Consider the following 122,133-nt stretch of genomic DNA (forward strand, 5'->3'; position numbering starts at 1 on the left):
TGGTAACTACGAACTCGCTCACAAATTGTTGAAATGAGGAAGTTTACCTTTTTTTATGAAAGTTCACATCAGAATGATTTGTGGACACCAATTTATATGACACGTTATACACATAACACATTATAGAGACGATGTTTTTTTCTTTTGTTTTATGTCGTATTAAATGCACTAATTTGTTAATGAAAGTGAAAATTCATAACATTAGATTAATTTACAGCCCTGTCAAATGTTTTTGACATTTGATAGTCCTACCCATTTTATGTATTCACATAAACACTTTATTTAAAAGATTATCTGTTCTATTTCAACAAAGTTGTTGTTAAACAGACTTTTTTATATTGAATACTTGCTAAATAAACCTGTTATTAATAATAAAAAGGTCCTTACCTGAGGAACATGCACCGACTTTCTGTTATCCATGCTTTTTCATTGGACTTGAAGCATGTGAGATCACCCATCAAGTGTTGTCAAATAGTAAACTTACTGAGGACTGCATGCATCTGAAACGGGATGCATGTTTATGTGAGAGAGAACTAGGTATGCTTGTATGGCATGCAGATTTATTACTAGGCAACTTCCTTAAATGCATCTTACCTGAAGAAGAAAAAAAAAGAGAAAAAGATGAAGTCATACACCTCCACCCTTTATCTGACTTCTCATCTTTCTGTGGGACACGCAATGTCCCTCCCTCAGTTGGAGAATCAGAGTGATTCTCTGCTGCTGTCTCAATATATAGTTGGTTGTACTCTCACATTTGAAATAAAACATGTATTTCCGAATAAGTTTAAGCAAGCATTTCAGCTTAAATATACAGTAGGCTGTAATGTTTTACAGGTTAAAGCCCTAATCTGTAAAGACAAAATTGAATTAAATATGTAAATAGTTTTTAAAAATCAAGTTGAAGTCAAGTATTGTCTCATAGAACCTAAATCCTTATATTTTTCTCTCTGTGTCTCACTCTGAATTTTTTTTCCTCACAAAAAAAACAAAACAAAAATTCAATAAAAATTATAAAACCAGCGATTAAACATTATATATATACGTGTGTGTGTCTGTGTGTGTGTGTGTGTGTGTGTGTGTGTGTGTGTGTAATAGCCTAACGCATATAAAACTGTAAACAGACACAATGCTTGTCATTCTTCAATGATTGTATCATAGTGCTGAAGATCTGCGGCGCCTCCTAGTGTTTAGACAGAGAAGTGACTCGGAACTAAATTTATTTGGATGAATGAATTTCACTTTCATTTCTGTAAAAAGATCCGCTTTGTGACTAGGGCTGTTCGATTGGGAATTGATTCCAAGAATCGATTCATCACTGTTGCTTTCGATTCTTTTCCAATTCTTTTTTTTTTTTTTTTTTTTTTTTTTTTTTAGATTAAAGGAACCTAATCTCACCATGATGACTGCAGGATAGGTCGTATAATGTATCCTTCCTATAATATGAAGCTGAAAAAAAAAATTACGATACGAAAATTTTAGTTTCTTTCAGCTTTGCCCATGAAATTAATCATAGCCCAGATCAGCAGGGGCATGCTTTTATCGCATGAATTAAATAAGACAAGAAGTGTCTAAAATAAATGTGCACAGTTCAGCTTAATGAAGTTTACTTTGTATACTTTGCATATTAACAAACTGTACACTGAAACAAAATAACCAGAACATTATGACTGATAGAGCTCATGGTTTATCCGTCAATCAGATGCGCTCTCGGCCATATATATATATATATATATATATATATATATATATATATATATATATATATATATATATATATATATATATATATACATATATATATAATTGAAAATTATCTTTTATCTCACAATTTTTGTAATTATGGATTTGGTGAATTGTGCTTCAAAAACGGAAGGCTACACCCTAAAATTCAAATGATCAGTACCGACTCGTTTTCTTTGTTTATTTTCGTGAATTTAAATGTGTGCAGCCTTTGTCGGATGTAGCCTTCCGTTTGAGAGACTCCCATAGATAAGCTTTCTTGAACTGAAAAAGACTCCCCTTGATGGAATCGATTCCCAACGCCTCGGAATCGACGAATCAAAAATAATCGATTCCCAGCCCTATTTGTGACTTATGTTTGTGACATGCAAAGGGTTGTCCTCATGTCCTGGCCTGGGTCACACCGTCCGGAGTGAAGAACACTAACTCTTAGTTATCTGTGAGTATTTTCTCTTTATTTGTGATATAGCCTACCGACAGCTTCCTATTCGATCATACATTTTACCTGCTTATAAACGCTTAAAGTTTTTATTATTATTGAACTTTTATATCATGTAAATTAAACAAAATTGGTAGTCATATATTGCCTCGACAAACCAACAGATACTCATCGGGCAGACAGTAAGAAAATAACCGTTGAAATTTTAAAATCTGAGATTCCCGCTTCAGGATCGTGACGGCTGTCAAGGCAATTTGTAGTTGTGGCATCGATAGATATAGTTTAACTCGATATGTGCCACCGTAATAAAAAGGAACAAAATAAAACGACATAAATTCCAGAAGTTTATTTCATTATAATTGTACATGCATGCTATGTTGTAGTGAATATTCATGAACTTAACCGAAGAACCAACGCAGCTCATTCAAACACTCTGAAACTAGTGATCGCCAATTCAAACTCTGAAATATCAGAATAATTAAAATATGTAATTTAATTGGCTGTGAAGTAAATTTTAAGATGTGTTGTCGAATAAATGAGTGAACGAAAACAGTCCAATACAAACGTGTAAAATTACAGTAAATTATAAGTGGCGTTTATTTTGTGACTAGAAATGTATTGTGGGCTAACTGCTTTATGAATAACGTTAACTATTTTACCGTTTTGCTGTCTAAGGTTACTCTTTCATTATGAAAACTGTCGCAAAGACCAATACAGTTTCTGAATTAAAGTTTTCTTGTACAGGACAGATAACAATCAAGTACTTTAACATAAATAGCTGTTTCTAGACACTATAGCATTTCATTTTCGAAGATAAAATTGTTTTTTATTACCTTATCTATGACATGAATTTAAACACATCCCAGATATGACTGTGGTTCGACTTTTGTTTTTAGGAAAAGGAAATGTACAAGTTAACACACCAGTTAGACCAGTTTATTGTAATGAATGAAAAGTGTTGTTAGCAACTTTTGAACTATCGCCATACCTACTGTGAAGTATTTTCTTATGGGATGAACAAAATACCTGTATACTTTGTGGTAAACAAAAACTCATGTAAAATTTAAAAAAAAAATACATCAAATCACAATTATAACCAGTAGACAGCAGAAGCGGAGCACCTACTGTCTCATTAGTCATTCATTTATACTTTTTCTCTATATTTGGAATTTATAAAATCACTATTATAAAATATCAAATCATCAAGAAATCAGATTTTGTCAGAATGTTACACTTTTTTGTGTATGAAGTAAAAAAAAGTATCATACTTTATTTCAATTTGCTACTAAATCACACATAATCACTGAAGTTGGTCAGTTCCATATGCTAGAAATATAATGGTACATTTAATAAGAATGGAATATATACACTGTCTGTATATAAAAATTAGATTTTGCACCTGTTACTGTTTTTTTTATACATCTTAACTAAAGCTTAGTGCTTAAACAAGAATGAACAAGAATGAACATGAAATATTATTAGTAACTGCACTTATTAATGCAAAATAGTAATTTTTTTATTAAATTATCTTTATTTTGAATACCCCCACAGCTACCAATTCTGCTCCTGGTGCCACCATCTGCAGAACTTTGTGGTACTGGTATAACTGCTCTCAAATGTAAGTCTGGAGCCCTGCAATTTTTGGTAGTTTTAACACTGTTTGTTGTTTTCTTGTGGCATCGCATAGAGTGTTTGGACATGGAAGCGGCGATGCATGACGTCAGACTTAACAATCAGATATCCACCCAAAGCTCTGGCCATATTAGTAAACACTATTAGCATTATCTACGTACATTGTTCAATTCAGCAATGTAGAGGGTATATTGTTATTGTTTGCCTTTTCAGCCATGGCATCCTCCGGTGATCCACTAAATGAGGAGCTCCAGTGCTCCATCTGTCTGGATGTGTTCAATGATCCGGTCACCACTCCATGTGGACACAACTTCTGCAGAACCTGCTTGAACAAATGCTGGAAAACCAATCCACGCTGTTTCTGCCCAATCTGTAATGCAATATTCAACAAAAGACCTAATCTCAAGATTAATACAACACTCAGAGAGGTTGTACAACACTTTAAGGAGAAGCTTAAACTAGAAACACCTGAGGTGTTCTGTGACATCTGCGATGAAAGAAAGCAGAAAGCCCTTAAGACCTGCTTGGTGTGTCAAAGCTCTTACTGTGAAGCTCACCTGAAACCTCATCACAGAGTCCCACGTCTAAAGAAACACGCACTGATCGATGCTGTGGAGAATCTGGAGCATTATATATGCCAGAAACACGAGAGACCATTGGAGTTGTTCTGCAGAGATGACCAGACGTGTGTGTGTCTGTCCTGCACTGAAGGTGACCACAGAAATCACAGCACTGTTCCTATAAATGAGGAGAGTCAAGAGAAGAAGGCAAGAAATACAAACACTATAAAAGAGCCCGTGAAATGCAATGCATGTTGACAGGTTGAAGATCTCACCCGTCTTTCATTCCATCTCCTAGAAGTTGATTTTGTCAGGTTTTTTCAAATCTAAATTACCCTTTAAACTGTTAGACATGGAATAAAATATACAAAAACACAATTTTGAATTGATTTTGAACTTTAAATGATTAAAAAAATTCATTTAAGGCTTTATTTAATTTGAGAGATAAATGCTTCTATGGTTTTCTCTGTTTGTAGAATCAGATCGTTAAGACACAGACAAATTTGCAGCAGATGATCGAGGACAGAATGAAGAAGACTCAAGAGATCATGCTCTCAGTAGAGATGAGAAAGGTGAATAGAAGAACAAATAATGTATAATTATTAGTGTTCTAACATTTCTATCTTCTTTATAATGGTTTTTGAATGAACCCATATCTAAATACTTAAAAGATTAATTTTATAATTGATCTCACAGAAAGAGAAATCGACCAGTGATGAGCTCTTCACTTATCTAAGCCGCTCCTTTGAGAGATTTAAGTCTGAGCTGTCGGACAAAATGGAGAAGCAGCAGAAATCAACAGAGAAACAGGCCAAAGATCTTATTAGAGAGCTGCAGCAGGAAATCTCTGAGCTAAAGAGGAGAAACACTGAGCTGGAACAGCTCTCACAGACTGAGGATGATCTCCACCTCCTACAGGCCTGTGAACATCTCTTATTAATGATAAAGCATATGCGTTATAAAACGCTTTTCATGCTGATACATTTTTTTCTATCTCCTCTTGCAGATGTACTCATCCATTTGCACTCCTATAGGAACTAAAAACTGGACAGAGATCAGTACTGACTTTAATACGAATGTGTGCACTCTCAATAAAGCTCTAATTCAGCTGAAGGAATTTGAAATTGTACATAAAAGTCTTGGCCAAACTGGTAAGTCAATATGAAACCCTGTGTATAAACTACATTTGTTCATGGGTTAAATGCAGCTGCAGCTCTATTGATGGCATGTGACATTCTTTTCAGAGGAAATAAATGTGGACACATCGATTAGTTTGTAAAATTAAAGTTTAGAGTACAATTTAAAGTAAATACACTTATACATTAAGGTCACTGAATGAACATAAAAAAATAATAATTTCAATTTCAAATGAGAGTATAAGTATTTGAATATAACTATAGCACCTTTCATCGTAAAATTATGTTTTAGCATAAAACTGGTGATACAATTGTCCATTTATATTGTAACATTAAATAAACAATAATGATTTTCCACCAACAGTGACATAAATAGACCAAGTGCAACTTTTTTTTTCTTCATTTTTACAAACTGAGGGACGAGTTAGCATCACTGTCTGAGGTCAACAGATTCAGCAATATGTAACAGTTGTTTCTCAAAGTCTCATTGACATTTGTGTCCACAGTGTTGAAAATGATGCAGCAGTATGCAGGTACAGTCTTTGAGCTGCATTTCTCATATACAGCACACTTACTTTGCATTTATAAACTAATTTGCTGAATGCTTTTTCATATTCCCTGATCTCTCTCTTAGTGGACGTGACTCTAGATCCCGATACAGCTTATCCTGAACTCATCTTGTCTAAGGATGGAAAACAGGTCCTTCATGGAAACATTAAACAGAACCTTCCTAACTATCCAAAGAGATTTGATTCATGTTTAGATATTCTGGGAAAAGAGGCTTTCTCTTCAGGGAAATTTTATTTTGAGGTGCAGGTGAAGGGCAAGACTGAGTGGGATTTAGGAGTGGCCAGAGAATCCATCAATAGGAAGGGGAAGGTCAGACTGAGTCCTGAGGATGGATGCTGGACTTTGGTTCTGAGGAATGAGAATCAATATAAAGCTTGTGAAAATCCCTGTGTCTCTTTGTCTCAGAGAGAGACGCTTGAGAAGGTTGGTGTGTTTGTGGATTATGAAGAGGGTCTGGTCTCTTTTTATGACGTGGAGTCCAGCTCTCATATCTACTCTTTCACTGGTCAGTCTTTCACTGACAAACTCTATCCATTCCTCAGCCCATGTTATAACGATGAAGGTAAAAACTCAAGCCCACTGATCATTTCACCTGTCCTTTCAAATAAATGAATAAACATACCAAACATGAAGCACTTGATCTGAAAGATTAAATATGCACATGTTGTAAAAGGACAAGAAAAATAAAAAAATAAATCTGCATGCCAAGTCAAAAAGATGTGCTTGCTAAATTCAAAGTAGCAAGGCTTTGAATCTAAGATCCATGATCAAGATTACGAACCATTTCTAGCCAGTCACATCAGATTTAAAACCTATGTGACTAATCTGGAGTCAGGTGAAGATGACATAATGTCAATGTCAAGAAATGTAAAAATTTGTGCTCCTTGTTAACATGTCCCAAATAAAGACTAGTAGATCATTGACGTACAGTGATAATGTGGTCTGGTGTATGCAGTCTGAAGTTGAACTCTGTGGCCAAAATCTGTTTGGTCTGATTGGGAGCGCCCTGATCCACCGGATAGTTCATGTACTTCTTATACTGCAGAGTCCAACGAAGAGACTGAAGGGAGACAAGTGTAAATGCCATTAATGACAATGAAAAAAAAAAAAAAAAAAAAAAAGACCAATTGTTGATAATTTTGCATAGCAGTGCCTGTTCTGATTAAAGCAACAGCTTTGTTGGGAAGAAATGAAAACTAAACTAACTTTTCTCTACATAACATTTTTCTCTACTGGTTTTCCATTCTCATAAGACATATAGTAACCATCACTTTTTCCTCATATGTCCAAAAAACTTTTTAATTCTCTTTATAAATTCTGTACTATGAATATTTGTTCACCCCCACACTTGCTTTCAGTCATCCATCATTGCCATAATTTTCACTGCACCTTTATATTCATAATGCAAACAACTACATTTTGGGTGATTGAATTTTTGCAATTTCACAAATTAATGAAAATTCAACCAATTCCTCAAACATTATGTGCAATAGCTTGATTGTTTTGTGCTTTTTCCCCCTAAAAAAAAAAAATAAAAAATAAAATAAATTTATGGAAAACAGATGCAACATAAGCTAATGAAGATCCATGAACCTCAGGCCTCATAACCAAATGATTTTTGACAAATGCAGCAACCAATTCAAAGATTTTGGGACATAATAACCAGAAACAAAGTCTTTGTGGGACTGTTTGATAGTGAAACTCCACTCACTCTTTTGCGGGTTGAAGTTGAGAAGAATCCGGTTCTTTTTCAAGGTGACTTTTAGCACTCCAGTGTAGTGCATGACCATCGCTTCATACAACAGACTAGCCGTGCGCTGCTTCGATCTTTTGTTCTTCAAGAAGACGGTGGAGAGTTACAAGGTCCATGACAATCCCAGATTTCTTTAATTTTGTTATTTTATATTGATAAACATTAAATAAGCATCAAATTAAATACACAAATTACATACAATTAAATAGTCTACAGTCCACGGCCCTGCAGAACTGATATGATTAAACATAAAAAATTTATTATAGCTGCAATTTCAAATAAAAACTGATTATTTAATTAGACAACAATGGAATTCATTAATTAATAGTTGTGTCTGTGTGCTGTGCACAAAGAGTTTTTGTTGAGCTCACTTTACAGAGAGAAAAACATTGTTTTTTAGTATAATCCATAGCATATATATAGAGAGAGCAAGTGACTTTAAAAGCAACTCTGAACCAGTCTTTCTTGTATCAGATACTGACAAGTTCTAAACCCCAAAATCATGTTTTACTAATCACAGTTTGACTTTTCTCCAGAGTGAATTCGTAGATGATGTTCTTTGACACTCTCTGCCCGTGTGAAACTCTTTCCACACTCGTGGCAGGTATAAGGTTTCTCTCCGGTGTGAACTCTCATGTGCACATTAAGGATGCCTTTATGTGCAAAACTCTTCCCACACTGAGTGCATGTGTACGGTTTCTCTCCAGTATGAACTTTCAGGTGATCCTTAAGGTAATGTTTACCAATGAAACTCTTCTCACACTGAGGGCACGTGAACGGCTTCTCTCCAGTGTGAGTTCTCATGTGAATATTAAGTCTTCCTTGGCGTGTGAAACTCTTTCCACACTCATGGCACGAATAAGGTTTCTCTCCGGTGTGAGATCTCATGTGCGTGTCAAGGTGTCCTCTTTGTGAGAAAATCCTCCCACACTCAGTGCATGTGTACGGCTTCTCTCCAGTATGAATTTTCAGGTGATTCTTAAGATATAGTTTAATACTGAAACTCTTTCCACATTGAGGGCACAGGAAAGGTTTCTCTCCCGTATGGACTCTCATGTGCACATTAAGGCTTCCTTGACGTGTGAAACTCTTTCCACATTCATGGCAGGCAAAAGGTTTCTCTCCAGTGTGAACGTTCATATGCATTTCAAGCTGTTCTCTTTGTGAAAAACTCCTTCCACACCGAGGGCATTTGTATGGTTTTTGACCTTCCTGAACTAAACTCGTTCCACATTCATGGCCTGTGGAAGACGTTTCTTCACTTAAAACCTCATGAGGTTTCTGATGCTGATGCATCTCCTCCACTTCACTCAGCACTTCACTTTCCTCTTTTAAGTCTAAAAATAAACACAGTACATAGTCAAAAATCAATCATATGGTGACAAATGTAAAGCAAAAAGAAATGGAGGGGAACTACTTATGTTTCTTTTTGCAGAAAACAAGACCTTAAGCATGTCCTTTACATGCTTTAGAGTAAATTCTGTTGTGTTTATACAATTCGTTAATTAGTCTCCTCCGCCTCACCCTATAGCTAAATTTTGAAGAGTATTATTCTATGTCATCAACACCATACGAAGATATGCTGTTTACACTTTGATTACAATGTAAACTACGTATCTGCATACATACGTTGCATAAGGTGTTTACATATGTGACACTCTCCAAAATGGAGCTTTATGTTGAATTAAGTCACTATTTTTATTTTCTTTGCGCACAAAAAGTATTCTCGTAGCTTCGTAAAATTGCGGTTGAGCCACTGAAGTCACATGGATTATTTTAACAATACATTGCTACGTTTCTCTGAGCCTTGATCGTGTCAGGATCCTTGCTGTCTATGAGAGGGACAGAGAGCTCTCAAAATGCATCAAAAATATCTTAATTTGTGTTCCGAAGATAAAAGTCTTCCAGGTTTGGAATGATATGAGGGTGAGCAATTAATGTAAATTTTCATTTTGGGGTGAACTATCCCTTTAAGTAGCAGATTTTGAAGCTGTAAGTAAATTAACCCTCAAATTACACCTTCTCTTGGATTTAACTGTAGCGTAAGATACAGTAATACATTTATATTTTTATTTATAGCCTTCAGCTTTAAGGGACAACATGGATAAGAAATAAAGTTTTCCCCTAAAATATAAGCAAGATATAAATTGCATATAATAAAACTAGCACTAATTACAGCCCTTAATGAATACATAATGGTTAAAAGCCAGACTTTTGTACATAGGTAACAAATAACATTAAAAACAATGACTTTAAAACCATCTTCCTTGTAACCGGTATTGACAAGGCAGATAAATAGAATAAAAATATACAAAGGAAATTACCTGATGGAATAAAAACATCATCATCATCATCGCTCTGTTCTTCATCAGCTGCGGTTTCTCTTTTCATCTTCGCTAGGTTCCTGCAGTCCTCCAGATTCACTGTGCACGTCTTAAGTGCTGTCTGCTCTTCTTCAGTGTTACCGTCTGAACTTAAAGACTCTGTGGAGATCTGATCAGTGGATTCATGACTCTCTTGAGTGTCAGTGTAACAAAGTAAACTGAGGCTGATCCCGGAGTCCTGTGTGTTTCTGGATCTCTGATCTCTGATGCTCCAGACTGACTCAGTCACACCCACTGAAACCTTTTCCATCGCCTAAGAAACAAAGAACCACAGTGGCAATACATGTATATAATGACATGCTCGGTCATTATGTCTGACAGAAATGCTTGAAGCTTCCACTAACCCTTACAATATCTCCTTAGAGAATACTGATACATTTAAGCAGTGCGGTCTCTTCATCTGCAAAGAAACTCATCTGTGCATAAGCCAATGTTTAATTTTAATGACATTTATATTCATTTATTGAACGAATTTGTTACTGGTTTACACTGGCTATAAACAGATCATGAAGCATAATCAGTTGGAAACGATTTGAAACGTGAGAATAGAATCAGAAAAATCAATTTAAGAAGTTCAGTTCAGAAAGGAAAAACTGGAAAGAGGAGCGCGCACAATCATTTCAATTATATTCAGGATTACGTGAATCTTGTTCATGTACAAACCTCTCTGCTCAGTTTTTTGTCTCTCTCCATCAGCTTTACTTCCAGTGACGCCTCCCTTTTTTCTTCAGCTGACAGATTTACGTTATGAAACCATCAATATGCAGCATGGACAGATATATTATCCTTCATTTACTATTGTTACATTTTAAACATGCTATTCGCAAAATTCTGCTGGTTTCTTCGGAAACTGAGCACTGTCTGAACTGTAAAAAAAAAATGTCAGCAGCTGCAGCTGCTTCGTTTCGTTTAGAGGGGAGCTTAAACTACAAAATCGGATATTACTGCCATCTATTGGGAGTATGGTACACAATCACAACACCCTTCATCTCTGGAATAACTTTCCAAACACTCTGCTTTGGAAAACCTTCGTGCATCTTTTGTTTTTCGAGCGCGTTTCAAATCGCCAAAGTCACGTGATTTCATTCACAGAGGTGTGTCTTTTACCTGATCTCGGTTTTATATATTTGTGTACATTTTTAATGAAACATAAAAGAAAGAGTATTCTGTGATTGGTCCGTTTACACAAACTCTAAAAGCCCAGTAAAGTACCCCTGCAGTTCTCGGGCAAGATGGTGGATTCGGCGTTATGATTGGTCAGATCGCCTGTCAATCAAGCTCTGAGAACAGTCAGCTGGTTCAATTGATTCAAAGCTTCAAAAAGGTTTGTTCCTCTTATCAGTACTCTAGAAGTATCTGGGTCAGGCTTCGTGTTCAGCTTTTTCAATGTCCACACTAAGCTCCACAGCGTCCAGATTTAAGAAAGAGTCAGAGCTTATTGTTATTTCGTTCATATATCTGTACACTGTGAAATTTAACAGCATTCTTAGTGTCAAAGTGCTACACAAGACAGCAAATGACAAAAACAACAAAAACAAACTGTACATGTGTAACGAGTTAGAAGTACAATTCAAGTTTAATGTATTGTTGTTGTCTTTTCCACTAAAATCCTTATTTTATTACTGATTTATTTCTGTTTTTCTTTGAGCAATATATGTTGTTTTTGCTATTCACATTAGAGACTTTTATTTTGACATGTTTTTCTGTTGCTGCATTGGTGCCATTTTGAGTGTGCGCGCGCCTCTCTCTTTAGTTCGCATTGCACATGCTGGGGAGAGGTAAGCGTTTTGCAGAGCTCTTCGATTTGTGAGCAAATTAAGTTTGTAAAGTGTGTAAATCGATTTGTTAATCCTTTGTAAACAGTACGGAGACTGTCTAGTATGTTCTGTTGTATGTTATATGTGTGTGTGGATCAATAATTTGGAGATATATCGTGTGAGTTTTGTGATCTGTATTAGCTAGGTTTTGAGTCATTAATCAGCTAAACTAGTGTTGTATCATTCAGGTGATGCAATAGTGAGATGCTCACACGACGTTTTATCAACTTTATTGCTGTAATCCACAGGTATTTCACTTTTACTGTGTTTTATTTTCTATATTGTGTTAATGTTATGTGTAGTTAGCATAATTGTTGCATTTAGTTCGCATTGCACATGCTGGGGAGAGGTGATGCAATAGTGAGATGCTCACACGACGTTTTATCAACTTTATTGCTGTAATCCACAGATCCACAGTTGGTGAAAGCCCATGTTGGGTGTGACTGTGAATAAACATCGTCATTGTGGTGAACCGCAGTAACAGTGTCCTGGTCCTTACTAAACACAACGCAGAGAAAAAGAGTATCGTGACAGCGGTCAGCAGCAGACCGGTTACACATGGTATGAATTATATTAAATAGGTTTTACGTTCATCTGCTTCTCTGCTCTTTTTACATAGACCATCACACTATATAGACTATCATACAACTTAAATATAAACTTAACTAGACCTACTACTTAAAATACACTATCATTTATTACAAATATTACAAAATCATGCATTTTTCACTTATTTCATGAAATTAGTGAGCTAAGCCAGTAGTAGTAGTACTGACAGTGGAATAAACATGGCTGAACGCACAAAAAAATGGAGGAAGAGAAAATCCCATTCAGTTAAGTGAGTCATTTATGATGGAACTGATCCGATTGATTCAAACTCAAACTCACTAGCAAAAAACAGGTCAAAAGAGCCATTCATTTTCGCTTGAAATTATTTTTAAAAGCACGTATGGGTAAAATTGAGCTTTTAGAATCTGTCAAATTGAAAGATTCGTGAAACAAACTTCCGAAGTTCTGATCTTGTAAAATTATGGTCTGCAAATCATTATCGGGACTTTCAGAATGGGTTTGCTAATTAATTGATTTAGATCTGAAATTCGGAGCACATACCACAGATAATTTAATTTGCAGCAGAGCGTCTGAAGTTCTTGAATCTTTATTTATATCAACGGTGTGTTCCAAATGGGATATATTGCATTCCCGAAGGGCACTTAGAATAAAAACAATCATGGCCGCCATACTGAAGGGTTGTTCCTAACCGAAGTGCTCAAAAACAGTTCAGAGGGTTCTTCCGAATGAATTATTTTGAAGGGTACAACTGATGGACACTTCAGGCCTCCATGATCCACAGGGAAGTTGTTTGGAGTAACAGAAAAATGTGCAATGAAGGCACCTCCTTGATCATCTTGTTAAGATGACGCATAAGTACGTCCCCAAAAAAACGCACCTTTTTTGACCCCGGCACCCTTCATCCCTTCAAAGCTATAACTCCAGAGGAACGCAGTGCAGGGCTTCGGAGTGCGTATCTTGAATCATTTGATTAAATCAGAATTTTGGAGCAGGTTTGTGTGTGAATCGTTTGATTCAGAATGGAACTTCAGCACATGTATCACAAATCGTGATTCAGATCAGAATTCCGAACACAGACCGCAAATCATTTGAATAGACTGAAACGTTTGAGTAAGTTCCTGAATCAGTTAATTTAGATCGGGACTCTGGAGCATGTATCGTTTTCTTTTTTCTTTCTTTCTTTATTAAACAGTACAAAACATCAAACCAGTGTTTATGTATTTGAAATTTAGCTAGCAGGAAACACAAATTAAGTAAGTTGTAATTTGCTAGGCCTACACTCTTAAAAATAAAGGTGCTTCATGATGCCATTGAAGAACCATTTTGTCTAAATGGTTCCATAAAGAACCTTTAACACCTGAAGAACCTTTCTGTTTCACTAAAGGTTCTTTGTGGCAAAAGAAGGTTCTTCAGATTATAAAGGGGTAAGAAAGATATGGTTCTTTATAGAACCTTTGACTGAATGGCTCTTTGTGGAACCAAAAATGGTTCTTCTATGGCATCGCTGTGAATAACTTTTTAAAGCACCTTTATTTTTAAGAGTGTATATTCTCTTTTGAGTAAACAATCCAAAGAAAAGATCTTTGAACCCACTGCTGTAATGTTGTTGGTCTTACATAATCAAAATTGTGTAATTATTGTCTGATGAATATGCTAACATGAAAAACCTGTCTATATGAATATTAGCTATATAGCTGTAAATAAACCCTTTAAATGACACAAAACTGTGGTCAAAAGTCTATCAATGCAAAAATGCTCTTATGCCCCCACCTATGTCAGAAAGGCTAAAATAAGAGTTAAATAAGAATAAAAAAAAGAGCTGAAAAATAAGAACAAACATAAACTGAACATTAAAACACTGAGCTAACAAGACTAAATAATGGTACATCAAGCAGTTTCTGAGACTGCTGTAGATATTTGAAACCAACACACAAACAAACTCAGACAGACAGGATATGAATAAAGCATGAAAGATCTTTATTGTTAATTTACATTAGTTTCATGATTATTTTTAACTCTAAATTACCATTTCATTTTGTACATATTATTTATCCTCGAGACAACTGAGATCTTTAGCAGGAATTACAATGACTTAGAAAGCTTTTTTACTTTGGTTTGACCACAATATCAGCGACTCCGTGTACTTGAGTGAGCAGACGGCAGTCCATCGATGCCAGGAGCTTCTGAGAGCCGGCGACAGTGGGGACAAACTTCTCTGTCAGTGTAACCGTCGCAAGCTTATCCACATCACTGAGAAACACACATGTAGATTGGAAACTATCTGGAAGCTTTTCACTCTTTATATACAGTTCATCATATTTAATGTACAGTTCACACACATGAAGCAAATCTCCATGAAGTGCATGCTCTTAAACACTGAAAGTCTTACCCATACGCGATCTTCCTGACGCTCTGCGTTCCCAATCCCTCTATACGGAACAAAACGTTCCTCAACACTTGTGACAGAGGGTTCTGGAACGTGATCTTGACTGTCAGCTCTTTACCCACCACAGCGTCCCCTTGAGGCTGAAACAGTCAAAACACAAATCAATGGAGGTAGATTTTTCAAATTAAGGACACTTTAATTCTCAAATCTCATTTGTGATTTAAATTTGGTGCTTTTAGATGCATTGAACCAGGTTTAACATCAACAGATTTGTAAAGACTAGTGACTCCTCGACGTACAGTGATGATGAGGTCTGGTGTGCGCAGCCTGAAGTTGAACTGTGTGGCCAGAATCTGTTGTGTCTCATTGACCCGTCCAGTGACCGCCAGATTCAGAGCGCCCTGGTCCACCAGATGGTTCATGTACTCCACATACTGCAGAGTCCAAGGAATAACCTTGGCTGAACGGAGAGAAAAGAATCATGGCATTAATGATTATAATGGAATATTTCATGGTCACTTCTCATAATCTTAAACATGAATGCAAATTCAATTAACCCCTCAAACATGTGCTTGAGTACTTTGTGTTGATTTGTGTGTTTTCCCTCTAAAAAACACTACATTTAAGGAAAACAGATGCAACATTAGCTAACTGAGATCCATCCATAATACATAAAGTTAATCAGATTGTTGTTCATATACAGAAATATCCATTTAAAATTATTTCCACTTTTAGATCCACAACAGCTTATCAGCTTAACTTTTTTCCTTATTTAAACCCTAAACAGTTCAAAGTTTGTGAATGAAATTCAACACCAACTACAAGTATCACCATCAGGTCATTTTTGAGAAATGCAGCTACTAATTGAGACAGTTTGGGGCACAATAACCAGAAGAATGTCTCTGGTGGGACTGTAAAACTCACTCTCTTGTGGTCTGAGGCTGAGTGGAATCCGATCCTTCTTCACAGTGGATTTCAGCACGCCGGTGTAGTACATGACCATCACCTCACACAGCAGACTGGCCGTGCGCTGACTTGAGCTTCTGTTCTTCAGGATGATGGAGAGTTTGGCATCTCCACCGATACGAGGCCCTTCCCCGTCCATGACAAACTCAACGCTCACGTCATTGCTGGTGGGAGACGGATACAAAGTGGGTTTGGAGCCGAAGCGACTGGCCCTTTCCACAGCAATGCGCTCCTCCGCTGAACCTGACGGACGTGATCAGACAGTAAAGAGGAGTCTGAGTTCTTCTGAAATATTCCCTCCAAACCCATCATTATAAAGTGTGCTGCTTACACACGGATCCGAGTTATCAACATTAATGGCTGCTTCCAATGTTTTCTCATTTTAAGTTCACCTTTTTGTAATTGGGTCTCATCTTTCTTCTTCTGGTATATTATATGTTATATGTTACACGTCCTTGTGTAATGGCTTTTTTTATTGTAAATAATTTTGAGCTGCATTGCTTGCATCCGTGATATTATCCTTAACGAAAACAAACCATAAATATATTATGTTACTTCAAATAAAATAAATGTTAACTGAAATAAAATAAAATATAAATAAAACTTATTTTATTTCAGCTAGTTGCAAATGTAACATTTAATTAATACATTTAAACTTGAAATACTTAAATGACTGTAACTAAAATTTTAGTTTATTATTATTAAATATGCATGAAAGTAAGAAACAATCCCCATTGGAAGCATGTTAAATTGTTTCTAGGAAAGCAGCTCTAGGTTTTGGACCAGATGCATTTGTTTTGTTACCTTCTGGGTATTTGTAGAGGTGTGTGATGTCCACACGAGCATCAGATCCCACAGCTTTAGTGCTGATGCTCTGACCGATGGAGTTCTTCTCCACATTTACCTGACTGAAGCTTCCATTGGGTTTCTTCTGCCAGTAGATCCTGTCACTGTTCACCTGAGACACACAGTGAAGCCGTTTCAGTCTTTCAGAAGACGTTCAGACACAAATGATGGTGAGAAGAGCTTCATATGAAATCGCTCACTTCAGCAAAGACAAACGGAGTGTCGAATTTCAGCTCGACATGTCCGTTACGGACGGCGAAAACAGAAGTGGGACCGCAGCGGTACGAACCCTGGCTGGGCTCCTGAGGGGTCGCGTCCACCACCTGCCACCCGCCATAACCAGCCGGGAGGTCCGGACGGGTCATCCAGGACTCGTTCCACACGTGGAAGTTCCTACAGGAGAGTTATATCAAGTGTTGTTGTTGGTCTGCAATTTACAAAAATAAAGCAGAATAGCCCTAAAACAAGACCTCAAACTTTTTGTTTGATTGTTTTAAACAAATAGTGAAATGAGGCACTTTACCTTAAAAATAAAATAAAATAAAATCAATCATCTAAATATTATAAGGGCAGTTTGCAGGGCAAGTTTTTTTTTTTTTTTTTTTTTTTTTTTACTGATTTGTGTAATTTTGTTTTGTGAAATTTATTAAGATGCCCCTAATATGGATTTGAATTTTTTCTTTAATGCAGTGTGTAACACAGCTCTAAGTGAATGAAAACATAAAATGTATAAAGTTATCTTTTCTCAAACAAAAGTGTCATACCAGACAGAGTCGCTGGTCTTGTCTTTGATAATTTCCAGCTTGTCGTCAATATAAATGTCTGTGGTCAAGGAAAGGTCCGTGTCGTGAGCCGAGTTGAAGTTGGTCACACAGCGGGTGGGAATACCAAGACATCTCAACACTGAGAAAGACATTCATTTAGATAACATTTTATTCCTAAAAACACGATAGACTGATAGAAAGAGAAATGAATCCAAGCGTACCAGAATTGGTGACTCCTGCATAGACCCAGCACTGGGCGTATCTAACAGGTTTCCCTGAGCTTTTGTAATACTGTCTCAGGATGTCCCCGCTGCCGCTCCAGGCCGTGGGGGACGTCCCGCCCTCATAGCTGTCCTTCCAGCTACCCATCAGAACACCGTAGTCATCGTTGGAGTTCACCTGTCACAGAAGAGCAGAGAAGCTAATGAAAAACAGCTGCTTTCAGCTCTTTAATCGTGCATCGCACTTTTCTGTTCCTCACGGGAAACACAGTAGGCTGCGTGTTGTTTTGTGTCCTGTATGAACACAGAAGGTTCATAAGAACCTAAAACTACCAGATGCTGGCTACTGTATTTCACCTTCTCAAATCATAATCATGATTTCTTACGAATCCATGTGATCGTGACTCACCAGAGCAGATATCATTCTGGACACAATCACTGGATCTCTCCATTCGGTCATAGCCACCTGACCTCTCTCCAGAATGAACAGACATGCTTCCAGGATCTCCTGTTCAAACTGATTAAACAAATGCAAAATAATCCAAATCAGAATCATGATTTGATCAATTGGAAATAATTATAGAATCATAGATAATACCAGAATTTGATTGAAACTGATAAACAATCGGATAATAATATTAGTAATAACGTTAATAAAAATACAAATATTTAATATTGTTGTTGTTGTTTATTTTTACTGTTGTTACTATTATTATTTGTTATTTCCATTATATTATAATTTTATTATCATTATAATTATTAGATCCATAGACAATAATAAATATGAAAAAAAAACAATTGCATGGCAATGATGACGACGACAATGATGATTATGATACAAATTAATAATACTGCTAATAATAATAATAGCAATAATTATAATAATAATCATATAAATATAGATAATAATAGAATATGTTCAAACCAGTAGAAATACATAATAATAATAAATTAAATTAATAAAAACAATCATCATCATCACAACAAAAAGAATAACAATAATGAAGATACTGCTAATAATAATCAGCATCATCGTCATTACAGATCATAGAATTACAGATAATACTAGAATCTAAAAATTAAATGAATACATTTAAAAACAATAATAACCATTGAAACAGCAACAATAATACAATTATAGAAAATAACAGATCTGTTCAAACTGGTAAAAGAATAGCATAACAATAATAATAATTATTATTATTATTATTCAAAATTCAAACTATAATAATAATAATAAGAGTGGCTGTGTTTCCACACCTGGGCAAAGTTCCATGTTCTGGTTCCAATCTGCTGCTCAGTTCCGTAGTAAATTCTGCCCATGCTATTCAGGACATACTCTTTCCTTTCTGCTTCATTATCCAGATACACGGCATCATCTGAGGACAGACACATGGATGTTGTGTCACTTCATTAATGCTAATGTGATTGTTCTTGATTGAGTGTGTACCTTCACACCAGGGGTTGAAGAGCAGGTAGACGTCGTCGGGGGTGCAGGGGAACAGCAGCTTGCCCTTCGGTGAGAAAGACTCCACGGTCACCTTGTAGCAGCCGATGGAGGCGGACGGAAGAGTGTTGACCGCCAGCCGCACACGCTTGTCTCTCTGCTCCACAATCTTCATCTCCCAGCGGCCGTCTTCCAGGACGTCCACTAACGGGACAGAGATGAGGATCCCAGTGCTGCTGCTGAAGATGGGCTCTGTGTGGAAAACACAACCAAGACATGGAAACAAACAGTCAGACGAACCCATCTTAATGATTTAGCTTTAACTGAATCCTCTGTCTGTGACTCGGCTGGAGATCCATTAAGAAATAAGACTCAAGGAGCAGCTGGATTAGACGGATTAGGTCACATAATCACTAGTCCTGGTCCAAACCCAAGCACTTCATGACCCACATCCATCACCAATCAATAGATTCATCTGTCAGGGCTTCATCTCCTATAACCGTCAGAATGTCTGGGCGTCTTTCTCTCTTTGTCACACACTGGTTTGTCAATCAGTGCTAACGTATCAGACTCCGGATAAAAAACACTGAATGAAATACATGTTTCTGTAGCCAGTGCATGTCTGTGTTTTATGAGTTTTCACGAGATATCCAACAAAACTCAGTTATAAACAAACAGTATGAGGAAATCCAGTCCGGGCTTAAGTCTGTTATCTTGTTGAGATGACTGACTTCTTAGTATGTGTCAAATTAAGATTTTAAAGGTAACGATTCATTTCTGAACACCTCGTGATATGAAATGGGAATATAATGACTGTTGTCAAACAGGTTGTGTGCCAGCTCACTCACCTAACTTCAGCTGCAGCTGCAGATTGTCAGATCTGGGGTTGAAGGGTCTGGAGAACTCGATCCACATCTGGAAGGTCTGTCCTCTGCGCACGATCAGCTTGTCGCTGAAGTAAGCGTCTGTGTGATGCTCGCGTCGGTTCGGCCCATCCTTGGATTTCAGGAAGTCGACGGAGAGAACCGTCAGAAGATTGTCTGCGAATGAGAGAGGAAACATTTACATCTCCCTGAAAGCATCAAATCTCAGTTTGGACTCTTTTTCATGCAAATGAACTGCACTAGAGTCTCCTCTTCCTCTTCCTCTTCTTCCTCACCTGGAGTCGCAGCTGCAGAAACACTGGCACTGGGGACTCCAGTAGTGCTGCGGTTAAATCTAGACATTTTACAAGCAGACTGAAAGAAAGAAAAAAAACTTAATATGTTAATTGCTTTTTCAATCAGCCAATAAAAATATATATTAAATTAAATTAAATGTAATAAATAAATAAATATCCAAATAAATACAATTGTAACAAATACATTTCTAATAAATAAAACTAAATGTTAATTTTTTTAAAGCAAGTAATCAATAAAATATATAAGAATAATTTAGTCGAGCCAGACAGAGAAGGAAGTCTTCCCAGAATGCACCTTCAGCACTAAATGCTGTGAAGATCATCATAGTAAAGAATCTGCAGAATCATTCCACCGCTGGTGTTCAAATACTGAAACACAATCATATTTCTTTTCCTGTGTTTCCTCATCGAAATGTCACGGCAAAGTCTGCTGACCAATAACCTGACCTCATGATCCTCTCATGTATAAATTCATATAGCGATTAATGACAAACTCTTTGTATTACAGTGATCATTTAAATCATACAATTATAAAATCATTATCAAGAGTTTCGTGCTTCTCTGACACCCATCTCCTCCCAAACCGAACGGCGAGTCATAATCATATTTCTCTCACAAAAGACGCCTCTTAGAATCACAGCTGAATAAGAATCTATGGAGCAGCTGGATTAAAGTGCATGACATCATCCAGCTGCTGAACCGGACACATAATCATGTGTAAACCCATACAGACACATCAGCCTGCGCTCAGACTGGACGTGGTGTTTAAACTGATCGTGCAAATGTGCAAAAAAAAAAAAGGGTTTGACACCCTCAAAAATAAAGGATCCAAATAGGGGTTTTCACACTGATGTCATAGAAGAACCAATTTGGGTTCCAAAAAGAACATTTCTGAGAACAGTTCTTAAAATAACTCTTCATCTTCTAGTGCAAAGAAGATTTGAACCGTTTCCACTAATAAAAAGGTTTTATGGAATGGAAAGATTTCACGGATGTTAAAGGTTCTTCATCAAACCATCGATGCCAGGGAAAAATCTTTATTTTTAAGAATGTATAATAACTTGAATTTTTAAATAATCAATAAATAGGTCTCAAAGTTAAGCATATCTAAATATAAATGCATATATGAAAATATATGGATCAAAGTTTTGTAGTTTAACTATGCTTAATCAGTTTTATATAAAGTCTGTTATAAAGAATGTTGGCAAGGCTTCAGGTGACTCCGGTGTTCATATATGATTCACCTGGTTTTATACAGCATATTATTCCTAAAAATTTTATTAAAACTTTGTTTTTTTTTAACTGTTGATAGAAAAATTAAAATGTTTAACCTGGCTTTATCAAATGTTCAGATTCATTTTCTGGAAATATATATAAGTAAGTGCCTATTTAATTACATAATGCCTTATTTTGCATACTTCAACATAACATATGAGAAAACTAGTGCACTATAATTTTTGCAATTCTTAATTTAAGATATTCACCTGTATTGTCTTGCCATAATGCAATAATGGAGCTCAATATATTTTCAGTGTATTCATTTTGAAGCGTAATGTTTCTTAAGAAAGAGTGCTGATAAATGCAGTATGTGTTACCTGTGTGTTGGTGGAGTCCAGGAGCTGTGACAGACGTCTGGTGTTTGTTCTGATGAATGCTCGTGGCTCTTATTTAAGTGTGTGTGGACACTCCTCCTTCATTACAGAGGAGGTGACAGGCTGATGAACAACATCACAGTCTGAAAAACAATCATGAGCATCAGAATCAGATCAAAATCTGTGAATCACAAAAAGAAAATAATTCATGCAAAAGCCACGAAAATAAATATGTTTCTGCTGCCTGAAAGCAATTAACAATATGTTCAACAAGAATATAAGCCTTTAAAAAATGTGTATTATTATTGTTGTTGTTGTTAAGCATGCAGAATTATAATTATTATAAAAATTACATTATGAGTAGTAGTAGTATTTATAAGGCTTCAGAAATGGCAATAATTATAATAATAATATTAAATCTGTTTAACATATTTTATTAGTAACAGTTCTTAAACATGGTAAAAAAATGTGTTTTTATTATTATTATTATAATTAAACATGTAGAAATGGCAATATAATAATAAAAATTATTATTATTGCTATTTCTGAAGTCTTAAACAGTGAATACTATTACTCATAATTACATTTTCATAATAATAATAATGTGCCAATTTTACGGCCTATATTTTTGTATTTTTATATCACTAATAAACCTTTTATTTCTTATTTGTTGTTTTTTTGTCTAGTTTTAATATTTACTTTATTTCTATCTATTTCAAACTGAAGTACATTATTTCTGCTCCACTAGTGTCACTGTACAAATATCCCATTTCAAATATCTCTGTACTATTCTTTAGTAGAAAATGGTGCATATTAAAGCCTATATATATATCTATATTGTGCATATCTAACCTTTTGAACCTTCACACCCAAATAATAAATGCACACACTCATGAACACATATAGAGATATTAATATTAATTCATCATGCCTCCGTAAAGCCTACCTAAGTGACACAGAAGAAGAAAAACCTGATATTTCACAAAAACACCAAAAAAGTGAAAAGATTAGTGAGATTAGTATGAAGAAACAGAAGAGGTGTGTGTGCTCTCAGTATTTTGTGTCATTATTGTCATCAGTCTGGTATGATAAGAGCCGAGTGTGTGTGAACGGGTGGCTCGATCTGTCTCATTCATAACAATTACACAGACGTTTATTAAACTCTTTCAGGCCAAACGACTGACCGCTTTACAAGTAACAGCCTGTGTGATGGAACCAGCTGCATATGAAAATAATAATACCCTATCTGCATTCACCTTCTTCTCAAAACCTGGTGAAAAGAGGGAAAATATTTGTTTTACAGTCTCAGGTCAAACTAATCATATGATTAAAAAGAAAACCTTATTTTAATATCCTAAAAATATTAATGGCCATACTTTGTTTAACAGAGTAATGATGATTATATGAGAGTCTGATTAAGACACACACCCACGTATTAGCATTTCCACAACGAACTCTGGACATAAAATGAATAAGTCAAACTTGAGAAAAAGTGCAAACACACTTCATCTAAACGTCACACACACCTGAGCAGAATCAGCAGATGTCAAACAGTGATTCAGGACAGACACACACTCAATTAAACACAGCCCTAACTGATGAAAGAAACAGAAGTCATAAACATGTCATGAAGATGAAGAGTTTTCTTGTTTTTACACACTGACCGTCATCAAACTGACACACTCCAACTTGCATGATCTGAAAAATTCATAAACATACTATCATTTAAAGTTAGTTTTTACTTGCGATCCAGAGAACTGCTAATTTTTCTTCTTCTTTTTTCTTTTAATGGAAGCCAGTTTCCACCACAGAATAAAAGGAATTTTGGTAACATTTTGAATCACACAATTATGAGTTCATATCTCTTAATTCTACACCAGTTATTTCTAATTTCTCATATATTTGAGAGAGAAAATAATATGAACTGGTAATTTTGAGTCGTAGTGTTGTCCCGCGGCGCACTCTGCTGCGATGGGTCCCGCGACCGGGCAGTTCTCTAATAGGAAGGTGTCTGTTAATGTTAAGATCGAGGCTCTGGACTCTGATCATAACTTGTTTTTCTATAACAAAAAAATGTCCTGGCAATGACAAATAGGTTGTTTTATATTTAGTTTAACTATATTAATGTTATAAGTTAAGATTAACAAGAAATATTTTAACTGCTACTATGTAAAAGTAATATTTCTGTAAAAAAGCACCTTATTTGTTTAAAGTGTTTCCAAACCAAATGTGACCCTGGACCACAAAACCAGTCTTAAGTGTACATTTTTCGAAATTGAGACTTCATACATCATCCAAAAGCTGAATAAATAAGCTTTCCATTGATGTATGGAATACTGAGAAAATCGCCTTTAGATTACATTTTGATATAGCAGTACTTTTGAATGAAAAAAAGTGCACACAATACACTACTTTTGAATGCATTATTAGTTTTGTGTATTGCGATTCAAATCAAACCTATGCCCTAGGTCTTTAATAATAATGCATTTTAAATCGTGCAGGGTATCCATTAACATTTATATTTGTGATTAATCGCAGTACTTTAAAATTAAAAAAGTGCACAATACACTACTTTTGAAAGCATTATTAGTTTTGTGCATAACAATGTGATTAATTGCAATTATATATATATAATTAATATATATATATATTGGGCATATTATACACAGAGACTAAATAACAGCACAAATATTTGGACTGTCTCTTATAATATACTGGGCTGATTATACTTTATTATAAGTATAATTATATAATTATGATAATATTACAATAAATGTATCTTAATGTAATAATTGTTATTACATTATGAGCTCAAGATTAAATTACATTTTGAGAAAATTATTACATTATGAACCTTTTATTAATGTAATGTAATACTTATTATGTGCAGTTTTTACATTATGTGCAGTTATTATATTATGAGTTGCTATAAACCATGGTTTTGCTACAGTCACAGTTTAACCATTGTATTTGTAGTAAAACTGCTAAAAAAAAAAAAAAAAAAACCCTGCTAAAAAATCCCCGTTCTAAATCAAAAGATTCACGAACCTCAGCTCAGATACAATCAGCCCGCTATTCCTCAGATAAAATAGCCCTGCGTCTGACAGGAAGCACTTTCTTTACTCGTCTGAGGAGACTCATGAAGCAGCGCTGAAGGTTTCTGAAGTGACTCTGGCCTCATCTGACCCAGACTGACCCTGACGACTCAACCTCTGTGGATGAGCTCCTGTCCACCAGATGGCAGTGTTTACAAGATATCCACTACATCAAACCTCTGGGACTGTCCACACTCACAGATTTACCTTATTAATCATACACAAGACACACACACAAACATTACTTGTGGATTATTGTGATGTTTTTTATCAGCTGTTTGGACTCTCATTCTGATGGCACCCATTCACTGCAGAGGATTCACTGCTGAGCAATAATATATAATAAAATACACAAATTTATTACAAGGTATAAAATAATTGTAATAAACATGACGAATGACAGTAAAATGTACATTTAATTTTTGGATTACATAAAATATGACATTCAAAACTGTTAACCTAGATTGTCAAGTGAAAAACTGGAAATAAAAGATTTTTGTTACAGAAATGATATGACGATGTCTGTGAGATATGGTTTGAGTTGCTGATGGTCACTCTTTGGTATCTCTGCCACGGCAGATTATGTTGAAACTCTGAGGAAAGTGAAAAACACCCATGACCCCATCCATGCCTATGGACTGTGCCTCGGGCGGCCAGGAGAAATGAATCCGCTGTAGGAGAGACGTGATGTACAAGAAGAGCTCGGTCCTCGCCAGAGTCTCCCCGAGACAGACCCTCGGACCTGATAACAAACACACAAATCATTACAGTAAATCTTCCTGATGGTTAAATCGGTTTATTAATTTGACAAACAGTTGACTCACCCAATGAGAAGGCGATGAAAGACTCTGGTTTGAAGAAGTTCCCATTCTCATCCAAGAAATTCTCCGGGTTAAAGGCGTCCGGATGCTTCCAGTGCTCCTTATCACTGAGAATTGCTGCTAAGTTTGTCATGATCATAGTTCCCTGTACGAGGAAAGTTCAGCAGAGTTGAATTAAACTTTTCAAAAATTAAACACTTAACCCATACTCAGAAATATGAAGATGGTACAACAGCTTGTCACTGGAGCAGAACCTTCTTTGTACCTTCTTTATCCCTAAAGGGTTTAAAATAGTAACATATGAGTACATATTACTACTCTAATGTACAAATATGAAAACTTTAGGGGTAATGAGGGTACACAGCTTGTCCCTTTGATGGTTCTGCCCCAGTGACAAGCTGTTGTAGCCCTAAAGGTAAATCCACTCTCTGACAGCAGGTGGCACTTATGGATCAGCAGAAATAAAGCTTTTTTTCCTAGTAACAGCTGTAAACAAAGCAGCACTGCCTGACAAACACCATTTTTTTTTTAGGTATTACATGGAGTGAAGATAAAAAGCAAATGCCATCAAAACTTTTCTGAAGATATTTGGTTCCCCCATATGCAATCACAGAATTTATTAATTCATACATTCTTCATAGAATTTCTCTCAGCACTGTGCCTTACATTATGTTTTCATAGAAAATGAAACCCATACTGCATGTTGCATCTGCATGAGATTTTAAATAACTTTCCCTAATGCTAAGCAGTATTCATTGCAAGTTTTTTCCAAATCCCAATAATCAAATAGTCTATGGTTTTACGGAGAAATGTGAAATGGTAATGATTTATCATCAAACCATAACTGTGTCATCACAGTGTGAATTCCTTCTTCCACTAAAACCTTCTTACATAATTTCATATTTATAAAATTAATTTAGGTGACTGGATAAGTAAGGTTTGATTTGTTTTGGTTTGTTGGAATAAAAAAAAAATACAATCTTAATCTAATTTCTTTGTTCTTAGATTAATCTACTTTTTATATTATGTAAAAAAAAGTTTTATTATGATATCTGCTGATATTTCTGATATTCTTTATACACACCCTCAAGTCATGTTGTTCATCAACAAATTGTTTAACAGTTTTTTTCTGGATCAACCTATTCATTGAAAATATCTTAATAAAAATAATGTGTTGTTCCTAACATATTGCTAAGGAAAAGAATGTGTGAATAATTCATTTATCAGGGGCAGTTGTGGCCTAATGGTTAAGAGTCTTGTATCATGAAGGTTGTGGGTTTGAGTCCCAGGTCCAGAAGGAATTGTAGGCAGGGGGAGTGAATATACAGCACTATCTTCCACCCTCAATACCACGACTGAGGTGAGACCCTTGAGCAAGGCACTTAACCCACAAATGCTCCTCGGGCACCACAGCATTATGGCTGCCCACTGCTCCGGGTGTGCGCACTTAGATGTGTTAAATGCAGAGCACAAATTTCAAGTATGGTTCGCCACACTTCACTTAACTTTATTTATGCTCCATTCATTACCTTGGGAATGTCGTATCCTCGTAGTTTTGTTGGCTGAGTCGTTTCATGAGTCACTCCAAGAGGTGCAATGTTGGCACAGCGTTGAATCTCGTGAATAGTGGCATATGTGTACGGTAGTTTGTCACGGTCATCCATGCTGGGCAAGCGGTCGTAACCCAGCACCCGAACAATCTCCTCATGACATCGCTCTGTGTTGTGCAAAAAAAGGGAAGTAGATTTGCATTTTCTGAAGGAAACAGTGGCAACAAAACAATGGTGTCACATTTAAGATGTATTGTTTTAAATATTAAATATATTTAATTTGAAAACATTGGGACAAACATTGGAAAACTATGTGCCCACTGTTAGCGTTTAGCTTTAGCACCTTGTAGATCTGGGTTTTGAATCAAGTAGATGAGCCCCATCTGATAGTGTTCGCTGTTGTGTCAGTTCCAGCCAGAAACAGGTCAAGTGTTGACATAACCATGTTCTCCTCATGAAACGTGGAGCCCTCGTTAGACTTTTGCTGCTCCAGATGAAACAAATCCATCAGTTTACTGAAGCTACATGGATAAATGAGAACCATTCTTTCATTAATAGGGACCTCACTTTCTTGATCTCCAGCAGGTAGGCATCAATGAAGTCTCGAGGGTTGTCTGGATCCAGAGTTTCCTTGTGTTCTCTTATTTCATCCCGGATGAAACCCAATAGCTCAGTGAAGTTCTGCAGGATCTTCTGGTGTGGCCCAGGGAAATGCTTGATGAAGGGGACTAAGTTTAAAATCTGAGATAGAAAAAAAATTATAAGATCATTGAGGAAATTATGGAACATAATGTATCATTCCCATTCCTTGTTTGTAATCACTACGGGTCACATGACTCACCACCTAACTAACATTAAAATTCTGCAAATAATTATTTTCAAACAGGGTGACCATTATCAATAACAAATAAATGAATTAAATAAAATAGAAAAATGAAAAAAAGAAGAATTTGATCATACCTGTCCCGCAGCTGACCCTGTGAGCATGAAGTGATTATTCAAGATTTTCAGAAGGTATGAGAAGCGTTTGTTATCATAGTCGAAGCGCTCTCCAAACACGATGGAGCAGATAATGTTAGAAACCGCATTCTGTATGTCATGCTGTGGGTCCATAGATTTGCCTAAAAACATACATCAATATGTGTGAAAAAAAGGCTAGTGCCAGTTTATATTCAGTCCAATTAGAATAAAATTTAGAATTTTATTTATAAAAATAAATTTTTAAAGTCAATATTATTAATGTACAAATGGTTTCAGAAAGTGTTTTTAGAAAGACTTGGATGTTGTTTGACCTTTGAAAGCACAGGTGAGCTTGTCTGCATCCCAACACTGTGGAATGAGTTCAAATAGAGCATAAACACTTCATACCTTCTACTTTAAGCATTTCAGAAATCAGATAACGGCTTTCCTCTAACACATGATCTTCTACTGATTTCTTCCCCAGGCCAAAATTCCTGAGTGTGTGCAGAGCAAAGCGTCTCTGCTGTCTCCAGGAGTGACCAAACGTGACCATTATAATACCTAAGATAAAAAGGGAACAAAGCATTAAGATGTGGTTTACAGTGAATTTAGAATAGCTAATTGTTAGGCATGACACAATACAGAGTAAATAAATGTAAGGGGTTAGAACAGCCAAAAATGAAAACACTGTCATTAATTACTCATGTCGTTCCAAACAAGCAAAACCTATGGTCAACTTCGGAACACAAATTAAGATTTTTATTTTTGATGATTACGTTGATTACATTTAGGGAAAAGTGTGCATGTGCATCGTGCTACACTCCAAAATGGGTGAAGATGTGGGAGAATGGGCGTGGGTGTTGAATAAATTCATGTATTTTTTTTCCTTAGTGCACAAAAATTAAACTCATAGAAACTGAAGTTTAGCCACTGATGTCACATGGACTGTTTTACCGATGTCCCCACTATGTTTCTGGGTCTGAGCATGGGAACATGTCAGTTGTGTTGCTGTCTATGAAGGGTCAGAGAACTCTCAGATTTCATCAAAAATATATTATTAATACTTTATTAAATAAATACAAATAATTAATTTAGCTGAAATACATAATACACGCACAGAATACATTGACTGCATCCTAAAAAAAAACACTTTTCTCTTTGCTTAATCCCTCCCTATCTAGTTTGTACTCATCTAAATCTCTGAAAGGTGCTGTATTACGAGCACTTCCTGTGTTTATTTGCCTCTTTAAAATAAGTGTTGTTTCCCTCAATTGTAGGTCTAAGTTGCTTTGGATAAAAGCGTCTGCTAAATGAATAAATGTGAATGTGGAACCGCAGCAACACAAATGCAGTAGTGCATACTGATTTAAAGGGATGGTTCACTTTGAAATTAAGGACCCACTTTATATTAAGTGGCCTTAACTACTGTGTAGTTAAATTGTAATTATTAATTTGGTACAATGCACTTATTGTGTACATACATGTTTTTACATTGTACTTATATTTGAAAAATATCTGCACATAATTACATCTGTAATTAATTTCTGTAATTACATGTATAATTACACGTTGACCCATCCCTTACACCTTAACACACCCTTAAACTTATCCATACCACCAAATCTGTCCCTAACCTTACCTGTTTCCCACCTCAATAGCAGCAAAAAAAAAGTTGCAATACAATATGAACACAATAAGCACATTGTATTTATTTTTTGATGTAAGTACATAGTAGTTAAGGCCACTTAATATAAAGTGGGACCGAAATTAAATTTTGATATGTTTTAGCTTACCTCAAGGGCATCCAAGATGTAGGTTTCTTTGTTTCCGCAGTATTTCCCATTTTGATATTTTTAGGTCAAATCGTTCTTGTCTGTGACTCATGTAATGGAGGTCTATGGTCACCACCACCACCAAGAGCAGACTAAGACAGAGCACGTGCACACGTCACACATCAGGAAGCACTCGCACCCTCAGATCAGTTGGACGTGGTTGTGTAGAAGAGGTCAAAACATTATAAATACTGTTCGTTTTCTTCCACAAACTGCTCGTTTCGTGTCTTAGGTCATCAATGTGTACTTACGATGGGGAATTGTTTAATTTAAACTTCTCTGTGCATGCTCTTTGAGGTGGTGACCATAGACCTCCATTATATGAGTCACAGACAAAACGGTTTGACCTAAAAATATCAAAATGGGAAATACTGCGGAAACACAGAAACCTACATCTTGAATGCCCTTGAGGTAAGCTAAAACATACCAAAATTTAATTTGAAAGTGAACTATCCCTTTAACAAGGTTACAGGTGTATGGCATCGAATGGATATCAACCAATCATAATCAATGACCGGAACTATCCGTTTTATAACCGACCATCTCGAATCTGATTAAGTACTAAACACATTTAAGCAAAGCAAAGGGACATAGTGTCATTGGCTCTCAACAAAATAACCCAAATGTACAGTTTCTTTAGTGGAATCTACTGTGAAAACCACCCTTTGCTGTAAAAGAGTACTATAAAGCATAGAATGATATAGTATAAAAAAACACATTTCAAAAATCTAAATAACGTTTTACTAACCAAGTCCCTTGGATAGCCAGTCTACAAGAGGAATAAATGGTCTTCCAGAAAAGGCTTCCTGAACAAAGGCTTCCTTAGTGACCTGGATTGTATTCAGGATTATCATTGGTTTCCTCCCAAAATACACAGCAGACATTTCTCCATACTGAGATAGCTGCTCGGAGAAGATCCACAGCAAATTTAGTGCATCTGAATTTTAAAACAGGTATGAATTAAATGTTAAATTCCTACCAGAAACAGCAAAGACTTACTGATCTAAAAGCCTCAAGTGGCTTCTTAAATCTTGGTATGGTTCCCACAAAAGGCAGAGGTCTGGGACCAGGTGGAATTTGACCACTGCATGAATTAATCCTGAAGATCTCAAACAGAACCATAAAGATCAAGCCCAGAAACAGAGCCAGGCAAACAGAGGTCAGGTCTAAGTTCATCAGAGTAGTCCACATGATGACAGATTCATTCCAAGACAAACACAAGAGCAACAAAGACTGGTGAGCTTTATAAAAGCAAAAGCGGAAGAAGGTGGAGACATTGGAAGAGTTGGACTTGCAGTTAACCCTTTCAGTTGTGTTGATACAACGGATTAGATAAATACATATATGAGTAGCCTACCTTTAAAATCCCATGCATTGAGCATAAAAATAAACTAAAGAAATAAATCTATCATTAAGATGCATTTAACTTCTAACTATTGCTTTCAGAAAAATTAAAAGTCTACAATCCATACCATGACTCTCTGCAGTGAAAAAGTGATGTTATCTGAATTAGGGAAGAAAAATGCACAGATTAAACACTGTTCATCTGTGAAAACTGTTAAAATTCTGTAAGCAACAGAATATTTTATATAATCTATGAACAATCATAATGGTTTCCTTGTACCAGAAGAACAAACTTAACAAAAGACATAATGAATGTTGTAAATAAATTATTGACTACCTTACAGATGTCTAATCAGAAATAATAATTGTTCCTCATTCACATGATGCAAGAGGCATGTAAAGGTGAAAAAAGAAAAAGAAAAGGAAAAGAAAAAAAGTACAACAAAGACAAAGGTGAGGAATTCATTCACAATGAAGTTGATGCAACCTCAAGCAACACAACATTCCACATTTCCACATTCCATCCCACACAGAAAAATGGGTCCAGCAGGGGCGGAGTGGCAATCGGGACGATCGGGACTTTGCGGCGGTTGATGAATTTTCATGATCGGCCCATTATAAATTATTCATAACGGCCGTGAGATCGGCCCATTATAAATTATTCATAACGGCCGTGAGAGTGGCCGGAGCGGGAGCGCGGCGGCCAGCACTGTATTTCTCAGTCATAGTTACCCCCCTGCACACTCATCTCATCTCCCCCGTCATATTCTTCATACAGAACTTTCATGGTCACAAAAAAAAAACAAAAAAAAAAACGAGTATTTAATTCATTTGTTTGTTCTTAAATTAACATAGAATGGAGTAAAACCTCCTGGGAATGGGGAATTCGTTTATCCAATGAACCGATTGCAGGTCAAGTCTGTTTACAGAAATGTAGGGAGATAATGAGCGCCCCCTGCCCCCTCCTCTAATGGCATGACCCAAAAATGGCACACGCCAGACTAGAGAGAGAGAGAGAGAGAAAGCGCAAAAATTCTAAAAAAATAAATAAATAAATTGAAGGTCAGGAAGGATTAGCGTGGTTGCAAAACATTTAACGATACCCCCATGGAAGGCAAGAAGAGAAAACACAAAGGAGGGGCCGAAAAGGCCAGAATGAAGAAGAAGCGGATGCTGGAGGAGAATGCATCAAAGTGCTCAAAGATTACGGATTTATTCCGAAATCAGGCGTCAACAGGTGAATTGACAGAAAAAACAGTGGCGCCACTCAAGCATTAACGTACGTTATTGCTAGCCGCCCGTGAACTAGCACAAGCTAGTAAATGTTGGTAGCCTAATAATAATGACTAATTTAATTAGTGGTAGGTAGACAGTGGTGTGTGTATTATATATATTCATACTATAATGACGTCGCCAACGCCAATTAATAATCAGTAACACTTTATAATAAAAGTTAAGTTGTAAGTAATTTATAAGTGGTTAGTTTATGATAAACTATATAATTTACATTAACATTCATAAATGATTAGCAAGTGATATGCTCATATTTTATGTATGTTTTGAACGAAAGTTTACATCGTATGTTTCTTCGGAATCAGCCAGCGCGAAGGACGACTATATTCCGATTGGTTGCTGGCGTTTTGCCGCTGAACCGCGTCATAGCTCATTATTACCGTACAGTTGAGCCACTTTCAACTCTCGGATTGACGCTCTGGTCACTCAAAGTGCAACGTCAAGGAATTTGACGCTCCTTGCAGCTGAGAGAAGCCAGCTTCCATTGAAAATGAATGACTTCCGGTAACTTTGGAAGCTCAAGTCAGCGGTGGTGTGAACGCCTCTCACGTGGCGTTGTCAAGGTAGCAATTTCACTGGATCTAAACAAATCAGTCTAACCATAGACCACGTGACCAGTAGCGGTGGCTTTCTTAATATATTTAAAATAATTTTGCAAGGGTTATGACGTTAGTGGTATATTTTTTTGCATTTTTTTTTTGACCACCGAGGGCCGGTGGTTTACGAAATTTCCCGGTAGATTTTTTGGTCCCACTCCGCCCCTGGGTCCAGGTCACCCTCAGTTAAAATCTGTATTTTATACCATGGTATATGAATATAGTAATCATTCAGTTCAACATCATTATGGAATTTCACTGTCATAACACTGGCTGGTTACCGATTAGAGCAGAGCAGTGGAAGATTTCTCTTTTGTTTTTGATTTGCTTCAGTGACAGACTGTAGCAGGTTTCACTTTAAATGCAGTGCTGTCTCTTTAATACTTGATGCACATGACTCAGATCTGACACACATCCAAACTATTTGCAATCATTTAAGAATTAAAACACCAAAAATGGCCATTTTGACAATTTTGTGTGTTTTTGCCTGCTGAAGCATAAAAGAGAACTTAATGCGCTAATGGCACTGTCTGAAGCCTGTTCGCTTTGTGTGTGCACATGTCGGATACCTATGTTCATGGAGAGCTAGCTACATAACAGACAGCGCACCAGCACTCAATTAAGTTCTATTTTGTGTCTTATTGTGCTTGATAGCATATTCATAAAGTCTATTAATACTACTAATGATGAAAGCTTTTAAATCTTCGGCAATCTGAATTTTTTTTATTTTTTTTGGTGTGGCTCAAGTCAAACACCTGAAAAAGGAAATGGCTAGATATAACTATGCTGCATCAACTGCAGTCCTGCTACTGGAACACCACCTTCCTGCAGAGTTTAGCTCCAACTGGCTCTTAAACACCAGATTGATTAGCCTTTTCAAGTAAGTTTAAGAGTTTGAGTTAAACTCTTTAGGAAGGTGAACCTGTAGGAGGAGGACTGGACATCCCTGGTTAAGTGATTGCCTACAACCTAACATGATTGACCTTATTAACCTAAACAATTACATTATAAAATTTTCTGATGATACAACTATACTTAGTTTGCTGACAAATACTTCAGATGTCGGTATGTACAAATCAGAGATAGAAGGGGTTGTGCAGTGGTTTGAGGAACATAACTTGATGTTTAATTTAAAAAATAAAAATAAAGAAATGATCTTTGACCCGAGGTTGGTGGCTGATCATAGTCCAATTTTAGTTAATGAGGAGGAAGTTGAGCACGTAACAACATATAAGTATAGGTATCTACTTTGATTTTCAGCTGCAGTGGAGTCATCAAGTGGACTATGTACACGAGCTAGAAGGCTCAGGGTCTATGGGGTGGATAAAACTATCATGTTACTATTTTACAGATCAGCTATTGAATCTATAATATGTTATGGTCTTACAATATTGGCAATTTGACTGTTAAACTTAGGTCACAACTTCAAAATGTGGTTAGAAGAGCTGGAAAAATAACTGGTATGTTGTCTCCACTTTATCTTCAGGAAATTTTTGAGAGGTCTTTTAGGAAGCAGAGTCTTAAAATTATTGGTGACCCAAGCCATATTCTCCATAAGGAGTATGAGCTAATGCCCTCGGACAGGAGATATATAAACAGAGAACTTAAACAGCATAGGATGAATTGGACATGTTTTTTGAGCTTATCAATGCAGTATTCAAAGAGAGGCGTGAAGCAGCATGTTTGAAGTTTGTTTCAAACTCTGACTCAAATGGACAAGGTGTGCACATGATTGAGACTCTACAGCACCTCTGAACTTGGAAAATGTTCAAACAGATCCTGAAATTCTCAATAACCTTTTCATTTGAGCATTTCTGTCACACATTCCTCCAAATATTTCTTCCCCAGGCCAAAGTTCCTGAGCGTGTGCAGAGCAAACTGTCTCTGCTGCCTCCAGGAGTGACCGAATGTGGCCATTACGATACCTTTATATGAGAGAACAGACCTTTAGAGTTAACAGGATATACATAGACGAGATGAACAAAGACAGAGAGACGACTTAAATTCATGCATAGCCCTAAATTGGCTGATAGAATCTTAGATTTAGACGTGCTGTAGACAGCTTGAGACTCACTCTAATCCAGACCAAGACCACATTTACACGGTCTTAAAAGGTTTCAAAAGACAGACATAAAGATCAAACTTCACTGGCTGGTTGATCAAGACCACCTTTTATAGGTACCAAAAACCATGCAAGAAAATGCTTTAAGGTTTACATTCCAGCATGGTCTGCCATAATATCTACTAAATAGTGGAGAGCCATTAGTTCCACAATTTATCAACAAATTTTTATTTAATTGAAATTTGGATGTACTAAAATACTCTACAACACCAAATAATTTTCAGCAAAAGTCAGCAGGAGTCTAGGTTTTTTCCTCTGATTGTCTCTCACACACACACACAAACACACACAAACAAATGCGCTCTCGCACAGCTGAACTCATTCTCAATCAGCGCTTACTCTCCTGGCTATTAGTTATATTGCTACTAATCTTTGTCCTGTTAGTACGTGTATCAGACGATTTACTGCTCCGGATTTCCTGTGCCAAGTCTGGTTCTCTGTTATTTGGTGCCCAAGGCGAGAGAGAACCCCCACCCCCCCGGGAAAAAGAAACTCCACAGTTAATCCATAGTTAATCATTCTTTATTTTAAATGTTCACACAACAACTCTTTAAAAGCAACAACCTGAAGGATACAGTAGAAAACAACAGAGAAGCATTAAGATCTCACCTCAAGGAAAAGCAGTTATAGTGTTTTCATTTTATTACGTGTTTTCATTTACCCCATCATTTAAAGCGCTAAAACCAGTTGTCAGATGTTTTCGCGCCACTCCCGGTTGCTGAGCAGCTGAGTTTGACAGCTGCCTGTCAGAGTGACTCAGTTGTTTTTTAGGATTGTAAATCTAGTAAAAGAAATGGACAAATACAAGCAGTGTGTGGACAGTGCACAGTAAAAGTGTACAGCGTGTGCGCAGCTTTCATAATACGATACATACATTTAATTAACTTTTTTTTTTTAATTCTGCAATTTTGCGCCCCGTCCAGCAGATGGCGCCCCAGGCGGCCGCCTGTGTCACCTGTCGGCAAAGCCGGCCCTGCCTGGTGGAGTCTGCGCTTGTCTATACCTGCGAGTACTACCTGACCGCTTGGTTTCTGTTCGGATAGCGTTTTTCCTGCTCTGTGATCTCCAAGACGACCTGTGATCGACAGCCTGTGTTGCATTTACTCTTTTTCGTTCAATAAATTTTCAACCAGCTTTCGCTTTTGGGTTTATTTCGAACTGTGACAATATCCTCCAGTTACTCAGATTAGAATTGGGAGGCCTTCCTGAAAAAGATGAAGAATTTTTGACCTGGGCTTCCTTCACAACTTCCATTTTATTGAAGAGTATTGCTGGCTTTCTTCCAAAATAGACAGTGTTTATCTTTCCATACTGAGATAACCGCTCAGAAAAGATATCACAGCACTTCAACACAACACACTGTCATACCTGCGAATGAAGTCAACGCATACATTTTATAGAGTAAGGTGAACATGATACCTCTTTCAACAAAAGCAAAGACTCTTTATTTAAGCAAACACTCACAGATCTTATGAACTCCATTGGGTTTTAAAAAAAATATTTAATGGTTCCTGCAAAAGGCAGCGGTCTGGGACCAGGTGGAGTTTGACCTCTGTAAGAATTCATCTTTAAGGTCTCAAACAAAACCTCAAAAATAAAGCCTAGAAACAGAACCAGGCCCACAGAGGCTAAGTCTCACTAGATAAGAGTTGTCCACATGATGACAGATTAATTTCAAGACAAACATGAGCAGATGACCGTGAGCTTTATAAAGACAAAGGATAAAGTTGGAATGTCACTTGATATTCCCGGTTCATGTTTTTGCAAGTTGTATAGTTATGCAAGAGGTCTGGAAAGTGATGGAAAGGTGACAGTGAAATGGCGATTTCCCACTCCACCCATGCCTTATTCTATTTCCTTATACTTTAGAGTATATTTATTTTTTGTATTTGCGTGTATAACATATACTGAAGGTTTTATTAAATATTGTCAAAAGGATCTGTATTATATGAAAACTTTGATTTTAATATAGCACATACTGTAAATACATTAACTCAACCAGTTCAGCTATTTCAAGCATGCACCCAAACAGGATGTGTTGCAGCTCCATGTGAATTTGAGCCATAAATGCAAGATATAAATCTGGTTTCCGCAAGTATAAGCCTGACTTAGGTTGTAATATAAGCAGTTATATGAAAGATTACATCATAAGAAAAAAACTTTATAATTTATAGTGGTATTACAACAGATTCCACACTATACAACAATTACAGCATCTTTTTTTCAAAACAGTAACTATTAAACTAGAATATAATCTTTCAGGGCTAAAAATATTAACATCAATTTGCAGACATATTTATAAACTGATAGAAACTTTGAAAACTTGTGTAAATGTTGGAAAGTGTACTGATGGATCACTCTGTGGATCCTCTGCTGTGGCAGATGATGTTGAATGGCTCAGGAGAGCGGACTAAACTGACAATCCCATTCATGTCTGGCCACTTCGAATCAGGTGGCCAGGAGAAACGAATCCACTGTAAGAGAGAAGTGACGAAGAGGAAGAGCTCTGTCTTAGCTAGGGTCTCACCGAGACAGACCCTCGGGCCTGATAAATGGAGATAATCAACAATCGTATCAACCTACTTGTTTTCACTCTAAGTCTACTTAAGTCATATTCAAAGGTGACTCACCCAAGGAAAAAACGAGGAAAGACTCAGGTTTGAAGAAATGTCCATTATCATCTAAGAAGTTCTCTGGGTTAAAGGTGTCTGGGTACTTCCAGTGCTCCTTATCAGTTAAAATTGCTGTTAAGTTGGTAAATATCACAGTGCCCTAGAAACACAACATGTGTTATTGAAAACAATTTCAATTAAGAAACACAAGACAGCTATGCTCCATTCATTACGTTGGGAATGTCGTATCCTCGTAGTTTTGTGGGCTGAGTCGTTTCATGTAAGCCGCCAGAGGGTGAAATGTTGGCACAGCGTTGAATCTCGTGAACAGTGGCGTATGTGTACGGTAATTTGTCACGGTCATCCATGCTGGGCAAGCAGTCATAACCCAGCACCCGAACAATCTCCTCATGACATCGCTCTGTAATGAACAAAAAGGTGATGAGTAAAGGTTTTACTTCAAAGCTACAAAAGAACAATAGGAGAGCCATGAACTGGCAGCTGTTAAGATACGCATTTGGGCATACTTAAGTCTTTGGTTGTGCAACTCAGAATTAATAGTTAAATGAATGTGGAAACATTGTATAAATGAGATTTGAGAGCGGTGAAGAAGGGCATTTTCAGTGAATAATGAAAACAACTTTTTCTGTTCTTCAGACAAAGCTATTACCTTTTATAGAAGACAGAATTCTGACTTTTAGGTGAACTAAACCTTGGACTGTATGCAAAAGAATAGAACACTTTATGACCTTCTCAAATTTATATCTACATTTACTCACTTGGCAGTAGTTTATATTCAAAACAGCTTAAGGGAACATGTAAGACATGCATAAATTATCAGTTCATGCACTCCCGGGGTATAATTTCTATCAACTTGGAATCTCCTAGCAACATAATCTACTGTTTGAGCTACAGATTGCTGACAATATTAAGGCTAAATAGCACCTTGTACATCTGGGTTTTGAGTCAAGTAGATGAGCCCCCATCTTATGGTGGTCGCTGTGGTGTCGGTTCCAGCCAGAAACAGGTCAGATACTGACATAACCATGTTATCCTCATGAAATGTGGAGTTCTCGTTGGACTTTTGCTGCTCCAAGAAAAAAAAATGCATTTCAGTTTAACCAAGCATATCTAGTTCCTTAGCATCTTACTGTAATTTCACCCTTGGAATATTGTTGGTCCTGCAAAAAAAAAATCAGTCAACAACTCAGAGTTAGGACTGGGAATGAAGCTCTGACTATCTACCATCAAAGAGTGGATAATATTGGTCATGATGATCTCACTTTCTCAATCTCTAGCAGGTAGGCATCAATAAAGTCCCGTGGACTGTCTGGATCCAGAGTTTCTCTGTGTGTTTTGACTGCTTCCTTGATGAAAGCCTTCAACTCTGTTGCATTCTGGTAAATTTTCTGGTGTGGTCCTGGCAAATGTTTGATGATGGGAAGCAAGTTAAACACCTGGAAAAGAAAATGGCTACATATAACTACTACGCTGCATCAACTGCAGTAGTCTCCAGTTCTGCTTCTGTAATTCCACCTTCATGCAGAGTTTATCTTCAACCAGCTCAAAAACACCAGATTGATCAGCCTTTTCAAGTTAGTTTGAGAGTTTGAGTTTAACTCTTTAGGAAGGTGGACCTCCAGGAGCAGGACTAGACATCCCAGGTCAAGTAATTGCCTACAGCCTTAATGAACATGATTGACCTCCTGATCCAGTTGGATACTGGGATAGTCATAAGCTAAAACATATTTAGTACTTGTTCATACCTGTCCAATAAGTGACCCTGACTGAATGATGTTCTCCTTCAAGATTTCCAGAAGGTATGCAAAGCTCTTGTTATCATAGTCGAAACGATCCCCAAACACAATGGAACAGATAATGTTGGATACGGCATTCTGTATTGCATGTTGGGGGTCGAAAGACTTGCCTTCAACAAAGAAAAGCATGTGTTAGTCTCTGTCAAGTACTGATTTAATGCTTTGAAGAGAATCTTGACAAGTAAATTATTTTAAATTGACATTACAGCTGGCTTTTTTAATAAAAACAGATCTGGTTTAATGGCATTTTAAGTCAACCTAAATACTGAGCAAGAATTATAAAGGATGTCATTGTGAGTCTACAATGCCTCAGAACATTAAAAATGTTCAAACAGAGACTACAATTCTCAATAACCTTCTGATTTGATCATTTCAGGAACCAGGTAGCTGCTTTCCTCTGTCACACGTTCCTCCACAGTCTTCTTCCCCAGGCCAAAGTTCCTTAGCGTGTGCAGAGCAAACCGTCTCTGCTGCCTCCAAGAGTGGCCATATGTGGCCATTACGATACCTTAATATGAGAGAACAAACCTTTAGAGTTAACAGGATATACATAGATGAGTTGAACAAAGACAACTAAAATGGATGCATAGCCCTAAACATCTTGACAACCTACTGTAGGTCTACTAAGTTGACCTTGGCCCCACTGGCTGGCAGAATCTCAGATTTAGATTCACAGTAGACTGCTTGAGGCTCAAATTCAGACCAAGACCAAATTTACATGGTCTTAAAAGGTTTGAGAAGTAACATCAAGATCAAAACTCCAACTTCACTGGCTGGTTGTTCAAGTGATCAAGACCATCTTCAACCAGATACCAAAAAGCATTAAAGAAGATGCTTTTAGCTTTATGTTCCAGCATTGCCAGACATAATAGGGGCTTTTGAACCATGTACTGTAGTTCTAGGAACTCAGATCTAGGAACTAGCCAGCATGGTGGTTCCTAGAGAACCAATTTCTCCCTCAGGCCGTTTTCCTGGCTGCATTCGCAACCGCAGCAGGAACTCTGAAACAGCCGACAATGGCGTCTTTATGCACTGCATTTACAAAGCACTTATATTTGTTGTGGGTAATGTGATAACAGAGATGCAAATGCACGATTGAATCTCATGTCACTGAGGCTGAGAAAAGACCACAGCACTGCAGCTAAATGCCATTATCTCTGTTTTTCACATTCTAGGAGTAAATATTTTACATGGCTTTTTAAAAATGCCGGGTAGCCGGTGTTTTGTAAGCATTTGGCCAAACAGCATGCACTTATATGCTTATACACTTCTTATAGAACTGTTTTAGACCCTACTCTTGTAGAAGATTTTTATTATTCAAAATACGAATTAATCAAGTTCAATCATTGTGAATATTGCCATTTATGTACCAAGGCATTTTGATATTCTAATCATATATTTGACTGTGTGATCAGAAGCCAGGTTGAGAATGGAATGTGCAGACATACGGTTTATGGTAAAACTTCAAAACCTGTTTTGACATGAGACAAAAAATATTACAGGTCCCCTTCCTTTAACCAGAGACAATTTATAAGAGACATGCCACTTCCTCCATCCTCAATACAACTATACAAGGAAAAACCGTAATGGCAAAGATGGCGGTTGTATGCACATGTCCCACCCCTCCCGCTGGAAAGCCAATCATCTGCTTTTAACAGTCAAGCTAACGTTAAACATGGATGTCAACAACAGAGTAGTCAACAGCGGAGCTCTGCAATATTAAAGTTATTTTCCCAACGGAGCCAGCACAATTACAATCTTCTCGTTTTAAGAAGAAAATTAAAAAGAACAAGGAGAGCAAGCTTTTTGGCCATGGCGTTTTGTGAAGCAGTGTTAGCAATGTCGGTACAGAGAAACGTGTGGGTGCGGAGTCGCAGCCAGGAGTGGTGGGATACTGATGTGAGTGGCTTCACTAATACAGAATTCATCAGTTTATCTTCTCGTTCCCGCCTACTTCAACGCAGAATTATGACGTTTATAGCATATCAATGACGTACGGGTCGGATACATGTGGCCTGGCCGTTCAGACGGAGGTTGCATTTCAAAAGATCGGATACGTATCGGATTCAGGACCACATACCCAAGTGGCCTGGGTCACATTTGAAAGATCGGATCTGTGTCGTTCAGACTGTCATGAAAAGATCAGATGCAGGTCGCATAGGGGCAAAAAAAATCGGAATTGGGTCGTTTCAGCCTGCAGTGTGAACGTAACCTATTGCCCATTCATTTAGATAGGAGCCTGATCTTGTTAGTCTGAAATAGCTGCCCGGAGGCGTTGCCAAGATGGCGGCCGAGTGGCACGACTTGCCTAAAAGGACTTTGCTTTAACATAACATAAACTTAGGTTTCCTGTCGGCTTGTAGGAAGCAGACTGGAGGCATAGCCAAAAATGGGTAAACAATGACATGATGAAGGAAATGTATGGAACATGCCTTAAAGAAAAAAAAACTGTATAAAAGAGTGTGCAGACACAGTTTCCCTGCGGGGTCTCTCGGCTTTATTTTCTCTGAACAATAAAGTCTTATCATCTGGCATCAAAACCCCAAGACTTTGAGAATCATTCCTCACAGCATCGGCAGAAGCCACCACACTCTGAAGTAGGAGCTAATTTAGTTCCCCCATACAGAGTTCCGGTGTGAAAGCTGAAATTTGGATGTACTAATATACCCTACAGCACCAAATCATTTTCAGAACAACATATTACTGACCATATCCTTCAGTGACCCAGATTAGAAGTGGTAATTGTGGCCGTCCTGAAAAAGATGAAGCATTTGTGACAAGGGCTTCCTTCGCAAGTTCGACTGTATTGAGGAATATTGATGGCTTTTTCCCCAGATAGACAGTGGTCATCTCTCCATACTGAGGTATCTGCTCAGAGAAGATATCACAGAACTTAAACACAACTAAAGTTTAGACAATAGGTCTCATTCACTAATAATTGCATGGATAATTTCATATTTGTACACACAGGATAACTTCTCATGAAAAATCTCCTCCTAATTCACAATATGTTTGTATGTACATGAATTTGGCGTTCTGGCTAATGCTTTTGATAATGGAAAAACTATGCAAGTATACTATATTTACTGTGTATGTTTCTGAAATTATAGTGTACCTATAAATGTTTTTTTTAAGGTAAAAAGGCCAAGAAACAATTAAATTAAAACTATTGGACTATTTTCCTCTGTAATTACTGTGCAAATATACACTTGTTCTGTGTTTAAGTACAACTTAAGTTCCCCCCTTATTCCATGTATTTACAGTGTAAATACTACATTTGCGGGCTGTAATTTAAAGCGGTGCTTGTTCCCCCCTTGTTCCATGTAGTTACAGGGAAAGTGACTACAACAAAAGTGTTCTGAAACGATTGTTTATCCAGTAGGTCATACATTATATCAGGTAATATATCAATAAACATGGTGGACTGTTTTATTGAATTCAAATATTGTTTGAAATTAACTATAGGCCTAATGCTTGGTTAAATGAACCCAAAATTGGATTTTAAATTAAAATCTAACACATGACAACATATTTGAAAAAACTAAGAACTGAATATGAAATAGATAGGTAGCATAATACAGTGTACTACAGAAGGGGATTGGGGTCAAGCAATAATAATAAAGGAAAGAAGAAAAAGTCATATTTCAAGAGAACAATTCTCAATAAAATGTTGAGAATAAACTTATTAAATTCAGAGAAAAAAGTTATGGTCCGGGGGCACATATATTGGCCAAAAAGGCACTTCCTTGTCAGTGATTAAAGTTTGCTCTGTCTGTGCACACCAATGTGATGGAATGTATTTAAGATAAAATAAAATGTTATTATTTAATAAGTTTTATTATATAATTTATATATGTATTATAATACAATTAATGCAACATGCAACATACTTAGGATGAAATCTAACTTCTTCACATGATAGATTAGTGCTTTTTGCATACGTGTGCTTTTAGTTATTACTATATTTTTCGTAAAAAAAAAAAAAATTTCATCAAATTTCATGATTTGTTCTTAAAATAGTTCATATTCACATTTCACACAGATTTGTGCATACATATGCTTAGTGAATGAGACCCATTGTAGTGAATGATGCCAACATAGCAATCAGATTTCACAGAGCAAAGTGAATTTAAGACATCTTTCTACAAAAACAAAGCCTCTATACTCAAAGCAAACACTCACCGATCTTATGAACTCCATTGGGTTCTTCAAAAAATACGGTATGTTTCCAACAAAAGGCAGGGGTCTGGGACCAGGTGGAGTTTGAGCTCTGTAGGAATTAATCCTAATGAGCTCGAACAAAACTATAAAAATAAAGCCCAGAAACAGAGCCAGGCCCACAGAGGCCAGGTCTAACTTCATAAGAGTTGTCCACATGATGAGAAATTTGTTTCTAGACAAACATGAGCAGCAGACGACCGTGTGCTGTATAAAGACAGAGTGAAAGAGGGTGGAGACTGGGAGTGGGAGTGGGAGTCTGACGTGCTGGTTCCTGTTTTTGTCTAGTTATTATGGTTAAGGCTGCAAGGTTCTAAACATTAAAGACATAAAGAACAAAAATATATGTATCCAGTGAATGGATCTAAATGAAGTTAACTCACTGCAAAGAGGAAAATAAGCTGCAGAAGACAAGTTGTGCAAGTTTAGTAAATAACTGACTAGCTCAAAGATCTAAACTACCATGAAGTTCACCGTTGACACTAAACCTCAGAACAGCCAATGGATATTCTACACCCAAATCTTTTCTTTAGGAATAGTTCGTATCATGTGACCACATCATTTTCACGTTCCCACGAATTAATATCTCGTGGCCACAGCATGACTAAGTGAACTCGGTTGTTAAAACTAGCTTCTTCCACTTGAGACTTCTGGCTAAGGTCAAGCAATACATGCTACGCAAAGGCTTTGAAAGAGTCATTCATGCTTTTATTACGTCGCGATTAGACTACTGTTACTCTTTGTACTGTATGCCGGTTTGGACCAGTCATCAATCCGAAGGCTACAGTTAATGCAGAACGCAGCAGCTCGACTTTTAACCGGGACCAAAAAATGTGAACACATTACACTATTGTATTGGCCTCACTTCACTGGCTACCTGTTTGTTTTAGAATTAAATTAAAAATTGCATTAATTGTTTTTAAATTATTAAAAACAATTAAACTTATTTTATTTATTTTTTAAACTTATATTTGATGGAGCTTCTACATGTCCACACACCCCTCAAAGTACTGAGGTCTTCCGACCAGATGCTCCTCGATGTGCCCAGATCTAGGCAAAAAAAAAAAAAAGGTGACAGAGCGCAGTGGCTGCTCCTAATATCTGGAATAGTCTACCAATTTATGTAAGAAAAGCTCAGACTATTGAAACTTTCAAGTCCTTGCTTAAGACGCATTACTGTGCTTTGGCTTTCAATTCTAGTTGAGCTTTGATATCTTGACCTGTTGGTTTTGTTTGCACTTTGTGTAATATTGTCTGTATAATAATAATATTTTTTTTTTCTTTGTTGGATCTTGTGAAGCACTTTGGTCAATTATGATTGTTTTTAAATGTGCTATATAAATAAAATTGAACTTGATTGAACTTGAACCAAACATGTCCCATCCCAGTCACAGTACAAATCAACAAGTTCTCGAGCTTTGCTACTCTTTTACCTTCATACATACATGAGTGTGAGAAATTAATGACAGAATTTAAATTTTTGAGTGATCTTTCCCTTTAAGTTTACAAATATAGACAAAAGCAAAGCGTAATTTAAAGTACAGGTTAAATCAATACAGAAAATTATTTCGTATTAACCCATTTCACCCTATTTTTATGGAATTTTCATAGAGTGATGCAATTTTGCGTCATAGTTACGTAATGATGTCATGACATCACTTGGAAACTTTTCGCAAACAAATCAATCTGTCTTCAGCTACTTCACCTGAAAATTTGGTTTAGTACTGAATTCATACACATTTTTGAAGCAAAGCTACATAGTGTAGTTTGGCTCTCAATAATAACCATACATTGTTAAAAGTAAAGGTTTTTATTGACATCTACTGTGAAAACCTCCTTTTGGAACCTTTAACTGTAAAAGTGTACTTTAAATATAAGATGAAACAGTATAAAGTCCAAATTTCAAAAATTAAAAAAACATGTTACTGACCAAGTCCTTTGGTTAGCCAGTCTATAAGAAAGAGACATGGTCTTCCAGAAAAAGTTTCCTGATCCAATGCTTCCTTAGTGACCTGGATTGTATTCAGGACTATCATTGGTTACCTTCCAAAATACAGAGTAGACAATTCTCCATACTGAGATACTGCTCGGAGAAGATCCACAATAACTGTATTGACCATATTAGATATGCATGCATCAATGCAATAAGTAACCAATGCCTTAAATATTGCTGAAATAATGCACTATTAGAGACTTTCTAAATGCATCACAAGATTAAAAATTTTTTTTTATCTTGCACATCTATTATTAACCAATGGATCTTCTTGCAGTAAATGGGTGCCATCAGAATTAGAGTCCAAACAGATGATAAAAACATAATAATAGACAAGTAATCCACACCATCAAGTCCATCAACTAACATCTTGTCAAGTGAAAAGCTGCGTGTTTATAATAAATACATTTATCATTAAGATGTTTTTAATGTTGCTTCAGGCTAAAAAAGTAGTCCTCTATACACAATATTGCTTTCTCTATAATGAAAAAGTAATCTCGCCTGAATCAGGAGAGAAACATGCACAGTTCACCCTTTACAAGGGACAATTGTCTTAAATACTTCTAAATAGTTATTGCGTACCTTTCTCTGTTTATTAAGTAGGGCTGTATGATTAAGATAAATCAACATTTTATATTAGGCTAAAGATTTAACAAGATTGCCCATAGCATGTGCTCAGCCTTTGTAAGATGAGCATGCAGCACATCACAACATGTCTATTTGAGAAACATGATCACGTAACTCAACCAGCTTTACGACTTTAACCACATGGACATAATAACTACTGTATAATCTGCTCTTGTACAGAGTCTGACTGTAAATTTACATCTTAATGTTTACTGATAGTGGTGGAAAAAAAATGAAAAGATATTTCCAGCAGATTTAAAAACCTTTATTCTCTAAATGAGAACTGTTCGATTAACCATTGTTTTTCAACTGAATTATAAACACTTCAGTATAGAAATAATATATGTATGCATTTACTATACAATAAAATAGAATTCATAATAAAGTAATTAGAATTAAAAAGCTGTCAAACTGACTGATCCAAACAAGTTAAATTTTAACAACTTTTGATTGCACAAACAAAACAATTATTTGCTTATGCTAAAACAACTGTTCATAACTATAAAGATTTTTTATGCTGTATCAACTGAAAATAAAATGGTTTTGTTCCTTTAATCAGAATTACATCATGATTTAGATGAGCCAAGATGCTCTTGTGTGTCTCAGCAGCTTTGTTCTTCAGTAAGTATGATGGCATAATGATGTCTGTATGTTGTTTTGGGGGTTGCTGATGGTCACTCTTTGGTATCTCTGCTGCGGCAGATGATGCTGAAGTTCTGAGGATAGCGGACGATACCCATGACCCCATCCATGTCTATGGACTGTGCCTCGGGCGGCCAGGAGAAATGAATCCGCTGCAGGAGAGACGTGATGTACAAGAAGAGCTCGGTCCTCGCCAGAGTCTCCCCGAGACAGACCCTCGGACCTGATAACAAACACACAAATCATTACAGTAAATCTTCCTGATGGTTAAATCGGTTTATTAATTTGACAAACAGTTGACTCACCCAATGAGAAGGCGATGAAAGACTCTGGTTTGAAGAAGTTCCCATTCTCATCCAAGAAATTCTCCGGGTTAAAGGCGTCCGGATGCTTCCAGTGCTCCTTATCACTGAGAATTGCTGCTAAGTTTGTCATGATCATAGTTCCCTGTACGAGGAAAGTTCAGCAGAGATGAATTAAACTTTTCACAACTATAACTTTAAACACATATTAACCCTCTATCTAGTTCAATGTTTCATACTGGAATCACTTCTTCCATAGTAAAATATTTACAAGTGTACTGTAGGCTTATGAAAAGCCTCAAAGTCTCATGTTGTTTGTGAATGAGTGATTCAGGATTCTGGATCAAACGATTAATCAAAAATATCTGACTCGGTATGCACAGTTCTTTACAAACATATTGCTAATGGAAAGACAGTCTTTACGTTAAGTTTTACAGTGAAAAATGACCTAAGTAACTTCAGTCATTCATCCATGCTCCATTCATTACCTTGGGAATGTCGTATCCTCGTAGTTTTGTTGGCTGAGTCGTTTCATGAGTCACTCCAAGAGGTGCAATGTTGGCACAGCGCTGAATCTCGTGAACAGTGGCATATGTGTACGGTAGTTTGTCACGGTCATCCATGCTGGGCAAGCGGTCGTAACCCAGCACCCGAACAATCTCCTCATGACATCGCTCTGTGTTGTGCAAAAAAAAGGGAAGTAGAAAATAGTGACATTTGAACTCAGAATAAAATAGTGTTAAGGTGTTTGGTGGGCAAAATCCAGTCCCCTAACAGCAGACGTACATCATGGAGACATCTATTTAAAGTCTGCATTTACATCTGTAAGTCAAATTTTTTTTTTTTGAGTGTTTGCTCAGCTTTAATATGTAAAGAGGACATTTCCGATCAGACAGACATCTCGCAGAAGGGCAAAAAAGTTTCAGATGCAGAACTTGCTGGCAATTTAAGTTGGTTACGCGAATTCGCTGCAATGACCAACACAAAGCTAGTTATAGTTTCTGTGTGAGCAGTTCTTCATGCATTGCTGAACCACTTCCATTATAAGATGCAGTCACATTTATAATTGTTCTAGCGAAGTTTCGCGTGTGAAATCCATTAAATGCTGCAGATTTCTCCATGCAGATTTTCGCAGTGCGTTTAACTGAGTTGGTTATGCAGACCACTTTGACCATTACAAATTTACACCAAATACTAGACCCACAAATTTTACACTTCACGTGACTGCACTACTTGAAAAGATCAGATTTCAAGAATTGCATCTACTAGAACAAGACTGTAGTGTTCTTATCTTTAGCTTTAGCACCTTGTACATCTGGGTTTTGAATCAAGAAGAGGAGCCCCCATCTGATGGTGGTCATTGTGGTGTCGGTTCCAGCCAGAAAAAGGTCAGCTGTTGACATAACCATGTTCTCCTCATGAAACGTGGAACCCTCATTTGACGTTTGCTGCTCCAGATGAAACAAATCCATCAGTTTACTGAAGCTACAGCTAGTTCTACATGCATGCATATGAGAGCCCTTCTCTCATTAATAGTGATCTCACTTTCTCGATCTCCAGCAGGTAGGCATCAATGAAGTCTCGAGGGTTGTCTGGATCCAGAGTTTCTTTGTGTTCTCTTACTTCATTCCGGATGAAACCCAATAGCTCAGTGGCGTTCTTCATGACCTTTTGGTGTGGTCCAGGTAAATGCTTGATGAAGGGGACTAAGTTGAAAATCTATGGCAGGAAAACTATTATAAGATTCAAATGTTTTTTGAATGACTGAAGTAAAACTACATAATAATGATAATAATAATAATAAACAACAATAATAAAAAATGCAACTAAGGGGTTTAACTATATTGTGTCCAACTTCATGCAATATGCAGACACATGATTTACCACAAAGATAATAATTATTTTCACACAGGGTGGCTGTGGCCAGTAACAAATAAATCAAAATCATTTTCTACCAAAAATGAAAAATTTGAACATACCTGTCCTGCAGCTGACCCTGCAAGCATGAAGTTTTCATTCAAGATTTTCAGAAGGTATGAGAAGCGTTTGTTATCATAGTCGAAGCGATCTCCAAACACGATGGAGCAGATAATGTTAGAAACCGCATTCTGTATGTCATGCTGTGGGTCCATAGGCTTGCCTAAAAATGCATTAGTATGGGAGAAAAAAGATCTGTGCTTTTATACGGAGTCCAACATAAAAAGAAATGTAAATGCTAAATATATATGTGAATATCAACATCATTGTTGTCACAAATGTTTAGGAAACGGTCCTTGGATGCTGTTTGACCTTTGAAAGCACAGGTGAGCTTGTCTGCATCCCAACACTGTGGAATGAGTTCAAATAGAGCATAAATATTACATACCTTCTGCTTTAAGCATTTCAGTAATCAAATAACGGCTTTCCTCTAACACACGATCTTCTACTGATTTCTTCCCCAGGCCAAAATTCCTGAGTGTGTGCAGAGCAAAGCGTCTCTGCTGTCTCCAGGAGTGACCAAACGTGACCATTATAATACCTAAGAAAAAGAGAACAAAACCTGATCAAGTATTAATTCATAATCAACACATTTTTAAAGGGTGGGTAATTTGGTTTGGAGAAGTGCACATGCAATCTTCAAAGTAAAGGAGCTTTACTCGCATGTATGCTTCCACGAACAACATTTAAGAAATATTGAAACTATTGAAGGAAAAATAGAGTTTAGAATGAAATATTATGTAGCCGACATTTCAAAGTAGCTAATTAACGTGTTAGCCTACTGACCAAGTCCGTTAGTTATCCATTCAAAAAGAGGCAAAGATGGTCTTCCAGAAAAGGCTTCCTGAACCAATGCTTCCTTAGTGACCTGGATTGTATTTAGGAATATTGTTGGCTTCCTTCCGATATAGATAGTAGAGATCTCTCCATATTGTGACACCTGAGAATAACAAAGCAATTAAATTGATAAACTGTTGTGAACACAAGGGTGATACCACCTTCTGAACACGTGTGTTGCAAATTAAACATCTTATTTCAAAATATGTAAGAGTTAAATCAGTAAAGACTCACAGATCTTATGAACTCCATGGGCTTCTTTATCAACTGTGGTAACACTCCCACAAAAGGCAGAGGTCTGGGACCAGGAGGAATTTGACCTCTGCGTGAATTAATCCTAATGATCTCAAACAGAACCATAAAGATCAAGCCCAGAAACAGAGCCAGGCAAACAGAGGTCAGGTCTAACTTCATTAGAGTAGTCCACATGATGACAGATTCATTCCAAGACAAACACAAGAGCAACAAAGACTGGTGAGCTTTATAAAAGCAAAAACGGAAGAGGGTGGAGACATTGGAAGAGTTGGACTTGCAGTTAACCCTTTCAGTTGTGTTGTTGATACTGATATGATGAATGCATACAGCCCAATAGCCGATGTTAAGCATAAAAACCTGGAACTACTAGGCTGTATAATCTATGGACAATCAAAGCAGAAGGTTTAAGCAGCTACTAACAAAGGAAGGAACACACATCCTCTTCCCATTTAAATTCCTTTTCCCTGAGGAAATTCATCAAAAGTCCACTATGGTTCCCTACAGGTTTATTGATGAAAATGAAACATGGCAAGACTGAATGGCTGTGGTAAATAAATTGACTACTTTACATTTGTCTTATCAGAAAGGATCATTGTTCCTCAATCACATGATGAGAGGCATGTAAATGGAAAGAAAACCAAACAACTAAAAGGTGAAGCACAAGAATTCAGTTATGCTGAAATGAACTTAATGCAACTTATTTAGGCTACACATTTGGTGGATTTTATGTTTGACGGTACTTTGGTATTTCCTGAAGTAGCCTATATGGTATGTGAAAATAATCTAGTTCAATAGGCTATTAAATAATTCCATATTCCAACTTCCATTCCATATGCAATGTGTAAATTCCCATTTTATGAATGTCTAGAAGTCCCATCCCAAGCAAAACTGTCGAAAAAGGGAGCTTGTTTAACCTCGTGAGAGAATTGTCGACGTAAACTGCTTTTCTTTCATCATAGGTAGGCTAAATGAACACAGGAAATCAAGACTTCTAGTCTCGTGTTCGATTCATAAAATTATAGGACTTCTTCCTCGAAAACGAAGGCGAAAACGAAAGCGAAAGGTTTGGCTCGCGAATCGTTTTTTGCGATCGGTCCTTTTTAATGAATCGATCGAACCGCGAAACAGACTGAATCGTACAGGTTACATATTAGACAACCAAAACAACAAGACCTTACAAATGCAGTTTTTAAACTTGACTTATATATACACTTTTATGACTGGTGTAAAAATAGAGGAACTATATATATGCTAAAATTCTGTTTGGCAGTAAGAATACAATTTACCATATATCGGATAAAACGTCTTGTACGTTGTGCTTTTCGTGGCAACAAACTCGTAAATCCGCTGATAAATGTAATTAAAACACTACAGTAGCTACATGTTGAATAGTTGAACCAAACGGTTCTCTGAAGTTCGAAAGAGTCGATTCAACAAAAGATTCAGATTACATGAGTCAAGTATAGGTTGGTTTCGTTAGCGTTTAAATGTCAGATGTAGTAAACAACTTCATGCAAAGTAGAAGATTGCGTTTATATTTTACCAGTTCGATCACTACGAATGCATTATAAAACGGGCGACTTTTAAAGCTTAACATTAACAGAATTCGCTGTAACAATAAAGAAAATTAGCCACTTCAAGCTCGTGAAAGATGACACAGAATGGAAGCGGAGGATCAGCGAAGCTGTACAGTGCTGTGCTCGCGAGAGGAGCTCCCCCATCATCCGATACTCGTGAGTACATGTCAGCCCTTCGTAGTTTTAGCCATAGAGAATTACAGTACAGTTTTACAGTGAACAGTTCACGGATCAAACCAATTGGCAGTAACACAATGCCGTTGTACTTTGTTTGGGACCATGTACTATTAAAGCTAACGTAATATTTAACAAACTTCTTCTTTAGAAGGTCTTTAGAGTACAGCTTAAGCTAGTTGGCAGGTTTTTCCAGCCTAGTCATAGCTGGTTTAGCAGGCTTGCTTTAGATGGGTTTCAACTACTTTGAGGCTGAAAACCAAACAGCTAAAGACCAGCTTGACATGTTTAATCAAGCTACAACCAGATTAAATCAGCTATGTCCAGCCAACCTGCTTGTTTTAGTAGGGGAATCTTGTAAATGTCATTTGATTACTAATAATATTAACTAGTCACCATTATTATTATTTTGTAATATAGTTCAGATCCAAGTATAACCACTATTATTTGAAAATTGCCAGTGTTATTATACATGTTATAGCTTACTGTAGTCCTGCATTATATGCTGCGTTTGAAGTAACAATATTTTATTATCTATCTATTCATCCATCCATTCTCAGAACCTAGCACTGACCTGATGAAGCTGAAGAACGCACTTCGGGGTCTGATGGTCCAGTATCCTAACGGTGTCACTTTGAGCAAAGCACGCAGGTCCTGCCCGCTTCTCCTAGACTCTGTGGTGCTGGACAGCTATGCTTCTGTCCGCCAGCTCTTAGCATCCATGCCTGATGTGGTCACACTAAAAGGACTCGGTGTCCAGACATTCCTTCTCCCTCCTGGCACTAATCGATAGGATGGGAAGATTCTGAAGGATAGCCATTGTTTAGAGATCACGTATCCCACAATGCTTTGCAGTCAAACTGCACCGGTGACCAAAGCTGTTACTCCAAATCTTCTAAACTGTGACCACAGTTGGATTTTTCTTTTATATATAATCACAGCATTTTTTCAATGGGAGCAGAATTCAATCAAGAAATAAGAGCACCTGCAATTAGTGTATTTTTAAAATGCATTATAGAAATGTTTAAATACACCGTGTTTACATTTTTGAAGACCACAAAAATGCACTTAATTCTTTTTTACTGTGAGTGCTCACACACATCAGGAAATCATTGTAAAATTGAGGAAGTTGTATCAACTGCGATTAGGCAACTCAGGGATTGTTTTTCTTAGTCTTACGTGGTATTTATATGATTATGAACTGGTATAATAATTTTTTACACATTTTAACTATGTTCTGCTTAAAATGTTTTAAAAGAAATGTTCACAAGAACTTGTAACCTTTTCATTTTTAATAAGACTTGATACTACACTTTTAATTATGTATTCTCCCAAAGATATACTGAAAATTAGATTTTAAAGCATTGTGTGTTTTGTCAACTTAATTGATTTTCAGGCATATGCATGAAATGCATCCTATTATGTACATAATGCATTAACCAGTTTTACAATTTCAAATATTCACATGAACAGGGCGTGTTTTGGCTCCACGTGAGTATGAACCATACCGACAAGATATACATCTAGTTTAGACCTGTACAGGCCTGTCTGTAATAATAGCTTTTACATCATAAGAGAACAAAATCTTTACACTGTTGCAGTGGTATTACAACACTGAAGTAATTTATTGTGATGTCAGTTTTTTACTTTACAATGAGTAAAGCATGTGTACATTTTTCAAAACCATAACTATTAAACTAAAATATAATGTCTTTGGGCAAAAAAAAACTATTACCATTGAGTTGTGTTAAAACAGCTAGTGAAACTTGTGTAGAAGTTGGAAAGTGTACTGATGGATCACTCTGTGGATCCTCTGCTCTGGCAGATGATGTTGAATGGCTCAGGAGAGCGGACCACACTGACAATCCCATTCATGTCTGGCCACTTTGTATCAGGTGGCCAAGAGAAACGAATCCGCTGTAAGAGAGAGGTGACGAAGAGGAAGAGCTCTGTCTTAGCTAGGGTCTCACCGAGACAGACCCTCGGACCTGACAAATGGAGATCGTAAAAAAACACAATCGTATAAATGCAATGTTTGTTTTTTGTCTAATGAAATTATAGTCACAGGTTACTCACCCAAGGAGAAAGGGAGGAAAGACTCTGGTTTGAAGAAATGTCCATTATCATCTAAAAAATTATCTGGGTTAAAGGTGTCTGGGTACTTCCAGTGCTCCTTATCAGTTAAAATTGCTGTTAAGTTGGTAAACACCGTGGTGCCCTAAAAAGACAAATTGTGTTAGAAAAACTATTTCAATCAAGAATCACAAGACAGCTATGGTCCCTTCATTACCTTGGGAATGTCATATCCTCGTAGTTTTGTGGGCTGAGTAGTTTCATGAAAAACGCCAAACGGTACGATGTTGGCACAGCGTTGAATCTCGTGAACAGTGGCATATGTGTACGGTAGTTTGTCACGGTCATCCATGCTGGGCAAACGGTCGTAACCAAGCACCCGAACAATCTCCTCATGACATCGCTCTGTGTTGTGCAAAAAGCTGATGAGTAAATGTTTTTCCAATGCTAAAATGCTAATGTAAGTAAGCCATGGAAAGGTTGACTTCCTGATATGTTGAAAACCCGCCTGCATTCACAGATTGCATTCACAGAACAGTAGTTGCAGGGAATGAAAAGGGAAAATTATTGTACAAAATAATAATAACCAAAGAATTAAGCCGGCTAAATTCCAACCATCTAACTGTGCACAGAATATCCCACAGTTACAGTACAGAATTCTTCAGACTATTAAAAGACCAACAGGACAGCCATTAAGTGGCAACTTTTAATATATGCATAAGGGCATATTCAAGACATGTCATTCCAGGTTTGACGTCAAGACCAAATGTCATTGGTTGTGCATCTTAAAATCAATAGTTACATGAATATGAGATTTAAGAGCAGTGGAGAAGGGGATTTTTAGTGAATAAAGGATGCAATTTGGTCTGTTCTTCATATAGGGTGACACAGGAGTGGATTTTCAAACCTTTCCCATCCCACTCCCGCAAAAAATAACAATAAGAACCCTGTCCCATCCCAATCTCACAAGAAACTGGGGGGCAATTCTGTCCCGTCCTAATCCCAGAAGAATGACTCGCATTCCCTCTCATTGTTTGTTTGTTTTTTTGGCCAGAATCTGTCAGTTAGGCCTACAGTAAAAAAAAATACAATAAAATACAGGAGCCTACAGATCACAGCATGCCCACTTTAGTTGAATAAAAACCATAAATGTACTTTTTTGTTAATTTATTGAACTGAAAACCATCTCAAACAATGCACATTGTGTATTGCACACATAAAATTGCATGTAAATCATCCATGTTGGCGCATGTATTCTGTTTGATGTTTTTTCATTTGAAAGTAAACATTTTATTCTCTATAGATTTTTTCATACACAGAGTTTCGAAGTTTCTCACTCAAGTTCACGCGCATCCTGTTTGCATGAATTATTGTATAAAAGCTCAACATTTCGTTGTCATACTTGTGAACACAAATAAACTTAGTCTTTAAAGATTCAAAAGATGTACTGTATGACCAACAATTACAGAGTATCTTAAGAGCAACTGGTGCCTCTTATCTGTCCTGCTGTGAGAGCGGTGCGAAGCTTCCACACACACTTCAATAGCACACATTTCTGTTGGATAACATTAGATTGAGCGGCCATGTAAAGTTTTTACTACATACATCTTTCAGATGAAAAACTATATCTAAGGTCGATGAATGATAGGTGTGCTTTTTATGATGTCCTGCCCAATGTATAACATAGACCAGCCGTTAACGATAAGTCAGTCATGAACTGTGTACATCATTCACTTAACCAGCCACACCAAAGCAAACAGGAGGAGAGCATAAAGAGACAAGGGCAACTAGAATGGAGTTCGAAATTAAAATATACAGTTTATAGTTTATTTGTGTATAAAGTTGGGTATCATAGTGTTATTACGATTCCAAGTCCCACCCACTCCCGCTGAAATGTTTTCCTGTCCCGTTCCAATCATGTTACTTATAATGATTTTGTTTCCGATTACTGTGACCAGCGGGATTTCCCCAAAAAATGTCAGCCTTTAGTTCTTACACAAAGCTTCGATAGTAGACAACTCTCAGTAAGGTGAGACTAAACCTTGAACTGTACGCAAAAGAACAGAACACTTTATCAGCTTAACTTTATAACTACATTTTCTTGGCCGCATAAAAAAAGCAACTTACGTAACATTTTAGATATACATTATCAGTTTATGCATTCCTGGGGAATTAATTCAATCAAATTAGCATTTTTCTTAGAACGATACTCTACTGTTTTAAGATACAGAATGATGAAATTCTTAAGGCTAAATAGTACCTTGTACATCTGGGTTTTGAGTCAAGTAGATGAGCCCCCATCTGATGGTGGTCGATGTGGTGTCGGTTCCAGCCAGGAAAAGGTCAGATACTGACATTACCATGTTATCATCATGAAATGTGGAGTCCTCGTTGGACTTTTGCTGCTCCAAGAAAAAAAAAATGCATTTCAGTTTAACCAAACATATTTAGTTCCTTAGCATCTTACTGTGAATTCACCCCTGGAATATCGTTTGTCCTGCAACAAAATTTCTGTCAACCACTCAGGGTTATGACCCTACCACTCTAGGAATTAATCTCCCACTAACTACCATCAAAGAGTGGATAATATTGGTCATGATGATCTCACTTTCTCAATCTCTAGCAGGTAGGCATCAATAAAGTCCCGTGGACTGTCTGGATCCAGAGTTTCTCTGTGTGTTTTGACTGCTTTCTTGATGAAAACTTTCAACTCCTCTGCGTTCTGGTAAATTTTCTGGTGTGGCCCTGGAAAATGTTTGATGATGGGAAGCAAGTCAAACACCTGGAAAAGAAAATGGCTACATATAACTACTGTTTTGCATCAACTGCAGTAGTCTCCAGTTCTGCTTCTGGAGTTTCACCTTCCTGCAGAGTTTAGCTTCAATTGGCTCAAAAACACCTGCCTAGTTTCTTATAATAATGAAGACACTAGCCTTATCAAGTGAGTTTGAGTTATACTCTTTAGGAAGGCGGAACTCCAGGAGCAGGACTGGACCAGATTAATAGAATTTGTTGACAACCTACAGGAAAGCAGACGATGCACAAGACTGACCTCCTAAATCCAGTTGGATACTGGGATAGCCGTAAGTTAGAAACATATTTGGTACTTGTTCATACCTGTCCAGTAAGTGACCCTGACTGAATAATGTTCTCCTTCACAATTTCCAGAAGGTATGCGAAGCACTTGTTATCATAGTCGAAACGATCCCCAAACACAATGGAACAGATAATGTTGGATACAGCATTCTGTATTGCATGTTGGGGGTCAAATGGCTTGCCTTCAACAAAAAACATATGTTAGTTTCTTGCAAGCACCGTTTTAATACTTTAAAGAGAATCTTGACAAGTAAATGAATCTAAATGGACATTACAATTTTTTTTTTTTTAAATACTTTTTTTTTTTTTTTTTGCTCAATGGCATTTGAAGCCAACCTTAATACTGTGCAACAATAATACATACAGAGGTGGGTAGTAACAAACTACATTTCCTTAATCCAATTAGGACTGTCATGATTAAATGTGTCGACTGACATTTAATTTACAGCAGATTTGCTTACATTGCATCAGATTTAATTTTGCATGCAGATTCTGTTGAGCTTATAAAAGCACTATCCAATCAGAGGCATTTTGATTGATTCGAGTCGGTAAAATGCGCACAAATTCTCTCATCAAAAACAACAAAATGAAAAAAGATGCAAGCACTGATTTTGCAGTGTACAGTGGTGGCCAAAAGTTTGGAGAATTACATAAATATTGGAAATTGGAAAAGTTGCTGCTTAAGTTTTTATAATAGCAATTTGCATATACTCCAGAATGTTATGAAGAGTGATCAGATGAATTGCATAGTCCTTCTTTGCCATGAAAATTAACTTAATCCCAAAAAAACCTTTCCACTGCATTTCATTGCTGTCATTAAAGGACCTGCTGAGATCATTTCAGTAATCGTCTTGTTGAAGGTGATGCTTGAAATCATTGTTCTTCCATTGTTAACCATGGTGACCTGCACAGATTATTGCGTTGCATAAAAATGGCTTCACAGGCAAGGATATTGTGGCTACTAAGATTGCACCTAAATCAACAATTTATAGGATCATCAAGAACTTCAAGGAAAGAGGTTCAATTCTTGTAAAGAAGGCTTCAGGGCGTCCAAGAAAGTCCAGCAAGCGCCAGGATCGTCTCCTAAAGAGGATTCAGCTGCGGGATCGGAGTGCCACCAGTGCAGAGCTTGCTCAGGAATGGCAGCAAGCAGGTGTGAGCGCATCTGCACGCACAGTGAGGCCAAGACTTCTGGAAGATGGCCTGGTGTCAAGAAGGGCAGCAAAGAAGCCACTTCTCTCCAAAAAAAACATCAGGGACAGATTGATCTTCTGCAGAAAGTATAGTGAATGGACTGCTGAGGACTGGGGCAAAGTCATATTCTCAGATGAAGCCCCTTTCCGATTGTTTGGGGCATCTGGAAAAAGGCTTGTCCGGAGAAGAAAAGGTGAGCGCTACCATCAGTCCTGTGTCATGCCAACAGTAAAGCATCCTGACACCATTCATGTGTGGGGTTGCTTCTCATCCAAGGGAATGGGCTCACTCACAATTCTGCCCAAAAACACAGCCATGAATAAAGAATCGTACCAAAACCCCCTCCAACAGCAACTTCTTCCAACAATCCAACAACAGTTTGGTGAAGAACAATGCATTTTCCAGCACGATGGAGCACCGTGCCATAAGGCAAAAGTGAGAACTAAGTGGCTCGGGGAACAGAATGTTGAAATTTTGGGTCCATGGCCTGGAAACTCCCCAAATCTTAATCCCGTTGAGAACTTGTGGTCAATCCTCAAGAGGCGGGTGGACAAACAAAAACCCACTAATTCTGACAAACTCCAAGAAGTGATTATGAAAGAATGGGTTTCTATCAGTCAGGATTTGGCCCAGAAGTTGATTGAGAGCATGCCCAGTCGAATTGCAGAGGTCCTGAAAAAGAAGGGCCAACACTGCAAATACTGACTCTTTGCATAAATGTCATGTAATTGTCAATAAAAGCATTTGAAACGTATGAAGTGCTTGTAATTATATTTCAGTACATCACAGAAACAACTGAAACAAAGATCTAAAAGCAGTTTCGCAGCAAACTTTTTGAAAACTAATATTTATGTAATTCTCAAAACTTTTGGCCACGACTGTAGAAAGCTTAAGAGAATATAGCGAGTTTTTACGTATTAGACTTCAGTTATAGATCACTTCAGTATTCTTTGCATGCTTTCTTTATATATATATATAGGAATATTTTCCTAGTTTGAAAAAAACAGTTTATTTTTCATGCTACTGAAATGACCAGTGTAAACTATTGATTGTGTTATGTGTAAAAAGCAAGAAAAAAAAGCAATGACATTCCCCTTTGCAGATAATAAAGCTAGAGGAATAGTATGTGTTGTTGTTGTGCTCTCCGGGGAGAGGGCTCCGAGTTTGGCATTTGCCCGAACACAGACCACTCCCCTCCAAAGATGCGATTAGCATGGGACACACAGCCAAAGTGGGGCGTGATAACCCCCAAACCTTGCAGGCCTAAGGGCTGATGGGATGGTGGACATCGTCTGTAGTAGTAGCACTGCTGTTGCTACAGAAGAGATAGCTAGAGGCTCCTGTGGGATCAAGCACTGATGCAGCAGTGGTAAATACAGATAAAGGCTGCGTTTACATGGACTAGTCACTAGCTGCGTTTACATGGACCCTACTAATCCGATCGTAATAGGTCTGGATGCACTATAAGAATAAAAAAAGACATGTAAACATCACAGATTTAATTGACCAGATCCGACTAAAATTTTGATCGGATTGTAAGGGGAGGTTTATTCTTTTCGTAATCCGAACGAGAGGACATGTAAACACTTGATCGGCCTGAAAATTGAAACTGTTAAGTACTGCTCATGCGCAGTGAGGTAGTAATAGCGTAATGACATATGACACATGGAACAAATTGTTCCTCCTGGTGAATAAAGTGTAATAATTGAGTGTCCAGTCATTAGAAAACTCCCCTTTCACTCAGCATCTGTGAAGTGGAGTAGGACAACTTTCCACCAGTCCTTGTTTAAGACTCTCATCAACAGACGACTGGTTTTGGGTGTGGGAAGGGGCTCTTTTACTGTATAATAAAGGAAGCAGCACTGCACAACAGTTCATGTGCTGGTCGTTGCCTAATTAGGACTGGAAGTAGAAAATATCATGTATGCTTTTTAAAACAGTGTGCGACAACAGCGGGAAACTCTGTATACACATGCAGTGTGTGCATGTCAAAAGATTAAATCGGATCAGAAGCTTGGGACAAATTAACCGCATATCAACCCGAGCACTTTATTTAGAATTCATGTAAACACTACATTCTGGGCTGATGTGTAGAAGGACACAGGGGGAAGGTGGCTGATGTTTGGATGGCGAAGGGGCTCAGCTGTGGTGTCTTGAGAAGCGCTGGACAGTGACTCTAGACACCGGAGGATCCAGGGTGTCGAAGGTGTTGTCATCCAGGAATAATTCTATATCTGACATATTTGCGGTGATTGTATGTGCCAATGCTGAAAGATTAGAGAGAATGAAGGTAAGGCTGCTATGATTATTTATAGTGGTTCTCTCTCGTGGTGGTTGAATAGATGATGTAATTACTTGACCGGGTTAATTATCTGCACATGCTCCTCCCGAAATTTGTTAATAAAACTTTTTGATATTGCAGCTTCACCCTCTAATAATTCCTGCTTTTTTATTTATAGACATTTTAAATAATGCAATTGTGTAAAATGGTACTGTATGCATTATCTGATTACAGTGTGTAAATAAACATATATGTCATGTAAGGTGCTGTTTCTAATACACCTTTGCAGTGTAAAGATGGATTCACTGATGTTGAAAAATATTATTTTGGTAACAGTCTATAGTATTGTATCTGATCAGGCTAAATTTGACATAACATGGATACATTGAATTAAATAGTTATAAAACATTGTGCTTGAGTTACAAAAAAAAAATACACATAAGAATACAGTTTTGGATACTCTACCCACCTCAGAATAAATAAATGTACTTGAAATGTTTTGTCCAATCATTACGTCCACATGTTTGCATGAAGCAGCATGTTTGAAGTTTGTTTCTAACTCTGACTCAACAGGATGAGGTGGCACATGATTGAGAGTCTACAGCACCTCTGAGCAATGAAAACAGAGATTAAAATTCTTAACCTTCCAATTTGAGCATTTCAGGAACCAGGTAGCTGCTTTCCTCTGTCACACGTTCCTCCACAGACTTCTTCCCCAGGCCAAAGTTCCTTAGCGTGTGCAGAGCAAACCGTCTCTGTTGCCTCCAGGAGTGACCAAATGTGGCCATTACAATACCTTACATAGAAAGAACAGACCTTCAGAGTTTACAGGATATACACAATTAACTGAACAAAGACAACTTAAATGGATGCATAGCCCTAAACATTGTGATTACCCAGGTCTACTAAATTGAAAGAATCTTAGATTTAGAGTTGCAGTATAGCTACTACTTGAGGCTCTATCCAGACCAAGACCACATTTATGTGGTATAGAAGACATCAAGATCAAAACTCAAGTGTTTGCTCAAGTGATCAAGACCATCTTCAACCAGATAATAAAAAAAAATCTATGCATGAAGCTGGTTTTAGTTCCAGTCATTAGTGTCAAGGGAGTGAGGTTTACAGCACCTACCGCTGGCCTCCATTACACAACAATGAGTGTATGATTGATTTTGAGATGCATCTTTTCACACTGAGAATAACTGATGGACTCATATGCAGCCATTACAGATGATTCAAATGCTAACTGATGCTCCAGAAGGAAAAACTATGCATTAAGAGCCAGGGTGTAAACTTTTGAAAAAAATGAAGATGTGTACATTTTTATCATTTTCATCTTTTAAAAAAAAAAAAAAAAATTATCCTGCCTTTTAGAAGCTACAGAAGATACTTGCATGTTGCCCAGAGGACAAAATAAGTTACATTTATCCTGATCTTCAAATTCAAAAAGTTTTTCAACTGTATCTACTTGATAATGGAGAGCATTTAGTTACAGCATCTATCAAGAATCTTGCAATTATTTTACTTTTTCTGTTTGATTGAAAATTGCATGTACTAATATACCCTACAACACCAATTCATTTTCAGAACAATGCATTACTGACCATATCCTTCAGTGATCCAGATTAGAAGTGGTACAGGTGGCCTTCCTGAAAAAGATGAAGCATTTTGGACCAGGGCTTCCTTCGCAAGTTCGATTGTATTGAGGAATATTGCTGACTTTCTTCCGACATAGATAGTTGCCATCTCTCCATACTGACATAACTGTTTAGAAAAGATTTCATAGCAATTCAAAACAACTGAAGTGGCTTAAACATGGTCTCACCTGTGAATTAAGTCAACATGTACATTTTACAGAGTAAGGTGAACATAAGACACCTTTCCACAAAAGCAAAGCCTCTATACTCAAGGCAAACACTCACAGATCTTATGAACTCCATTGGGTTCTTTAAAAAATATGGTATGGTTCCCACAAAAGGCAGTGGTCTGGGACCAGGTGGAGTTTGAGCTCTGCAGGAATTAATCCTAAAGATCTCAAACAGAACCATAAAGATCAAACCTAGAAAGACTGCCAGGCATACAGAAGCCAGATCTAACTTCATGAAAGTCATCCACATGATGACAAATTAATTCCAAGACAAACACAAAGGCAACAGGCAACCACGAGCTTTATAAACACTGAGCAAGAGGGGGAGGAGACAGTGGGGATGAGAGTTTAATGTGACGTTTAATGTTTTTGTATAGTTATGCTAGTTATAACTGCTAAGGCTTCAAGGTTCTAAACATTAAAGACATAAAAGAACAAAAAAAAATTATACTTCAACACAACAATCATTTTCCGTTTATAAACGCACTGCCATGAATAAATGGATCCAATTGATGTTCACTTACTGCAGTGAACTAAGACAAGTTGTGCAAGTTTAGTAAATAACTGACTAGCTCAAAGATCTCTACTGCCATTTGCATTGTTGACACAATCTCAGCACAGCCAATGGATATTCTAAACCCTAATCTTGTGTTTATTAATAGCATTATGCAAGAGGTCTGGAAAGAGATGTAAGGGTGACAGTGAAATAATAGCAAAGGTAAAGCATGCCCTGCATAGAGTTCTGCACTTTGAGCTACATGTGTAGTAACCATTTTTCTTTTTTTCCATATTATATTATCTATCCATTCCTCTATTCATACTAGGAACCAAGCACTGCCATGATGAAGCTGAAGAAAGCACTTCAGGATCTGATGGCACTTCCCCATATGCTATATAAAATGAAGAGTGATTTTAAAGTATTTGTGTTTCATCCACTAATATGATAGATTGAGGATATATACATTATGTGCATTTGGTACAATTTTACATGAACATATAAGCCATACCTGCAAGATTTAAATCTGGTTTACATATGTACAGGCTTGACTGTTGCAAGTAGTCACAAGAAAAAATTGAGAGGAAAAAGCTTCACTGTGTTACAGTGGTATTACAGCACTTTTTTATTATGGTAGAAGATACACTTTACAACAAATAGGTACAGTATCCTTCAAAACCATAACTAAAACTTTAACCTAGAATATTATACCTTCAGGATAAATCTATTAACATCAAGAAGCAGAGCTATGTCTAAAAACAGACGGAAACTTTGGAAACTCATGTAGAAGTTGGAAAGTGTACTGAAGGTCACTCTGTGGATCCTCTGCTGTGGCAGATGATGTTGAATGGCTCAGGAGAGCGGACCACACTGACAATCCCATTCATGTCTGGCCACTTCGCATCAGGTGGCCAGGAGAAACGAATCCGCTGTAAGAGAGAGGTGACGAAGAGGAAGAGCTCCGTCTTAGCTAGGGTCTCACCGAGACAGACCCTCGGACCTGATAAATGGAGATAAAACACAATCGTATAAATGCAATTTTGTTTTTTGTCTAATGAAATTATAGTCACAGGTTACTCACCAAAGGAGAAAGGGAGGAAAAACTCTGGTTTGAAGAAATGTCCATTATCATCTAAGAAATTCTCTGGGTTAAAGGTGTCTGGGTACTTCCAGTGCTCCTTATCAGTTAAAATTGCTGTTAAGTTGGTAAACACCGTGGTGCCCTAAAAAGACAAAATGTGTTAGAAAAACTATTTCCATCAAGAATCACAAGACAGCTATGCTCCACTCATTACGTTGGGAATGTCGTATCCTCGTAGTTTTGTGGGCTGAGTTGTTTCATGAAACACACCAGAGGGTACAATGTTGGCACAGCGTTGAATCTCGTGAACAGTGGCATATGTGTACGGTAGTTTGTCACGGTCATCCATGCTGGGCAAACGGTCGTAACCCAGCACCCGAACAATCTCCTCATGACATCGCTCTGTAATGAAACGAAAGCTGATGGTGTATGTTTTTCAATGTTAGGATAGTAGCACTAGTACAAGTTGTGGCTTAATGGTTAGAGAGTTGGACAGTAACCCAAAGGTTGCGGGTTCGAGTCTAAAGCATGCAAGATATAAATCTATCAGTTTATGGATTCCCAAGGAATCAATTTGGGCATTGCAGGAACCGTTTCATTCATCATGGGCACTTTGCACAGATCACCAACACAGGAACAGTTTCACATGCTATCAGCATTACTCAAAACATTGGTGCCCCCCTAGTGGTCCTCATCAGTACAGATACCAGGACTATTGTTCAAATTACAAGTACCTTGTACATCTGGGTTTTGAGTCAAGTAGATGAGCCCCCATCTGATGGTGGTCGCTGTGGTGTCGGTTCCAGCCAGAAACAAGTCAGCTACTGACATAACCATGTTATCCTCATGAAATGTTGAGTCCTCGTTGGACTTTTGCTGCTCAAAGGCAAACAGAAATCATTTCAGTTTATCCAAGCCCATTTAGTTCCCTAGCAGTTTACCATGATTTCACCGCTTGAATATTGTTAGTCCTGAAACAAAATTCCTGTCAACCACTCAGGGTCAGGATTGGGATTGAAGCTCCCACTAACTACCATCAGAGAATGGATTATGCAGGTTTTTATAGCAGTTGTTCATTTTGATCTCACTTTCTCAATCTCTAGCAGGTAGGCATCAATAAAGTCCCGTGGACTGTCTGGATCCAGATTTTCTCTGTGCATTCTGACTGCTTTCCTGATGAACTCTTTCAACTCTTTTGCATTCTGATAGATTTTCTGGTGTGGCCCTGGGAAATGTTTGATGATGGGAAGCAAGTTAAATACCTGGAAAAGAAAAAGGCTTTGCATAACTATGCTGCATTAACGGCAGAAGTCTCCAGTCCTGCTTCTGGAGCACCACCTTCCTGCAGTTTTACGTTCCAACCTCATAACACCTGCTTAGTTTCTAATAATCCTAAAGACCTTGATTAGTTTTTTTTCAAGTGAGGTTAAGAGGAATTTGAGCTAAACTCTGCAAGTAGTTGGACCTCCAGAATTAGGACTGGACATCCCCAGTCAAGTAGTTTCCATTGTTCCATTGTATAACGTATTCCTTGGTGGTTTTGACAAACAAATTAAGAGAAGTTGAGGATTTGACATAGCATGAGTGACCTCTGGTAAAGTTTAGTAGAGTTTAACAATGCAATGCTTTGACAGTGGAACGCACCCAATGAAACAAGATCCACCTCCTGGTCCATCTGGATAACAGGACATAGCAAAGCTAGAGACTTGTTCATACCTGTCCAACAAGGGATCCTGACTGAATGATATTCTCCTTCAAGATTTCCAGAAGGTATGTGAAGCTCTTGTTATCATAGTCGAAACGATCCCCAAACACAATGGAACAGATAATGTTGGATACGGCATTCTGTATTGCATGTTGTGGGTCGAACGGCTCGCCTTCAAGAAAGAAAACCATGTATAAGTTTCTGCCAAGCACCATTTTAATACTTCAAATCTTTCCAAGTAAATTAATTTAAAAAGTTGTAACATCAAATCTGGTTCAATTACACTTGAAGCTAACCTAAATACTGAGGATTGGGACCAACACATCCCCCTCTGTTTTGTTCAATATACATCCACATGCTTACGTGAAGCAGTATGTTTAAAGTTCGTTCTTAACTCGGACTCAACAGAACAAGGTGGCACATGATTGAGAGTATACAGCACCTCTGAGCAATGAAAAAGTTCAAACAGAGACAGAAATTCTCAATAACCTTCCAATCTGAGCATTTCAGGAACCAGATAACTGCTTTCCTCTGTCACACGTTCCTCCACAGACTTTTTCCCCAGTCCAAAGTTCCTTAGCGTGTGCAGAGCAAACCGTCTCTGCTGCTTCCAAGAGTATTTGGCCATTAAGATACCTTACAGAGAGAGAACAGACCTTTAGAAATACTTAAAAAATACACCAACAAATTGAACAAAGAAAGACAATTAAAGGGGTCATATGAATTTAAAATTTTCCTTTCTCTTTGGAGTGTTACAAGCTCTTGATGCATAAAGAAGATCTGTAAAGCTGCAAAGACTAAAGTCTTTTATCCAAAGAAATATTCTTTATAAAAGTTAAGACTAGCGTCATCTGGGTTGCCAGATTGAAGACAAGGAAGCAGACGTGCCTTTAAGTTGATGAGTTGATTTATCCACGTTATAATGTGCAAATGTGTAGGTCATAGAGCTTTTTAGATGGATGCTGAGGGATTTTAGGTTGAGTACAATCTGTGATCTCTGACCCAGTTTGTTTAGTTTGCTGGCAATGGGCGGAATCACAGACCAAAACAAAACGGACATTCTGACATGGAACACACATTTCAAAATAGAATAAGCAGCTGTAGCATTTTTTCTTCTTCTGAGAAAAAAAAACAGGTATTTGAACTTAGCATGTTTTCTAAATATCTGCAAACATTATTTTTTATGCTTTAGTAGTCAAAAATTATATAAAGCAACTTTTTTTATGTTCAAGTATCCTACACCACCAACATTTTCTAATTCACTGTCACTATAGTGTATTACTGACCATATCCTTCAGTGATCCAGATTAGCAGTGGTACAGGTGGCCTTCCTGAAAAAGATGAAGCATTTTGGACCAGGGCTTCTTTCATGATCTCCACTGTATTGAGGAATACTGCTGGCTTTCTCCCAATATACACAGTGGTCATCTCTCCATACTGAGATAACTGCTCCGAGAAGATTTCACAGCATTTAAATACAACTAAGGTGGTTTAGACATCGTCTCACTTGTGAATGAAGTCATCATGGCATGTCGATTTTACAGAGAAAGGATGAATATAAGACACCTTTCCCCTATACAACAAGAAAGACTTACTGATCTTATGAACTCCATTGGGTTCTTTAAAAAATACGGTATGGTTCCAACAAAAGGCAGCGGTCTGGGACCAGGTGGAGTTTGAGCTCTGCAGGAGTTAATCCTAAAGATCTCGAACAGAACTATAAAAATAAAACTAAGAGACAGAGCCATGCCTACAGAGGCCAGATCTAACTTCGTCAGAGACGTCCACATGCTGATATACACATTTCAAGACAAACACAAGAGCAGCAGATGACTGTGAGCTTTATAAAGACAGGGCAAAGGGGGAGGACACAGTGGGGGTGGGAGATTGACATGCCTGTTCATGTTTTTGTATAGTTATGGTAAATATTCCTGCTAAGACTGTAAGGTTCTAACCAATCAAGACAAAATATATATATATATATATATATATATATACACCACTCATTTTCCCTTTATAAACACACTAGCATGAGCAAATGGACCTAAACAAAGTCCACTCACCGCAAAGAGGAATAAACAGGCTGCAGAAGACAAGTTGTGCAAGTTTAATAAATAACTAACAAGCTCAAAGCTCTCTACTACAATGTATATTTTTGACACTAAATCTCAGCACAGCCGATGGATATTCTACACCCTAATCTTGTCTATATTAATGAAACTATGAAAGAGGTCTGGAAATGTATGTAAAAGTGACATGTAAAAGGCATTGAAAATGCTTTCAGCTCAGATTGTTGCACACTCATGCGATACCTGGCATTTGAAACGATAAAAAAAATATAAAACGGTATTTAAAAAGATATATAAAAGGCAACACTTAAGCATGTTGGTTTGCTTTTTCTTTATTTTTTTGGTCTTTTCTTAATTTTTTTCTGCTCTTTTTTTTGTCTGTTTTCTTGGTTTGCTATAGTTTTTGGCACTACATAATTGTCTTATTGGGTTGTTATGTTTGATTTTACTATCTAAAGCCTTTGTCCTTATGCAAGCAAAATAGGAGTACAGCTAATAAAAATAAAGTGAATACATTTTAAATCCTTATTTTACACATAAAATAAAAACACTTTTTTCGGACCCCTCCAAAAATAGGGGTATTAAAATATTTGACATTTTGTATCACAAATCAATGTGATGATGCACACAGAAATAAAAGGAAAATAAAACATATAAACTGTACAAAAATGATAAAATTCATTTTAAAAATTTCCAAATGATGCAAAGTTAGTCTCTTTTTTTTTTCTATAAGGACCTTGGGCATTGGTTTACAAAGTGAAGTGTCTTTCTTCATTTCTTCTGTTGAATGTAGTTGAGATTGCCGTGCCGACTGTGTTGAATCAGCGGGTAATGTTGATTTGCCACCACAGACCCTGCAAGAGAGGCAAACAAGTGATTGGAAAATGTTTCCTGATTTATTAGTGTGTGCACTTGTGTCCTGTAAAAACCAGAGAGGAATATTCAGAGGGAATGTCAATGGAAAACATGTTCCATGCATCAAATAGTTCTTTTAATAGTTAAAATTATTTAGCATTCTGACATTGAGACAATTAAGCATGGAAAAAAAATTACATGTTTAGCTTTTTTTTCTTCTTTTAAAAAAAAAAAAAAAAAAAAAAAAAATGTTTTCTTGATATTTTTTTTTGTGCTCTTTTGTTTTTGGTCTGATGTCTTGGTTTGCTCAAGGAAATGTTTTTGGCACCACATAACTGACTTGCTGGTTTTGATTATGCTATTCGAAATAAATAAATAAATAAATTCCGGGTTCCTTTTACTTTTGGGGGGGTATTTGGGTATAAATTATTATTTTTTGGTTCTTTTGGGTATGATTTTCCTATCTAAAGCCTTTCTCCTTAAGAAAGCAAAATAGCATGTATGAATAAATACATATAATTAAATAAATGACATCATGTTGGTTTGAATTTTTTGGTCTTTTCTTGATTTTTACTGCTATGAGAAATGTTTTTGCCACTACATAATTGACTTATTGGGTCTAAAATGACTTAAAAGCCATTGTCCTTAAAGTAAAAATAGCAAAAAATAAAAATAAATTCAATAAAATGAAAAAATAAAACTGTTACTTTCCACGTCTGATACAGATTCAAAAGGTTTGAATGTTTTAGAGTCAACATGTCAGAGAGACAATGCAGCACTGGTACCTTGTGAGATGAAGGGTTTGTTGGGCTGCTGGAGGTAGGGTGGCAGACGGTAGGGCATGAAGGATGGAGACAACGAATACGGAGCAGAACTGCTGTGATCCCAGGACCGAGAGCCCTGACTCACACCGCCAAACTGAGACGGGAAATTAGGATCTGAGATATAGAGAGAGAACAGTGAACACACAGCTCTGAACCAACAAACAGCAAAATAATGTCACACAAACATTATGAAACCACAAGCTTTCAGGTTACCTGAAACAAACTAGTTTCAAAAACCAAGGCTTTGTTAGACTGGGATTTTAAAGGGTTACAGGTGAAACAGCTCCAATCAAGGACAAGCCTAGTCTAGTAAAACCAGTTCCCGGTGTTTAGTCTAACAGCTGTGGAGTCACCCGGTGAACCCAAAACACCTGTGACACTTACCTGAGCTCTCAAACACACTGCACTGACTTCACTCATCTCTGAACACAACCATATATTTAGCAGCAAATAATGTTGAGCTGGATCTTATTCATCAGGATTTGATTGGCTAGAAATACTTGACTACTTCACTACTGGTTAATTCTATTTTCCATTCCCAAACAGCTTTTGTAACATAAACGCCAAAATTTTTTAAAATTTTTTTTTTTTTTTTACATTTTAGCATTTGCCCCCAATAGCTCAAATTAATTAGTAATAACCAAACAGCATTTTTCTTAATCCGAAACCAATTGCAATGTAACAGTTGCAAATTTATTTATTTATTGCATTTTCTTAATGAAAAATAAAACGTCTTGTTTGTTGTCCTTTTGATTTTGAGGATATTATTGAGACAACTGATTTTGGAGACATTAAAATAATATCTTGACTAAAAAAATGTTTTAAGAATAATTTGTGCCGACTGTGCAAAATAAGACATTTGCTAATATTATCAGTTTTCATGTCATTTATGTTCATTTATAAAAACTAACTGATAAAAAATAACTACTAGATTACAACTTCATTACTTAATTATATTTAATAATAATAATTAGTGCTGTCAAACGATTAATCACATCCAAAATAAAAGTTTGTTTACATAAAATATGCATGTGTATTGTGTATATTTATTATGTTTATATAAATACAAACAACTGCATGCATTTCGAAAATATTTACATGTATATACACATTTATATGCTAATACTTGATATTTAATATAAGTATATTTAATATATAAACATAACATTTTTCTTAAATGTACACATGCATGTGTTTGTATTTATATATACATAATATATACAGTATATACACATTATGTAAACAAAACTTTCATTTTGAATGCGATTAATCACGATGAATCGTTTGATAGCACAAATAATAATGATACATTTTTCCAAAACAGCATTAAAAGATAGACAATTTTATAACGTGGCATTTACCTTTTTACTGTGACAAGCTTAGCAACATGCCAATGTCAAAATTAATTGAAATCAGAGTGCTATTTGCGTAAAGCCTAGATCTCCGCAAGGAAAATCTGCTTAGAAAGCATTTCACTAGGTTTCTAAACTGAGTGACAGACACAGTAACCAGTGAGTGTGAGCACCGTGTGTGTGCACCTGTTTTGTTTACTGTGCCGTTCCCCACCAGTGGCCCCGGATTGAGATGCAGACTGTGCCAGGGGTGCCCCCTTTCTCTAGCGGGTCCACCGCCCACTCCACCAGTCACCCGTCCCGTCGACGGCTGTGCAAAGATGATGCTGGGGTCGTTCAGGTTCATGTGGGCGGGGCTCACTGCTGGCCCGCCTCCATTCCCGCCTCCACCGCCTCGGATGGCGAACTTCAGGCCCGGAGAGGACGGGTGGCCAGAGGCGGTGGAGACCCCAGAGCCCTGGATGAGAGGGCCGTGGATGGGCCAGGAGGCCGAGGTGAGGGGTGGCTGCTGGGGGTGGGCAGGCAGGAGACCCAGCGCAGAGAGACCGGGGTGATACTGGCCCGGGTGGGAATGAGGGAAGTTGAAGATGGGGAGCTGGACCTGGGGAACCTGCGGCTGCGGATGGGAAGGATTGGAGGTAGAGGATGCTGAGGAAGGCTTGCTGTTCTGTGGAGAGACGGACGCCTGGCTGTAGGGAGACTGCTGAGGAGAGTACGGAGGAGTCTGGCGCGTATCAGACTGAAAGGAGAACAGACAGAAAAACCGTCAGTTCAACTAAACACCATAATGAAAATTCATGTTCTGTTGCTGGGTGATACTGAATATTTGTTATATATGTATATATAATTAAGCAAAACCCTCACAATTTTAATACACTTTCCATACCAATACCATGCTAACATCTGTAAGTATCAGAGTATATACATAATTATATATATATATATATATAAAATTCAATATATTCAGTATATACATAATTCTATATGTATATAGTTTACATTTTTCTAATTATGACTAATTATACTATGCTAAATATAAAAAAAAAAAAAATTACAAACGGAAATATAAATATAATTCATATACACAACATATCTAATTACTATATCATTTTATTTAGTGAAAGGTTAATTAAAAATAGATATATTATTTTTATTATAAATATGAATAATTATACATATAAATTTAAAATGAACAAATTAATATAAAATAATATTTACTTTATTATACACACTATGTAGTTTCTAAATAATATTATACATACATACTAACAGTCATATTTTTTGTATATTTACTGAAAAGTAAACAAAAAAAAATATTAGGTAATTATTAAAATAATAAAATAATAAATAATACAACATAAATCTAAATAAAGTTCATATAAATTAAAGTAAAACATTTTTGTTTGTTGAAAATTGTTGAAGATTTATTACAACTAGAAATAATACATAGATAAAATATATATATTTTTTAATTAAACCAGATTTTCAGAATCAGAAAGGGCTTTATTTTGCAAAGTGTGTTAACACACACACAAGGAATTTGTCTTTGTAGTAGGAGCTTCCTGGACACAAAATACAAAAATAAATGTACACAATTTTATAATTTTTACTGTGCTTTTGTGACCAGTATTGTTTGGTTCCAAACTATTTGGTTGAAATTTAATTTGACTGGCAAAATAAATTAAATTCAAAACATACAATAATAGGGGTCACGATAAATATCGGCCGATAATTAATGCGCATCTCGTCAGTAAAGCCGGTTCTGTAATTATCGGTAAATTCCTTCAGGTGCTCCATTTCAAAAAGAGCAGCTGTTACTACACAGAGCAGTTGTTAACTGACAAGCTGCGCAAATCCACATTCATTATCAGTGTGTATATATCAGTAAAATACTAAAGAAACATCAACTACTTCTCAAAGACAGTGGACCTCTATCACTCAGCCACAGCTGACAGTAGAGGCTTCTGGTCCTTACACATTCAGAGGGCTGCCTGGTCCGTCCGACCCGATCCTGGACTGAAGCACCTTGAGGGATGGGGATGGACTGAGAGCTCGCCATGGCCCGGACCATGTGAGGCACTGGAAAAAATACAGCGCAATCATAGTCAAAAGCTTTATATGCTGCCCCCTACTGGACACAGATGAGTCAAGACAATTGTCCGTAAAGGCAAAAATACATATAAGAGTGCATAATAAAGTCAGCAATGACAAAACAATACAAAACTACTGACTATAAAAGTCTTTTGCAATAACGATCCACTTTATGTGAATGTGTGAGATTCCGATTCCTTAACCACTATAATGAATTATCCAGAATAACAGTAAACAGCTAAGTGCAGTACATAGTAACACTATTTGCACTACAAACCAGTCTTATTATGATTATAATACACAGTATTAAGCAACATAAACAACAGCAACATATTTTGTTTAGCTAAAAAAGCTGCAAAAAGACTGAATGAAGTTTTGAGCTGTACCTGGTCCTGGCACTGCTCTCTGACGTAGGGGTTTGTAATCGGGACAGTCTCTCCTCACATGACCCATATCACCACATTGAAAGCATCGTCTCTCTCTGGGCTCCCTGTCCTCCTCCCTGACCTCCTCCTCACGCTCATTCTCCTTTTTCTTCATTCTGTAAACAGAATATGAACAGAAAAGCAGCTAAGCACTTTGCTGTAAAAGGTAATAATTTCTGCGTGTGTGAGCAGCACACCTGCGCCTCTTTGGGCAGTCCTTCATATAGTGGCCGATCTTCCCGCAGATCCGACAACAGCGGTCATTAGGAGCCAGTTCTCCATCCGTCAGCACCTTCGAGTCAAAGAAGTAATCCTGACAGAGAGACAGAGACACAAAGATGAAACGAGGCATGAAATGAAGGATGATGGCACTCTGGACCAGTTTTAATGTGACTCACGGCCTCGGATCCTGGCTGAGGGTAAAACGGGGTGCCAAACAGCTTCCTGCCGTTGATGAAGGCCTTCATGATGAAGTTAGTCACTGTGTAAAAAAGGCAGCAAGAATGAGTGAGACATAACCCACCATACATTTACTAGAACTGCTGTTTAGAGCGGAAAAACACGAAGATATGCGGAATGGGATAGTTTTGCTTACTTTTGCGAGAAACACCAGCCCCAAGATTGTGATTCAAGTCAAAGGGATCTGTTAAAAAAGAATGTTGTCATGTAAAAATACAGCATATGACATTTAACCTTACTAGGGGTCATGCAACACAATTGATATTAAAATATTAGAAGTCAAACTGTAACTTTCACATTCAGTGAAGTTACTTCAACATTGGCTAAATACACAACACAAAAAAACAATACTGTTTAAAATAATAGTTATTATTATTATTATTACATATATACCATTTGACTTTGTGGGTTTAGTGAAACAATTATTAAAAATAATTAGATTACTTTGTCATATAATTATAAATAAACAAATATAAATTATTGTATATTTAATAAAATAAAATCTAATAATTACAATATAACAAAAATATAAACAAAAACAAATATTTAAAGTGTTTTAGTGAATTAAACATTTTACTTTACAAATTTACTTGGAAACAATGGAATATCTATAGTATAAAATTAATAAAATATAATAAATAAATAAAAACAATATAAACCATACATTATTACTTTGTGTATTTAGAGAAAATGAATTACTTAAATAGATTTCTGATTAATAAAATAAATAATATAAAAAAAGAGTGCGTATATATTAATTAATATAATTGATTTGTAACAAATGAATTAATGAATAATATAATAAAATATATAAATTAAAAATTGAAATTTTACTGTATTTTAGTGCATTAAATATGGTAAATCTACTTGGAGAAAAAAGGATGGGATAACTATAAAATAACATTTTATTTAAAAAATATCAATTCAAAATGTACAAAATGAATAAAATATATAAAAAATATGATTTTAAAATCTATGTTTTTTTTATGATTTTATAATTCATTATGTACCCATTTTGGACTTATGAAATGGTGTTGAATTAAAAAAAATAATAATAAATTGAGAAGGCAGAATTAAATGAACACACTTATAAACAGAATAAAATGAATAATTCTTATGTTGTGTATTTCATAGCAGATCGACAGCAAAGTTGCTGTATGCTGATGATGAGTGTTTAAAACCTTCGATTGCGATGCATTTGGACGTCCACTGTTTCTCAAAGGTGGTGAGGCGTTTGCGCTGGCGGATGGAGATGACGTGCTCTTTAAAATCAAACTCCTCTGTGTAGAAGCGCAGCAGACCGAGCCACAGCTCGCCGACCGTCTCCTTATTCTGATGGAGCTCTGGCAGACGCCGCCGCTGGACACAAAAACACACACATCAAATAATGCAAAAAATTCATCGGAATGCATCATTTGTTAACAGTGTCCAAGTGAATAAATACTGAATATTAGAACTCAAACTAAAAGTACACCACATTCAGTGCATTGGCTAAATAAAATATCAAAATACATACTAATCATTTGTTATTACTATTATAAATAAATAAATACTACATAAAAACAGTTACTGTTTTTCTTTGTGTATTAAGTGACAATTATTAATTATTAAACAAATTAGATGATTAATATTAAAATGATAAATAATATAAACAAATATATACTATCACTTATTTTTCCTTGCATAATTAGTGAAAAATAATTACAAAATTTTTTTTTTTCTATGCATTTAGTGACAATTACTACATACTACTATCAGTTATGGATTTTCTTTTTTTTTTTTAGTAATTGTCACTAAATAACACAGAAAAATTATTAACTGATAGTATTTATTTGTTTACTTATATTATTTATAATTATAATATTACGTAATCTAATTATTTTTGTAATTAATTGTCTCTAAATAACATCTTGTTATAATTAAAACAAAATTGTATATATAATTTATTTTTATATGTGCATTGTGACAATAACTTTTAGATTTACTAATAATCCCAAATATATACCATCAATTATTATTTTTGTGGACTTTCTAATGAAAAGTTAATATTAAATCTAATAACTATTAAATGAATGAAAATGGTACAATGCAAGTAGAATGAAACCTCTTCAACGAACAGTGACAAAACTGCCTGCTTACCAGCTCATTAAGATCATTGAAGAAGAAAGCGTTCCAGCCATCCACCATCCTCTGAGGAGCAGTGTTCCCATCGAATATCTGCAGAAGAACACAATCATTCAGTTCCGTGGTCCTGATATTATCACTGAACCATGGTACTACCGCAGTACGTCTGTGTAAGGGCGCTGTACCTCTTGTAACACAGGGATGACTGGTGGTTGTCTCTGTTGTAGGAAATACAGCACCATGAGGATGTAAGCATAGGAGGAGAGACTTCCTCTGGAGGCGTCGCCAATGTCGCAGCGCTGCAAAACACACATTTAGATTTCACATCCTTTTTTGTCTCCTTGTGTGCATTCAATCAATACTGTAGCATACAGCAATTTCCAATGCATTCACATAAGCAGAAAATCAAAAGAGCAGTTACATGGTGCACTAAATGTACACTTTATTATTAAATAACAGTTTATGAGCTCTTATTAACTGTATAATTAATAATAATAAGAATTTTTCCTTCACTATTTTCATCGTTTACACTATTGTTCATAAGTTTGGGTGAGTAAGATTTTTCTTGAATGTTATTGAGGGAAAAAAAAATCTCTTGTGTTCACCAATTATTTAATCAAAAACAGTAATTACAGTACCATTTTGAAATATTTTTACAATATAAAATAGCTTTTTGTACATTTTTAAAATGTAATCTATTTAGCTGAATTTCCAGCATCATTACTCCAGGCTTCAGTGTCACATAATCCTTCAGAAATCTGACTATTACCAGTGTTGAAAACTGTTGTGCTACTTCATATTTTTGTTAAACATTTGTTTTAGGATTCTTTGATGATTAGAAAATTCAAAAGTTCAATAGAACAGCATTTATTTGAAATCTTTTGTGACATTGTTAAATGTCTTTACTGCCACTTCTGATCAACTGAATGCATCCTTGCGGAATAAAAGTATTAACTTATAAAAAAAAAAAAAAAAAAAGACAGAACCCCAAACATTTGAAACATCAGAAAAAGCTTAAATATAATGTAATTAGATGAACTACTCGTGCACATGTTCCTTTAGCACTAGCTGTCTGAATGTGCATGTTTGAATATCGCACAGAATATTTTACGCAGCTATCTGCTTTCTAAAAATTTAAATCACATTTGTGATGGTCTTACCTTGGCAAATACTTTCATAGTGTAGCCCAGATACTGCACACGAGGGTCTATAGCAGCATATGTGGCCAGCATCCGGGTGTTGTGTTGGGCCTGACACACAAAAACATAATTCAAATAAAATAAATACATAAATAATTAAAATAAAGTAAAGTAGGCAAGTTTTAATATAGACACTAATATAATATAATATCTCACCAGTGTGTTGTAGAGGCTGATGTCTCCCTCCAGTCCGCTCTGCCTGTGTTCAAACTTCACTATAGGCACTTTAGCAGTTGTGATAGGCAAAATATTCCTTAAACCTGAACCACACAAATAAATGAATCTGGCGGCACTGACAAATCAACTCACACTGACTCCAGTTTCACAAAATAAAGCACTCCGTACCTGTGTGTTTCTTCAGCACCTTGGCTAAACCCTCAATGATCTCCTTACAGTTCAGCTTCTGCAAGAAAAAACGAGAAAGTGAAAAAAATAAAATAAGACAAACAAAACACCATTTAAAGTAAGGGAAAACAGGTCATAAACATATTATAATGTACATTATTAGTAACTTAAACATATTGCGTGACATACAAATTTAAATGAAAGAAAAATAAGGTACGTTTCTAATATTGGCCTAATCATACATATATTTACAAAAAAATAAAAAAAGTAAAAAAAAATCTGTATAAAACATGGCAACCCCCTCTTTGGAAGGGGCAAGAGTATTCGTACATCAGCGGTGTCGTGGCCCTCCAGTGTCATACAGATGTCCAGGTCACTGTCACGAAAGCCAAAGCCGTTCTTAGAAGAGCCAAACAGACAGAGCTGGGCCTTATCTGAACAAAAACACACAGAACAGATTAACTTGTAGGCCCAATCCCAATTCTACCACTTAGCCCTTCCCCTTTCCCCTACCCCTCTGTTTCGCGCGTTCACGTGAAGGGGTAAGGGCTGTCTCGATTCTCTTTTGGTTGGAGGGGAAGGGGTAAGGGGAGGGCCAGATAGCCCTTCAAACAAATATTTTTCGGGACCACACTTCAAACGAAGGGGTATGAATTATTTCGGCAACATGGCTGCTACAGCGAACAAAAAGACATAAATGTAAGCTTTTTTTTGCCATAAATAAAGATTTTAATGAAAAGTAATCATTTGTTTTATGTTACATTCAATTGTGAGTTCATATTAACGGTCGTGTTACTCAAAGAAATGTTTGCAAAAAATCGTTAATATTTGCTAACGTCATATCATTACAGACTGCATGATAGTGCCACAGCATATATCTGATCAGGGCGATAACTGCCGTAGACATTGATGGGGCGAATCTTCCCAATAATTAGAAATCGCTAAACCATTTTCTCAAATATTGCCTATTCGAGAGAGAGAGAGAGAGAGAGAGAGAGAGAGAGAGAGAGAGAGAGAGAGAGAGAAATGGAGGTTGCATGTATTCACGTCTGTGCGTTTATCTTTTTAGAGTGAGTTTACTTAAAAACGGCGATTGTATCCTCTCGTCACTGAAAAATATAATGTAGCGATTCAGTATTTAAACTGTATTTAATAAAAGTCGTGGGGCAGCGTTGACAAGTTTATTTCCTCCTGGATGTGTGAGCTGCACGATTTCTGATGTGTGTGTGTGTGTGTCAGTAAGCAGCGCATTAATACAGAACGATAATTAAAGGCTCTAATGCACACCAGCACAAGGGACAAGGGGAAGGCGTAGGCGGAGGGGTAGGGGAAGGGGTTTAAATATAATTGGGAGTGGGCCATAGTTAACTGATCGGTTTACAACCATACAAACTGTGAAACAGATTTTTCCATGGATTAAACCAGGGGCAATGCTGGTAGATCGCATATCATATGCTTTAGGAAAGTGGTTCTTAACCAGGGGGGCATGAAATAACTTACTAAAATATATTTACTAATTTAATTAATAATATGTTATAAATAACAGCTAAACCTCTCTTAGTATTCTGTGATATTCTGTTTTAATGGAGGACGATTATAATCAAGGTGATTACAGTGACGTGTACTGGAGTCGTACATTAGGCACGCATATGTCCGTTATTATTGATGCGCAAACGACCCGTGTATGTGCACGCTCACTGATCACACTGATCACAATAACATATTTCTTTCTGAACACAGTTCAGTATATTCACGTAGTTGCATCCTGCGAGTGATTTATAACGGATGTGTCTATGCACCCATGGCCATCAGATGCAACACTGACACTATTGCATGTTCTGACAATGGAGCGTATTCACTGATGACGTCGAGGCGAGCTGCCTTCAGATCGCCCAGTTTCCACACATTCAGAATGGCTTTGTTTTTCATTTGTATTTTGGTGTGTTTAGTGATTATGAATGGATCCATAGTAGTTCATATGCAGTCCATTGGCTCATCCCTGTGGTTTTGTTTGGTATTGCAGGATGACTTAGTGCTTATTTGTTAAAATTTGTTTTTGCAAACTATGTTTGATAGTTGTGATTAAAAAGCATAAGTCTAGCAGTATTTTGATGTCACAGACCGATCGGTCTGATGGTGATGATCCGCTACAAGCCTAATGATTCATTGAACCATTCATAAAGAACTTTTTACTTCACTCCTGAACGACAAATGAATTGATGTCTTAATCATTAAGATATTTACCACTACCTACAGCGGTTTTAGTTGGTTATTTAGAGTATCATTTCATTAAATACATTATTTAACATTTCCATAGTAATAATAATACAATTAATAAAATAAATTATTATAGTTCACCCAACCAAAAATGACAACTCTGGCACCCTTTTGCTCACCCTCATGGTCTAAAAGAGTAAACGTAATAAATTTGATCAAACCAAAAAATATTTCTTGTTGAAGCTACTTTTTGTAATCTCTGTTTGACGCATTACACAACAATGACTTTAAATTTTTTGTTAGCCAAAATCTGATTAATTGCATGATGTGGTGATGATTTTTGGTGATTAAACTTGTTTTTTGTGTAGTTTAATGCCCAAGTACATGACAAAGTCTGAAGCAGTGATGGTAAATTTGACATTGTTGTTATTCCTTTGGAAAGTAGAGTAAATGCACTCACAGATTTTACATTTTGCTATTAAGAGCAAAACATGTTTACACATCTACATGACAACGTCTGCTTCTGAAAACCCTGGGAATGTGAAAAGGGTCCATTTCAACTTGAAGTTATTTTGCTACTGCGTGTTTTTTTGTGTTAACACTGTTGTACATGTTTGAATGCGTTAGCACACCGTTGTACTCTTTTCTGATGAAGCGCTCCAGACTGCCCAGAATCTGCTCCCTCTTCTGCTGCTCGATAAGAGACGGCGACAGCTCACCTACAAACACAAAAACATCACAGCGGAGCCTGAAGTAAATGTACTGGAGTTTTAAAACAGATGATGGTGAAGTATGGGACGGTGCTCACGGTAGCACAGCAGGCAGAGTCCGTCCAGGATTTCTCTGAAGTGCTCGCTCATGGGTGGCAGGGGTTTCAGCTCGACCTTCTTGAAGTCTTCAGGACAATCGTCTTTAAGGTGGCCGTCTCGCTTGCAGATGCTGCACACGACTGTTGGCGGCTGTGAAGAGAAACGACCAGCAGACGCTTAACTTCTGGTTCACAGCACCAGATTATTTAGGCTACCATAATACAAGTGATGCACGTGTGTGTCATAGTATAATCTTTATAAAAAAATACAAAAAAATGACTCCAGACGATGGAATTATTGGATTGCATGCCAAGACCCCCCTCTTAGAATTAGAGTCTATTTTTTTTTCACTGCTGTGTCTTTAAACATCCTTTATATACAAAATTTTTTGGTCAGTATATTGTTTTTCCTGAAAAAAAAAAATGATATGTCGCAAGGGTTTATTTAATAGATCAAAATTGACAGTAAAGACATTTATAGATTTCTATTTCAAATAAATGCTGATCTATTTAACTTTCTATTCATCAAGGAACACAAAAAACTAAATGTATCACTTTTTCTACAAAAATATGAACTGTTTTTACCACTGATAATTATAATCAATGTTTCTTGAGCAGCGATTCAGTATATCAGAATGATTTCTGAAGATCATGTGACACTGAAGACTGGCGTAATGATGCTGAAAATACAGCTGCACATCACAGAAATAAATGACATTTTACCATATATTTCACACAGAAGAGAGTTATTTTAAATTGTAACAATATTTTCCAATATTACTGCTTTTTCCATTATAATTTTTTTTTCCTCTTGGTGAGCATAAAAAAAAACACAAAAAAACAGTTACCCCAAATTTTTCCATTCGAATGTGAAATAATTTATTAAACTTCAGACCAATCCACTACTGAATCGTTCATAACATTCTGAAAGCTGTTTTGGTTCGATTCAATGAAGCAAAAAAAAAAAGAAACTATTCACTTAAACAATTCACTCAAAAAATTATAAAAAAACATGATCGATGGCCATTTAGTTCACATAAACTACACAAGATCAATATCTACCTGATTTTTGAGCCAAACATAAGTAGAATAGAATACGAGCACCACACATAGGCCCCATTTACACTGCATGGTTCAAGTGACCCAAATCCAAAAATTTTTCCGCTCATGTGGCACAGATTGGATATGACCGGTGAACGTGTAAACAGGAATAAAACCACATGGATTCCGATTTTCTCAGATCGGATTCAGGCCTCATTCATATGTGGTAATAAATCGGATATGAATCGGATACGTGCATTTGCATGTGCCATGTAAGCAGACAAATCGGATATTACCCATTAAAAAAAGTCGTACGTCATTAAAAAAGTGACGTCAACTCAGGTGGACACCACCAACTGAGGTCACATGACTTATTATAGGCGCGCTGGAGTACGAAGGATACACACAGTGGAGCAATGCGGAGGTTTCATGTCTTTTAAGTCTTTGGGTCGAAGAGACAGTGCATGCAAAAATGCAGGGTTGTTACAGAAATAAAGGGCTCTCCTTTTTTTCTCTGCCATACGAGATCAATGTTTTGCTGATTTTTTTTTGTTGACTTTTCAAAATATTGTGGATAGCAAAACACTGTATAATTTTATTTGCATCTGCATCCATTGTATTTCATGCTGTTTTACTTCCTTTTCCGGGTCAGATCGTCTACGTTTGGTAGTTTCAGCAGTGTATAGTGTAAATGCAAAAATCGGATAAGGGTCACTTTTGAAAGATGATGTAAGCGGGTCGTCAAAAAAAATCGGATATAGTCAGAAAATCGGATTTGGGCATCAAGACCTGCAGTGTAAATGCGGCCATATTTAGACCGTATCATGTGCAATCACCTTTCCTCCGGTGAAGATCATTCTGTCAAAGATGTAGAGCATATCTTCTGGAGCAATACTGTCCTGTTTCTCCATCTCTTGATCTTTCTCCTCCTCCTCCTCCTCGCTGTCCATCAGCAGGCCGTTCAGGGCAGAAGGAGACTCCGTCCCAGCATCGCTCACTAGGAGCTCAGTGAACCTCGCTCTGAGGCTCTCCTCTTCCTCCATATCCCTCTCGTCCTCATCTTCACTGCTGTCTGTGTCCTCCTCGCCGCTCTTCTTTCGGTCCAGGCTGTTGGATTGGGCCGTGCGAGAGCGTCTGGGTTTCTTCCTCAGTAAGCCACAGCTGGCGTTCGGTCCGTTCCTGCTCTGAGGACAGGCAAAATACTTGTAGGCCGTGCGGAAACGCTCCTGGATGTACTCGAACACCATCTGACTGTTCAGACTGCGAGCCACGTTCCTCTTCAATGCAAACGGATCTGAAACACACCATTCAGTCACTTGCAAATGTGTTCAAACTGCAGTTGTTGCTCCATTTCAAATGGATCACAAACTAGGGCTGTCACTTTTGTGAAAAAATCATTTTCGATTTTTAAGACATAAGTGTTCATTGAATCGATTGTAAAATCGATTTTCCAGGTCTAAAAAAAGACGTTTCCTTTCTCAACGTCAAATAACGGACGAACGTAAAGAGAGCTCTGGAAACACACAAGTCAACAATAATTCTTATTTATTGGCATGAAGTTTCTGGCAGAATAACAAACAGCAACAGGAGTGCAACATTCTCGAAAAAATATATATGAAGAGGGGACAGCTGCCATAACAAAAAAAAAACATCACTGCAGGCTTCAACCCGGCTGCATTTATGATTTAGGCATTTCAAAAATCTCCAAGATTATTTTAAATAATGATTCAATCCATTTCAAACAACTGTTCAAAAAATGAAACTTTAAATGGACTTGAGAACAGGGCATGTGTGTTTTTTTTTTTATTGAACGTAACCGACACTTAGGCTAGGCGGCACTAGGCAGGCATGAAACGCGCAAAAAGGCTAGGGACATTACAAATTCATTGGACAGGAAAACAAGTCGATCAACATTTTCGGGGTCCAGAGCAGAGCGTTTTTTATTCACTATATGTCCAGCTGTTGAGAAGACGCGCTCCGACCGCACTGATGTCCCAGGGACACTCAGGTACAGCTGTGCAAGCTGGGGGTATTACTGCCAGTTTTCCACCACAAAAGCCGGTCGCTCTCAGCTGGCAATGGTGCTTTTCATAACTCAGAATCTCCTGTAACTAGATCCGCGAATGAGGCGAATTCGCGTCTACCGCGCCACGAGACCTCAATACGCGCGTAAACGCGTCTTTACATTGACTTATCATTGAAATTATTCGCGCCAGATGCTCTATTCGCGTTTGGTGTGAACGCAGCATAAGAGGATGCTTTTGACGTCACTGGGTCTTATAGGCGCGTAAAATTGCTGGTATTTTCTGTCTAGCTTTCGCAACGCATACTGCACTTTCGGAATTCTTTATATTCTTTTTCTGCTTGGTTGTGAGTTTTTATACATCTATATTTTTTAATTGTTTATTTTAAAATTAATAGTGTACATATTTGGTTAAAATATCGATTCCCTATTTTCATTTTCGAAACTTTTTTTGGTTGGTCTAATCGATTGTGCAATCGATTTTCGAACTAATAGTGACAGCCCTATCTCAAACTAAGAAAAACTAAATTCACTTAAAACAGATTAAATTGAAAAATACTGTGGGTTTTTGATATTGTTTGTCAGTATCGGTTGATAATGGAAACTGAATTCCAGTGCAAATTATCTCACGCTCATCTAAAGTTAATCAGTAACACTTTGCAATAAAACTTCATTTGTTTACATTACATTCCTGACCTAACAAAGAACAAAATCTTCAGCATTGATTAATAAATGTTAATGTCACTTACAACATTTACTAATGCATCTTGGAAACACGTTATATAGCTAACAAACAAACAATTTTATTTTCTATTAACTTAAGTTAAACAATTAATTGCTCAATTAAAAAAAAAATATATATATATAAGTAATATTCAAAACAAATAAACAAATAAAAAAACAAATAAAAAATATATAATTTTTAATAAAAAATGTTGAATAGTTTGAGCATCTCAAAAATGTACAAAGGTTTGAGCAACTAATTAAAACATTTACTAAATTATTTTATATTAACCATTATATAAAAGTAATTACACAGACTTACTACATAAATATTCTGAATTTAATAATATTGTTAGATTATTTGATTTTCTTAACATTTTTTTGTAAAATTTCAGTATTACTTTAGTATACTATTACAGTGTTTTTTAATAGTTTGAAATAGCTTTCATTTTTATACTGTTAGTTTTTAATTTAAATTTTTTATCATTTTGTGCGTTGTCATTTTCAATAATGTCAAAACAACATTTTAATAACTTCACAACTATTACTTAATTTTTTTTTTTTTTTACATGTAACAATTTTGTTTTATTTCAATTAGTAAATATGATTTAAATAAAATTTTATAATATTGTCATTAATAAATTCACTTGCTGCATTAAAAAAAAAAAGAGTTATTAAAGACTACAGAATTTTTATATTGGCTGTTTTTAGCCATAACATTAAAATAACTAAAAGGTGATCAGCCAAAATATTATACAGTTTTGGAATTTATTAACAGTCAGAAAATTGATAGGTTGAACAACTCTATAAATCTTATTTAAAACACATATTTTAGACACACCTTTTGCTGAATGAACGCAAACATGCTAAATACTTGGATGGAAACCAAGGTCTTCCAGTCTTCAGGAAATGAAGCATCTAATGAAGTGCTGACAGAGCAGCATCAGTGTTAAGCACACTGTGGTCTCACCCTCGATGGCGAGTCTGCGGCGAGGCCAGTTCTTCAGCTCCCGCGGCAGCAGCTCTTTCAGACGGATGCTGATGATGTGCTCCTCCAGAGCAAACTCCAGCGTGTAGAAGCGCAGGAGCTCCAGCCACAGCTGACCCAGAGACACGCTCACCGGCTGCTTCAGCGTCAGACGAGCCTACACACACACACACACACTACTGATAATACTCACCCTGGGGCAGGGGTTTCAAACTTTTTTTGTCAGCCGAGCCCCTAAATTATGTACTTGAACTACCCCCTGAGATTTTAAGTAAATATTTCAAATATTTATTGGCACATTTGCATGTTTAACTTTAAAGGTGCCATGTGCAAAAATTGAGGTAAAAATATTCAAAAAATTACCTACACGCATCAGAAGTATGAGAAGAAATAAGGGCGATGATGTCATAAAAAAAATGTCAAGTTATAGTGCTGCAGAGATATCAACCTTAATTAGCAGTAGCATTACTTGCCCCGGCCCGACAGGTGTCGTAATACCAGTTTCGACCATGGGAGGCGGTATGTGGGCAACATAACCACCAGCCAACCTGCAATACACGAATAACTCGCACGGCTTGTGGGCGTACTTATAACTGATGTCAATCATGTGGAAAGTACAGCCCACTAATTCAGTTCAGGGAAGAGAGCGCAAGGATGACTTAAGCCCTTGGCAAGAGACCACCACCCTCTACAGGGAAACAACCGCGCTCGGAATCACAAATCAAATCCGATAAGAAAAGGAGCCGAACCAGAGTAAACATCGGCACTGCTTTCAATCGCTGGAGACAACTGATGGACCTGAAAGAAATGAGGTTCGACACCGAACTTGCAACATTTCTTTTGGATTGGTAAGTTAGATGCTGTTAGTATTTCGCTAGAAGTTTGTTTTATATGTTTGTGTATTTTTTTTCGGGAAGTTATAACATAGAAATGTATCGAAGGCTGTTCGATAAACGTGCTAATGTTAGCGATGGCTAACCGTAGCTGCGTTTGATAATTAGCTAGCTATAACTTACCCATTTTTTTATATCATAAGTAACCTGCTCTAACTAGTCTGTTGGTCTCCGTGTCCTCTTTGCTTCGTGGTTTTTCTGTACGTGAGAAAATTGATGTGTGGCGTGAAAGCGTGTGAAAAGAGTCAATTGCGTGTGTCTCATGGTGAATGCTTGAGAGTTGCCAGCTCTGGTTACGTTGGTTGGCGCTAGCTGTCTGATGTTGACCAATGATGTTGACAGAATGCTGTCTGTCAAATTAATTTAATTCAAATAATGTGTATATACAACTCAATGTAATATGAACAAAACGAATATGAACATATTCACTGGGAAAGGTGAAGGGGAGTAGCTTGAAGATGTCATGTTTCAAAATCACTTGACATAACCAAACGTCCTCTTATGGCAGCGGTTCTCAATTCCAGTCCTCGCTCCCCACTGCTCTGCATATTTTGCACGTTTCTCTTTAACACACCTGATTCAGATAATCAGCTCGTTAGAAATGAACTCCGTTCATTAACTGTTTTTTAAATGTTCATTGCTCCCTACTCTCTGAGCAGGGGAAATATGTTGAAGTTTACCTCACATCGAAACATTCATTCACCGATTTGTGCTGTGCAGCATCTTTAAACATGGACAACTGTGACATCATATACCTCTGTAAATCAATACAATTTAAATTCACGTCTTGCACACTTCAATGCACTTTGATTGGAACATATAGCTACGTTCGCTTCGAACTGGAATCATGGCTGAATATCCTGTGATGTCCACTTCGCAGGGCACTTATGTTCGAATAGAACAATTGTCTGAAGCACTAAGAGAAACGTTCAAAATGTGCAGAGCAGTGGGGCGCGAGGACTGCAATTGAGAACCGCTGTCTTATATGCTTCAGCTATGCTCTAGGGTTGTTGTGAAGGTAGGGGCGGAGCATAGAGACTATGCCGTTTCTCGTTTGTTACTCTAGAGTAGACCAATTCACTTTATTGAGGCATACTGCCCCCATCTGGTATGGAATGTGGACTTGATTTTTTTTGCCAGATATGACAGATGGCACCTTTAAAAGACATTTATTTTTCATCCGTTTTAGTAGTGTTTACATAGCTATTGTTATATTTATTTTACTGTACAGCACTTTGGCCAACCAAGGTTGATTTTAAATGTGCTTTATAAATAAAACTTGATGGATTGATTGATTGATATTACACTCAACAAATTATAAAAATTCATAAATGTAATTTTTTTTTTAAAGAATATATATATATATATATATATATTTATACAGGGTTTCCCCAAAAGAGAATTATTTTTATACATTTAAGATTTTACATTTACATCACATTTGCATAAACCTGTAACATTTCTTTGCAAAAAGCTTTTAATTATTCTTTTATTTTATTATTTTTTTTCATACGTTAATGGTTTTATGGTTGCCCTTTATTTTACAGTATGTGTTCTTACATGTACTTATAGTGTACTTTAAGGGTTAGGTTTAGGGGCAGGTGCAGGGTTACTACCTAGTTATTACATAGTTATTGTGATTACTATAATAAGTGCATAGTATGTACATGAGGAACAGAACTGTAAAATAAAGGGTAGCACTTTATTTTACAGTCCTGTTCCTCATGTACATACTATGTACTTATTATAGTAATTACAATAACTATGTAGTAACTAGGTACTAACCCTGTACCTACCCCTAAACCTAACCCTACCCCATGTAGTTACCTTGTATTACCAGAACTTTCTTAGATAAATACACTGTAAGTACACTATAAGTACATGTTAGTACACGTACTGTAAAATAAAGTGCAACCAAATAAAGTGCTACCAGTATAATGGTAATTAACTCTCAGACATAGCATGTGTTCCAACTCACGAACCTCCTGCAATTCACTCACAGACCACCAGGGGTTCGCGAACCCCACTTTGGGAAACCCTGTCCAAGGGAATGAGTAGCGGTGAAATGCTCACCTTGCCCTTCACATATTCACCCTTCTTCTCTTTCTTCTCAGTCTGGGTTTTGGGTTCAGGTCTGACTCTGCCGTCCCCGCGGCCCTCGCCTGCAGGAGCGGGTCTGTGCTCCCATCCCACGAATGAGTCCGACTCCATCCCCGTCAGGTGAAACTCATCCACACGCTTCACATCGAAGCCCTTGATCTGAGCAGACATCAAACAAAAATACAGTTATTTCAATCTAATATAGATGTAACAAACCTCCAAACATGATCTTATCCTAAAATTAAAACCACTATGTGTATAGTTGAATAGAAAAATTCTGCATATTTTAATGTTTAAAAGCCAAATCCAAAAACATACAGAGAAAATTATTGGAAAACACTATGTTTCATTATTTCTTTGCTTTTAGATGTTTTACTTGTTTAAAGAACTTTTAATCAATTTGTGCCGTGAAAAATAAATATTATAATAAATATTCAAAACGATTATTTGGAAAATATTTATTTTACATAAATTTTCACACTCACTACAGCACTGTGTTACTAGATGTGCATGTTTATTTGAATTAAATGTACTGAAAAATTAACATATATATTATATGCATCGAATAGTATTTGGAAAGTATTTAATTTGTTGCATCATTTAATTTTTTTACTCACTAAAGTACTGTGCTGTTAGATGCATTTGTTGATGTAAACCAATTTTTGCTGTGAATAATGAACATCATAAAAATGTGCAAAATATTACTTGGAAAATATTTAGTTTCGACTATGTTTTTCTCTCAGCCACTGTTAGATGCATTATTTGTTAAATCAATTTAGACTGTGAAAATGATAAATTATTATAAATGTGTAAAAAATTATTAAGTTTATTATCTAGCAATTACTGTTTTCCCCACTCACTGTAGTACTGTGCTAGTAGCTGTATTATCTGTTCATTTTAATTAAATAACACTGAAAATTATTATAAACATGCATATATTTGCAATAGTTTTTTTTTATTATCTCTAAAGCACTGTATTGTTAGATGCATTATTTATTTCAATCAGTTTCTTAAATCAATTTATCCTGCAGATAATTGTGTTTACAAATGTTTTATTTTACACTACTTCTCTAAGCTTTTCCACTGATCTCTTGCAGGCCCCAGTTTAAAAACTAACTCAGACTACCGATCCATTTGAGGTTCATACCCAGTGTCCTAGATAAACGGGCAGGATTGGTTTGGCTCTCTGCTGCAGGAAGAATATGACCATCAGAGAAAGCGAGTAGGACGGGATTCCTCCTTCCGCCTGACAGTCGATGTGGCACAGCTACAGATAAGTGCACACAATCTTGTTAGACTTCACTGACAAACAGTTAATGTAATGTCTGGAGAACACGATGGAAACGAGTCATACGTACGTTGGCCCAATGACGGAAGCCCAGAACCAGAGGCACGAGCCTCGGCTCCAGTCTGGCCAGAGCTGCAAGGTGATTGGTGGTGAGGCACGCGACATCATTTCCTGCACTCACTTTGCACATTAACCCACTGCAGAGACAACAAACCACACCTATCAGTCATGACAGGCTATTATTGATGTCTTCAAATGCTTATTCTTTGTGCGCTGTGACTATTTATAGAAACGTTTTATTGCTGGCATTGAACCGACCTGGCCACATCTCTGCAGAAAACAACAGGAACTTTGGCGTGAAAATCTGACTCCACCTCAGCAAACTCCACTGGAAACAAAAGCGAAACTCGAGTTAATCTGAGCTCTCGAAACTCAAGTCTGGTGCATTATCAACTTTCAGTTGTTAGAGCTGGTAAACAGTCAAGTGAAGCACATTTATACTTCAAACCTTCTGAACTAAAGTCTTAAATCACTAAAATGAGTTTTGTAGACTCCTATAAGCAAATTAAACATTTAACTACTGGTCTTCTATATTTATACGTAGTAAAACCCTGAATTTCAGTTATTTCTCCCATTATTGTTTTTGTGTTAAAGTTTATATTAATATTTTATATACAAAATATTAAAATTTACACCATTTTTTAATAATATATAATACTATTTTATATATTCAGTAATTGTACACTTATTTTTCCCCTTCAGTATTTTTTTATAATTAAATACAAATATTATTTATATTATTCCATAAAATAAATACACACACACACACACACACATACATATATATATATATATATATATATATATATATATATATATATATATATATATATAAAATATACACACATTTGCATCTCAATAAATTGGAATGTCGTGGAAAAGTTCATTTATTTCAGTAATTCAACTCAAATTGTGAATTTTATTAAATAAATTCAGTGCACACAGACTGAAGTAGTTAAATGTGAGCTAAAATCATCACAATTAAAAGAACCAAAGACTTAAACTACTTCATTTGCGCTTTTATTTTGTGAAACCTTACTATGTTTATAGAATCGATTTTGCTTGACAATCCTCATAAGGCTGCGGTTCTCTCGGTTGGTTGTGCATCTTTTTCTTCCACTCAACCTTCTGTTAACATGCTTGGATACAGCACTCTGTGAACAGCCAGCTTCTTTGTCAATGAATGTTTGTGGCTTACCATCCTTGTGAAGGGTGTCAATGATTGTCTTCTGGACATATGTCAGATCAGCAGTCTTCCCCATGATTATGAAGCCTAGTGAACCAAACTGAGAGACCGTTTTGAAGGCTCAGGAAACCTTTGCAAGTGTTTTGAGTTGATTGGCTGATTGGCATGTCACCATATTCTAATTTGTTGAGATAATGTATTGGTGGGTTTTTGTTAAATGTGAGCCAAAATCATCACAATTAAAAGAACCAAAGACTTAAACTACTTCAGTCTGTGTGCACATAATTTATTTAATACACTAGTTTCACAATTTGTGTTGAATTACTGAAATAAATGAACTTTTCCACAACATTCTAATTTACTGAGATGCATCTGTACTGATTGAACAGTCCATTCAAACTTAGTGTAGGATTATAATGGTTTGTATCTTACCGCTGTTCTTGAGGATCTCCAGCACCTTGATCAGCACATCAGGCTGAGTCATCTGCACAACAGAGATGTGCAAAACTTTAACAAACACAAGAAAACACACCGATCCAAGCAGCTCATGAACGTTCGTTCAGACTCACAGTGGAGGGATAAGAGACGTCGATGTTGACGTCACTCGTTTTGAAGGCGAAGCGGGTGAGACATGAGCCGTACAGATGGAGAGAACACGCTAAGATAAAACAAGCATTTAGATATTCAGCAGACAGGAAGAAACACTTTCTTGACTTCAGTTTAGTTTACTTAAGTCTAGCACAACTCACTGTACCTGTGAGTTGCTTGCGTATATTCCCCTCCATCCGGAGCACCACGGCTTGCCTCAACGCGAAGTCTTCCTCCGAGATGCCGTGCGTCTCTGCCACCTCCAGCACAACCGAGTCTAGCGCCCTAAACTGGGCTGGAGAGGGAGCTGGCAGCGATCGCAGCTCATTCTCCTCCTGCTTCTCCTTCAAAGACCCCCATAAACAAGAGGATAAACAATCAAACAAATTATACAAATGAGTCAAACCCAATACAAAATACCCAATATTTAACTATAATATAGCTATAATATTATATAACGTAACGCTTCTTTCTTGAGAGGGTTCTTTAGCATGCCTGATAAAATATTCTTATAATTTATATAACTTTTAGAACATTAGAGCATTTCAGCAACATTATTCCAAAATAATATCTTAAGGATTTTTAAAGTTTAAAAGTGAATTATAAGGTATAAACATTAATATTGTTTGTTTGTTTGCTTATTTTTAGATATTTTTTAATGCCAAACGCATTTACATGGCAAACGCAAAGTCAGCATCATAATCTATAAAATGTTTAATTCTTAAAACATTTTAGCTTTATATTAATATTGTAAATTTGCAGTGTAAAATATATATTTTTTATCATTTTTTTTTTTTTTTTTTGTGCTGGACAATAATAATAATTTTTAATTTTTCAGTACAATTTATTTAATAGCAAATTATTATTATTATTGTTATTCAATTTGGTTGGCTTCAGGGTTATTATAGTTAACTAAACTATACCATAAAAAAAAAAAACTTAATTACTTATAAAATACAATAATACAATAAAATAAAAATCTAAAAAGAAAAACAAACATTTTGCCTAGGCAACATTTCTAATTTTCATTTCGCTTGACTAAATAAGACTAAACTGAAATAAAAACCATATAGAAAACTTATATAAAAACCTAAACCAAAATGGCAAAAGGCAAAAACATAGTACATTTCTAAAACTTGTAAAAAATGAAAAAAAAAAAAAATAAAACTAATTGAAAATATTAATAAATTATAAATATTAAATCTATAAAATCAAACACTTACTTAAAGGGATTACATATTTTATCTGTTTATATGCATGTCATGTAGATATCGGCTGAGAAAAGTTTAGCAACAGAAACTAGCACAGAGAAACCTTCTCCAAGCTTAAAGTCACTGAGGATTTCAAAGAGCACAGGAATAAGTGTTGAGAAAATAAAAGCCTGCTTCCTCACCATGATGTTCTTCTTGTGACGTTTCTCTTTAATGTGCTTGTGAGCACCCTGGATGTTCTCCACGTGGACTGAGCACAGTTTGCATAGATATTGGAAATTGGGGTACTCGGGCGACGGCTGTGGAAATACACAACGGCTGAGAAAGCAATCACTACATGCCACATCTTTTCACACAGAGAAATCTAGATCCACTCAACGACTCGGTTTCAATTAACTAGGCGCTTTTCACCAGTATTTAAAAGCAAAATCAGCTAGTGAGCATGAAAATGTGCGGTCACATTTTCATGATACTCAGAACAGTTAGATCAGAGTCTGAGTTACAGCTAAAGTCAAAGGAAACTAGTCTGTGAAAACTATAGGGTGAGACTCATATTTATTTGGCACAAAATGAATCCTAAACAGCAGTAAAAGAGTAAAAAAAAAAAACCTTTAATTAAAAAATATAAATAAAAAATCATAAATAGATACATACAAAAGTAGGTTAAACCATAAAAAAATAAAATAAAAAAATAAATAATCTAAAGAAATAAAATAAAAATGAATTATACACAGCAGTAAAAATGTAAAAAACCAAAAAAATAATAATGAAAAATATAAAAACAATCCTTTAAAATAAAAATAATACAAATGTAATCAAACGGAGAAATAAATAAAACCATAATGTAAAACAAACAAAAACATCATTTTAATAACAGCAGTACAACGTAAAAGGTACTTTGAATATAAACAAATTATTACTTTAAAATAACAATAAAACAAACCCAGAAAGAAATAAAAATTAAAACAAAATTCTAAATATAGCAAATAAAAATCCTTGAATAGAATTATAATATTCCTTTAAAAAATAAAACCATACATAAATCTTTAAAAAAATAAACAAATAAAAACACAAAATTGAAAACAGCTAAATAAATTAAAATAAATTAAAAATAAACATTTAATTCTTTTTTATGTGAAAGTTACCCTCTCTTTGTGTTCATGACAGGAGTTAACTGTACACTGAGAGGGAAAGTTATTCTGTCAAACTAGTCTCACGGTAACACATATAATGTAAAAGAATTAAGACTTGCTACACTTTTAAAACATTTCAGTAACAATGACCTTTACATGACAGACGCTGGTAAGCAAGGCTGAATAATTCAAAATGATCTTGTGTGGTAATCTACATTATCACAAACACTGTCAGATAGAGCTTATCATGTACCGAGGCCACGTTCCTTTCAAATGAATGCGTGTTGAATCTGTGGACTTTAACAACCAAGTACAACAGCGCTTCCTCAATAAATATCAAGCTTTTCCATGTATGTGTCTTACCTTGAGCAGCCGGTGGATGTAGTCCCTCTGCAGTCTCTCCTCCGCCTGTTTGAGTCCCAGCTGCTGATCAGAGGTCAGGTTTCCACCCTCCACGACCTCGGCTGTGACCTCGCCTCTCTGTCTGCCCGCCTCCATACCTGGGATTTAAAGAAACAGACACCGATAACACATCCAACCATTACTCTTTACTAGGGCTGCTCCGATCACGATCGGCCGATCATTAATGCGCATCTCGTCAGTAAAGCCGGTTCTCTAATCAGCGCTTAATTTCATCAGGTGCGTGATTTCACATAGAGCAGCTGTTACTACACAGAGCCGTTGTTAACTGAGAAGATGCGCAAATCCACTTCATTTTCAGCGTTTATTTGCACATCTTCTCAGTTAACAATGGCTCTGTGTAGTAACAGCTGCTCTATGTGAAATCACGCACCTGATGGAATTTACCGCTGATTAGAGAACCGGCTTTACTGACGAGATGCGCATAACGATCGGCCGATCGTGATCGGAGCACCCCTACTCTTTACTAGGGATGCACCGATACCACTTTTTTTCAGTACTCGCCCGATACCGATATTTTTATTTTTGCTACTTGCCGATAGAGTACTGATACTAATATTTTTTATTGCATTTGTAAAAAAAATTTCAATATTGGGTACAGAAGCCAAAAGAGTATGTATAATTTTAGATGGTTAACTTAATTTATTAAACGGATACAGTCAGACCAAAATTTATTCAGACACCTTCAACATTTCACATAATTAAAGTTTACTCTCTATAGATTAGAAGATGGTAATAAAATATGATTTTACTCCGAGTTAAACTGTGTCAGAACAAATTCATCTTGAATTAATTAAATCCACTCAGTGTGCTTTCTCAGCTCGTCAGCTATACAGGCTTTAATACTGAATGTTTAACATTATATTCATTGCATAGATATCCTACGCAGACAACCTTAATCTCTAATAACTCCATTCTGCTGTCTGTTGTTCTGCTGTAGGTGTTTCTTTGTCTGAATATGGCACTTATCAAATGCTGTGTGTTATCAGCGTTTGGTATCGGTTCATTTTAACGAATACGAGTTCAGGAGCTCAGTATCGGGCCCGATACCGATACCAGTATCGGTACAGCAGTAAACAATCACCAAAATACACAAACATGGATACACATATATAAAAACACAAAATAATACACACACACTCACACTCTCATATAAGTATCATAAATACATAATAGAACCATAATTATATACACTGTAGATACTAAATTAATAAATTACACAACTGCAGAAATTAAATTATTTTACACAATACTAACTTCATACACTTACAAATATTTTTTTAGGCACAAAAAGCATACAATTATGCTATAATTAAATTCTAATACAATGCATATTATAATTATACATTGATAAACCTGCCAGAGAATGGCGGAACATAGTAAATACACCAATACTACCACAGAGAAAATGCAATCAACTTACTAAAAGATGATCAACATTTTCTCTTTTCAAACACCTTTTTGTTAAATGATTGTTCATTAAAACTCAGCATTTGCCACTATTAAAATATACAGCATCTTTTAAATGTTTTTTTTTTCTCAAGAAATAGCTAGTTTTATTCCGCAAGGACACAAAAGTGACAGCAAAGACACTTATAATGGTACAAAAGTTTTTTTTTAACTTTCGATTCATAAAAGGATCATGGTTTCCACAAAAACATTCAGCAGCACAACCGTTTTCAAAAATGATCATCATATTAGAATGATTTCTGAAGATCATGTGACTGGAGACTGGAGTAATGGTGCTGAAAATTCAGCTGCGCATCACAGCAATAAATTGCATATTATAATATGTTCTCATAGAAAACATTTATTTTAAATTGTAAGAATATTTCACAATATTACTGTTTTTAGTGGTTTAAATAAATACAGCCTTGGCGAGCATAAAGAGATTTTTTTTTTAAAACACTACTGACCCCAAACATCGATCTATCTCAAATTGTCCAGATCTGATCAGATTATCGGTGTGTATTTCCTCACCTGTTATGCTGTCTTTAGCGGTGGTGATGGTGTTGTCATGTGTTGAGATCTCCAGCGGTGCTGCTCCTCCATCCTTGACCGGTCCAATGTTTCGGACAGGAGTTTTGTTCTCCTGGCTTTGCTGACAGCCCTCACTGGGCTGGGGCTTCCCTTTCCCCCTCTCGCCAGAGTTAGTTCTGCCCGTCAGCCGGCGGGGTTTGCCCTTGCCCAGCTCCTGGGGGCTGCCACCCTGGATCTCCTCTTTCACCCTTGGGACAGCATCCTTGCTTCGGCTCGGGACTTTGGCGCTCTCCCGCTGGGGTTTGGAGGATGACGCCTTGCCCCCGCTCGAGCGGGAAGGTTTGACCACCTTCACGGGGCTTTTGGGGTCCTCCATGCCACTCCACTTCTCTCCGGACGAGACTAAAGAAAAGCCCAAAGGGCTCTTGGTTGAAGGTTTCTGGAGCAGAAACATGACAGAATCAGACTGTGGGTATTCAGAAATGTTTGTGGATTGAAGGTTTGATAAATCAGGAGGAATCTGGAAGTACAGCTGCATGATTACGACAAAAATCATAATTGTTGGTTATTCCCTTGAAATTGTAATTGCGATTATTGATTACAACTATCACAATTTACACTGAATGATGTTTATGCCATGGTTTGTTGCAACTGCATGCTGTGTTTTTATATGAAAATAAACAATCTAAAAACACTAACTGAAAAACCTTTAGTGCTTTTTTACATTTTAAACGTATTAAGCCTAAAAAATCAACTATACATCAGATTGGATTTATAATGTTAAACAAAAACTAAAACAATGGAAAATACCTTAAGATTACATGTAGAAAGAAAAAAACAAATCTTAAGCGTGCAGAATAACGTAAGTGGACTTTGAATTATTAATTGCCACTTTGAACAATTACGTAATAATGACGTCCATAATACAAGGAAGTGAATACAAGTTTAGTACTTCAGTGAGTGGCATCTAGCCATGAAATATTATATTTTAAAATTAAATATATTAAATTAAGTCTAAATAAATAATATGGGAATACTACATTTTAACTTTCATGTTACTTTTTAAATATGAGCAGGGCTTGATTGTTTTTTATATAAGAAGTTCTATTTATAGCAAAAGTAAAAAAGCCCTTTCACACCAAAAAGTGTAATGAATAAACCTCAGGCTAAAGTAAAAGTAAATTCATGTCTGTACAGCAGAACACAGGAGAAGACACTCTTCAGCGATAAAAAAAAAAACAATAAAGCACAATTGTTAGTTTATCTAATGTCATTTTTGCTTATAAGTATGGTTGCATTGGATCATCAAAGGTCAGCAGCAAAGACATTAGTTAATAAAATATGATTAGAAACATTTGTGATGTTTAACATATTTAAATATTGCAGGTTTGTGTCATATTCTGAGTTTGCATTTCACTGTTTTAAATCATTTTGATGAATACTATTTTTATTTTTTTTTATTTTTTGCAAGTGGGATAGTTAATTCACATTTAGCGTGCAACTACATCATGTTGACACATTGCACATTATGCCTCTGTACTTCTGATTTCTCCAATATCGGGAGAGGAGACTTCAAGAAATGGGAAAGGCTAAATATGTTTTTGTTTATAAAATTTATGTAGGTGTACTGTGTTCATTTTCTATGTACATAATACACATACATGCATGTATACATTTAAGAAAACCATGTTATGTTTGTATATTAAATATAATTATACATTCTATGAATATAAATATATACATATAAATATTTTCTATAAATATATACTGCATGTGTGTTTTTATATATACATAATAAACATACACAATACACACATTACGTAAACAAAAACTTTTATTTTGGTTGCCATTAATTGCAATTAATCGTTTTACCACTAATTTAAACATAGCTACAAATAGCTAAATGTTATTTTTATTGCAATTAGTGCATATTCACTAATAATATGCAAATTTAAACCCATATTTATAAAATAAGTTTTAGAATGTTATTATTATTAGTAGTATATACAGAAGTGTTAAATAGCTAAATGTTATTATTGCATTCAATTTATGTACATTTTTTAAATTGCAACATTATTATATATACAGTAGTATTTGTAGATAAATTAAAACATTACACAGAACATACATGCATATAAAATCTCATAATTCTGAGTTTTTCTTGCAATTGCTATTTTATATCCTGCAATTCTGACTTATTTTTTTCATAATTGCTAGAAACAAAGTCAAACCAATTTTGAGACACGAACTCTGAATTGCAAGCAAAAAAAAAAAGAGAAATGTGAGACAGAAAGTTGCAATTATCTTTTTTATTATTATTATTATTATTATTATTATTATTAATGACTTCTTATTCTATGTCAGAAACATGCTTCCATTCAAGTTAGTTTCATCATAACAATCTGCTATTTACCTAATACTGCACAGTTTTACATTGATGAGTTTGACAAATAATTTCACGTTCATGCATTCACTGGGAATCAAACCCAAATCTTGGCGTTGCTTGCGCCATGTGCAACTGACAGTATACGGTGCCTGCTATTAAAAAAAAAAAAAACACATCCTATATATTTTGCCCAATGTAGTATTACAGAAAAATTGCCAGGAAGGCATGATATCACCATTATAATGACTTAGTTTGATGACTTATAGGCCTGAACAAACCAGAGGCATACAAGATCTAAAGTCTAAAAATGAATCAAGACACTGTTTACATGTACCAGCAATGATACCATATCCTAAAAGTTATTGCCTGTTTCTGATTTCCTATAACCACTGTAAGAGCATTGCATGTAACCTTGCAATGATCAAACACTAGCAAATCAACATTGTCTGCATATTTGCATGCAGAAAGCATTTGCATGTAAATATTAAACGGTTAGAATTGTGTATTATTCATAAAAAGTCTTATTTTGCAGTAATTCCCCCAAACTTTTTTAATGTACATAGCCTTAGCTCGTCTGCGCTACTAAAGCATCGCGGAGCTTTTCCTCGTTTGTGTGTCTTTAGTTTTCTGTCTTACCTGGATTCACTAACGTGCGGAAGATCAAAACGATCATACGGAGCAGTGACGGATCGGCGTCGCGCTAAACGCCATGTATCCCGGTGCTGATCTTGTTGTTGTTGTTGTTGTTTTCTTCGGCCCTGCTCAAAACGCCGAGCGCACGCGCCATGTTAACTCAGCTCGCGCATTGGATTGTGGGCCGCGGCAGGCGGAGAAAACGAAACTGGAGTCCGACGGTAGACGGTGACGCCTACAGGCTCTAAAAGAGAGCTCTCGTCACATAAAGTCTATCAACATTCTTTTTCTTAAAAATAATGAATCCGTTAAAATATTCCAAAACGACATAGCCCTTTTTAAGACATGAAATATTTAAATTGTTTTTGCTTTTACAATAAAAACAATAGTTAAAAATATTAAAAATAATAATAATGTTAACAAAATAATAATAATAATAAACCTCAGAAAATACAGTAAATACAATAAATTATAGACTTTTATCGATGTTTTCTTATTTATTTATTTTTAAGTAATCTATAATAGTTCAAACAACATAAACTCAGCACACCTGAAACGATGATAGGTGCATGTGAATGAAATCAAACAAACAGTTGAATCAAAAACAAGTCATTAACCTACACACTATCAATACTTGCTAATTCTTAAAAAACTTTATTAAACGCAACGTTTCGGTCCTCTGAACTCCAGCCTAAAACGCATAATTTTCTTGTTTTGCCAAAGATCTTATTAAAAATAGCAGGTCTGTATTTGCTTATTTTTTATCCGTATTTGTATTCAGTGTTAATATGCATATTTAAAAACATGTTTCTAAAATAAATACCTAAAAATGCTAAATTATTATAATAAAATATGTTGTAGCTAAATAGTTTCAAATAATAACCCCTCTAAACAGAACAGAACAAAGCAGATATCATTAATGTACTTATTGATATATAGGTGTAACAATATTCAAGATTAAGGAGTCTGATTTATAAAGGAATAGCAGAAAGCCAGGTCCTGACTGTGGCGAAAGGAGTTGGGGATGGAGGAGGGTAATTTGCCCCTGACTAAGCAAAAAAAAGCTGCTGAATAATACTGAATAGAGTTCATATAGGAACGCCGGGATAGGTGTTGTATTCCTATACAGTAGATAGATGTGATCAGCTGAGAGTCAGCTGATGCAAGCTTGACTCACGTGACCTACCAGAACTAACACTATGCTCTTATTTTATTTTATTTTATGCATACCTAAAAGTAAATATTCAATTCAATTAAAGTTTATTTGTATAGCGCTTTTTACGATACAAATCATTGCAAAAGCAACTTTACAGAAGATTAAGTTCCTACAATATTTAGTAGTAGCTTATCAGTGGTGACTATCAGTTTATGCGCATATGACAGGAATTTTCAGAAAAATGAATACAAGACGTAGTCAATGAGACAATGAACTCTATTAACAGCAATTATTGTATGATGCAATCACACTTGTAGAAATAATTTTTAGTTCTGTACATAGTGCTGATTATTGTATTTGTTGATTTTCAACTTGGTGAAATGATTTCACTGTGTGAATTAGTACTTTTTGAACATTTCCAGGACATTTTAATGATATCTTGATAATATTTATAAACGGGATCATTTTGGTAACTATAACCGTGATATGAAATTTTCATACCCTTTAATCACTGACGTTACTGGGTTTACACAGTGTGAAGTCTGAAAACCTGAAAATCTGAAATTAATTAACAATCCAGTTCAAGTATGACTTTTTACTTTTTTTACTTAAACATTTTACTTTTGGTGGTACAACAGCTTGTCACTGGGGCAGAACCATCAAAGGGTCACGCTGTGTACCCTCATTACCCCTAAATTTTTCAGATAAGAACTTTTGAGTAGTTATATGTACTCATATGTTGATTCAGATCGCTTTATATTTATTTGTTTATTTATTTATTTTTTAAACAGTTTTACTACAAATACCGTGGTTAAACTGTGAGTGTAGCAAAACCAGGGTTAATTTATTTTAGTTTTTTGTTTTTATACAAGAAAGGTTTAAAAAATTTTTTTTTTTTTGGAGATTTCTGTTCTGACATTTAGCAACCAGAATGGAAACGCAAATTAATTAAGTTATATTTGGCTATATTCTCTTTTGAGTACTCAAACAATCTAAAGAAAACATCTTTAAAAACCACAGCTTTAATGTTGTTGGGTTTACATAATTAAAATTGTGCAATTATTATCTGATGAATTATTATCTCATCATGATTTATTAGTATGTCAGCTACCATAGCTAGGCTATAAATAAAGACTTTAGATGACATGAAACTGTGGTCAGAAGTCTGTCAGAACTGTGAATATGTGGTTGTTGTAGTTGGATAGAGAGGAGAGAGGGGTGGTGTTCTGTCCCCACCAATGTCAAAATCAAACCTACTCCCTAAGTCTTAATAATAACGTATTTTAAATTAAGATTACAATAATACAGTCATTTTTTCATGCTTTAATGTTTAAGCATCTTAATTTTTAATGGATTGAAATCCATTTTTAATTGAATTTAAATTTTGTATTTAAATATTTTTGAATTACAATACAGAAACGACATGCATGCATATTCTGTAACACACACAAACACACACACACACACACACACACACACACATGCACACACACACACACACACACACACACACATATATATATATATATATATATAAAGCTAATTATAACTTTTTATCTCACAATTCACAAGCTTTGATTGCCATTCCCAGTTTATATCTCTCAATTTAGAGTTAACATCTCACAATTCTATTTTTTCCCTCTGGATGAATCAACTTTTCGCAATTCTAGCAGTTCTACAGTTTTCAATTTTGATTTGTTTCTTTATTCCGACTCATTTTAAGGAAAAAGTCAGAACTGTTTAGATGACATTTAGATCCTGACTTTATTTCTCGCAAAGGGTTTCTATTTCACATGTATAAGTTTACATCTTTCAGGTATCTCACAATTGTTTCTCACAATTCTGACTTTCTCAAAAAAATTTAGTTTATATCTCATAATTCTGAGATTGTATCCTGTAATTCTGACTTTTTAAGAATTCAGAATTTATAATAAAATTTCTCACAGTAAAAACATTGATATCCTGCAAATCTGACTTTGTTTTTTTTTTTTTTTCTTTTTTTTTTTTTTTTTTTTTTGCAATTGCAAGTTTATATCTCAATATCTTATATATCACTATTTCTCACATCTCTCAGAACTGAATTTGAGACAAACTGGCAATTTTGACTTTTTTCTTTCACTTGCAAGTTTATTTTTTGACTAAAGATTTGGTGTAATTGTGAGATAAAATCTCAGAATTATGAGAAATTAAGTCAGAATTGTGAGATATAAACTCACACATATATGAGAAATGAGAAATAACTGCCATAAAATCACGAGATAAAAACTCACTATTGTGTGATTCAATTAGTTTTAGCAGTTCTCTGGATCGCAAGTAAAAACTAACTTTAAATGATAGTATGTTTATGAATTTTTCAGATCATGCAAGTTGGAGTGTGTCAGTTTGATGACGGTCAGTGTGTAAAAACAAGAAAACTCTTCATCTTCATGACATGTTTATGACTTCTGTTTCTTTCATCAGTTAGGGCTGTGTTTAATTGAGTGTGTGTCTGTCCTGAATCACTGTTTGACATCTGCTGATTCTGCTCAGGTGTGTGTGACGTTTAGATGAAGTGTGTTTGCACTTTTTCTCAAGTTTGACTTATTCATTTTATGTCCAGAGTTCGTTGTGGAAATGCTAATACGTGGGTGTGTGTCTTAATCAGACTCTCATATAATCATCATTACTCTGTTAAACAAAGTATGGCCATTAATATTTTTAGGATATTAAAATAAGGTTTTCTTTTTAATCATATGATTAGTTTGACCTGAGACTGTAAAACAAATATTTTCCCTCTTTTCACCAGGTTTTGAGAAGAAGGTGAATGCAGATAGGGTATTATTATTTTCATATGCAGCTGGTTCCATCACACAGGCTGTTACTTGTAAAGCGGTCAGTCGTTTGGCCTGAAAGAGTTTAATAAAAGTCTGTGTAATTGTTATGAATGAGACAGATCGAGCCACCCGTTCACACACACTCGGCTCTTATCATACCAGACTGATGACAATAATGACACAAAATACTGAGAGCACACACACCTCTTCTGTTTCTTCATACTAATCTCACTAATCTTTTCACTTTTTTGGTGTTTTTGTGAAATATCAGGTTTTTCTTCTTCTGTGTCGCTTAGGTAGGCTTTACGGAGGCATGATGAATTAATATTAATATCTCTATATGTGTTCATGAGTGTGTCCATTTATTATTTGGGTGTGAAGGTTCAAAAGGTTAGATATGCACAATATAGATATATATATAGGCTTTAATATGCACCATTTTCTACTAAAGAATAGTACAGAGATATTTGAAATGGGATATTTGTACAGTGACACTAGTGGAGCAGAAATAATGTACTTCAGTTTGAAATAGATAGAAATAAAGTAAATATTAAAACTAGACAAAAAAACAACAAATAAGAAATAAAAGGTTTATTAGTGCTATAAAAATACAAAAACATAGGCCGTAAAATTGGCACATTATTATTATTATGAAAATGTAATTATGAGTAATAGTATTCACTGTTTAAGACTTCAGAAATAGCAATAATAATAATTTGTATTATTATATTGCTATTTCTACATGTTTAATTATAATAATAATAATAAAAACACATTTTTTACCATGTTTAAGAACTGTTACTAATAAAATATGTTTGTTAAACAGATTTAATATTATTATTATAATTTTTGCCATTTCTGAAGCCTTATAAATACTACTACTACTCATAATGTAATTTTTATAATAATTATAATTCTGCATGCTTAACAACAACAACAATAATAATACACATTTTTTAAAGGCTTATATTCTTGTTGAACAGATTGTTAATTGCTTTCAGGCAGCAGAAACATATTTATTTTCGTGGCTTTTGCATGAATTATTTTCTTTTTGTGATTCACAGATTTTGATCTGATTCTGATGCTCATGATTGTTTTTCAGACTGTGATGTTGTTCATCAGCCTGTCACCTCCTCTGTAATGAAGGAGGAGTGTCCACACACACTTAAATAAGAGCCACGAGCATTCATCAGAACAAACACCAGACGTCTGTCACAGCTCCTGGACTCCACCAACACACAGGTAACACATACTGCATTTATCAGCACTCTTTCTTAAGAAACATTACGCTTCAAAATGAATACACTGAAAATATATTGAGCTCCATTATTGCATTATGGCAAGACAATACAGGTGAATATCTTAAATTAAGAATTGCAAAAATTATAGTGCACTAGTTTTCTCATATGTTATGTTGAAGTATGCAAAATAAGGCATTATGTAATTAAATAGGCACTTACTTATATATATTTCCAGAAAATTAATCTGAACATTTGATAAAGCCAGGTTAAACATTTTAATTTTTCTATCAACAGTTAAAAAGAAAACAAAGTTTTAATAAAATCTTTAGGAATAATATGCTGTATAAAACCAGGTGAATCATATATGAACACCGGAGTCACCTGAAGCCTTGCCAACATTCTTTATAACAGACTTTATATAAAACTGATTAAGCATAGTTAAACTACAAAACTTTGATCCATATATTTTCATATATGCATTTATATTTAGATATGCTTAACTTTGAGACCTATTTATTGATTATTTAAAAATTCAAGTTATTATACATTCTTAAAAATAAAGATTTTTCCCTGGCATCGATGGTTTGATGAAGAACCTTTAACATCCGTGAAATCTTTCCATTCCATAAAACCTTTTTATTAGTGGAAACGGTTCAAATCTTCTTTGCACTAGAAGATGAAGAGTTATTTTAAGAACTGTTCTCAGAAGTGTTCTTTTCGGAACCCAAATTGGTTCTTCTATGACATCAGTGTGAAAACCCCTATTTGGATCCTTTATTTTTGAGGGTGTCAAACCCTTTTTTTTTTTGCACATTTGCACGATCAGTTTAAACACCACGTCCAGTCTGAGCGCAGGCTGATGTGTCTGTATGGGTTTACACATGATTATGTGTCCGGTTCAGCAGCTGGATGATGTCATGCACTTTAATCCAGCTGCTCCATAGATTCTTATTCAGCTGTGATTCTAAGAGGCGTCTTTTGTGAGAGAAATATGATTATGACTCGCCGTTCGGTTTGGGAGGAGATGGGTGTCAGAGAAGCACGAAACTCTTGATAATGATTTTATAATTGTATGATTTAAATGATCACTGTAACACAAAGAGTTTGTCATTAATCGCTATATGAATTTATACATGAGAGGATCATGAGGTCAGGTTATTGGTCAGCAGACTTTGCCGTGACATTTCGATGAGGAAACACAGGAAAAGAAATATGATTGTGTTTCAGTATTTGAACACCAGCGGTGGAATGATTCTGCAGATTCTTTACTATGATGATCTTCACAGCATTTAGTGCTGAAGGTGCATTCTGGGAAGACTTCCTTCTCTGTCTGGCTCGACTAAATTATTCTTATATTTTTATTATTATAATATTTATTATTATTATATTTTTATTTGTATTATTATTAAATATAATTATTATTATATTTTTTATTATTATATTATTATATATTTATATTTTATTGATTACTTGCTTTAAAAAAAAATAACATTTAGTTTTATTTATTAGAAATTTATTTGTTACAATTGTATTTATTTGGATATGTATTTATTTATTACATTTATTTTATTTAATATTTTATATATATTTTTATTGGCTGATTGAAAAAGCAATTAACATATTAAGTTTTTTTTCTTTCTTTCAGTCTGCTTGTAAAATGTCTAGATTTAACCGCAGCACTACTGGAGTCCCCAGTGCCAGTGTTTCTGCAGCTGCGACTCCAGGTGAGGAAGAAGAGGAAGAGGAGGAAGGAGACTCTAGTGCAGTTCATTTGCATGAAAAAGAGTCCAAACTGAGATTTGATGCTTTCAGGGAGATGTAAATGTTTCCTCTCTCATTCGCAGACAATCTTCTGACGGTTCTCTCCGTCGACTTCCTGAAATCCAAGGATGGGCCGAACCGACGCGAGCATCACACAGACGCTTACTTCAGCGACAAGCTGATCGTGCGCAGAGGACAGACCTTCCAGATGTGGATCGAGTTCTCCAGACCCTTCAACCCCAGATCTGACAATCTGCAGCTGCAGCTGAAGTTAGGTGAGTGAGCTGGCACACAACCTGTTTGACAATTATATTGTCATTATATTCCCATTTCATATCACGAGGTGTTCAGAAATGAATCGTTACCTTTAAAATCTTAATTTGACACATACTAAGAAGTCAGTCATCTCAACAAGATAACAGACTTAAGCCCGGACTGGATTTCCTCATACTGTTTGTTTATAACTGAGTTTTGTTGGATATCTCGTGAAAACTCATAAAACACAGACATGCACTGGCTACAGAAACATGTTTTTCATTCAGTGTTTTTTATCCGGAGTCTGATACGTTAGCACTGATTGACAAACCAGTGTGTGACAAAGAGAGAAAGACGCCCAGACATTCTGACGGTTATAGGAGATGAAGCCCTGACAGATGAATCTATTGATTGGTGATGGATGTGGGTCATGAAGTGCTTGGGTTTGGACCAGGACTAGTGATTATGTGACCTAATCCGTCTAATCCAGCTGCTCCTTGAGTCTTATTTCTTAATGGATCTCCAGCCGAGTCACAGACAGAGGATTCAGTTAAAGCTAAATCATTAAGATGGGTTCGTCTGACTGTTTGTTTCCATGTCTTGGTTGTGTTTTCCACACAGAGCCCATCTTCAGCAGCAGCACTGGGATCCTCATCTCTGTCCCGTTAGTGGACGTCCTGGAAGACGGCCGCTGGGAGATGAAGATTGTGGAGCAGAGAGACAAGCGTGTGCGGCTGGCAGTCAACACTCTTCCGTCCGCCTCCATCGGCTGCTACAAGGTGACCGTGGAGTCTTTCTCACCGAAGGGCAAGCTGCTGTTCCCCTGCACCCCCGACGACGTCTACCTGCTCTTCAACCCCTGGTGTGAAGGTACACACTCAATCAAGAACAATCACATTAGCATTAATGAAGTGACACAACATCCATGTGTCTGTCCTCAGATGATGCCGTGTATCTGGATAATGAAGCAGAAAGGAAAGAGTATGTCCTGAATAGCATGGGCAGAATTTACTACGGAACTGAGCAGCAGATTGGAACCAGAACATGGAACTTTGCCCAGGTGTGGAAACACAGCCACTCTTATTATTATTATTATAGTTTGAATTTTGAATAATAATAATAATTATTATTATTATTGTTATGCTATTCTTTTACCAGTTTGAACAGATCTGTTATTTTCTATAATTGTATTATTGTTGCTGTTTCAATGGTTATTATTGTTTTTAAATGTATTCATTTAATTTTTAGATTCTAGTATTATCTGTAATTCTATGATCTGTAATGACGATGATGCTGATTATTATTAGCAGTATCTTCATTATTGTTATTCTTTTTGTTGTGATGATGATGATTGTTTTTATTAATGTAATTTATTATTATTATGTATTTCTACTGGTTTGAACATATTCTATTATTATCTATATTTATATGATTATTATTATAATTATTGCTATTATTATTATTATCAGTATTATTAATTTGTATCATAATCATCATTGTCGTCGTCATCATTGCCATGCAATTGTTTTTTTTCATATTTATTATTGTCTATGGATCTAATAATTATAATGATAATAAAATTATAATATAATGGAAATAACAAATAATAATAGTAACAACAGTAAAAATAAACAACAACAACAATAATATTAAATATTTGTATTTTTATTAACGTTATTACTAATATTATTGTGTATTATGCAATTCTTTATCAGTTTCAATCAAATTCTGGTATTATCTATGATTATGTTATTATTTCCAATTGATCAAATCATGATTCTGATTTGGATTATTTTGCATTTGTTTAATCAGTTTGAACAGGAGATCCTGGAAGCATGTCTGTTCATTCTGGAGAGAGGTCAGGTGGCTATGACCGAATGGAGAGATCCAGTGATTGTGTCCAGAATGATATCTGCTCTGGTGAGTCACGATCACATGGATTCGTAAGAAATCATGATTATGATTTGAGAAGGTGAAATACAGTAGCCAGCATCTGGTAGTTTTAGGTTCTTATGAATCTTCTGTGTTCATACAGGACACAAAACAACACGCAGCCTACTGTGTTTCCCGTGAGGAACAGAAAAGTGCGATGCACGATTAAAGAGCTGAAAGCAGCTGTTTTTCATTAGCTTCTCTGCTCTTCTGTGACAGGTGAACTCCAACGATGACTACGGTGTTCTGATGGGTAGCTGGAAGGACAGCTATGAGGGCGGGACGTCCCCCACGGCCTGGAGCGGCAGCGGGGACATCCTGAGACAGTATTACAAAAGCTCGGGGAAACCTGTCAGATACGCCCAGTGCTGGGTCTATGCAGGAGTCACCAATTCTGGTACGCTTGGATTCATTTCTCTTTCTATCAGTCTATCGTGTTTTTAGGAATAAAATGTTATCTAAATGAATGTCTTTCTCAGTGTTGAGATGTCTTGGTATTCCCACCCGCTGTGTGACCAACTTCAACTCGGCTCACGACACGGACCTTTCCTTGACCACAGACATTTATATTGACGACAAGCTGGAAATTATCAAAGACAAGACCAGCGACTCTGTCTGGTATGATACTTTTGTTTGAGAAAAGATAACTTTATACAGGGTGCACTTTAAGAGTCAAAACTTTTGCAGGATGTTTTCATTCACTTAGAGCTGTGTTACACACTGCATTAAACAAAAATTTCTAATTCATATTAGGGGCACCCTAATAATTTTCACAACACAAAATTACACAAATCAGTAAAAAAAAAACAAAAAAAAACTTGCCCTTCAAACTGCCCCTATAATATTTAGATGATTTATTTTATTTTATTTTTAAGGTAAAGCGCCTCATTTCACTATTTGTTTAAAACAATCAAACAAAAAGTTTGAGGTCTTGTTTTAGGGCTATTCTGCTTTATTTTTGTAAATTGCAGACCAACAACAACAACACTTGATATAACTCTCCTGTAGGAACTTCCACGTGTGGAACGAGTCCTGGATGACCCGTCCGGACCTCCCGGCTGGTTATGGCGGGTGGCAGGTGGTGGACGCGACCCCTCAGGAGCCCAGCCAGGGTTCGTACCGCTGCGGTCCCACTTCTGTTTTCGCCGTCCGTAACGGACACGTCGAGCTGAAATTCGACACTCCGTTTGTCTTTGCTGAAGTGAGCGCTTTCATATGAAGCTCTTCTCACCATCATTTGTGTCTGAATGTCTTCTGAAAGACTAAAACGGCTTCACTGTGTGTCTCAGGTGAACAGTGACAGGATCTACTGGCAGAAGAAACCCAATGGAAGCTTCAGTCAGGTAAATGTGGAGAAGAACTCCATCGGTCAGAGCATCAGCACTAAAGCTGTGGGATCTGATGCTCGTGTGGACATCACACACCTCTACAAATACCCAGAAGGTAACAAAACAAATGCATCTGGTCCAAAACCTAGAGCTGCTTTCCTAGAAACAATTTAACATGCTTCCAATGGGGATTGTTTCTAACTTTCAAGCATATTCAATAATAATAATAACTGTATAGTAACTTTCATATAAGATTTTTTTTATTAATATTTTCTGAATATTTTATATTTTAATTTTTTTACTTTATTTACTTATTTTTACAACTTTTTATGTTCACATACTGTATATACAGAGAGAGAGAGAGAGAGAGAGAGAGAGAGAATATATATTCTATATATTACAAAATTTTATTACAGTCATGTAAGTATTTCAAGTTGAACTAAAATATGAAATGTTGCCTTCGCAACTAGCAGAAATAAAATACGTTTTGGTATTAATATTTTATTTTATTTCAAGTAACGAAAATGTTTTTATGGTTTGGTTTTAGTTAAGGATAATATCTCTGATGGAAGAAATTCAGCTCAAAATGATTTACTATAAAAAGGCAATTACACAAGCACACATAAAAACATATAATATACCAGAAGATGAAAGATGAGACCTAATTACAAAAAGGTGAACTTAAAATGAGAAAACATTGGAAGCAGCCATTAATGTTGATAACTCGGATCCGTGTGTAAGCAGCGCACTTTATAATGATGGGTTTGGAGGGAATATTTCAGAAGAACTCAGACTCCTCTTTACTGTCTGATCACGTCCGTCAGGTTCAGCGGAGGAGCGCATTGCTGTGGAAAGGGCCAGTCGCTTCGGCTCCAAACCCACTTTGTATCCGTCTCCCACCAGCAATGACGTGAGCGTTGAGTTTGTCATGGACGGGGAAGGGCCTCGTATCGGTGGAGATGCCAAACTCTCCATCATCCTGAAGAACAGAAGCTCAAGTCAGCGCACGGCCAGTCTGCTGTGTGAGGTGATGGTCATGTACTACACCGGCGTGCTGAAATCCACTGTGAAGAAGGATCGGATTCCTCTCAGCCTCAGACCACAAGAGAGTGAGTTTTACAGTCCCACCAGAGACATTCTTCTGGTTATTGTGCCCCAAACTGTCTCAATTAGTAGCTGCATTTCTCAAAAATGACCTGATGGTGATACTTGTAGTTGGTGTTGAATTTCATTCACAAACTTTGAACTGTTTAGGGTTTAAATAAGGAAAAAAGTTAAGCTGACAAGCTGTTGTGCATCTACAAGTGGAAATAATTTTAAATGGATATTTCTGTATATGAACAACAATCTGATCAACTTTATGTATTATGGATGGATCTCAGTTAGCTAATGTTGCATCTGTTTTCCTTAAATGTAGTGTTTTTTAGAGGGAAAACACACAAATCAACACAAAGTACTCAAGCACATGTTTGAGGGGTTAATTGAATTTGCATTCATGTTTAAGATTATGAGAAGTGACCATGAAATATTCCATTATAATCATTAATGCCATGTTTCTTTTCTCTCCGTTCAGCCAAGGTTATTCCTTGGATTCTGCAGTATGTGGAGTACATGAACCATCTGGTGGACCAGGGCGCTCTGAATCTGGCGGTCACTGGACGGGTCAATGAGACACAACAGATTCTGGCCACACAGTTCAACTTCAGGCTGCGCACACCAGACCTCATCATCACTGTACGTCGAGGAGCCACTAGTCTTTACAAATCTGTTGATGTTAAACCTGGTTCAATGCATCTAAAAGCACCAAATTTAAATCACAAATGAGATTTGAGAATTAAAGTGTCCTTAATTTGAAAAATCTACCTCCATTGATTTGTGTTTTGACTGTTTCAGCCTCAAGGGGACGCTGTGGTGGGTAAAGAGCTGACAGTCAAGATCACGTTCCAGAACCCTCTGTCACAAGTGTTGAGGAACGTTTTGTTCCGTATAGAGGGATTGGGAACGCAGAGCGTCAGGAAGATCGCGTATGGGTAAGACTTTCAGTGTTTAAGAGCATGCACTTCATGGAGATTTGCTTCATGTGTGTGAACTGTACATTAAATATGATGAACTGTATATAAAGAGTGAAAAGCTTCCAGACAGTTTCTAATCTACATGTGTGTTTCTCAGTGATGTGGATAAGCTTGCGACGGTTACACTGACAGAGAAGTTTGTCCCCACTGTCGCCGGCTCTCAGAAGCTCCTGGCATCGATGGACTGCCGTCTGCTCACTCAAGTACACGGAGTCGCTGATATTGTGGTCAAACCAAAGTAAAAAAGCTTTCTAAGTCATTGTAATTCCTGCTAAAGCTCTCAGTTGTCTCGAGGATAAAAAATATGTACAAAATGAAATGGTAATTTAGAGTTAAAAATAATCATGAAACTAATGTAAATTAACAATAAAGATCTTTCATGCTTTATTCATATCCTGTCTGTCTGAGTTTGTTTGTGTGTTGGTTTCAAATATCTACAGCAGTCTCAGAAACTGCTTGATGTACCATGATTTAGTCTTGTGAGGTCAGTGTCTCAATGTTCAATTTATGTTTGTTAAAACATAAATTGATTTAACAATTTATTTTTCAGCTCTTTTTTTTGTTATTATTTAACTCTTCTTTTAGCCTATGGGTTTGATTTTGACATAGGTGGGGGCATAAGAGCATAATTTCAGACCAGGACTTCGGAAGTTTGTTGCACGAATCTTTCAATTTGACTGATTCTAAAAGCTCCATTTCACCCATACATGCTTTTTTAGAATAATTTCAAGCGATGTTGAAGTGAAAATAAATGTCTCTTTTAAATCTGTTTTTTTTTTTTTTTTTTGGTAATTATGAACATAGCAGTCTTCTTTTACTCTTTTACTTTTACATTAAAACCCTAAAGAATCATATCAACTTGTGGAAAATGGGCATCCGATGACCCCTTTAAAACCTTTGTTATCCATGTTTTAATAAAATAAAATAATATGTTAAAGTTTACAAAGCACTGTATACATTAGTACAAAAAAGCTAACTAATGATGTTAATGTTTTGAGAAAAAAAAATAATGATTAGAACAGTCAAATTCAAATTGTCAAATAATTACACTGGACCTTGGGGGAAAATGTGGCATTAAAAAAAAAAAAAATCTAAGACCTTTATTATCCCTGTTTTAATAAAATAAAATAATATGTTAAAGTTTAAAATGCACTGTTTATTTATTTATTTTTTCTAAATATCAACATCAGTACAAAAAGCAAACTAATGATGTTGATATTTTGAAAAATAAATAAATAAATTATTATTATTATTATTCAAACTCTAAAGTTTTAAATATGCTTCTAATTAAAATTCAAATGGATGAAAACAACAACAACAACGACGACAACAACAACAAAACTCATCATTCTGACAAGTTTTGCAAAATATCTTTTTAAATCGGAATGCGGAAGCTTGTGATTGGTTGTTTGGGCCACGCGTCACGAAAGTTCCGCTCATTCCGCTCTAGGGGTTTTAATTTTTCCCCTGTATCGGACCGTCCCGTTCACTCATTCGTCTGCTCTACACCAGAGGAATCTCACAGCATTATGGGGACGATTCTGAGAGCGCTTACTTTACTGACTCTATCATGTCTTGCCGAGGCCAAACAGAAAGACTTTTACTCGTTTAAGGTGGTGAACAGCAGAGGGAGGTTAGTTTCTCTGGAGAAATACAGAGGATCGGTGAGTCTCCAGAAATCAGCTCTGATGCTGCTGCAGACGTAAGATGCAACTAACGTGCATGTAAGAAAAACCTAAAACTAATGTTGCATCATCGTGGGCTTTTCTCATGCATGCTTTAATGGTGTTATAAGATTCCCCCACTTCTAGCATTCCCCGTAATAAACTACTAACCAGGAGACTCATTCATTCTGTGTCTACGTGGCAGCCTGTCTCACCTCCTGCTGTGGATTTCAACGGTATGATCAGCTATTTATCAGTGTAACGGAACACTTCAGAATAATTTTGATTAATATTAACATGCATAGTTGGATTGTTCTGAGACAAGTATTGCACATGATTCGAACTGATTTTGAATGTACGTGAACTGCTGATCAGTCCAGCATTGTTTTTTGTAAACTTTACAAACATTCTAAGTTATAGTTTTACATTAAACTTTAGCATACATTATATTATACGTTAAATTAAAGCGTTATGGAAGGGCTCGCGTCGTACAGTAGGCTACTGAACCTTTTTTTAACTGAAAAAATAAAATATGCATTAATATTTGATAATGTGGTTGCACAACTCATTTTGAGTCACTAGGTGTCGATGTTGAATAACTTTAAAATGCTGTTCTTAAATTCTTGAAATCTCTAAACAATCAACAGCCGTATTTATTATATTATATTATATTATATTATATTATATTATATTATATTATATTATATTATATTATATTATATTATATTATATTATATTATATTATATTATATTATATTATATTATATTATATTATATTATATTAGTTAATTCAAATCTATTCAAGAAAAAGTTCACCCAAAAAGAAACATTTAATAAAATGAACTCACCCCAGTCCATCCAAGATGTAGATGAGTTTGATTCTTCATTAAATTTGGAGAAATGTAGCATTGCATCACTTGCTCAGCGATGGATCCTCTGCAGTGAATGGGTGCCGTCAGAATGAGAGTCCAAACAGATGATAAAAGCATCACAATAATCCAGAAGTAATCCACACCACTCCAGTCCATCAGTTAACATCTTGTGAAGTCAAAAGTTGCATGTTTATAAGAAACAAATATATCAAGACATATTAAATCGTCACTTCTGGCTAAAACAGTCCATACAAGAGAGTCCATAATCTATAATAACGCTTCTTCCAGTAAAAACAAAAAAAGTCCATCTCCTGTTGTCCTCTCACATCAAAATCCACCAACATATTTGTTTGGAACTGTATTGAACTGTTTTGCTTGTAAACTGCTTGATCTTGAATCTACTACTAATTACTATGACTGCCCTTACTACCACAACTGCACCACTCCTCCTCCTCCTCCTCCTCCTCCTCCTACAACTACTGTGTTTTTATATAAATAAATAATTATCTCTATTACTCTGTAGTGCTCTCTAGTAGTTCATTACATGCAATCAGTCATCCTTTTAAGTGCAGAAGTAGTAAGCCACTAAATGGAATGTCTATTTTAATACTAACCAATGAATACAATGATGAAGTGTAAAACAGAGACCCAAGGACAAGCGTGAGATGGAGTCCCATTATTGACGTCACGGCATCTCTTCTCTCACCAGTGATTCAGAGCTGCTGCAGATTGGCTCGAATGGCTTTATTTGGCTTTCAGAGCAAAATTGGTGTTCACGGTCACACAGAGTCAAAAAGCTTCATACAGTTTAACAAGCAGAGACCCTGTGTGATTATGATCATAACCTTAAATCTGATTCAGGGATAACTAGAAAGGAAGCAGGAAGTACATCAGAGGGCGGCTGAACATCTGTTTAAACTCTCGTTTATTATATAATTTTTATTATTGCTATATACGTGAACTTTAAAATGAAAGAACATAGTTTGTATGGCATAAATGTATGGTCATAGTATGGCATAAAAATATCTATCTATCTATCTATCTATCTATCTATCTATCCATCCATCTATCCATCCACCCATCCATCCATCTTTTATTTATTATTATTTAACATCTGTTATTACATACAATAGCACTAAGGGTAATAATGTCAGTATCATAAAGAGAGTTATAAGAGAGAATATAATTTAATTTATATTTAAATGTTGAATAATTTGTACTACTCCTTAATTCAATTGGTAGAGTCTTCCAGTAATTAATGGCTCTAATTGAAAAGACTGACTGTCCAAATGTTGTACGCCTAAACTGTACAGCACAGTCTTTTCTACTAGTTGCTCTTGTTCTGCATAACAAAACCTCAGTTAGAATGCTCAGTACTCGTTTGTTATTAGCATGCACATATAAAACTGTGTCATCAGCATACATTTGAATACTAACAGATGAACACACTAGCGGCAAGTCATTAATATACAAACTAAACAAGATAGGGCCCAGAATTGATCCCTGAGGAACTCCAATATTACAATTTCGGTACATTGATTGACTGTTACCAAGACACACACTCTGCTTCCTATTTGCTAAATAATAAGTCATCCATTTAATAGCTTCAACAGAAACATTTAAAAGTGTGAGCTTTGAAAGAAGTACCTAATGGTTCACAGTGTCGAATGCCTTCTTTAGATCCAAAAACACTGCTCCTACTACACCACCATCAAGTTTAGATATTAATTAACAGTTTCAGTGAAAATGCTTAGAGCGAAATCCAAATTGCATTGGATATAAAGTGGTATATCCCTCATTTAAGTGAGAAATCAGCTGGTTGCTATCCATTTCTCAGCCACTTTGGCAACTGTAGGCAATATACAAATATTGCTACAAGTGTGATTGCATCATATAATAATTACCGTTACAGTTTTTTTCGATTGCTAAATGACAGTGAGCACAACTGGAGCTACATGTGCAAAACTCTAACTACAGTCTGCACTACCAACAGTCACCTGAGCTAAACAGTTCACATCACCTGTAAAACTCATTCCAAGCAACACAACTCTTAACACATGGCTCAAAACAGGCTCAGTGCAGCCAAACACTACACACAACCCTCACTGAGATAACACACACTGTCACTCAGAACACACTGAGAGGAAAAACACTAGCATCAAACACCAACACAGAAAATACTAACTTTTCATCTTTACAGTTTGAACTATTTCAGTGACTTCATACAAAGTAATATTTTCTTCAAAGAAAAGAGTGACATTCTTTCACATGATTACAGTTTTTTAAAGACGCTAGGACTCATTTCTCAATATTTAGGTCACTTTTGCAAAACTCTTCACACAGTGAGCACAACAGAAGTCTATTTGGGCTAAACTGAGGATCCATTATCATTGCTTTGGCACAAAATGCATTCAATGACCACATCTCTCAAATTTCATGAATTCTTTTCTCACTCAGACACAACAACTGCCAAAACTCTTTGTACGTACAAGTCAATTTGCACAAGCTTACATACTGTTTTCAAAACTGTTAAACTTATGTTCAAAACAATAACATAATACAAAACTGAATAAGATTTGATACATTTGATACATTTCTACAGTAATATTTGAATGAAATATATTTTAAATCTTAAAATTAAATGCTATAATAACAATTGGACAATTAGTAGATTAGCATTACTATTGTATCTGTACTCAGTGCAAAAAAATAAAAATAAATAAACGACATAAAATATTGATGAATTCAGCATCATGTCTGATTCATTCCAGTAACATATATTGCAGTGAATTATAAACAGAGATCATTGTATAATGCTACATGTTGTTAGTGTTTTTTAGGTCATTGTTTTGTGAATGACAAAGTGTGTTTGTCGACTGTCAACCTTTGCTAGTGTTCTGGAAGAATGAGTTGATTTGAGACCTGAATAAAGTGTTTTGGTAGTTGTAGTGCATTTTGAATGTGAAATGAACTGCTTTGCCAAACTGAAAGTTGGTTAGGAGAACTGTGTGAAGAGTTTTGCAAAAGTGACCTAAGTATTGAGAAATGAGTCCTAGCGTCTGTAAAAAAAACTGTAAGGTAAATGAAAATTAGCAGTTTGCTTCAAATTCGAAACAAATAATTTTCAGGGCTAATCCTGAAATTGTAATCAGCAGTGTTTGAAATCTCTTCTGTTTGGAATGTGTGCTTCACAGTTTTGACAGCAGTGTGTAAGCATTTGAACAAAGTGCTGTAAATCTACAGTGTTGTGCAGGTTGTGGTTAAAGTCGTGGGATAAGTGTGTAGAGTTTTGAAAACTGTTCAAGAAATGAAAAACGAACTAGAGTTTGGTCCACATGAACTGCTGCTGTGCAGACTGTAGTTAGAGTTTTGCACATGTGACTTCAGTTCTGCTCGCTGTCGTTTAGCAATCGAAAAAAACTGTAATAAATGTTAATCGTCTGGTTGACTACGTCTTGTATTAATTTTTCTGAAAAATCCTGTCATATGCACACAAACTGACAGTCACCACTTATAAGCTACTAAATATTGTAGAAACGTAATTTTCTGTAAAGTTGCTTTGTAATGATTTGTATAGTAAAAAGCACTATACAAATAAACTTGAATTGAATTGAATTGAATATACTAATCAGTCTATAGTTTACTACATTTGTTTGATCACCAACCTTAAAAATTGGCATCACTATGGCTGATTTCCAAGCATCTGGGTAAAAACCTTGCATAATTAAATGAGTAATAGGAGAGGCTAAAAATAGCCTTATGTCTTTAAAAATGCATTATCTAATCCGTATGCATCCTTCTCTTTTGAGGCTCTAATAACTTATAATATTTATTACTTCAAATTCAGATATTTCACATATTCTAAAAATTGGTTTATTATGATTAATTGGACTACATACACTATCTTTAGAAGCAAAAGCTTTTAGACTTTAATTTAGATTTTAAGTTCTATTTCACTTTGTTTGTTGTCACTATTTCTTCCAGTCAATTGATTAAGTTTTTTCCAAATCATCTTCCCATCACCCCTCACATCATCAATTATTCTAATAATCTATCTATCTATCTATCTATCCATCCATCCATAGTCATATATAGTGTTCTTGATGTTACTGTGCTGTGTTTGTAGGTATCACTGGTAGTGAATGTGGCCAGCGAGTGCGGTTACACTGACGAGCATTACAAAGACCTTCAGCAGCTGCAAAAAGACTTTGGTCCGTTTCATTTTAATGTTCTGGCCTTCCCCTGCAACCAGTTTGGCCAGCAGGAGCCCGGCAGCGATAAGGAGATCGACAGCTTTGTACGCCGGGTCTACGGGGTTTCCTTTCCCATCTTCAGCAAGATCGCTGTGGTTGGAATAGGGGCCAATAATGCTTACAAATACCTCGTGGGTGAGTGGAATAGCTCCCAGCTAACAAAAATAATATGCTTTGAGGATGTTCCTATAAAAACGTTACTTCTGAACTGTTCTCTGATCATGCAAAACTTTCAGTTTTTTAAGGTTTTAAAAACCTTTTTCTTGGTTATGCAAACGTTAGGCCCCATTTAGACTAATGTCACAACTGAAATCGCATGTTACATGACCATTCACACAGGTACAACCATAGATATGTATAGATTCATTCCCTTTTATTTAAATGGCAGACACGTCTACATGCTTTGAGCGCTCAAATGGGAATTCTACACACACATATCTATGGGTACAACTATGAGCATAGTGTTATTGTTAACACGGTCGTCAAAGATATGCAGAACGAAAGTGGGCAGCCACGGCATCGTTTTCAAAAGTCTCAGTTTTGGAGGCCCTGACCACACAAACGTGGTAAATTTGTAGAAAAACCGCAGCTTTTTCTACAGGGTTTGGTCGTTTGTCCACATGCAGACGCAGCGCCAGGTCACTGAAACCGAACATTTTTGTAAACGCCTGCCAGGGTGAAGATTTTCAAAACCTCCGGTTGCAGTGTTATCATGTAGACAGCAAAACCAGAGTTTTTTGGCTTGTGACGACAGAGCCAGCGATTTTACCTCTGCCTACTGGAGACTTTTTCAGGCTTCTGATTGGCCAACATGGCTTTACGGTTGAGATTATATCGCCATCTGTTGGCTTGGGATGCTCTTGACAGTGCATCATGCTTTTGCGTTTTCATGTGGACAGAGATATTTTTTTTTAAAGGAAGAAGGAAAAACTGTTTATAAAAATACCCATGTATGTGTGGATATGGAAACGCAACCCCCGGAGTTTTCAAACTAAAACAGGGTCTGCAGCGTTTTCCAAAGTCTCAGTTTTCGAGGGTTGAAAACGCTGGAGTAGTTTAAACAATAGGCCTAACCGTAGCGAAAAGTAATGCGTTTTAAAATTAAAATGCACTAGTGTAAACAAGACCTTAGAGAGAACGTTCCAAATAATGTTCCTTTTTATCATTTTTGCATTAGAACGTTACTTTTGAATGTTTTTTTTTAAAGGATGTTTTGAGAATGTTATTAAAGACTAGATAACTTCAAACGAACATTCTGTTAAAAAAAAACTGAAGATCAGTCGTTCATTACTTTGACAGAACCTTGCCAGAACGTTTCCTGTTTGCTAGGGTTACAGTGGTATAAAAAGTATTTAAACACTTAAATCACACTTCAAAATGTTATTGCATTAGATACAAAATATCAAATCACGTTTTTCCACTCAAGTGGACATCTGCAATATCTCGTCCTTTCGTGTTGTAAAAACAAAGTGGTTGAGGAGGAATTTCATTTTCACACATGGTCACAGTCTAGTGGCTAATTAACTTGACATGTTGCCGTCTCATCCATCACACTTTCTTCTAATTTCAGAGGCATCTAGGAAAGAGCCGACCTGGAATTTCTGGAAGTACCTCATCGACACTGATGGCAAAGTTGTTGATGCGTGGGGTCCTGACGTCTCCGTCAAAGAAATTCGCCCACGGATAGCGGATATGGTTCGGAAGCTGATCATTAAGAGGAAAGAAGAGCTTTAGTCCTTTGAATCATCTTCAGCTCTGAAAACTGTAGACACTAAGACCTCAGAAACAGATCTCTTTGAAGAAACACATGCTATTTTAGGCGTGTGGGATTACACCAGCGCAACCCACTTTTTAAATGATCCTATAGTCTCTCATCCGCTTCTTCCACTTCGTTGCATAAGTTTGTTTTCTTACCACGTTTGTAAAGAGAAGCACTGAGAACTTGAGTAATAAAAGACCACTTTTATTAATATACACCATAATAAACACTTCATGCTTAATAACATAGCACATGCTATGTTTAATAGAGCTACACAAAGTAATGAAACATGAGCAATGTGAACTGGTTCTGGAGTTGAAATGTTTATTTTTATACTCCTGCTATCATTTTTGTTTCTGTGATCTGTCTGAAATCTGTTTTGACCCTCTTATGTTTTAGTTTGGTGGCTCCATTAAAAGGTTTTTTCCTACATTTTTTGTTTGTTTGTTTATTCACTGAAAACTTTTTTTTTTCTGAAGAAAAACATGAGTGGTGGTGCTCAAGTTTGAGCACATTGTTGTATATGTGTAAAACTAATTATTATAAAAAAAAAATGTTTATATATATATATATATATATATATATATATATATATAAATAAAAAATCATAATACAATTAATATATCTCAATATTTTTTTCTGAAGAAAATATGAGTGGTGCTTACACATGTAAAAAAAATGTTTAATAAAATGAATGTTTAAATGTAAAGAATAATATATATATTTAAATATATATATATATATATATATATATATATATATATATATATATATATATATATATTTACTGTATATACTGTATATCTAAAGAAGACGTGATTAGTGTTATTAAAGTTATTGTTTAAATATAAATTTATAATTACAAATTAATATATTAATATTCTGAAGAAAACCTGAGTGGTGGCACTTGCCCATGTAAAACTTGAATTAAAAAACATTGTTTTAATATTAAAAATGTATAAGAAAAAATTATTCTTAAGAAAAATATTCAAGTTTGACTTGACCTCACGATGCTTTTAAAGCATTGAGCATAATCTTGGGTGTTTTAATCATATCAGTGAAAGAGAAAACAGGGTCTAATGAGTGCATCTTCAATCCAAAACGGCTGCACCTTCGTTCTTTTATAGTCAGAATGTACATTCAAGAGCAAAATATCATAAGGCATG

The 122,133-nt window shown here is 36.1% G+C and overlaps 10 protein-coding genes and 1 pseudogene across 14 annotated transcripts in view; 3 read left to right on the plus strand and 8 right to left on the minus strand.

The window, feature by feature from the left end:
• The window catches only part of LOC132118513 (uncharacterized), a 49,152-nt gene extending 48,432 nt beyond the window's left edge, over window positions 1-720 (minus strand). The window contains exon 1 of one of the 3 annotated variants that reach the window (XR_009425904.1): window positions 388-720. Coding sequence is in view for 2 of the 3 variants with exons in the window: in XM_059528399.1 (XP_059384382.1) it covers window positions 388-420 (33 nt within the window). In the remaining variant the exon portion in view is untranslated. The remainder of the gene's footprint in view (window positions 1-387) is intronic. The other 2 variants (XM_059528399.1, XM_059528400.1) reach the window with 2 other exon arrangements.
• A 3,306-nt stretch (window positions 721-4,026) lies between these two features.
• Window positions 4,027-6,706, plus strand: LOC132118520 (E3 ubiquitin-protein ligase TRIM69-like). The gene is made up of 6 exons (XM_059528416.1): window positions 4,027-4,578; window positions 4,848-4,943; window positions 5,068-5,289; window positions 5,378-5,522; window positions 6,014-6,040; window positions 6,142-6,706. Exons 1-6 carry the CDS (start codon window positions 4,027-4,029, stop codon window positions 6,687-6,689), a joined length of 1,590 nt encoding a protein of 529 aa, XP_059384399.1. The 3' UTR covers window positions 6,690-6,706.
• Window positions 6,707-7,945: 1,239 nt separating this feature from the next.
• LOC132118516 (gastrula zinc finger protein XlCGF8.2DB-like) lies at window positions 7,946-11,154 on the minus strand. 2 transcript variants are annotated; one of them, XM_059528411.1, is made up of 4 exons: window positions 10,878-11,154; window positions 10,559-10,630; window positions 10,155-10,467; window positions 7,946-9,167 (listed from the first exon to the last, which is right to left on the minus strand). In XM_059528411.1, the coding sequence occupies exons 3-4, from the start codon at window positions 10,462-10,464 to the stop codon at window positions 8,341-8,343; spliced, it is 1,137 nt and encodes a 378-aa protein (XP_059384394.1). In that variant the 5' UTR covers window positions 10,465-10,467; window positions 10,559-10,630; window positions 10,878-11,154; the 3' UTR covers window positions 7,946-8,340. The 2 variants fall into 2 exon arrangements, with proteins under 2 accessions (XP_059384394.1, XP_059384393.1); XM_059528410.1 differs by lacking the exon at window positions 10,559-10,630 and having other exon boundaries at window positions 10,878-11,150.
• Window positions 11,155-14,388: 3,234 nt separating this feature from the next.
• LOC132118691 (protein-glutamine gamma-glutamyltransferase K-like) lies at window positions 14,389-20,457 on the minus strand. The gene is made up of 13 exons (XM_059528652.1): window positions 20,391-20,457; window positions 20,080-20,271; window positions 19,235-19,483; window positions 19,045-19,163; window positions 18,194-18,301; window positions 17,785-17,962; window positions 17,564-17,702; window positions 17,000-17,192; window positions 16,758-16,911; window positions 15,912-16,196; window positions 15,287-15,447; window positions 14,991-15,127; window positions 14,389-14,851 (listed from the first exon to the last, which is right to left on the minus strand). The coding sequence occupies exons 1-13, from the start codon at window positions 20,455-20,457 to the stop codon at window positions 14,707-14,709; spliced, it is 2,127 nt and encodes a 708-aa protein (XP_059384635.1). The 3' UTR covers window positions 14,389-14,706.
• Window positions 20,458-25,480: 5,023 nt separating this feature from the next.
• Window positions 25,481-44,486, minus strand: LOC132118692 (uncharacterized; annotated as a pseudogene).
• Window positions 44,487-47,445: 2,959 nt separating this feature from the next.
• Window positions 47,446-51,381, minus strand: LOC132118523 (cytochrome P450 2B19-like). The gene is made up of 9 exons (XM_059528418.1): window positions 50,876-51,381; window positions 50,591-50,744; window positions 50,193-50,345; window positions 49,807-49,967; window positions 49,373-49,546; window positions 49,134-49,275; window positions 48,316-48,503; window positions 47,831-47,972; window positions 47,446-47,748 (listed from the first exon to the last, which is right to left on the minus strand). The coding sequence occupies exons 1-9, from the start codon at window positions 51,245-51,247 to the stop codon at window positions 47,558-47,560; spliced, it is 1,677 nt and encodes a 558-aa protein (XP_059384401.1). The 5' UTR covers window positions 51,248-51,381; the 3' UTR covers window positions 47,446-47,557.
• A 2,867-nt stretch (window positions 51,382-54,248) lies between these two features.
• On the minus strand, window positions 54,249-64,020 carry LOC132118525 (cytochrome P450 2B4-like). Its single transcript, XM_059528421.1, has 9 exons — window positions 63,214-64,020; window positions 62,896-63,055; window positions 61,935-62,087; window positions 57,838-57,998; window positions 57,329-57,502; window positions 56,981-57,122; window positions 54,938-55,125; window positions 54,724-54,865; window positions 54,249-54,635 (listed from the first exon to the last, which is right to left on the minus strand). The coding sequence occupies exons 1-9, from the start codon at window positions 63,406-63,408 to the stop codon at window positions 54,445-54,447; spliced, it is 1,506 nt and encodes a 501-aa protein (XP_059384404.1). The 5' UTR covers window positions 63,409-64,020; the 3' UTR covers window positions 54,249-54,444.
• On the minus strand, window positions 54,249-68,284 carry LOC132118524 (cytochrome P450 2B19-like). Of its 2 annotated transcripts, XM_059528419.1 has the most exons (10): window positions 68,036-68,284; window positions 67,727-67,886; window positions 66,930-67,076; window positions 66,452-66,612; window positions 65,824-65,997; window positions 65,470-65,611; window positions 64,950-65,137; window positions 64,736-64,877; window positions 64,468-64,654; window positions 54,249-54,447 (listed from the first exon to the last, which is right to left on the minus strand). In XM_059528419.1, exons 1-10 carry the CDS (start codon window positions 68,228-68,230, stop codon window positions 54,345-54,347), a joined length of 1,599 nt encoding a protein of 532 aa, XP_059384402.1. In that variant the 5' UTR covers window positions 68,231-68,284; the 3' UTR covers window positions 54,249-54,344. The 2 variants fall into 2 exon arrangements, with proteins under 2 accessions (XP_059384402.1, XP_059384403.1); XM_059528420.1 differs by lacking the exon at window positions 54,249-54,447 and having other exon boundaries at window positions 64,256-64,654; window positions 68,036-68,278.
• A 248-nt stretch (window positions 68,285-68,532) lies between these two features.
• On the minus strand, window positions 68,533-100,073 carry tut4 (terminal uridylyl transferase 4). The gene is made up of 30 exons (XM_059528417.1): window positions 99,865-100,073; window positions 96,843-97,281; window positions 94,806-94,942; window positions 93,492-93,608; window positions 92,265-92,442; window positions 92,080-92,168; window positions 91,943-91,994; window positions 90,583-90,652; window positions 90,335-90,461; window positions 90,124-90,243; window positions 88,950-89,135; window positions 85,966-86,140; window positions 83,086-83,543; window positions 81,209-81,359; window positions 81,033-81,119; window positions 78,514-78,617; window positions 78,184-78,241; window positions 77,995-78,098; window positions 77,800-77,889; window positions 76,825-76,938; window positions 76,655-76,732; window positions 75,697-75,874; window positions 74,652-74,699; window positions 74,455-74,537; window positions 74,254-74,369; window positions 74,018-74,172; window positions 73,516-73,619; window positions 71,727-72,279; window positions 70,150-70,302; window positions 68,533-69,363 (listed from the first exon to the last, which is right to left on the minus strand). The coding sequence occupies exons 2-30, from the start codon at window positions 97,216-97,218 to the stop codon at window positions 69,281-69,283; spliced, it is 4,344 nt and encodes a 1,447-aa protein (XP_059384400.1). The 5' UTR covers window positions 97,219-97,281; window positions 99,865-100,073; the 3' UTR covers window positions 68,533-69,280.
• Window positions 100,074-106,728: 6,655 nt separating this feature from the next.
• On the plus strand, window positions 106,729-112,810 carry LOC132118693 (protein-glutamine gamma-glutamyltransferase K-like). Its single transcript, XM_059528653.1, has 13 exons — window positions 106,729-106,795; window positions 106,916-107,107; window positions 107,709-107,957; window positions 108,029-108,147; window positions 108,900-109,007; window positions 109,239-109,416; window positions 109,499-109,637; window positions 110,028-110,220; window positions 110,309-110,462; window positions 111,172-111,456; window positions 111,921-112,081; window positions 112,241-112,377; window positions 112,517-112,810. Exons 1-13 carry the CDS (start codon window positions 106,729-106,731, stop codon window positions 112,659-112,661), a joined length of 2,127 nt encoding a protein of 708 aa, XP_059384636.1. The 3' UTR covers window positions 112,662-112,810.
• A 994-nt stretch (window positions 112,811-113,804) lies between these two features.
• Window positions 113,805-121,432, plus strand: gpx7 (glutathione peroxidase 7). The gene is made up of 3 exons (XM_059528423.1): window positions 113,805-114,083; window positions 119,082-119,343; window positions 120,779-121,432. The coding sequence occupies exons 1-3, from the start codon at window positions 113,805-113,807 to the stop codon at window positions 120,940-120,942; spliced, it is 705 nt and encodes a 234-aa protein (XP_059384406.1). The 3' UTR covers window positions 120,943-121,432.
• Window positions 121,433-122,133: the final 701 nt, after the last annotated feature.

This window comes from Carassius carassius, chromosome 37, assembly GCF_963082965.1.
Source record: "Carassius carassius chromosome 37, fCarCar2.1, whole genome shotgun sequence".
NCBI classification, from domain to species: domain Eukaryota; kingdom Metazoa; phylum Chordata; class Actinopteri; order Cypriniformes; family Cyprinidae; genus Carassius; species Carassius carassius.

Bases quoted from the DNA above. Each gene is read 5' to 3' on its own strand.
- tut4 (XM_059528417.1), bottom strand. From the start codon at position 97,218: ATGGAGGACCCCAAAAGCCCCGTGAAGGTGGTCAAACCTTCCCGCTCG. The intron at 92,443-93,491 runs GTGAGGAAGCAG...GGGTCTTTGAAG, and splicing joins GTCACAAGAAGAACATCATG to GAGAAGCAGGAGGAGAATGA. The intron at 74,700-75,696 runs GTTTTAAACACT...CTTTTTTAACAG, and splicing joins CAAATGCATCGCAATCGAAG to ATCCCTTTGACTTGAATCAC.
- LOC132118524 (XM_059528419.1), bottom strand. From the start codon at position 68,230: ATGTGGACGTCTCTGACGAAGTTAGATCTGGCCTCTGTAGGCATGGCT. The intron at 64,878-64,949 runs GTAATGAGTGGA...TTGTCTTTTTAG, and splicing joins GAGGATACGACATTCCCAAC to GGCACCACGGTGTTTACCAA. The intron at 64,655-64,735 runs GTGAGTAACCTG...TCCATTTATCAG, and splicing joins TTTCCTCCCTTTCTCCTTTG to GTCCGAGGGTCTGTCTCGGT.
- LOC132118691 (XM_059528652.1), bottom strand. From the start codon at position 20,457: ATGTCTAGATTTAACCGCAGCACTACTGGAGTCCCCAGTGCCAGTGTT. The intron at 19,164-19,234 runs GTACACACTCAA...GTCTGTCCTCAG, and splicing joins CTTCAACCCCTGGTGTGAAG to ATGATGCCGTGTATCTGGAT. The intron at 15,128-15,286 runs GTACGTCGAGGA...TGACTGTTTCAG, and splicing joins CACCAGACCTCATCATCACT to CCTCAAGGGGACGCTGTGGT.
- LOC132118693 (XM_059528653.1), top strand. From the start codon at position 106,729: ATGTCTAGATTTAACCGCAGCACTACTGGAGTCCCCAGTGCCAGTGTT. The intron at 109,638-110,027 runs GTATGATACTTT...ACTCTCCTGTAG, and splicing joins AAGACCAGCGACTCTGTCTG to GAACTTCCACGTGTGGAACG. The intron at 112,082-112,240 runs GTACGTCGAGGA...TGACTGTTTCAG, and splicing joins CACCAGACCTCATCATCACT to CCTCAAGGGGACGCTGTGGT.
- LOC132118523 (XM_059528418.1), bottom strand. From the start codon at position 51,247: ATGCTTAACATCGGCTATTGGGCTGTATGCATTCATCATATCAGTATC. The intron at 50,745-50,875 runs GTGAGTCTTTAC...TGTTATTCTCAG, and splicing joins CCATGGAGTTCATAAGATCT to GTGTCACAATATGGAGAGAT. The intron at 49,968-50,192 runs GTATGTAATATT...ATGCATTTTTAG, and splicing joins TGAAATGCTTAAAGCAGAAG to GCAAGCCTATGGACCCACAG.
- LOC132118520 (XM_059528416.1), top strand. From the start codon at position 4,027: ATGGCATCCTCCGGTGATCCACTAAATGAGGAGCTCCAGTGCTCCATC. The intron at 4,579-4,847 runs GCAAGAAATACA...CTCTGTTTGTAG, and splicing joins AGGAGAGTCAAGAGAAGAAG to AATCAGATCGTTAAGACACA. The intron at 5,523-6,013 runs GTAAGTCAATAT...TTGTGTCCACAG, and splicing joins TAAAAGTCTTGGCCAAACTG to TGTTGAAAATGATGCAGCAG.
- LOC132118525 (XM_059528421.1), bottom strand. From the start codon at position 63,408: ATGTGGATGACTTTCATGAAGTTAGATCTGGCTTCTGTATGCCTGGCA. The intron at 63,056-63,213 runs GTGAGTGTTTGC...TTTTCTAAACAG, and splicing joins CAATGGAGTTCATAAGATCT to TTATGTCAGTATGGAGAGAT. The intron at 55,126-56,980 runs GTACTATTTAGC...TGCACAACACAG, and splicing joins TCAAAACCCAGATGTACAAG to AGCGATGTCATGAGGAGATT.
- gpx7 (XM_059528423.1), top strand. From the start codon at position 113,805: ATGCGGAAGCTTGTGATTGGTTGTTTGGGCCACGCGTCACGAAAGTTC. The intron at 114,084-119,081 runs GTGAGTCTCCAG...CTGTGTTTGTAG, and splicing joins TGGAGAAATACAGAGGATCG to GTATCACTGGTAGTGAATGT. The intron at 119,344-120,778 runs GTGAGTGGAATA...TTCTAATTTCAG, and splicing joins TGCTTACAAATACCTCGTGG to AGGCATCTAGGAAAGAGCCG.
- LOC132118516 (XM_059528410.1), bottom strand. From the start codon at position 10,907: ATGGAGAGAGACAAAAAACTGAGCAGAGAG. The intron at 10,468-10,877 runs GTTTGTACATGA...TTTGTTTCTTAG, and splicing joins ACAAAAAACTGAGCAGAGAG to GCGATGGAAAAGGTTTCAGT. The intron at 9,168-10,154 runs GTAATTTCCTTT...GTTTATTTTTAG, and splicing joins TGATGTTTTTATTCCATCAG to ACTTAAAAGAGGAAAGTGAA.